This window comes from Myiozetetes cayanensis, unplaced genomic scaffold, assembly GCF_022539395.1.
Source record: "Myiozetetes cayanensis isolate MyiCay16 unplaced genomic scaffold, myiCay2020 scf6-25, whole genome shotgun sequence".
NCBI lineage: Eukaryota > Metazoa > Chordata > Aves > Passeriformes > Tyrannidae > Myiozetetes > Myiozetetes cayanensis.
The window spans coordinates 54,106,998-54,228,893 of record NW_026087853.1 but is presented as its reverse complement, the minus strand read 5'-3'; the positions used below and the strand labels follow the sequence as shown (position 1 = coordinate 54,228,893).

At 51.7% G+C, this 121,896-nt stretch overlaps 5 protein-coding genes across 20 annotated transcripts; 3 read left to right on the top strand and 2 right to left on the bottom strand.

Moving 5' to 3' along the window:
- Window positions 1–913: 913 nt before the first annotated feature.
- DAGLA (diacylglycerol lipase alpha) lies at window positions 914–54,096 on the top strand. 9 transcript variants are annotated; one of them, XM_050337139.1, is made up of 23 exons: window positions 914–1,153; window positions 2,346–2,532; window positions 5,576–5,668; window positions 19,552–19,717; window positions 22,146–22,284; window positions 23,032–23,243; window positions 26,078–26,179; window positions 26,617–26,755; window positions 27,984–28,071; window positions 30,997–31,131; window positions 31,584–31,661; window positions 32,280–32,404; window positions 33,301–33,457; window positions 33,646–33,729; window positions 33,832–33,909; window positions 37,180–37,260; window positions 39,198–39,340; window positions 40,399–40,584; window positions 41,943–42,015; window positions 43,612–43,808; window positions 44,510–44,639; window positions 45,062–45,243; window positions 47,068–54,096. In XM_050337139.1, the coding sequence occupies exons 5-23, from the start codon at window positions 22,190–22,192 to the stop codon at window positions 47,993–47,995; spliced, it is 3,213 nt and encodes a 1,070-aa protein (XP_050193096.1). In that variant the 5' UTR covers window positions 914–1,153; window positions 2,346–2,532; window positions 5,576–5,668; window positions 19,552–19,717; window positions 22,146–22,189; the 3' UTR covers window positions 47,996–54,096. The 9 variants fall into 9 exon arrangements, with proteins under 9 accessions (XP_050193096.1, XP_050193099.1, XP_050193102.1 ...); XM_050337142.1 differs by lacking the exon at window positions 19,552–19,717; XM_050337145.1 differs by lacking the exons at window positions 914–1,153; window positions 2,346–2,532 and adding an exon at window positions 3,288–3,443 and having other exon boundaries at window positions 5,579–5,668; window positions 40,516–40,584.
- A 47-nt stretch (window positions 54,097–54,143) lies between these two features.
- On the top strand, window positions 54,144–106,738 carry MYRF (myelin regulatory factor). 3 transcript variants are annotated; one of them, XM_050337134.1, is made up of 27 exons: window positions 54,144–54,782; window positions 80,258–80,345; window positions 81,173–81,493; window positions 83,522–83,583; window positions 86,112–86,424; window positions 86,786–86,958; window positions 87,139–87,262; window positions 91,889–92,084; window positions 92,817–92,893; window positions 93,387–93,497; window positions 93,744–93,834; window positions 94,934–95,134; window positions 95,890–95,998; window positions 96,348–96,457; window positions 96,975–97,135; window positions 97,554–97,626; window positions 98,194–98,282; window positions 98,602–98,670; window positions 99,205–99,285; window positions 100,395–100,480; window positions 100,632–100,793; window positions 101,538–101,816; window positions 101,906–101,993; window positions 102,283–102,357; window positions 102,505–102,607; window positions 103,201–103,275; window positions 103,469–106,738. In XM_050337134.1, the coding sequence occupies exons 1-27, from the start codon at window positions 54,725–54,727 to the stop codon at window positions 103,553–103,555; spliced, it is 3,462 nt and encodes a 1,153-aa protein (XP_050193091.1). In that variant the 5' UTR covers window positions 54,144–54,724; the 3' UTR covers window positions 103,556–106,738. The 3 variants fall into 3 exon arrangements, with proteins under 3 accessions (XP_050193091.1, XP_050193094.1, XP_050193093.1); XM_050337136.1 differs by lacking the exon at window positions 54,144–54,782 and adding an exon at window positions 64,022–64,257; XM_050337137.1 differs by lacking the exon at window positions 99,205–99,285 and having other exon boundaries at window positions 54,245–54,782.
- A 1,645-nt stretch (window positions 106,739–108,383) lies between these two features.
- On the bottom strand, window positions 108,384–109,244 carry TMEM258 (transmembrane protein 258). Of its 4 annotated transcripts, none has more exons than XM_050336745.1 (3): window positions 109,183–109,244; window positions 108,797–108,906; window positions 108,384–108,660 (listed from the first exon to the last, which is right to left on the bottom strand). In XM_050336745.1, exons 1-3 carry the CDS (start codon window positions 109,183–109,185, stop codon window positions 108,534–108,536), a joined length of 240 nt encoding a protein of 79 aa, XP_050192702.1. In that variant the 5' UTR covers window positions 109,186–109,244; the 3' UTR covers window positions 108,384–108,533. The 4 variants fall into 4 exon arrangements, with proteins under 4 accessions (XP_050192702.1, XP_050192704.1, XP_050192703.1 ...); XM_050336747.1 differs by having other exon boundaries at window positions 109,158–109,213; XM_050336746.1 differs by lacking the exon at window positions 109,183–109,244 and adding an exon at window positions 109,130–109,167.
- On the top strand, window positions 108,566–111,849 carry FEN1 (flap structure-specific endonuclease 1). Of its 3 annotated transcripts, none has more exons than XM_050336744.1 (2): window positions 108,566–108,679; window positions 109,999–111,849. In XM_050336744.1, exon 2 carries the CDS (start codon window positions 110,000–110,002, stop codon window positions 111,146–111,148), a length of 1,149 nt encoding a protein of 382 aa, XP_050192701.1. In that variant the 5' UTR covers window positions 108,566–108,679; window position 109,999; the 3' UTR covers window positions 111,149–111,849. The 3 variants fall into 3 exon arrangements, with proteins under 3 accessions (XP_050192701.1, XP_050192699.1, XP_050192698.1); XM_050336742.1 differs by lacking the exon at window positions 108,566–108,679 and adding an exon at window positions 109,292–109,347; XM_050336741.1 differs by lacking the exon at window positions 108,566–108,679 and adding an exon at window positions 109,404–109,454.
- A 3,706-nt stretch (window positions 111,850–115,555) lies between these two features.
- Window positions 115,556–117,422, bottom strand: LOC126651054 (cobalamin binding intrinsic factor-like). Its single transcript, XM_050336553.1, has 8 exons — window positions 117,353–117,422; window positions 117,092–117,274; window positions 116,829–116,972; window positions 116,622–116,765; window positions 116,370–116,545; window positions 115,887–116,287; window positions 115,691–115,809; window positions 115,556–115,617 (listed from the first exon to the last, which is right to left on the bottom strand). Exons 1-8 carry the CDS (start codon window positions 117,420–117,422, stop codon window positions 115,556–115,558), a joined length of 1,299 nt encoding a protein of 432 aa, XP_050192510.1.
- Between the last annotated feature and the right edge of the window lie 4,474 nt (window positions 117,423–121,896).

Below are 121,896 nucleotides of genomic sequence, written 5' to 3'. Positions count from 1 at the left end.
TGGATGGAGGAAACAGCCTCAAGTTGTGCTAGGGGAGGTTTAGGTTGGGTATCAGGGAAAATTTCTCCTTGGAAAGGGTTGGGACAGGTTCTAGTGGTGGAGTCCCCATCCCTGGCAAGATTTAAAATCCCTGTGGATGTGACACTTGTGAATGTGGATTAGTGGCAGCCTTGGCAGTGCTGGGAAAAATGGTTGGATTTTAGAGGGCTTTTCCAATCTAAATTTCCAATCCAAATTATTCAATAGCCGGTATTCCCGAGGGTGTGAGGGATGGTGGGTGAGGTGCTGGGGTTTTTCCCTCTGAAGGGAATATTGGGATAATCCTGCTGTCCTTCTAGGAATGAGCACACCAAAAACACCTTTCCAAGACTGGTTGCCGTCACCTCTTGGAAATTTAACCCTGGGAATCAACCTGTGGCTGCTCCAGGGGTGATGGGGCTCAGCCTGGTTTTGCTGGGATAGAGCAGGAGAGAGGAGGGATTTGGGATAACCTGGGTGTTCGAATTCCTGCTCCAAGGAGAACTGTTCATACAATTTTCCTGTGGGTTTATTGCTAACGGAGCAGTCCAGGGAATCTGGTAGGGCTGGGATGGAGGAGGAGAAGGGGTCCTTATCCTGGACGGAACAAACTGCCTGGCTCCAGCCGGGATGCGAATGGGAGCGGAATTTGGGAGCAGGGAGATGGGAAGTGCTGTGCCTGGGGGTGGTGGGAATGAAACCAAACGGAGTAAGGATAATAATAAAAAGCTTCCCATGGTTCCCAGCTCTTTCTGGAAGCCCAGGGCTCCCAGCTTTGTATATTTGGGAGCCTTTTCCCTTGTCCATGTTTCCCGGAGAGTTTTGCTTTCAGGTTTAGGAGGATCCTTAACCCTCAGATCCATGTGCCTTTTTTTTTTTTTTTTTTTTTTTCCAGGATCAGCAGAGCTGCATGGGGTTTCCGCAGATTGCATCCTTCCTGGAATGTTACAGGGATCTCCAGAGCTCTGCTAAGGCTCCCCGCAGTGCTCCAGACTTTCCCTGGGAGCTGATTCCAAGGGAGTCCAAGCCATGTGCCTGAGGAATGCCACGCTCCAGCTTGGAAAACAACACAGACTCCTCCCTGGCCTCATATTCCCAGGTTATTCCTGCACAAACAGCCCAGATCCATCCAGGGGTGAGTAAAAGCAATTCCTTAATCCAGTCTTGCTTCTGGAGGTTTTCTTGGGAAGTGGGTGGTGATGTCCTACTGCATCTGAGTTATCCACAGGGATAACCTGTGGGTTATCCACAGAGATATGCTGACAGATGTCTGGGATGCTCTAATTCTCCTCTGGCTCCCTCTGGAGATGTAGGATTGCCCTGGATCCCTGTCCCTCTCTGTGTTCCGGGCATTTGAAGGGAAACATTTCTTTTACACAGGTTGGGAAACTTTTAAATCTGTGTTTCTGCTCCAGAGGTTGTGCAATAAAGGGGGGGGTGGGGCTTGGTGATCCCATCTTTTGTGGTGGGATTGAAGCTTTTTATGGCAAATAATTATTAACCCAAGTGCTTTGCTCCCTGTTTTCCATCTCGGGACAAGGGGTAGAGACAGAATTTCTAGGGAAAGTTAAATCCTTCCCTTCACACTTCAGGGAATGTCAAGGCAACCAGTTGATCCAAAACAATCGAAATGTGTTTGTAAACTATGTCACTTTCACGTAGGAGTTTGGAAATAGAGCCCTGAGGGTAACTGGGATGAGTTCTGGGGCTGGAGCTGGGCTGGAAATATGGAATGGCCCTTGGATTCCGGCAGCGCTCTGTTGGCACTGGACACCAGGAGCTGCTGGAATGCAGAAAGTCAGAGCTGTATCCAGTTAATTGTCTCTGGGAATGTGGGTACGTTAATTAGCAGGATCTGGGTTGGGATGAGCTGTATCCTGTCTGTGGAAAAGCCTTGCACAGGCTGGGATGTGCTGCATCCCACCTCTGGAAAAGCCTTGGATGGGCTGGGATAGGCTGTATGCCCCCATTTAAAAAGCCTTGAATGGGCTGTATCCCACCATTTAAAAAGCCTTGGATGGGCTGGGATGGGCTGTATCCCACCATTTAAAAAACCTTGGATGGGCTGTATCCCACCATTTAAAAAACCTTGGATGGGCTGTGTCCCACCAATTAAAAAACCTGGGATGGGCTGTATCCCACCTCTGGAAAAGGCTCGGATGTGCTGTATCCCACATTTAAAAAGCCTGGAAGGGCTTCTGGTCGTATTTCCATTAACAAAATAGTCATCTATAGTTTTCCCGGAATTTTTGCTTCTCTCTGCTTTATTATCCTTGACAAACCATCATTTCTGGTTTTCCTGAGGTTCTTCCTTCTCTCTGCTCCAGGTTTTGGGGCTTCCAGGGGCCCCTTCCCGCCGATGTGCTGCAGGATAAAACGCTGTCTCCAAACGCTGTATTTGGCACCAGCTTTTCATCCAAACCGGAGCCACTTCGCACCTGTCTGGGAAGATAAAGGGCCGGAAAATGAGCCGTGAGTGGGATTTTTCCGCCTGAACCGGACACGAAGGCCGAGGTACAAACGGATCTGGAGCTTCAAAGCCTTTCCTGCCTGTTCTCCCCGCTCTGTCAGAGCGGCTTTGTTCCCAAGGTGTGCCGAGATCACCCCGCAGACCAGTCGAAGGAGGCTCTGCCGCAATTCCCAGCTGGATGAGCTTTTCTGGGACGTGGATTTAGGGGGGTTTTAGCTATTTTTTTCCCCCGGGTTTTTTTCAGCAGCAGCAGAGAAATTGTGTCCTTGGGTGGTGCTTGGGAGGTTGGGGGGGTTCTGTGTCCGAGGGGAGAACCCTGCCCTCCTTCTCAGGGGATGTGTCCATCCCTGAGAGGGTTTTGGGGAAGAGGGAAAGAGGGAGGTTGTTTGTGGCATTAGAGCTCATCCCCTAAACCTTCCGCTGTTCCAGGTTGCTCCAACCGGGCCTTGGACACTTCCAGGGATGGGGCAGCCACAGCTTCCCCGGGAAATCCATTCCAGCCCCTCCCCGCCCTCACAGGGAGGAATTTCTTCCCATCTAACCCACCTCTGGCAGTGGGAAGCCATTCCCTCCCCCCTTCCCCCTCCCTCCCCTTTTTGTTCCCTCCTATTTCCCCCCATTCCCCCCGTGTTCCTCCCGTGTCCCCCCTCTCTCCCCGCACCCCCCTATCGCTGACAGCGCTCCCGGCCCTCCTCCCCGGGCTCTTCCCACGCCCCCCCCGCGCCAGCCGCAATTCCCGGGTGGAGCTGCCCCGCACTTCCCCTGCGCGCCCGCGCGGTGGCGCCCGCGCTGCCGTTCCCATTCCCGTGGGCCGCTCCCGGCGGGCACCGGGCGCGGGGCGGCCCCGGAGAGCGGGGGGACCCGCCGGGGGAGACCCCTAGGCCATGGAGGAGGCGGCGGCGCGGCCGAGACGGGAGCGAGCGGCGGGCGGAGCTCGGGAATGGCGGCGCGGCAGGTGCGGGGCGCGGGCAGGGAAAGGGAAGGATTGGGAAAGGGAAGGATCGGGGGAGTGTCCGCGCTGCCGCCACTCGGCACCTGGTGTTTGCCATTCCCCACGGGAGACGCGCTTCCCCCGCGTGTGGCCTGCGCTCCCGGGGGCTTCCCGGCGCGCCATCTACCCCTCGCCACCCTCCCGGGCAGGATGGCACCGTTCGGGATGCGGCGCCCCGTCCTTCGGGATCGGGGGCTGGGCTGGGCTGGGGAAGGGGAGCGGGCGCTTCGCTGCCTGGAGGCGCAGGCGGAGGAGAAGCCGCCGCTGGATGTGGGTGTGACACAGGGATTCTCGCCCTCTCCCGGTTTTTATGACTTCCCCCGCAGGGAATGGTACCCGGCTGGCGGATGCGGAGCCGCGAAATCCCCAAAGCCGATGGGTCCGGCAGGGATATGTCCCTGGAAAAGCGAAGGAGGTGCCGCTCCGCCATCGTCGGAGCTGGGAGGCCGCCAGGCTGCTCCGCCGGGAATTCCCGCGGTGCCCGGTTTTGGGGATTAGCCCCTGCTGTGGTGGTTGGGACAGGCTTCGGTTGGCACTTGGAATACGGGAATTGCGGAGCTTGTGGGTCGCGGAGAGGCGGGATGGTCCTCGTGGATCGTTCCCAGGTGGGAAATCACCTCGTGATTCCCAGGAGTGGGATATAGATAACCTTGGGACAGCGCTCAGGGCTTGGACTGGAAGCAGCGAAACTCCTGGATGGATCACAGGATATTGATCAGAGGGAAAGGAAAACAATCCTAAGGTGGGAATTTTACTCTCCCACCTGGATAAAACTTCGTGGGGGTGAATTCCTGCATCCTCCTGCCTCCTTTTTCCAGGTGGACAGGGAAAAACATCCAAGTTTGTGTAGTCAAGAGGAGAGTTTTTAAGTTGTGGTCGGGAATAATTAAATTGTGGGAAGTGGCTTTGGGAAAGCTTTGGTCCCTGGGTTTTCCTGGCGTTGGAGCCGATGGAAAAGGCTTTGCAAGTAGGAAACGTGATCCAGGTGAAGGTATTTGATCCCAGCTGTTGGTTTTCGGGGTCACAAAAGTTCCTTGGGGGTCTAAAGCTTCTGATGGAATTCCAGCTGGGCCCTGGGACTGTGTCGGCTTGGATTGGGAATGGCTGAGGGGGGTCTGGAATGGCAAACAGGGACAAAAAGCTTGGAACAGGATCTGATACCTTATAAATGATACAAACAGCCTGGACTCTCTCCAACCAAACCCAGGAAGGAGCAGGGGGATTTTTCACCTTTAAATCAGGATTTAAATAAGAAATTTGGGATCTGGTTTCCAAAGTTTTGCTCTGTGCTGGAGGGTCAGAATTCCAGGCTGAAGGATAAGGGGTACATATTGCAGGTACTGGTTTTGTTGGTGCTGACCTAAAAAACCTGGATTTGATCCCAGTTCTGGGTTAAGGCACTAGGACCTGCAAAATCCAACCAGAACTCCAGGAAAAGGGATAAAGTTCCCGAGAGTTCTGTTATTTGTGGGAAAGGGGCAATGAGGAAGAGAAACTTCCTTGTTCCTCTTCCAGAGAGTTGGGCAGGAAGAGCTGGGAAATAATGGGGCTAAAATTGAGGAACTGAGGGAGGGAAGTGAGAAAATCCTCCTTCCAAGACCAGAAAATATCCTGGGAAATTGGGGAAAACGAAGTGGGATAAATTGCGAATTAATTCCTCCAAACGAGGGCACTTGGAATTCTGAGCTGCAATATCAGGGAGGGCTTTGCAAAAATAGGAATAAATCCCTTTTCTGTGCCTTGGAAAACTCTCCTTAATCCTGATTTTTGGAAGGTTGGGGGGTTTTTCCAGCAGCTGGAAAAACATAGGAGGGGAAAGTGTTAAAATCTGAGGGTGAAAAACAGCTTGGAAAAACTTCCAGTCTTTCCCAAGGCTGGGAATTATTTATTAAACTTCCTTGGATTAAACTAGGAGCGATTCCAATCTGTCCCAAACATCCCTGTCTTGTCTGAAGGGGTTTTTTGGGAATTAGGACTCTTTGGGGAATTAAACTGGAACGATTGACTTTATTTTGGGAAGGTGCACCTGCTTTTCCTTCCCCCTCCCAGTCCTTCATTCCCAAATAAATAATATTTGCTCCAAACTCTACTCCCAGCAGGGATCCAACTGATCCAGAGGAACATCCCGAGCCAGATTTAGCCCTGGAATGTGAGGAAATTCTATAGAAAGATGCAGCAGTGGAGATGGGGTGAGTGAAACCATTTAAATAACTCTCTGGGAGCTGCAGGGCTGGAATTCTTCGGGAGAAGGGAGCGGATGAAAGTGTCCTTTGTGCCATGGGACAACCGGACTTTTGTGGAATCTGGGGAGAGCTTGGAGTGTTTCTTCCTGCTGGGATAGTTGGGAGTCAGTCCAGCTTTTCCCTCCAAGCCAGTTTGAGCTGATGATTCCGTGGTGCTGCTGATTTTGGGATGTTGTTTTGTGGGTCTCTGAAGGGAAATCCGAGGGGAAAAAGCTGGAGAGTTTTCCAGGTGCGGCAACTTGGAATTTTTGAGGTGGGAGAAATTGGGGTGGTTTTCCAGGTTTTGGTAAGAAATGGGCAAGTTTGCTGGATTAAAATTCGATTTCTGTGTGTTCTAAGAGCATGAGGAGTTGATGCTGAGGTTCTTTTTTGTTTTGTTTTTGGTACTGGAAGCTGGAAAAGTTTTTTTTTTTTTTTTATGGAATTAAATATGTGCAACATGTCTCCCTAATGATTGAAAATTCCCATAAAGCAGTAGCTTATTAATTAATTTAATTAATCAAAACATAATTCAAATTTTAGGAAGGATAATGCGGAAATTAAGATATAATGGGTATTCTGGGAGCAGCAGGAAGTGGGAAAATCCTGCTCTAGACCCTGCAAAATTTGGGGTAAAAAGTGCTGCTGGTGCTCCTGAGTGATTTGGAATAAAGGATGAAATTCCTTTAGGAAAAACATGCCTCTCTCTCTCCTTTTCAGCCCTTTCTTTCCTCCTTCCACTGGATCTCTTACCTGTTTTTTTTCCTGAAAAGATGTCCAGCTAAAAGATGGAATAAAAAACTTTGGAATATTTACCTCTTCCTTGCAACAGGAGTAGAAAATCCTGTCAGGAATTCTGTCCTGGGCTCCTGATCCCTGAAATTCCAGTCTCTTTTTAACTCAAATCCTTACTTAACTAGACTTGTGCTCCTGCAGATCCCTGGAAATCCTCTTCCCACCCCATCCACTGGCATTTCTCTCCCTCTTTTTCTCATCTCCTTCAACTTGACTTCAAATGTGGAATTGCATGATGTGTGGAATTGTGTTGGCTTTTCCTTCTATCCAAGCGGAGATTTTGGTTCCTGGGCATGGAATATTTTAATTCCTCTAGTGTAGATTTAAAAGCAACCTGGGGGTGGTTTGGAGCCTAATAAGGATTTTTTTCCCTGGAAATGGGACACAAGGTGCAGTTTGGACTCTTAAACTCCACATTTCCCGGTGTTTTTCACTTTCCATTTCACCCAGCAAGGGTCCCAGTGCAACTCCTAGATAATCCATAAATATGGGAATGCCACCCTAAACAGGGGCTCTGAGCATTTTCCGTGGGTTTTCCCCCCTGGAACGTATTTTCTTGGGATTTTCTTGGCTTAGAGAAAGGATTATCCTGTAGAACTGAGTGATCCTGAGCTTAGATCCAGGCAGGATTCAGGACAGAATCCTGATTTCCTGAAAAGCAAGGAGCAAAATGGTGAATCCATCAGACCACTTTAAAAAAAGTGGACTGGATAATGGGAAGAGGCAGGAAAATCCAGGACATTCCTGTTGAGTTCAGGGCAGTGACTGCCGTGGAAAGGGGGAGACTGGGGGGGAATTCAGCCTTTTATTCCCTGAAAGAGGCTTTTCTTCCTTGAAAAATTCCATTTGAAGCAGTTCTGCTGCTCCAGATCTGTTGGAATTTGTAATTTCCACAGCTCTGCATCCTTTGGGATGGAATTTAATATTACCTGAAGTCACAACTTGTCTTTTCATCCCAAATCCCTGTAATTTGTGCCTGGTGTTGCCACAGCCCGGGAGTATTTTTGGAATATGTATTTCAGTTCCGAACGTGGAGCCTCTGGAGGCCTGGCTTTTCCCACTGGATCCTCTCAATGATCCTGCAAATTGGTGGCTTGCTCCCGTGGGAGAGGAACTGTTTCACCTCCCCAGAAAATCAGGACAAACCGGATGCTGCTTGTGGCTTTGCAGCAGCCTGGGAATGTCCCAAAAAAGGTGAATCTGGCCCTTTTTTTACTCGATCCTTCCCTTTTTTACCTGGATCCCCCTCTCCTTGTGCCAGATCCTGCCTTCCCTGTGGCAGATCCCACTCTGCTTGTCCTGGATCCAACCCTTCTTGTGCCAGATCCTGCCTTCCTGCATCCCATATTTAGAGTCCTGGAGTGGTTTGGGTTGGAAGGGACCTTGAAACCCATCCCATTCCAACACCTCCCACTAATCCAGGTTGCTCCAAACCCTGTCCAACCTGACCTGGAGCACTTCAAGGGATCCACAGCTTCCCTGGACAGCCTATTCCCTGGTCATTCCTTCCGTGTTTTTCATCCCACTTCCAGTCAACACAAAACCTCTTTTTCCAAGTTCACTCCAGAATTCCGTCCCCAAACCCTCTGGAAACAGTGGAGTTTTCCCAAGCCCTTTCTCTGCCCTCCATTCCTGCCCTCAATTCCAGGCTATCTCAGCCTTTCCATCTCCTCAGTCCTGCTTTACCTCTCTGCCAGATTTCCCCTTTGGAACCACATTCCCATTTCTCTTGCTCCGATTCCGGCTGATTCAGCAGTTTGTCACCATCTCCATGGCACCGGAGCACCTACTGGGGACATCCACTAAATCTGAGCCCTCAGGGATGAACCGTATTTTCCTTGGAGAAGGGAAACACGAGCCCTGCCAGAGGAAACAGGAAAACTTCCTGCTCACTCCACTGAAAGCTGGAGAAGTTACATCCTTAAAAAAAAAACAAAGCAGGAATTTGTGGTTTCTCAAGGTGTGGATCTTTGTTTCCTTCCCCGGGTAAAACAGGGAATAAGGATGGATTTCTTGGAGAGATTCCCTTCTCCTCACCTCTCATTTTTCCCCGTTTTCTTTCATTCCAAGTCTTCCTTCTGAGCTTAACTTGGGGCAAAAATAATCCAGCAGATGGAAAAAGGAGCACTGGGAAGTGAGAGGTGCTTTTCCTGAACTATTCCATCCATATTCCAAAACTGGAAAGATTGGAGCTTTTCTGAAATCCAGTGGTGTGAGAGGAATGTGGGGCGGAATGTCTTTGTGGAACTGGGGGGGGGCAAAACTTGTTCCTGGCGGAATCCGTGCCTGGAAAATGTTTTTCCCTCTAATTTTTCCGGCTCTTCCTGGTTCAATGTGTTGCTTTTGGAAAAGGCTCTTTGTCCTTATGGATTTTGCTAAAAAGAGGGATTATGAGTTCTTCCATTTCTTCCCTGGGAGCAGCTGTGGGGCCGTCATGGAATTTGTCTCCGTAAGGAACGGGGACATCGGCAGATCCCATGTTATCCTCGGTTATTCCAAGTCTGGGCTAAAGAGCTTTGGAACTCTTAGTTTGCTTTGGTGGTGCCAAAGAGAATTTGTGGATTCTCCCAGGCCTCGCTCTGACTGTTGCTCTTGGATGAGGGCAGAGGAGCGAACGGAGGCGGCTCCGGAGGTGGGAATCACGTGGGAAGCTGCAGAAAATGCTCATTCCTCGGGGAAGGGATGACTGAGTAAGTGTGGAGCTTCCTGGGAATTCTGACAGAGCTCCTGAAAATCCCCTGTGGGGTAGGGACTGGGAATTTGAGGGGGCAGAAACGGGAATATGCTGACCTTGGAAGTTGCTCTGTTATTAACATGCAGGATGTGTTTTATCCTGGAGAAAAGGGGGATCGAGGGGAACTTTCCATTCCCTACAAATGCCTGATGACTGGATGTTGGAGCGAGATGGGATCAGGCCCTTCTTCCAGGGAATAAGAGACAGGAAAAGAGGGAATGGCCTCAAGTTGCACCAGGGGAGGTTTCAATCGGATATCAGGGAAAATTCCTTCATGGAAAAAGGTGGTTGTGCATTGAAACAGGCCCCATCCCTGGAGGGATTTAAAATCCCTGTGGATGTGGCACTTGGATGTGGATTAGCGGTGGCCTTGGATCGTAACCATTCCATGATTCCCCATGTGCAGAAGGTGCTCCTGAGGGATTTGGTTTCAACTCTTCCCATGTCTTTCATGGCATAAAGAACCCATAGTTTGTGTCCATGGATTTCCAAGCTCCTTGAATGCTTGTTCCCTGGAATGGCTTGAGATCCTGATTTCCAACCATTCCTGGTTGGAACTCCAGGGATTATCCCATCCCACCTTTATTCCTTGGGACACACGAGGCTTATTTTGCTCCCCAGGTGGATGATCCCACCATGGAATGGTCATTTTCCTTCTCCTGGGAATGGTGGAGAGCAGAGGAATTCCCCCTCTCCTCCATATCCAAGAACTGCTCATCCTTGTTCTCTGGAGTGTTTGGGCTGTTCCGGAGGAGCTGGATGAGTCTGGATGGATATCCCAAGACAGTAGGAGCTCCCAGGGGAACAATGGATGGAGGCGGTGTCCGGAATCAAGGGCAAGGAGGGGGATTTTGGCCCAGGGAGGACTCTCAGTTGTGGATTTTGGGAATTGCGGGGGTTCAGGCAGTGGAACTAATCTGGGGTGGATTGCAGTGGCTCCAGCCGCTCCCAAACCCTTCTGGCTCAGGGGAGCGGAAGGGAATCCGTGGCGTTTGGTCACCGGGTGCTCATCCCAAGGCTCACCTTGATCTGATCCGACGTGGCAGCTGGGAGTGGGAGGGGCTCTGGAACCTCCTGGGACATAAGTTCCTGGATGGACTGAGGAAAAGGTGGAGTTGCCCAAGGGAACATGGAAATTTATCCAGCAGGAGTATCCCAGGCTGTGCTTCCATCCACCTGAGCTACTTATCCTCCTACACCTTGTGATGAGGGAAAAGTCAATCCTGGAACATCCTGGTTGGACAGGATCCACCAGGATCCTGGAAATCTGACTCCGGTTGCCCTTTAGTGTCCCTGGCTGCCCTTCTATTTATCCAATGGAAAACTGGTTTTCCAACCACTTCCTTTCCTTGTTAACTCTTCATTGCTCACTAAAGAGCAGGGTAAGGATGGGGGTGGATTGAGGAGAGCGGGAGACGCTTCCCACTGCATCGTATGGAATGAAGTGTCTCATTCCAAGGAGGCTTTTGGACGTTGCCTTTTCCCCACCCCCCCCCAACCCCTTTTGTGTCCCTGGAGCTGGAAAGCGCCATCCTTTGGAGCACAAAAAGCGTGGAAGGGCATGGTGGGAGCGCCTGGGAACCTTCTGGCTTGAAATGAGCTGCTCCGTGGCACGAAAATCCCTGGGCTAACATGGATTTGTTCCGCAAACCGGTTGCCCGTGAGTTCCCTGGGATTGGGCCAAAACACTCCCTCCTGGCCCTGGGAAAACATGGCCCCGGAGCCTCCGGAACCTCCAGAGCACGAGGGCTCAGCCTTCCCAAAAAACAGTGAGTTGGGCTCCCGGGTTTCCCTTAATATTAGTATTTTGGGAAGTTTTATTTTGGGAAGTTAATCCCCTTTTTTTGCTTCCTTCTGGAGGACTTTCCTCATTCCAGCGTGATAAGGCTTGGAGTGTTTATGTGGATGGGAGGAGCTGCAGATGGATGTTCTCCCTCTGCATCCGGAGGGGCAAACTTCTCACCTTGGAAAAATAGTAATTCCAGAGGGTGAGATACTGGAGTTACTGGTTGTCCGAGCCTGGAGAAGCAGGTGGTCCTGCTCCCAGACCACCTGTTTCCCTGGATTTTGGACCACTGTCCTGGTGTTTGCTCAACTCCTGCTGCCTCTCCACAGGAGTCTCCTGGGAATTTACATTTCCATCAGAGTTTCTGTTGAAACTTGGGATTTTTTTTGAGGGGAAAAAGTGACAGGTGCCAATTAGGAGAGAGGAAAGGGAGGAATTCTAGATTATCTGACACTTGTTGACCCTCAGCACTGAGGCTGCTGCTCCGTTCTGTGGGAAAAATAAGGAAAGTGTTTCCCTTTTCCCTTAGTTTTTACAGTATTCCTGCTGCTTCATTAGACATTCCTGCTGTTGGAAAAGGAAGTGAGCTTGGAATTTCTTTTGTTCCTATGGGAACAGATCCTGGAAAGGGTTTGAGGCCTCATTTACAAGGAAATTTGTCAGGAAAGGTGGGAAATAGGTTTAATTCCTGCTTGGAGTGGGAAACTCCAATTCCTTTTCTCCCTGTTGTCTCCTGACTATGAGTTTTCCCAATTTTTTCCCATCCACAAGGTTGCTCCATGGCCATAGAGTTAATTCCAGGATGGATAGCAAGCTGCATTCTGGGAATTACAGGGAATTTCAGTCCCCAGGTTAAGTTGGAAAATCTAAGCGACCAAAAGAAAAGAGCTCCATTCATGAGGTTTTTAACAGGAAGCATCTTGTTCCCAGGGAAATTCCATGGAGAACAGTCACCTGCCCTAGTATAGGAGCTGGATGGGGGTGTTGGGATCCTACCTGAGGCACTGGTGGGATATTTTCCCTTTGGGAGCTTCCTAAAGAAGCCACTCGTACCCCTGCACTGTGTCGGGGTTGTGGTCGGCGCATCCAGGACTCTTCCTGTAGGTTATAATCCCTGACTTCCTTAGGACTTCGGGATCTAGGATTCCTGCCCAAAGGTTGTCATCCCATATTTTGTTATAAGGGGATTCAGTGCCGTTTTTATCCCCCAAAAATTGGGTTTCCTATTAATTAGTGGCTGTTGTTAATTAGGACACTTGGGATTGAAGTACTTCAGTTTTCCATGTTCCCTGTGTTTAGGATGGAATTGGAATGAATGAATTCCAATTGGAATTAGCTACCTTGAAGTGCAGGGAAGTTTCATTGCTCCAGGTAAGGAGTAGCTCTGCCTTCCTTATAACCTTTTTCCTCGTAACTATTTTGGAACATGATCTCATCTTCCTCATGGAGAGGGGGAAAAGCCCATCCTGGAATTTTGAGGGTTCCCGAGCTCCTGTGAAAAATCATGGGATTGTGGCTCAGAATTCCCTGAAACTGGGTACGTTGGGAAGTTGCAGAAAGGGAGCCCGAGTGAGTTGGGTGGTGCTGGATCCGTGTTCTCCGGACATGAACGTGGAGGTCATTCCATGTCCTTGCTGACAGCCTGGAGCGGGAATGTGATGCTGGGAGCAGCGTAGGGAGGAGTGTTAAAGAGGCAGGATCCTTTTCTGGTGGCTCCAACACCTTCCCTCCTTGTTTTCCCTTGGATATTTTACCTCTGGATTCTTTGGCTCCTGTCCTGATAATGTGAAATCCTGTGGCAGGCTTGGGAATTGCTGGATTTGGTTCCTCCCTGCTTGGGAATTGCTGGATTTGGTTCTTCCCTGCTCTTGTGTAGGTGAGGTTTTGTCACAAGAATTCCACAGCCCAGATTGTTTCCCTGCACTTTTCCTGGTGGGAGCAGCGGATTTTCCCTTTTCCAACTTTACTTCAGGCTGGAACAATTCCAGCAGTGCCAGGAAATCATTGAACTGAGGGGGAATTATTTGTGCTGTTGGTCTGTATATGTTTGGAATTTGGGAAGAGAAATGGATTGTTTGGGACCGGTAAGAGACGTGAACTTGTAGGAGTTGATGGGTTTGGAATGACCTGCTGAAAGATCCTTGGGAATGGTTCAACTGGATCCAGGGGGCTGTTTGTGGGAGTAGAGGTGCTGTGGGGGAACCTTGGGCAAAGGGGGATATTTGGGAATTGTCAGCAGCAATCCTGAGTGAGGAATGGCATGGAAAAACAGGGAGAGCTCCATTGAGTCATTTACAGTAGCCTGAGGAGAGCTCTTAAATCCACATCTCATCCCAAAGGATTTTGGGATATGACAGGTTATCCATGGCCTTTGGGGACATACCTGATGATCTTCCCCAGGTTGGTTTCTAGGAATGTGGGATACAACGATTGAGGGAATTCCTGGAATAACCAGGCAGCACCAGAAAAATGACAATAGGTGGTGCCCAGGTCAGGTTTGGGCTGTTTGAAGCCAATTCCCAACATTATTGAGCCTGGAATTGTCACAGATTTGGGATCCACGTTTAATGAGTACAAAGTGTATCAGGAAAAGATCCCAAAAAACTTCCCGGATAGCCCCAATTCCCAGCATTTTTGACTTGCAACTGTGGATGTACAGCTTGGTCATGGAATGTGGGAAGAGGAAAATGGAATAAGTTATGGGTTGATATCATGGGATAAGTTGAGGGCCACAAAGCAGGAAAAGCACAGTTTGGGAATGCTGGTGAGCAGGGAGAGGAGTTGAGAAGCCCTGGAAGGCCTTGGAATTCCATCTTCCTTCAGGAGGGAGGGAATTTGGCACTGCCTATGATTCCTGGGAGGTGAGCAGAGTGTTCTGTCGGAGGGAAGCTCTCCAGAACTCTTCCCATCCCTGTGGGGCCGGTCCCTCTCCCTGTCCCCTCCTGCCCATCTGTGAGGAGGGAGGCAGGAAGGAGTGCCCGGGAATGGTGCTGACCGCCCAGTTTTCCCACTTTTGGCAGGGATTTCCCTGCTCTCCCACTTCATTCGCTCTCCCAGTGTTGGCAACTGTGGGTCTTGGGGGCTTTCCCGGCAAATGACTCATCCCCAGGGAATTCCTGAGGCAATGAGTCAAGTTATTGGGAAAACTGCTTGCCCGCTACTGTAAACTCAGGAGCCAAGGAGCTGCCTGAAGTAGGATAGAGAGGCAGTTTCTAGTGGGAATTCTTTTGGAATGACATGGCTTGTCCTCTCGCTTTCCAAAGGCATTGCTTCTGGATGAGCTGGCGCAGGGAGACACCACTCAGTTAAATAGTGCACCTTGAAATATCCACCTAACTTTATTTTTTCCTTGGCTTTTTTTTTTTTTTTTTTTTTAAGCTGGTAAGAATTCCAGGGTGGAAAGCTGTCAGGATTGTAGGCAAAAATAACTTTTCCTAAAGGAATGAGACTCCATCTAAAATGGTCTGTGGGCAAGCACTGCATCCTGCTTGGATCTGCCCTTGCTGGCTTCACCCACCCCTGGGAATTTTTGCTATGGAAAAACTAACAATTGTGTAGTGAACAACCAGGAATTAAGGAAACCAAGGATTTTCATTCCTGATAATTATATCCAGAAAGAATTACACTGGGAAGCAGGTCTGGGATGCTCAGCTGCCCATCACTTACAGCAGGTGGTGCTTCCAGTAGCCATCACCTCATCCCAACATCCCATTCCCAGCCCCGTTCCAGCCAAGCTTTCCTTGGGAGTGGATTTTATCCCCCTCTGGAACACCAAGTTCTCTTTCAACCCCCAAATTAGTTTGGATTCCATCCCCTTTTTTCCCCCCTGGAAACTTGGCCGTTATTTTTGCTGGAGCTCGGGAGTGTCGGGAAGCTGCTTTTGTGGGCTGTGCCGGCAGGGAATGTGGGTGGCTGTGGCAACGGCACAAGGACTGGGGGATGGGTTTAACTCCTGGAGTTCTCAGCAGCCTTGGATTGTGCTCCTTCTCCACTCCCAGATTCCCAGGAATCAACTGGTGGTGTTTCTCTACTTATTATTCCCGAAGGCTTTGGGTTTTCCGGAGGGTGACAGGTGTGGAGCTCTGGAAGTGAATTGTCATCTGGCTGAGGTCAGGGAGAAAAATATCAGGAATCTTGGAGCTGTGCGGGGGGTGAGGGGGGGTGTTTCATCCCTCTCCAAGCACCTAATTTGGACAGTTAGAATGTCTCCCTGCCTGAAGGAGTTATCCCTAAAAACCTCTTCTTTGGATGGTTGGGAAGGTCTGGAATTAATAAACCTTGTTGGGTCTTTGATACAAGAGGGACATGGTGGTATCCAGGGAAGGGTTTGGAGCACCAGGAACGGCTGAGGGAGCTGGGAGGGCTCATCCTGGAAAAAGGGAGGATCGGGGGGAACTTTTTGCTCTCCACAAGTCCCTGCCTGGATGTTGGATCCTGGTGGGATCAAGCTATGCTCCCAGGGAACAAGGGACAGGATGAGAGAGAACGGCCTCAAGACATTCCAGGGAAGGTTTAAATTGGATATTAGGGAAAATTCCTTCCTGGAAAAAGGGTTGGAAAACATTGGAACACTCCAGTTGTGGAGTCCCCATTCCTGGAGGGATTTAAAATCTGTGTGGAAGTGGCACTTGGGGATGTGGATTAGTGGCGGACTTGGAAGTGTTGGGAATGACTGGACTTGATCCTGGAGGGCTTTTCCAACCTTAATGGTTCTGTGATCTGGAAAAATCCTGGCCTGTGGGGTGTCGCTGAAGATCCAGTGGGGAGAACCCTTAGGATCACTTGGTTTGTGGGATGCAATTCCTGGGAACAGGCTCTGGATTGGTCCCATTTTTTTAGAGGAGGGCTATTCCAAAGTTGAGGATTTCTTTGTTTCTCCTTAATTTGGGGAATCCCTTATCCTGCTTTTACCTGGGAACAAGTGCTGTGAGTGACACTTGTGGGACTTTTCCATCCATTAGGATTTCCAAGATAATCCTGGTTTTCCTGGAAACTCCACACTGTGAGCAAGTGCATGCCAGGGAGAAAGAGGTATTTTTCCAGTGTCTCCTTGTTAAATCATTCCCAGGGTAACAGGTAGGAAGTGTGGGATTTGGGAGACCTATTCCCACCCAAGGCAGTAGTTGGGGAAAATAGGGATGGATTGAAGCAAGGACAGTGTGCTCCTGGATGGGGTTATGCTCCAAAGGGGCTTTGGGAAGGAATACTAGGGATTAGCTGGGATGGAAGGAATATTAGGGATTAGCAGTGCTTTGTCCTGGTTATACCAACCTTGTATCCATCCCTGTTGCAATTCCAAGGGTGGATTTACCCCAGGATTTGGGGGTTAAACCCATGAGATGAACAGGTGAGTCCTTGTTCCCTGGGTTTTGAAGGGCAGTTTCTGCTCCGAGGTGTATTTTGGGAATTTGTGTCAGTGGGCAGTTCCAGATCAAGCCTAATCCCATTAACTGTGTCCCTGTGACATTGTGGAGGTGACGGTGCTGCCTCATCCCGAGGGAGCTGCATCCGAACTGTGCCGAGCCCCAGGAGGCTCCTGGAAACCCTGAGCCCTGGCTCTGCCACGGGCTCCTTTAATTCCCTTCTTCTTGGAAAATGGGAGGTTATCAAGGAGAGTCTTAAAGATATTCCCAAAGTTAAAATCCCCATTGATTTTTGCTCCGTGCTGGGATTTGCTTATAAATAGGGCTCTTAAATGTTGCATTGATCCGTGGAATGTTCCTTGAGGTTGGGATCTGATCTCGAAATCACAGTGAGGGCACAACTCTCCTCACAGCCTTCCAGCAGCTGCTTCCCTTTGGGAAGGAGCTTTCCCTGCAATTCCTGCAGGCTCTGCTTCCAGCAGGTTATTTCCTGAAAGGAAAGGGCTCATCTTCCTTTGGTGCTGTGGATTTTGTCCCCCCAACCTGATTGTCATGGAATGCTAGAATGGATTGGGTGGGAAGGGACCTTAAAGCCCATCCAGTTCCAACCCCAACACCTTCCACTATCCCAGGTTACTCTGGCCTGGATTTGAACACTTCAGGGATGAGGCAGCCACAATTTCCCTGGGAAATCTGTTCCAGCACCTTTCCACTCTCACAGGGAAGGATTTCTTCCCAGTATCGCATTTAACCCACCCTCTGGCAGTGGGAAGCCATTCCTCCATGTCTTGTCACTCCAGACCCTTTTCCTAAGTCCCTTTCCAGCTCTCTTGGAGCCCCTTTAGACCCCTCTTTTCCCTGAAGCTTTCTCCAGGCTCAGCCATCCCAGCAAATTCCTCAGACCAGCTTCAGGACACCCTGTGTGGATGTCACCACATACCCCCTTCTCCCTGCGAGGCGAGAACAATTCCCAGATTGTGTGGAATCAACTCGGGAATAGAAAGAGCTTCATTTAAAGCTCTTCAGAACAGCTGGAAGGGGCCCGATGGAGTCAGATCCAAGGCGGAATTGATGATTTCCGGCAAGTCCAGTAAGTGTTTTATGGGAACAGGAGGGTTCTGTGAGCTGCAGGGGGATGATCCCACCCCTATTCCATGTGGGAAGAAAAGAGGTGTCATTTCAGCCAGGGAAGGGGATCTTGGGATGCTCAACGTGTGCTGGAATCCTGGGAACAGCAAAGGGCTTTGTCCTGGAGTGGCACCTGCAACCATCTGCTGAGGCCTGGGAACACCCTTTCTTTTGGGAATTTTGTAGCCCCGAGCAGTGGAGATAAAGGTGTGGCTTGTTTTGAGGGAATCTCTCTGAACTCTGGAATTTGGGGAGAGGGCGCTGGCAGGGATGAAGTGGGATTGCTTTGGCAGACCTGGATCGTGTGAAGGTGCCGGGAGGTGCCTGAGGGGAAAGGTAGGGAATGAATATTGGGATAGCAGGGCTTGATCCATGCAGACGTTCCCAGGGATCTGTCAGAAGGGGGGAAAACTCCTGGCAGATCCTGTTTCATTGTGATTTGGTCCTCCCAGCTTTTGCTCTGGGCTGAGAATGTGGAAGCAGGGATGGGGATCTACAGGGAGCTGAGACCCTGTGGATCCAGGAATGGGGATCTGCTGGGAGCTGTGACCCTGTGGATCCAGGAATGGGGATCTACTGGGGATTATGTGGGTGCAGGGATGGGGATTTGCAGGGGGGCTGTGACTGTGGATCCAGGGGTGGGGATTTGTAGGGAGTTGTGACCCTCTGGATCCAGGGGTGGGGATTTGCAAGGAGTTGGGGATGCAGGGATGGGGATTTGCAGGGGTTGGGGATGCAGGGATGGGGATTTGCAGGGGTTGGGGATGCAGGGATGGGGATTTGCAGGGGTTGGGGATGCAGGGATGGGGATTTGCAGGGATGGGGATTTGCAGGGGTTGGGGATGCAGGGATGGGGATTTGCAGGGGTTGGGGATGCAGGGATGGGGATTTGCAGGGGTTGGGGATGCAGGGATGGGGATTTGCAGGGGTTGGGGATGCAGGAATGGGGATTTGCAGGGATTGGGGATGCAGGGATTGGGATTTGCAGGATTTGCAGGGGTTGGGAATGCAGGGATGGGATCTGCAGGATTTGCAGGGGTTGGGGATGCAGGGATGGGATCTGCAGGATTTGCAGGGGTTGGGGATGCAGGGATGGGATCTGCAGGATTTGCAGGGGTTGGGGATGCAGGGATGGGATCTGCAGGATTTGCAGGGGTTGGGGATGCAGGGATGGGATCTGCAGGATTTGCAGGGGTTGGGGATGCAGGGATGGGATCTGCAGGATTTGCAGGGGTTGGGGATGCAGGGATGGGATCTGCAGGAGTGGGAGCTCTGGGCTGTGTGGGTGCTGCTGTGCCTCAGGAATGTGGGTGATCTGGGAGCTTCCAGCAAATCCTGCTTGTGGATTTGGGTGGTGGGAGTGGGTGACTCCGGGGGTGCTGCCGTGCCGTGGGCACAGCCCTTTTCCATCAGCTTTTCCCCGGGTACCTTCTCCCGAAGCTCCTTTCAGGTGGGATGGGGGATTAGGCAAATCCGGAATGTTGTCTCGCTGGAGCATTTTTTTCCTGTGTTCTTTTCCCTGAGCCTTTCCCTCCAGGCAGACAATTCTACCCTTCCCCCACATCCTGTCACAGCCCAGAGCGTGTCACAAGGAATTAACGGCTGGAAAGGCTGGGAAGGCTCCTCTGGAACAGTCTCCTTTCTGTGCCCGGGTGGCCCCTCTGTGTGTCCCTTTGTGTCCCATCCAAGTCCCCTCCCCCTGGCCTTTCCCTAGAGCCTCTATGGCCTTTCCCTGCAAGGCCTGATGCCATCCCAGGGCTCCAGGCAGCATTCTCTGTTTCTCGGCGGGAAGAGGGAGGAGGTTTGTGCTGCTGGAGCTCTGGCGGCTTTTCCTGCTCTTCCGTCTCTGCATCCCTGACAGCATCGCTCCCAATCCTCCTTCCCACAATCCACACACAATCTCCTCAGAATAGGGATGATGTCACTTCCTTCCAGAGGGTGCCGGGGGTGTGGAACTGGGGGGGAGTCACGACCCCTGGCTCTCGGCATTCCCGGGAATAAATGAGGGAGCCGCTCTGAGGATGATGCCTGACTCTGTCGGCAGGCGATTCCCACGCCGTCCTTCCCTTTGCCGAGTGGGATTTTCCATGGCTACACGAAGAGTTGGTTGTTCCTTTCTGAGCTTGTGATGCCTGTCTCCGTGGAATTGCACTTTTCCTGGGAAACCCTGCCGGGAGAGGAGGATGCTCAGCGGCTGGACCACATGCCATGTAAGATTTTTGCTTCCATAGATCATTCCCTTCTCTGAGGGGATTCCTGGGTCATGTGCTTCCCTGATTTCAGTGCTGGGAGCTTGGGGGCTGCTTGTGCTGGGATTTGAGATCCTGGGAATTGCTCTTCTTAGGAGCAAGGTGGGGGTTTTTGCTCGGGGCTGTTTGCACTCTGACTTTCCCCTTCCATCCCAAATCCTCTGCTCCATCACATCTCCAGTGTCTCAATGTAATTCTTGGGATCAGCAACGCTGGGATGAAGCTGGAGATTCCTTCCACTGAGAGCTTTTCTTGGAGGGTTTTGGTCTTGGGCCTTCCATCATCTCCCTCCTTTCCAAGACCTCAAACCTCGGGCTTTAAATTTGAGAGTCTTTTGGGAATCAATTGGGGATGTTCCCGCAGTGCATTGGGAGCTTTGTAGTGTCACTCCAGAGTGCAGTGACATTCCCACAGGGAGTATCCCAGTGAGTGACAGGCTGCTCCACTCTGTCCCCATCCGCTGCTGTGGATGAGGAATTCCCATTGGATGTTTGTTGCTGTTGTCGATATCCTGGTTGTCCAGCTGGGAGAGGGTGGTGGAAGCTGAGAGAGCACAACTGGAGTCATGGAAAGCAGGATTCAGCCAAGGGATGATGGGAATGGGGTCTGAGCTGGGCTAGGAGGTGCTGTCCAAAGGCAGGGAGAGAGATGTTGGAAGTGTATCCAGGGTTTGCAATATCCGAGATATCCCAGTGGATATCCAGGAAGGAGTCTCCAGAGGGGCAGTTTGAAGGTAGAACTGGAATGTGCTGGTTATTCTGTGCTAAGGAATTGTGAATCCAAGAGGTGTTGGAATTTCACCTTTGCTTTGTTGGGGAAGTGGAATGTTTCCCTCATGCAAGGGCTGGAAGTGTCCAGAGCTGTAGAATCTCCTGGGATCTGGGGGGGTTTCCAGTCACTGCTGGTTGCAGCAGGTTGGAAGGTCCAGTCCAGGGACTGCGGGTGTCAGCAAAGTGCGGGAGACTCTGGATTTGGGATGTTTGGGGAAGTGGGGGGGTAACCACACCCGCTGACTGGGTTGGGTTTAGTGGGGCAAAGTGGGAATTGGTGCCATGGTCTGTCCCTATCCATGGCAGAGAGGTGGACCTGGGTCATCCTTGAGCTCCCTCCCCATCCATTCTGGAATTCCAAGAGCAGTTACTCATTGGAAGTACAGCTTTGGAGCAGCCTGGGCACTGCAGGGCATGGCTGGAGCACTCCGGGAGTGGGGTATGGAATTGCCTGGGAAAAAAGGGGGTTGGAAAAGGAGCAGAGCTGGGATTTGGAATGGGGATGGATCAGTTGGGAGAGTTTGGAGCATAGCCAAAGTGTGATGATCCCTGGAAGCACAGGAAGGGGACAAGTGGAAGGTGGGACAGGGATGAGGGAACGGAGAGAGGGACAGGGATGAGGGAGCGAGGGGAGGAACAGGACTGATCCCACAGCCAGGAAACCACCAGTGCCTTTGGACAGGTTGCGGAGATAGGATCCCAGATTTGGCAAAAGCAGGGAAAATTCCTGGCTGTGCGTCATGTGCTGGGCCAGAAAAGCAGGAGAGGGCTAAGCTGTGCTGCAGGAGTCCCTGTGGAGCAGGCTGGAGCACTTCCAGCGGGGATGGTGTGGGATGGCTGTGCTGGAGGAGGTGGCTGGAGCACCCGGTGCCATCTCGTGACTTTCCAGCACTCCTGTTTCTATTTTTCCAAAGGGTTTGTGAGGCTCTAAAAATAGGAGCACAAACAAAACATGGGCAGGGAACAGCAGCTCCTGGATCTTCCCCCACCTTGGATTTGGAGTGCAAAGATGTGGAGCTGGCAGGATGCTCCTAGTGGCCCAGGGAGAGAGATCCTAGGAACTGATATTCCCAGCTGGAAGTACTACTGGGAGCCGGGCGATATTCCTCAGATGCTTCCACTGACTCCTAATGGATATTTTGGCTTCCTGAGCTAAGTGAGGGGAGGAATTGTTGGTCCACAGGAGCCTGGCAGCATGTGTGTCCGTCGAAAAACATGGCAGTAGGGTTTCTGAGGCTGGAATAACCTACCCAAAATCCCACTAGCCCAGGTTGCTCCAAGCCCTGTCCCACCTGGCCCTGAGCTTTTCCAGGGATGGGTCTATTGGAATTTGGGGCTGTGTTTCTGTACAGGGGCTCAGGAAAAACAACCATGGAATCCTGGAGTGGTTTGACTTGGCCCTAACAGGATTCCAGGTAATCCCATGAACTGGAGCTGGATGAGTTACCAGCTTCGCCTCATCATTCCCACTCTGCAAATTCCTTCCTTTCCTGGCTCTTCCTGAGAGAGAGGTGCTGGAATAAAACCCAGGGTAACTTCTGGCTGCACCCCTACAGGTTGTGGCGCTCTCCAGAGGGGGATGAAGGGGCTCAGCATCCTTCTTTTCCATTCTTTTCCAGGAGGTGAGTGTCACGCCTACTGAACTTCCCAGGACCCGCCAGCCATGCCAGGGATTGTCGTGTTCCGCCGCCGCTGGTCCGTGGGCAGCGATGACCTGGTTCTGCCAGCCGTCTTCCTCTTCCTCCTGCACACCACCTGGTAAGTGAGAAGGGCACAGGGAGGCTTGGAATCCTCCCAGGGATTCTTTTGGCTGTTCTCGTCGTGGCTGGAAATTCTTCCCGTGCACCTGGAAGATTCTGCTGGGGCATTTCTGAGGGACACCAAGAGGTTCCAGCTCCTGGTTTTTTTAGCTGAACTCTGTCCCAAATTCTATCCTAGTCCCAGAGAGCCTAACCAGAGCTCCCTGTATCCTCCCATGCCCACAGGAATTTGGGACTGAGTTTCTGTCCGGGGGCTCAGGAATAACAATCATAGAATCCTGGAATGGGTTGGAAGGGACCTTAAACCTCATCCAGTTCCAACTCCAACACCTTCCACTAGCCCAGGTTGCTCCAAGGCCCATCCCACCTGACCTCGGACACTTCCAGGGATGGGTCTGTTGGAACTTAGGGTTGGGTTTCTGTACAGGGGTTCTGGAAAAACAATCATGGAATCCAGGAGTGCTTTGGGTTGGAAGGGACCAGTTCCAAGTATGCCGTGGGCAGGGATACCTTCCACTATCCCAGGTTGCTCCAACCCGGCCTTGGACGTTTCCAGGGGTGGGGCAGCCATAGCTTCTCTGGGCAAGAATGGGAGTGGCAAATGACGGGAGGCAGATCCTATTGCTGTGCTGGGGGAACAGAGCTCCCGGCTGGCCTCTGGGAATTGGGGGGAACCAACAGAACTCTGAGCCCTTGTGGGGCCCCGAGCAGCTTTGTGGCATTCCCAGCGCTTTTTCCCTGGCAGGTTTGTGATCCTGTCCGTGGTACTCTTCGGGCTGGTGTACAACCCCAATGAGACCTGCTCCCTGAACTTGGTGGACCACGGCCGGGGCTACCTGGGCATCCTGCTGAGCTGCATGATCGCCGAGCTGGCCATCATCTGGCTCAGCATGCGTGGCAGCATCCTGTACACCGAGCCACGCGACTCCATGCAGTACGTGCTCTACGTCCGCCTGGGTGAGCCCCCTGCCCACATCCCACCCTTCTCTGGGCCCCCCGGAATGCCCTCCCTGTCCCAGAACTCCAGAGGCTGCTCCCTGGCACTGCCACTGGGGACTGCTCCCGATATTCCCCCACCTTGCTGTGGGCCACGCCAGCAACGCGCTTTCTTGCCCCTCCTCATCGGTGTCTTTGGAGGGGGTTTTGGGGGTCACAAACACTCACAAAATTCCTCCACCCAAAAGTCATCAAATCCCCCCAGAAAAGCCAAATCAAGCACTTCTCCCCTTGCCCCTGCAAATTGGCATCTCTGTGACCCCAAACACCTGCAAAATTCCTTCCCAAAATACTTCCCCAAAAATCCGTATTCTCCTGAAAGACACAAAAATCCCCCCCAAAGCCCAAAGAAAGCTCATTTTCAACCCCAAATGGGCATCTCTGTGGACTCCCAAATTCCCCCAAAGTGTTGGGAGACCCCCAAAACCCTCCCAAAGTGCCCCGAATTCCCCAAAATGTCCCAAACTCCCCCAAATCCCTAAAAGGCTCCAAAACACCCAAATGCCCCCAAAACCCAAGCCCTCCAAAGTGCTCCAAATTCCACAAAACCCCTAAATTCCCCCCCAACCCCCTAAACCCTCCAAATTTCCCTCAATCCCAGTCCCATATTTCTCTCCCTAAAATTGCATGTTTTCCTCCCTAAAAACGAGCATTCCTCTCCCTGAAAACATTCCCTGTCTCCCTCATCCAAGAACTAGAGCAGGAAGAGATCATTCCTTCATTCCTCATCCAGGACTCGTTTTCCCTGTGTTCTCTCACCTCCCAGCCACAGGAATTTAATCAGATTTTGCTATGCTCAGGGAAGGTTTTAAGGGAAAAACCTTCTGGAAATGCAGATCCAAACAAAGCATCTCGTGGCTTTGCATCCCTGCTTTTTGCTGGGTTGTTTTCCTGCAGAATCCACTAAAAACCAGGGATAACCTGGCTTGGAAACTCTGTCTGGGAGAGGTTTTTTACCTCTCTGCGGATGGTTAATGTGAACAGCGAACAAACATCCCTCCTTCCAGCCTTCCCTTGGGAAGCAGGGGCAAGGGAGGTGGGGAAAATCCAAGGAGATGTTTTTCCTGCCCCAGGGAATGTCCCCTGTTCTTCCTTAAACTCCCAGTGTGTTCCGGGCCGGGATTTGCGCCGGACTGTGTTTGTGTCCCTGTTTCCCGGAGCTTTTGACTCCTGGTGCTTCATCAGCGCTGCCGATGGAAGTGGGAATGTGACCGGTGCGTGGGCAAGGTCTATGTGACTGTCCCAGTTTAAGCCTGTGCCAGTTAATGCGGAGGAATTTAGGGAATGAACTCCCATGGGAACCTGGGAATGTCTGCTCCCTGCTCCTGTCCTGCAGCAAGTGTTGTCAGAGGGGAGACAAGCCAAGCTTAGCAAAACCTGACTCAGTTTAAGGCGCAAACTGAGATGAGCAGGAACCGGTTCCAACCTCGGGTCCCTGCCCAGGAAAACTCTTGGAACTGGTTTTTCCAGGTCTGTGGTAAAACCACTTATGGAAAGATCCTTATGGATGAGGAGAGTGGGTGGTATTAGGCCGGGCTGGATTTAGTCTCGACTCCATCCCAAGCCATTCCCAAGCAAGTTATTTATCTGCTCCATGCTTGATTGCCCACTTGTTCTTTGGTATTCTGGGAAGTGGGAGGACAGGCACTTGGGAGCAGTTTCCCAACTTTTTTATTCCAGGAGAACTACTGTTAATCCCCAGTCTCATGTTCCTTGTCACAGTAAAACCGAGGAGCCAGTAAGTGATTCCTGAAGGAATGTGTCCTGGGAACTGTTCCTGGAAGGGTGCAGAGTCACTGGGAATGTTTCCTAAGCATAGAAATCCTGACCACACAGAATTTCTTTGGGATCTGGGAACCAGGCCAGCTGTCTGAGGTGGTTCAGTCCTGGATCCTGCAATTCCTGGTGCCTCAGGGAACCTTTCCAGCAGCGTGGGTGGAATGTGGATCTGTGATTCACACCCTGACACAACCAAGGGCACTGACCTCTCTGTGATCCCCCCTTTTTTTTTTTTTTTTTTTTTTTTTATGGGGAACTGTGATGGTTTTGATCTAGGCCTTCCTGGTGACCAGTTTGTAACCAAGGAAGTGACCAAGTACCCAGTATTCCTTACGATTTTTACGTAAACCAGGGTGTAAATAAGTTAGAGATTAGAGACCTCGCTCTCTTCTCTTCCGGCGAGGTTCGGGAACAGTGGATCCTTGCGTTGGTATTGCTTATCTAAGGGTGAGGCCTGCAGCATCCACTGTCCTGCCACGTGGAGGTTTCGGGGAGTGCTGGCCGTGTCTACCAATCCTACTTTTCTAAGGGACGTGGTGAGATCTGTTTTGCTAGTTATTATTATAATTCTTGAGTTTGATAGCGTATACCTGTTTGATGTCCCTTTTTGTCCCTTTTTTCCCCTTTCTCTATCCCTTCAGGGGGTGGATTCCCTTTTACTGTGTATATAGCATCTTAACTGTATATAACTGTAATTTACGTAAAAATATATATTTTTATATAAGCAACTTGGCTTTAGGTTCTTTAATTTTTATAGGGTTTTTTTTGCCTTTCTTTGCCCTAAGGGAAGAAGGAAGGGGGAAGAGGGGGCTGCTACTGGAGGTTTGGACATTTGGCAGGAGGCTGAGGTCCAAACTATCACAGGAGCAGTCACATTTTTGCTTTAATATCCCTTTCCAAAGCGTTTTCCTTCCAGGCCAAGTAACTTGTCCCCATGTTTCCTTGCTGGAAACAGGGGCAGGAGTCAATCCTTAGGGAAACACTGCTGTTATCCACGGTATTCCCTCTTTTCCCAGCTATCCTGGTGATTGAGTTCGTCTATGCCATCGTGGGAATCGTGTGGCTGACCCAGTACTACACCTCCTGCAATGACATCATGGCCAAGAGCGTCACTCTGGGTACGGATTGGGAATGTCAGGCTGCATTCCGGCAGATCCATGCCCGCCATTCCCTCCCGCTGGCTTGGGCTGGACTCCTGGAAGTGGATTGGAGCTGTCAATGCGCTCCTTGTTTCCCCATTCCATTTGTTTGTGCCACCAGCGCTGAGACAGGGGTTCGTGTTCCCGGGGAAAGGATGGGCAGGGGGGAGCCTGGAAATCCCGCTTTTCCACTTAAAAATGGCTTCACTGTTCCCCTGGAACTCTTTTCCCACCTCTTGGTGGAAACGTGTTCATGGTGTAGCCCTGGGTGTTCCGGGGGTGTTCAATAACCCCACAAACAGCTGGGAAAACTCCACCAGCCGTGCTTTGGAAGCTGTTCTGGAGGGTGGGTCTGGGATGGGGCCAGAGCGCATGATTCCATGATTTTTTTTTTATTTTTTTTTTTTTTTTTTTAGGAATGGTGGTGTGTAACTGGGTGGTGATCCTGAGCGTGTGCATCACCGTGCTCTGTGTCTTTGACCCCACGGGCAGGACCTTCGTCAAACTGCGGGCCACGAAGCGCCGGCAGCGCAACCTGCGCACCTACAACCTGAGGTGAGGTGGCATTCCAGGGGATCCAGGAGCTTTGCTTGGCTGGGATGGGGCATTTCGGTTCTGCTCCTTGGCTTGCACAGAGCAAACCTGCTACCAAATCCCAGAGGATCTGCCTTAGAAACTGGGGGATCACGGGGCTTTCCAGGGAAGGAAAGGGTGGGGGGGAGGGAATAGACTCCTGGTTCACAAGGATTGGATGGATGTGGGAATGATTATGTGCTTTACACTCCCCTTTCCATGCCTGGAATGGTTTTAAGATGATTCCTTCAACAAATCATCCAAATGTGGGAATTTAAGGGTGGGAGGAAACAATGCGAAATTGATGCAGGGAGAGATCGTGGAATCATCATGGAATGCTGGAATGGTTTGGATTGGAAAGGACCTTATGGAACATCTCATTCCATCCCCTGCCATGGGCTGGGACGTTTTCCACTAGTCCAGGTCGCTCCAAACCCTGTCCTGGAACACTTCCAGGGATGGGGCAGCCACAGCTTCCCTGGGAAATCCATTCCACGGCCTCTCCACCCTCACAGAGAATTCCTTCCCAATATCCCATCTATCCCAGCCCTCTGGCAGTAGGAAGCTGTTCCCCCTTGTCCAGTTACTTCAGGTCCTTTTCCAGACTCCTTTTCCAGCTCTCTTAGAGTCCCTTTAGGCCCTGGAAGAGAGGCTCTAAGGTTTACCTTGAGCCTTCCCTTCTCCAGGCTGAGCAAATCCTCATTTGCTCATCCTGGAGCAGTGTTTTCCTTGGATTCATTAAGGCCTACAGCTGGATTCCACTTCCTGGAGCTGTTCAAGCCCTACAGCTGGATTCCACTTCCTGGAGTGTGTCCAGGGAAGGGAGCGGGATCTGGGGAAGGAGTTGGAGCAGCTGAGGGAGCTGGGGAGGCTCAGTCTGGGGAACAGGCGACTCAGGGGGGACCTTCCCATTCCATACAACTCCTTGACGGGGGGAGGGTCGGGAACAAGAGGAGAGGAAATGACATCAAGCGGCACCGGGGGATGTTTAGGTTGGATTTAGGGAAAATTCCTTCCTGGAAGGGGTTGGAACAGGCTGCCCAGGTCAGAGGTGGAGTCACCATCCCTGGAGGGATTTAGGATCCCTGTGGATGTGGCACCTGGGGATGTGGATCAGTGCTGGGAGAACAGTTGGACTTTGTGATCCTAGAGGTCTTTTCCAACTTTAATTCCATGATTCTGTGGTTATTGATCTTCCTGTTATTCCCAGACACCGGCTGGAGGAAGGCCAGGCCAGCAGCTGGACAAGGAGGCTCAAAGTGTTCCTTTGCTGCACGAGGACAAAGGACTCGCAGTCGGTGGGTACCAAAAATTCCCTGTAGGAGCCAGAAAATTGGGATATCACTGGGAGAAATCCATGGGTTTACAAGTTTTAGGATCAAATCTTGGCAGCAGTTCCTGGTCAGCTCCAGTTTCTCTTCCCAGCCAGTTTGCTGAGGCAGTTTATCCTGTTTTTTTGGATCAGCCCTGTGTCCTTAATGAGGAGGATTTGGGAATGGGAAAATACAAACCTGGAAAAATCAGCAAAATAATCTGGATTTATTAATAGCCAAAAACTACTTAATCCACAGATCCACAGGGATAGATTACTGGGAATTTTCATGTTCTGCAGTTGGGAATTTCCCTTGCAGGGAAGGGGAAAGGGCTTGATCTTCCTTCCCTAAAAGTTCTTGTTCCGTTCTTTTCGGAAGCAGTGGGAGCAGCTGCAAGGACTCAGCAGGATTCCTTAGGACCTGCTGGAGAGCTGAGTAAAACCTTGGTGCTGGGAAAAACGTGGAAAACTTCCCTGATAACTTGTTGTATTGAATTTAGTGGGAATGCCAGGTGTTTGAGGACCTGGCAGAACCAGGGAATTGTTCCCAAACACCATAATTCCGGATAAAAGCCATGAAACCCAAGGAAATCCTTCATGTCTCCCAAAGCAACAGTTGAAATCCCTGAGCTCTGAATGAGTTACAACCTCACAGGGAAAAAACTGGGAGTTCTCCAGGACATTCCAAGCAAACCAGCAGCCTCCCCAAATGTTTCGCTTCAGTTGGAAGGGCACGGAAAATGACAGGGAAAACACCCAGGGAGTGACCACAGCAGCCTGGCCTGGCTAAATATAGCCTGGAGCTCTGCTTCCAGAGGGATGAGCAGGAAAAGGAGCACACTGGGAAGGAACAGGAGTTTGGAGAGGAAGGGAAACGTGTCTGGAATTGAAATTCCACAGGGAAAGGTGGAAAAATGAAGGAGAGTTGGGTGAAGGCCACTGTTGTTATTCCTCCCAGCGGGCAACTGGGATGAACTGGATTAACAGGGTTTGTCAGGAATTATCCACAGGGCGCAGCTTCCAGAAGCTGCAGGAATTGGTGCAGGCCTGTGCAGGAATCCAGCACCCTCCCAGGATGCCTTTCCCTGGCTGGAATGCCACTGGGTTCCCAGGGAATGTCCCAGCCCCATCCTGCTGGGAAGTCCCAGCTCCTCTGCTCAAGAAATCCAGCAGGAACACCAAAACCTGGGATAAACCTTACAGGCACCCAAAGGTCCTGATTCCTGAACAACTCCCACTTGCTCAGGACTGTAAAGTATTCCAAGCTCTTTTTAACAAACTTTTCATTGTGCAGAGACTGATTCTCCCCTTTTTTGGTCCCTACAGGGACTGTTTCTCCCTGGTTTGTGGTTGTTTTTTTTTTTTTTTTTTTTAATTCAGGATAAAAGCAGATTCCAGATTCTTCACATTCCTCATGCTGTTGAATTCCCACTTTATATCCAGCTGGAGCCATTTGCAGCCTCTGGGATTTGGGAGGTCAGGATTTCAGGGATGCTGCAGCTGGAATGTTGGAGAGGTTAATATGAGGCTTTCCAAGGGCACCTCTGGCACAGTTGGCACCTGGATCCCCATCTCTTAATGGGGACTTCACTCCCTTGGAAAGAGTGGGAAGTGATTGGAAGTCCCACACTCCAGGAGTTTGGTGGGGATAAAGGGATGTAGGTCACTCCTGCAGGAGCAAGGATGTCATTCCTGCTGGGAAAAGAAGGAATTTACTGCCTTGATGGTCAGAGAAAAGAGAGGAGAAATCCTGTCCTGGAAAGCACTTGGGATTTCCACAGCTGCAGGTTTGAGGAGCTGTGTAAAGGATACTCTGAAAATCTGGGATAAAAATTCAGGATAAGGCTCTGATAATCCTTGGAAGGAAAGGTTTGGCATGGCAGGAGTCAAAATACTGTTGGTTTGCTACAACTCCCCATTCCAGCCTCTGGATCACCCTTTTCCTTAGGCTGGAATAATGACACATCAGCTCTGACTCACATTCCAGCCTATCTCTTGCTTCCCAAAATGTTCTCCCTCGGGCTTTTGTGGTTTTTTCCCCTGTAGTACAGAGAAAAAGGTGGAAAAAGAACGTTTCTCCTCAATATTTTGGTCCCACTGCTCCAGAGCCTTTGCTTGACCCTTTCAGGTCACTTCCACTTCTGTCCCTCCTTTTGTGGGATTGATCACCTTCTCCCCTGGGAATTCTGCATTTAGTGACTCAGGTCTTTTTCCAGGTTTTCCCTTTCAGGCCTTTTTGCTTGGGTACCATCCTAAATAAAGCTGGAAAAGCCTGGCAATAGGGGTCAAAGGATCCCAGGGCCGGGTTAAACTTCAACCGGAGGGTCTGGGTTAAATGTCGGGAAAAAAGGATCCCAGATGGGAGTTAAATTTGGGAAAAGGACCCCAGATCTGGGTTAAACATGGGCCAAAGGACTTCTGGGCCTGGATTAAATATGGGCAAGTTAAATTTAGGCAAAAGGATCCCACGTCTGGGTTACATTTGGGAAAAGGCTCCCAGGTTTGGGTTAAATATGAGAAAAGTATCCCGGGACAAACTTAGAATTGAAGAGCCTGTAAACAGGACAAAATCACTCCTTTTTTTCCCCCTGGAATAGCTTTGATTGTGTTTTCGAGGATAAGGATGAGTCCAAGGTGACTCTGGATTGGGATTTACTTGCTTTTCATTGTATTTTCCCTGTTTTATTTAATGCATAGATCCCAAAACATTCCCTTTCCCTCCCTTTGAGCCTGCCCGGGATGTGTGGATGTTCTTCCCACAGGACAAATCCATCCTCCAACTGGGAATATGGAAAGTAAACAGGAACCAATAATTCCACAATTAGTCCAGGTCTGGCATTCCCTGAAGGAATCTTGTGCATCTCCAGCAATGAGGCCAATCCCAAAGCACCTCTCTCCCTGGCTTTTTCAGGATGCCTATTCTGAGATCGCCTACCTTTTTGCGGAGTTTTTCCGGGATCTGGACATCGTGCCCTCCGATATCATTGCCGGGCTGGTGCTCCTGAGGCAGCGGCAGCGGGCCAAGCGCAACGCCGTCCTGGATGAGGTGGGGAATGGGAACACCTGGGAATGTGGCCTGCCCTGGGAGCACCATGGGACTCTGCCTGCCTCGCTCAGCTGGGAATTAAAAATAGTAGCCAATTTAAGCAGCTTTTCCCAAGTTTTTCCCAGCTGATGCCGAGTTGAGTTTGGGGTTTGTTGTCCACAAATACAGGTCGAGCTCTCGATCCCAAAAAAAACCTCGAAGTGGGTTGTAGGGAAGATTATTCCCTGTGATGTGGAGGAGACTCCAGCAAGCTTCAGGAGGGAAAATTCCTAAATTTCCAAACCATTATTCACATTTTTAAATTGTCAACCCAGGAGAAAATTGATTTGTTTGTTTTTTTTTTTTTTTTTCTCCCTTGACTTGGAATTTGGGAATAAAACCATTGGAAGCATTTGAGGAACCTGGTTGAGTAGACTTTTGTAAGAAATTTCCTGTGTGTTTGGGATTTACAGGCAAACAATGACATTCTGGCTTTCCTGTCTGGAATGCCAGTGACCAGGAACACCAAGTACCTGGACCTGAAGAACGCGGTAAGCCCCTGGAATGTGTAATCCTGGGAACTCTCCTGTGTAACCTGCTTTCCCTTCCTCAGTGGCTTCTCTTATTCCTTTCTGCCCCTCTTGGAAAAAATCTGAGAAATTCCAGGTCTTGGATTTTTCTCTGAATTTTCTCTTCCCACCTCATCTTTCCCCCTGATTTTTTCCTCTGATTTTTCTGATTTTTTTTTTCTCTGATTTCCTCTCAGACTTTTTTTCCCCCCTGATTTTTCCCCCCCTTATTCCCCATCTCATACCAACACTATTTAACTCCTACTCCAACTGTCCAGGATAACTGACCTTTTCCAGGACACAACTGAGACACACGGCCCTAAACTGTCTTTATCCCTCTCTGGGCATCCTATGACCTGTTGGCAGCAGGATATTTAGGGAGCTCATTCCCAAACCTGCAGGGAGCTGTTTCCTTGGCAGTAGGGTGGGATACAGAGGGAAATCCCTCAGGAGAAGAGGCGAATCCTGCCCAAATCACCACCTCGCTCCCCTGGAGCGGAACTGGGGGAGGAGGGGGATGCTCAGCAAGGAGGTCTAACTGTGGAAACGGGAAATGAGGAGGAACATTCCAAGAGATTACCGGCTGTCCATGTCTTCCAGCAAGAAATGCAGCGGTACCGGGAGGTGTGTTACTACATGCTCTTCGCACTGGCTGCCTACGGATGGCCCATTTACCTGATGCGGAAGCCTACGTGTGGACTGTGTCGCCTGGCCAGATCCTGCTCGTGAGTGCCTGCTCTGCCCTCATCCCTCTGGCCCTCCTCTTTATCTCCCCAGACTAGGAAATCACCATTCCCCATATTTATGTCATCACTACTCTCCATCCCCACTCTGTTTCTTCTCTGCTGCTTCTCTGCTTTTCTCTTCTTATGCTTTCTTTTCCTGTCTCTCTGTGCCTCCTATTCCAAAGTCTTTTCAGATCTCTTCCATCTTGTAAACGAACCACCTCATCTTCTGTTCCATCCTCTCCAGTGCCAGTTGGAACAACCAGTGGAGAGGACCCACCTAGCACAAAACTGAGTCCTAGAGAACTTCTTGGAGCTCAAAAATCTGATTTCTCACCAATCAGGGAGTTAAAATTTGGATCCTGATTAAAACACTTCCAAGATTTGGGCTGTGCTCTCTCTCTCCCACTGATTGGATTTTCCAGCTCAGGATTCAAGTATTTGCCACAATTCTGTCCCCAGATTCAGCTGGGGGATGAGCTTTTGGCAACTTCTGGGCTCTTGCGAGGAATTTAATTCCTTGGGAATACTCTTATTTGTAAGAAGGAAAGAGGGAAAATCAATCTGTGTTTTTCTTCTTGTTCTGCGATGATTCTAGACCTGCTTTTTCGCTATAAATAAACCTGGAGCTCAGTAAATGCTCCATGTTCCTGTGTAGTATCCCTTGAGGAGCTGTCCCTTGGATTCCTTGGGAACTGGTTGTAGTGGAGCTCTCTCTGGTGCTTGGAAGGAAAACTACACCTGATCCCAGTGTCCTTCTAGAGGCTGGAATTTTGTGCCTCTTTGTGGTTTCACCCTTCACTTGGTGCTCACTCCAAGTTTTGGAGGCCAGCATGGCTCAGAGGGGAAATGTAAATCCAGCCTTTTTCCCTCACAGTTGTGCTTTCCCCCAGCAGATGTTGCTGCCTGTGTCCCTCCCGGCCCCGCTATGCTCCGGGCGTGACCATTGAGGAGGACAATTGCTGTGGGTGCAACGCCATCGCCATCCGGCGCCACTTCCTGGATGAGAACATGACCTCGGTGGACATTGTCTACACTTCCTGCCACGATGCTGTAAGGACAATCCATAACCCCCTTCCCATTCCAACCATGCCCTCTTCCTGATGGGATTTACCTGCCTTGCGCTGTGGCAGCACCAAGAAGGAGAACTGGCGTGTGGCTCTGTCAAAAAATTCCTTCACTTGGGCAGAAATAACCTCTTTTTCCCTGTGGATAATCCAGTCTCTCCTGATCTTTTCCAGGTTTATGAAACCCCTTTCTACGTGGCCGTGGACCACGACAAGAAGAAGGTGGTGATCAGCATCCGAGGAACGCTGTCTCCAAAAGTAAGTGGGATGACTGGCGGACACCCTGGTGGACGTTCCGGAGAGTTGGACGCATTCCTGACCCGGATTTGACTCACCTGAGCAAGAATGCCTTTCTTCCAGGATGCCCTGACAGATCTGACGGGGGATGCCGAACGCCTGCCGGTTGAGGGGCACCATGGAACATGGCTGGGACACAAGGTGAGGACAAGGAAAGGAGAGGAGCCAAAACCAGCCAAAAACTTGATTTTTACTTTAATTTCTTTCTTCTTGTTACCCGCCCCCCGTTGTCCCCGCCCCCGTTGTGTCCCCGCCCCCGTTGTCCCCGCCCCCGTTGTCCCCGCCCCCGTTGTCCCCGCCCCCGTTGTCCCCGCCCCGTTGTCCCCGCCCCCGTTGTCCCCGCCCCCGTTGTCCCCGCCCCCGTTGTCCCCCGCCCCCGTTGTCCCCGCCCCCGTTGTCCCCGCCCCCGTTGTCCCCGCCCCCGTTGTCCCCTGCCCCCGTTGTCCCCGCCCCCGTTGTCCCCCGCCCCCGTTGTCCCCGCCCCCGTTGTCCCCGCCCCCGTTGTCCCCGCCCCCGTTGTCCCCGCCCCCGTTGTCCCCGCCCCCGTTGTCCCCCGCCCCCGTTGTCCCCGCCCCCGTTGTCCCCGCCCCCGTTGTCCCCGCCCCCGTTGTCCCCGCCCCGTTGTCCCCGCCCCCGTTGTCCCCGCCCCCGTTGTCCCCCGTTGTCCCCCGTTGTCCCCCGTTGTCCCCCGTTGTCCCCCGTTGTCCCCGTTGTCCCCCGTTGTCCCCCCGTTGTCCCCCCCAGTTCCCCCGTTGTCCCCGTTGTCCCCCGTTGTCCCTCCCCGTTGTCCCCCTTGTCCCATTGTCCCCCCCGTTGTCGCATCCCGTTGTCCCCCCCTCACAATTTTTTTTCAGAGCCAAAACCAAACAAAAGCCCTTCAATTTTTTTTCATTACTTGATGTTTTTAATTCCATGCCCCCCAAAATGGTCTTAATCACTTTAAGGAGGATGTTCCAGAACTGCAGCAAAAGGGCTTTGAGGTGTTAAATAATCCCTAGGAACAGTTAGAATCACTGGGGGTGTTATTAAAAAACTCCATCCAGTTAGTGAAATCCAAACTGGAAAAGACATCCTGGAGACCTGGAATGAAATTCCTGGAGTCGCTCAAATGGCTTGGCCTTCCAATGACTTTCCCAGAATTTGCAATGGAACTCTGGGAATGTGTTTAGAAACAGGATTGTCCTCCAAGGATCCTGGCCAGACTGGCATCTGTGTAATTTGATGGATGCTCCGTGTCTGTGAGCAGCTCTGGGATGGCTAAATCCTTTTATTCCAGAGCTGCTGTCCTTTGTCCCTGTCTGGCAAAATAATGCCAAGTTTTTAAGATGCTCAGGAATTTGGCAGCTTCCCAGGATGCAGTGCCAGGTTGGGAAAGGAAAAATGGAGGTTGGAAGGAGCGGAGCAGTTGCTGGAAGTGCTGCTGGAGGAGAGGAGATGTTGTCCAAGGTGGGATATTGAGCCTGGAATTCCTTGGGAGCTCCTCCTTCCTTCAGAGTGTCTCCTGAATGCCAAACCTCTTCCCTGAGCTTTGATGCTCTGCTTTAGGAAGTGGAATCCTGGAATGGTTTGGGTGGGAAGGGACCTTAAAGATCACATTCCAGCCTCTGCCATGGACAGGGACACCTTCCCCTAGACCAGGTTTTTCCCTATAAAACAGCCCCTTCTGAGGGTGTTCCCCCAAATCTCATCTATCTCAGAGTACTTTCTTGCCTTTGGATGGCAAAACAATACAGGACATTCCTATTCCCTTTCCCCAAATCTCAGATCCGTTTGGTTATTTACATGTGATGTTCCAAAATTAAGCCCAACTTGTTTTATTCCCTTGAAATTGAATCTGTTGCCTGGAGGATCTGTGGAGGCACATCCCTGGAATTGTCCAAGGACAGGTGCGACGAGGCTTGGAGCATCTTAGTCTAGTGCAAGGTGTCCCTGCCCATGGAACTGGATGAGTTTAAGGTCCATTTCAACCCAAACCATCCCAGGATTCCATGAAATTTAGGAAATAGCATCCATTTTGATGGAACTTTGCAGTCTCATTCCATAATATTAAAATATCTGCCTCCATTAAAATCTAATTCCCAAAAATATGTCCCCAAGGCTGACTAACACCTGTGACATCACCAGGGTTTTGGGTCACGCTTCCTAAAAATAGAATCCCAAATTCATGTTGGGAATTTAGATCGGTAGCCTGTTCCTTTGTCCTGAGGGCTGTGAATGGAGACTCTTCTGGAAGCTTTGGACCTGCTGGGAATTGGGATACAGGCACCAATCACCTTTTTGGTGATCCCAGTGTCCCACATTCCCATTTCTGTGCTCATGGAGTCACCTCAGTGCTGCTCCTCCTCTCCGGCATCCAGAGGGGATTTGATGGGATTTGTGGTACTGAGGACTTGGAAAATTCCATGTTTTTTGAGTGGACAAATCCTTCTATATCCCAGAGATGGAGAGTGAATCCTCAGTACTATTCCCTTTGTATTTACGCTGTTACTTAATGGAAAACAGCCAAGGAGATGATTTTCCCTGTTTTTTTCCCAGTCCAGGGGGTGTGAATTATTTGAGGCCTGTAATTCCCAAATTAAGACTGATCATTTCTGTTCACCCTGGCTGGGCTTTTTTGGAGTTCAGGCTTGCTTTCCACTGAATAAAACTGTAGGAAAAGAATCACCTGGATTCCAGACCAAATTCCGGTTGCTTTTTTTATACCTATGTTTGGAATGGGATCAGCTCCATTTGAAATTAATACACAGAGGGACAAAACTCCTCAGCAGAGAAGAGGAATGTTGAGCCCCAGCCTATGATTTTTCCCATCTTCCAGCACTTTTTAACTTCTAGGAAATATAATCCTTTAATAATTTATGATTAACATCCTTTAGCAGCCAAATTCCCTTAATTCTGACAACTGGAAAAGGCAGGAATTAACTCTTCCTATACAGGGAGTGCTCCCACTTTTCCCTGTGGTGTTTGTATTATTTTCTCTATAAACTCAGGATAATTCACACTTTTATTCACAGATTTAAGTGGAAAAATCATTCACAGATTTAACTGTGAGAGGAAAATTTGGCCATTAAAACATGAATATTCAGAGCATCCAAGTTTATTTCCATGGTCTTCCACAAATCCCAGGATCTGAAGTACCAAACACACAACCCTGTTTAAGTTGGTTTTTGGGATGTTTTTCCCTCTAAATTCACCCTGACCCCAGGAATAAGCCCTTGGAATTTATGACTCATTACTCCTAAACACCGTGATCCAAAATTTCTCTTCTGGGATGTGGAGAGGACTCAGTTCTTCCTGCATCCCAACCGTGCCAAGGGACGCTCCGGAGCTTCTACGGCTTTTGGCTGCTGGATGTTGGGATCAGGGCTGCCACACATCCATTGACATCCTACTTTGCCTCCCCAATTCCCACAGGGAATGGTGCTCTCTGCTGAGTACATCAAGAAGAAGCTGGAGCAGGAAATGGTGCTTTCCCAAGCTTTCGGACGTGACTTGGTGAGTTCAAGTTTTCCTTCCAGACAGAGGATGAGAATTCCCTAAACACCCGTTTTTTAAGGGAATCTCCGTGTCCTGAATCCCTTGTATTAATTTCTCAACTTTCCCTTCAATTCCTGTCCCTCTGGATTGCCAACTCTCTCACAGAATCCTGGAATGTGGCATTGGAAGGGACTTTAAAACTCCTCTGATTCCACCCCCTTGCTATGGGAGGAGAACATTCCGTAAGATTAGGTTGCTCCTCAAGGCTTTTTTGTTTTGGAAACAGTAGCACTGCAGAGCTCCTGATTATTTCATTTTTCCTAAGGCAGAAAGTCCCACATGGGAATGCAGGACAGGGAATGTTAAAACCAGGCCAAGGGGAACTAAAATCCCATCTCTGTGGAGATTCTTTCCAGAGTGCTATCCCTGGGAGCACATTCCTGGTGGCAGGTGTGAAAAATTGAGGAACTGATTTTATTCCAAGCAAATTAAAATGAACAGAGGGTACTAACAAAAGTACTATTTCTGTATATTTACTAACTTATAGGCGTACCGTGGAGACTGTAAGGTGAAGAGTCCTATCTGGACCTCTTACCAGGGATCTTTTGCGGCCGGGAACAGGGAACAAATTATGAATAAAAATGTATTCCTCTGGACCATGTAGATACACAGAGAGACCCTCCATGCCTTGCAATGTGAGGATGATGCAAGACCCCCCTGTACGAGCCCAGGGGAGGTATATTACAACCAGCCAAAAGATAACACCCACTTCCAAAGCAGAGAAATTACCTTTTAAGGCAACAAGCGGACAGTAAAATGAATATTCAACAACTGATATCAAAGGGTACAAAAAGCGTGGTTTTCAAACAGGAGTGTGCTCTTTGTTTGATTCAAGGGTGCACCCAGTGCTGGAAATGGGTACCCAGCACTGCAATAAAAATCTCTTGCTATATTTCTTTGTCCTGCAGGTATTTTTGCTGTCTTCAAAATTCCAGAAAAAAAGTAACTTATAACAGCAGGGAGCTATCAGAGATCCCAAGGGAGGTGTTGGGAAGCAATTTACCTAGGTTGATAGGTTGAGAATAGCTGTGGAAGTTCTGCCTCGGGATGTTGGATGGATGGAGGGAGAGATGCTCCAGCATCCAGTGGCATCGCTGTCTGCCTAGAAAGGGAATATTGGGTGTGCTTCTGCTAATCAGGAGGAATTTTTCCTGGTTTTAGGTACATAAATGCCATCTCAGCTCCCACCAAAGATTCCTCTATCTCAGGATATTGTTTCTGGCAGTTGCCAGCAGCAGATATTCTAGGGAAAAGTATTTAGTGAGGTGTAGAAACACTTTCTCCATGGATCTGGATATTATCAGGAAGCTGTGAGATTTGAGGAAGGGCCAGAGGCTCCTGTCAAATCCCAAAGAATTCAAACAGCTGGTGTGCATTTCCTGCTTCTTCCCATTTTTTTCCTTCTAGGGAAGAAGCAGTAGGTCAAACACTGATAGAGATGTAGAATTCCAGAAGTGAGTGAATTCCAGCATCCAGGGCCTGGAGTGCCAGGACAAGGGGGAATGGCTGCCCACTGACAGAGGGCAGGGTCAAATGGGATATTGGGAAGAAATCCTTCCCTATGGGGGCAGTGAGGCCCTGGAATGGATTTCCCAGGGAAGCTGTGGCTGCCCCATGCCTGGAAGTGTCCAAGGCCAGGTTGGACAGGGCTTGAAGCAAGCTGGGATAGTGGAAGGTGTTGGGATTGGAACTAGATGACCTTTAAGGTCCCTTCCCACTCAGACCATTCCAGGATTCCATGATGATTCCATGATTGAGAACAAGGAGCTGTTCAGCTGGAATCTGGAGCTTTCACACATAAAAACCACTCAAACTGGGGAAAGGGAGAGATTTGGGGGATAAATTCCTGTTAATTTCCAGTGTGATGTCAATTTCTTGTTGGTTTTGGTTTCCAGGGCAGAGGGACAAAACACTATGGATTGATTGTGGTTGGCCATTCCCTGGGAGCTGGAACTGCTGCTATCCTGTCCTTCCTGCTGCGCCCCCAGTATCCCTCCCTGAAGTGCTTTGCCTATTCCCCCCCAGGTGGGCTACTCAGGTAGGTCTTGGGATTCAGGTGGGATTGGAGCTGGATCACATCCCGTCTGGGATCCTCTAAGGAACAGGAAAAGGGACAGGCAGCCTGGATTTGCCGAGTGTTGCCTCTGTGACAGAGTTTGGAATTCAGGGTAGGATGGCAGGTGGCCACTCTCCCAAATATTCCTGAGTTGTCTATGGCTCTAATTTTAACGGAAAATGCAAGCTGGATGCAATTTCCATACTCTTTCCCACCCTTGATCCAGTTGTTTGGATTCCTTTTCCAAAGAAATTTCACCTCACTTTGGGATGTGATTTCTCCCATTCCAAAATGGTGCCTAAAAAAGGTCTGAGGGATTGTGCTTTTTGCGTGCTGGTCTCCCTCCCAAGGGGGGAATCCAGGGAGAGACTAATGGGGAATTCCTCCCATTATGAATTGGAACAGACCTTCTGGTCACATTATTCCCAAACAAAACTATCCCGTGGGGCTGCTGGGAAGTGAGGGAAGGTCTTTCTAGTTGTCATGGGGATCCTTGAAATCAGCTTGGGATTCTCCGAAGCTCCTTGTGGCAGTTCCTGCATCATATTCCAGGAGCAACCAAGGGTTTTAAACCACTCTGCTGATGGATCTGGATGTTGGCATTCCTTGTTGTTGTAATTCCCGGTTTTCTGCAGCCACGGAGCTACAGAGGAGGAAGTTTCATGGGAATTTTGGAGCTTTTTGTTCAGAAATTCCACATCTGGATACCTTGGGAACTCCTGACTTGTGTTGTGCCCAGGATCATCTCCAGGAAGCTCCATAGAGTGGGAATCTGAATTCCTTCCCTCTCGGTCCTCAGGTTGCTCCAGAAATTTGCCATCTGAGTTCTCCACAATATTCCATTCCAGTCTTTCATTCCATGGTGTCTTTGTCAAGTAGACTCAGGGGCCCAGAGTCTTGGTTGCCCTGCCATTCCCAAACCCTTGGGAAATGACTAGGAGGCGCTGAGTTCAAGTACTTCCTTTCCCAGGTGGATCCAGAGCCACGTGCAGGGAATGTTTGAGCCCTGAGATGTGGATATGAGGCTTTTCTTTCCCAAGGTGCAAATCCCGAAAGCCTGGAAGTAGCTTGGATTGGGGTTTTGTGCCCCTGGTTCTCTGCCACCGAACTGGGAATGAAACACTGTTTGCTTCTTCCTGGTCCTGTTTCTCTTCCAGTGAGGATGCCATGGAGTATTCCAAGGAGTTTGTGACTGCAGTGGTGCTTGGGAAGGATCTGGTGCCCAGGCAAGTGGAGAAGTGTCCCAAATCCTTAATGAACATTTGCTATCCTGTCCCCAAATCATCCATTTCCTGTCAGAAACATGTGGATCATCTGTCTCCAGATTCCTCATTTTCCTATCCTTGTCTTGTTCCTTATTTATCTTCCTCATTCCTTGTGGTGTTCCTCATTTATCCTCCTGCTTCCCTGTGTTTTCCCTGGGCACCTCTGTTGGTGTTTCACGCACCTTTTTATAGGCAAATCCTTCCTGTGGGCCAGAAAAATGGGAATATCCTGCCTCTGGAATCACTCAGTGTAGTCCCTGGAGTATCAGTGTCATCTTCCCAGTTTCTTGTGTTATCTTGGATATGTTGTCAGCTCCTGTTTGTCCCAAAATTCCTGTTGCATGCCATCTCATATCTCCGGACCAGCTCATTCTGTGGCATTTCTCCCCTTCCTCATCTCCTGGGATGTGTTCTGCTGAGCAGGTATTTTGGTCAGGACAGACAACCTGGGATTTACCTGGACGATGTGACCTTGTCCATCCTGGAATTCCCTCATTGGTGTCACTTGGCTCCGAGACACCTTCCCAAGTCACCTGTTCCGCGTCATCCTTCTCTGGCTTCTGGGATTCCACTGTCACCTCCCTGTTCCCTGAGCTGTCTCCAGTCTGTGTTCCCTGCTCCTGTTTGTTGTCCTGGTGATTCCCCCTCTGCCCTCATTCCTGCTCCTGGGTGGTGCCACAAGCCACCTGGGAAACCTGCACTGGATTTCCCCCCCTCCAAATTCCAGTCCCAGTTCACTCTGGGTTTTTCCATTCCAGATTCCAGCCCGAATCTGCTCTGCATTCCCCGCATTCCAGATCCCAGGCTCAATCCATGCCAGGTTTTCCCATTCCAGGTTCTTACCCCAGTCTGATTCCCCCCCCATTCTGGATCCTGGCCCCGATCTGGTCTGGATTCTTCCTGTTCCACATCTGGAGCCCAATCCAGTCTGGGCTTCCCCCCATTCCAGATCCTGGTCTGAATCCAGTCTGGGTTTTCCCTCATTCCCAGTTCTGACTGTGATCTAGTCCAGGTTTTCCTTCATTCCAGATTCTGGCCCTAGTCTGGCCCAGCTTTTCCCTCATTCTGGATTCTGGGCCCGATCCAGTGTGGGTTTTCCCCCATTCCCAATTCCAGCACTAATCCAGTCTGGGTTGTCCCCCATTCCAGATCCCAGCCCTGATCCAGTATTCTTGTAGTATCCTTTTGGATGGGATTCCTTGTTCTGTGCCCGTGTGTCTTTCCCATCCCATTCCCTGCCCAGGTGTTCCAAACATGTCTTCCTCTTTTCCATGACCCCATCCTCCTGTTTTCCACACTCACACTTTCCTCTCTTCCAGGATTGGGCTCTCCCAGCTGGAGGGATTTCGCCGGCAGCTCTTGGATGTTCTCCAAAGAAGCACCAAACCAAAGGTAAGAGGGAAGAGGGACAAACATCTGGAAGTGTCTCTGAGCAAGGACAGGGAATTTGACTGTCAGGAAGGGCAGGTTTCCTCCTTTGGAAAGGGATCACTCTTTAGGGAACTACAGGAACGATGGGAAGAGAGCAAGCAGAGCTCAGTGGGATGATTCCAACTCAGGTATTCCAAGTTCACCATCACAGATCCCAAATAACCCAGCAGAGAATTTTCTGTCCGAACCTGTTTTGGTGTCTGTGTTCCCAGTGTGGATTTTTTCAGCCAGGAAAAAACTGGGAACAGACTGGAATTGTCTGTTTATAGGCATGGCTGGGTGATGCTGGGATAAGGAGTTTGGTCATGTTTTGGACATGGGAAATGTGGGAATTGTCCCTTCCCAGTCTCCCCCATTACACCAAGATAGAAAAAAACCATAAAACATGAAGATTTTTAGGGATGAAACATCACAGGAATTACCTGGAAAGGGAGGAACTGAGCTTGTATTTATTTCTGTTGTTAAATTCTGATTTTTGTGGTTTGACTTCAGGTTCTTGGGAAATTCTTCATGCTTTTTTGAGGGTTTTTTGGTGGATTTGGGGGGATTTTTTTTTCCTGGTTTATTTTTAGGGTGTTTTTTGTGATTTTTAGATGGTTTTGGGTGTGGTTTTTTTTTTTTTTTTAATTTTTTTTGTGTTTCCTTGGGGGTTTTGTTTGGGTGGGTTCTTAAATTTTTGGTGGGTTTTTCTGGTGCTTTTTAGGACTTTTTTTTGTTTTTTTTTTTAAGGTGGGTTTTTTAGTGGTTTTCTATGAGATTTTTGCAATTTTTGTTGTGTTTTTTTAGGGCTTTTGGTGGAGTTTTGTGGTTTTTGAGGGTTCTTTTGGTGGCTTCTGGGGAGAGGTTGGGGTGTTTTTTAAGTTTTTCTGGGGGGGTTTAGGGCTTTTTGGTGAGTTTCTAAGTTTTTTAGGGGGGTTTTGGTAATTTTTTTAGGAAAGTTTTGTGGATTTTAGGTGTTTCTGTGTGAGTGTGGTTTTTTTTGTTGGAGGGTTGGTGGCTTCTTAGGTTTTTTTTGGTGGGTTTGAGAAGTTTTTAGGACTTAAAATCCCAAACAGCTTTTTTTATCAGCATTGTTTAATCTCATCCTTGTTTTTGTCCATTAAAAATTGCTTCCATCCATTCCTTTATCCTGGAAAATACCAATTTATCCCTTGATGGACATCAATCCCATAGATCCTTAACTACCTAAGGAAAAAACAAGGAGAGATGGGAAGTTGGCTTAAAAGTGGAAAAGGAAAAGCAACCTTGCAGGAACACCTGGATCATTTCTATTTTCAGCTTCCTCATTTCCCTGGCCTTGAGTTATTCCTTATTTATCCTCCTGCTTCCCTGAGTTTTCCTGGGGCACCTCTACTGGTGTCTCGCACTCCTTTTTAGAGGCAATTTCCTCCCACATGACAGAAAAGGGGGAATATCCCACCAAAGGGGGAATAAGAGCACAGGGCTATCCCTGGCTCTTATTTACAGAACCAGTGCCCCAAAGGTGGGATTTTTGCTGTTGAAACCCCCCGAGTTCTGTGAGGTGACGGTGCCTCTCCGTGCTTTTCCCTCCTTCAGTGGCGGATCATCGTGGGGGCCACCAAGTGCATCCCCAAATCAGAGCTTCCCGAGGAGACGGAGGAGAGCTCGGTGCCGAGCAACCGGCTGTGGGCGCACCCCAGCGACCTGACCATCGCCCTGTCTGCCAGCACCCCCCTGTACCCACCAGGCCGCATCATCCATGTGGTACACAACCACCCTGCCGAGCAGTGCTGGTGAGCCGGGGACAACCCGGGGGGAAACTCCCTCTTGGGAATGGCATAGGATGGGTTAGGTTGGAATGGGACCTCTAAAGATCAGTGGGCAGGGACACCTGCCGCTGCTCCAGGGTGCTCCGAGCTGGCCCAGAGCACTTCCAGGGATGGGGCAGCCCCAGCTTCCCTGGGAAATCTATTCCAGGGCCTCTGCACCCTCCCAGGGAAGAATTTCTCCCCAGTGTCCCATGTAAACTGGCGCATAGAATCCTGGAATGGTTTGGGATGGAAGGGACTTAAGGATAATCCAATTACACCCCCTGCCCTGGCAGGGACGCCTTCCACTGGTCCAGGTTGCTCCAAGCTGGCCCAGAGCACTTCCAGAGATGGGGCAGCCACGGCTTCCCTGGGAAATCCATTGCAGGGCCTCCCCTCCCTTCTAGGGAAGGATCTCTTCCCAGTGTCCTATCCAAACCCACCTTCTGGCAGTGGGAAGGTGTTCCCCCTTGTCCTGTCTCTCTGAGCCCTTCTCCAAATTCTCTCTCCAGCTCTCTGGGAGCCTCATCAGGCACTGGAATGTCATTCCCTGCTGGATAATGCAGAGTTTGGAGCAACATCTCCTCCCTCTGTTTTTTCCTGCTGTTGCTTTTTCTCTCTCTCCAACCAAAACATTTCTCTGCTGTTTCATCCCGTTTTCCCCTTTGTTTGGATCCCTTTTCCAGCTGCTGTGAACAGGAGGATCCCACGTATTTTGCCATCTGGGGGGACAACAAGGCCTTCAACGAGGTGATCATCTCCCCAGCCATGCTCCACGAACACCTTCCATATGTAGTCATGGAGGGGCTCAACAAGGTAAGGGAATTAGGATCCCAAACATCCTCGTGGGATGGGCACTCCTTGCCCCCCAGTGCTGGGGGTTTAAATGCACGAGGACACTTATCCTGGGAAAGGGGAGGAGAAGTGATGATGCTTCACGTCAGTCTCGTGCACTGGATGTCGGATTTGGATGCGGTGAGGTCTGGGAATGGAACTCCCAGAGTTCCCAACCCTGTTTCCAGACTTTGTGTTGGAATAATGGGAGGTTGGGTGGTGGTTGGTTCATTCCAGGAGGTGTCCATTGGATGAGTCCAGGTGACATCTGGGGATATGTCAGGGTTTATGCATCTAATCCTTTGTCTCCAGACCTTTCCTTGTGCTTCCAGGCGGCTTTGGGAAGAAAGAGACAAATCCAGCTCTCAGTAAATCCCTACTGTTTTTCTCCTTGCCTTGGACAGGTCTTGGAAAACTACAACAAGGGGAAAACCGCTTTGCTTTCCGCAGCCAAAGTGATGGTGAGTCCAACAGAAGTAGATCTCACTCCGGAGCTGATATTCCAGAACCAGCCCTTGCCCAGCGGCCCTTCCATTCAGGTCGGAACTGGAGCCATCCCAGCAGAGAGGAGGAACAGCAGCACCAAGTAAGGATGGATATTGGAAGGAATGTTGGCTCTAGGTATGGATCCTCTCCCTCCTGGGTTGTTGTGATCCGTGTTTACGGATAGATCTGAGGGATGCCTTTCTGGGACTCGTGTCAGGGGGGAAAAAATCCTTTGTGTTCCTCAGGAATCTGAGTGGAGCAAGGTCAGGAGAACACAGAAGGTATGGAAGAAGCTCCCTTTGCTCCTTATCCAGACAAATCTGGTTTTCCCAAGGTGAAACTTCCAGCCAAATTTGGTGATTTTTCCAAAGCACAACGTATACATTTAAAGCTGCTTTATGCTGGGATTTATGGAATATTATAAACAGAACCATGTTGGGAACATGGATACAGATGAGGGGAAAGCAGTTGGTGCTTTCCCCTTATCTGTATGAGGTATGGGAAGGATAAGAGCCAGAAATCCAGCGGAAAATAGGGAAGGGGAGGAGCTGTATTCCAAGTGCTGAAGGTGTTCCCACATTTGGACTGGCAGGGAAAATGAAGGAAGGGAGACAGTTTGCATCCAGAGGTAGCTGTGAGTGGAACCAGGAGATGGAATTGTGGATGGGAAAGGATAATTCCTTGGCAAGGGAAGCACTTCCATGGGGTTTTCAGGGAGAGAGACCCAACAAGGAGCTGTGGGGTGAGGGATATCTGGGTAAGTGGGAGATCATGGGAGGGAGATTTAAATTCAGAGGGAAGATAAGGCAGCAGATAACGTGGAAAAATGGGAATGTTCTTGTCACAGAGAGTGAATGGTCAGAGGCAGGGAAGGAGAGCTTGGAAGCAGAACATAGCTGATGGGATGCAGCAGGAACAGGGATTGTCCCAGGTTTTTGAGAGCTACAGTAAGACTGGGAAGATGCTGTTTAATTCCAGGTTAGAACCATCTTAATGTGTTGAATTTCCTCTTTTGGGATTCTTGGAATCTCTTCCCAGATCACTGTTACTCCATTGAAGCTACAGAGGGATAAGGCATTGCCTTACCTCTTAAAGCATTCCCTGTATATCCCATCCTTTGGGCAGGTGCAGGAGTTCTCTTCCCAAATAATACTTCCATAATTCCATGTACTTAAGGCTGTTGATTTGTCTGCAGCTGATCCCAAGCCTGGTGTGGGAGCTCCTTCCCTGTGTTTTTCTGGAAGAGGCTACCTGATCCTTGGTGTAGCTGGATTTTTCCTACCTGATTTAAAGTCTGGTCATGGAAAATACTCTGACAGCCTCTTGGAATTTGTGGTGGGATCACCAGTATGAAGAGGGAGGTGAAAGCTTGAGCATGGAACGGTTCCAGACTGGGAAAAGGAGAAAGTGGGTTAAGTGTAGGTTGGTCCTTCAGTCTCTCTTCCCTAAATCCTCTTTAATGCAGAGTTTTTGGATGCTTTGGAAGTGCTGCAGGTTTCTTTGGGAGCAGAGCCATGATCCCAAGTGACAATGGTACTGGAGAAGGAAGACACTGGGAGAATCATGGAATGGTTTGGGATGGAAGAGACCTTGAACACCATCTCATTCCAATCCCCTGCCATGGGCAGGGACTCCTTCCACTAGCCCAGGTTGCTCCAACCTGGAACACCAGCAGGGATGGGCATTCCACAGCCTCTCTGGGCGGGAGAGAAGGATTTATTTAGCCAGGAGGGCAGGGAGAAGGGCAAGAAGCGCTGTTTGCTGAGGGAAGAATCTGTGTGATGTTTTCCCCTGGGAGAACAGAGCAATAAGAGATTTCCAGAGGCTGTGGGTGGGTTTGGTTGGGGGAATTGTGTGAGGAGTTCTGTGCCCAGGACACTCTACTCCTCTGGCTGCCTTCTCACCTCCTGTTTTCCCACTGCAGGAGCAAATCCCACTCGGAGATCAGCCTGGAGGGCTTTTATGAGACGAAGCCCCTTTCCCCAGTGCAGAAGGACCCGGTGGAGCTGCTGCTCCTGGACACCAAGGAACGCCTTTCCGTGGAGCTGCAGGACCGCCGGGCTCCTCTGGCCACCATGGAGAGCCTCTCGGACAACGAATCCATCTACAGCTTTGACTCCCGGCGCTCCTCTGGCTTCCGCAGCATCCGGGGCTCTCCCAGCCTCCACGCCGTCATGGAGAAGGACGAGACACACTGCTTTTATATCGATCCCATCATCCCCGAGGAGAACCCTTCCCTCAGCTCCCGGACCGAGCTGCTGGCTGCCGACAGCCTCTCCAAGCATTCCCAGGAGACTCAGCCCCCAGAGAACGTCCTCAACAGCGGGGGAAGCACCCCCCAGCGGCGCTGCAGTGCCGAGGGCGCCGGGAGTGATGGGGAGCGTGGCTCCTCGTCCCCCCGGGAAGAGCCGGCGCTGCACAATGGCCGCCTGGCTGACGTCCCCAGCCCCCAGGTACTGGAATTCGCTGAGTTCATCGACAGCCTCTTCAACCTGGACAGCAAGAGCAGCTCCTTCCAGGACATCTACTGCATGATGGTGTCGGACAGCTCCAGTGACTTCGCAGAGCTTCCCAAATCTGTGAGCGACCAGGAGATCCTGCTGAGGGCGCAGTACGAGCCCAACTTGGTCCCGAAGCCGCCGAGGTTGTTCGCGGGATCGACAGATCCTTCGTCGGGCATCTCTGTGTCGCCCTCCTTCCCCCTCAGCTCGTCTGGAGAACTCATGGACATCACTCCCACGGGCGTGAGCAGCCAGGAATGCCTGGCCACGGACAAAATCCGGACTTCCACCCCCTCCGAACATGTAACCAGCCCTGCCAAGCAGGACGACCTCATGATTTCGGCCCTTTAGTGCTTGGGAAAAGGGGTGGAATGATCTGGGGGGATAATCCATGGAGGAGAGGAGCGGTCAGGATCAGAGGAGACGGCTGGAAACATCCCTTCCAGGGTGGCACAGCGGTGCCTGGAGGATGGATTGTGCTGGAATGCTGTGCTTGGCGCTTGGGAGAGGCTTTACCCTGTGGGGCCTAAGAGGGTCTGAGGCACTAAAATTCCCTACCTCAGCCTGGCTCTCATTCCAAAGGCAGATTCCTTGCCCCAGGGCACCTACTGCGTTTGGGGAGCGAGACCCCCTGCTCTGGGAATCCTGCGGGGTGGATTCCCTGAAACTCAAGGATGGAGAGTTGGGAGCAGGAGGGGGGCTGGGATGGATCCCCCCCTCCAGACCGGAGCCGCTGGTTTGGGGAATGAGCGGATTGAGACTTTGGGCCCAATTGCACTACCACAGATCCGGCTCAAGCTCCAATCTGGCCACTTCCATGGGGGTTGCTTTTGTAGGACACTCCAGTTTTAAAGCCATTGGGGCTGTATCCCCTCCAAATTCAGCCTCCCATTCCCGACTGGGCGCAGCAGGAACGGAGCTGGCACCGTGTTTCCTCTCCCCCGAGTGTTCCTGAGGGAAGGATGCTGTTCCCAAGAGCCAAATCCCTCTGCCACATCCAAGTTCTCTTGGATCTCACCACCATCACTCCTGGATTCTCCGGACCCCTCTGAGCTAACAACATTCCTGCGGGACTGCCAGGATTCTCATCTCAAAGCTGCGTGGAGGCATTGACTGGAAAACTGACCCAGCATTGTTTTCCGAGGCTCTGTGGAATCTGGGAGCCTTTCCTGGATCCCCTTGGGTCCTCACACCGCCCATATGCAGTAACCATGGATTGGTGGCAGCCTGTTGTTGGGAATTCAGGGAAAAGATGGACTTTTTTTTCCAAGTGTTGAAACCTTTTGTATGTTTACAGAGCTGCTGTTTGGAAGGTATTTATTAAGGAAACAGAGAGGTTTTCTCAAAGGAAAAGCCTGGCCATCCTCTCCTCCCCATGCCTTTCCCGCTGGGGACTGAGGGAAGAGAGGGTGGGCAGGCAGAATTCCAAGTTCCCTGCTTTCCAAGTGGCTGGGATGTGGGGGGAGCTGCCTGCATCCCTCTCTCTGCTCCCCTGCACAAGCGCATGGAGTAAAGCTGGAGGAAGTGGTGAGGAAAATCTTCCTGAACCTGCTCAGCCACTCCAGGCAGGTTTTCCAAGGATGGAAGCAGCAGGAAAACTACCTATTTAGGGAATGAAACCCTTTTGTGACCTGGAAAAGGCCCTTTGTTGGCAAATCAAAGCTCAGCACTTCCTGATGGGTCTCCCTGGAGTTCTATCCTCCCTCCCTGGAAAAGAAAGTCCCACTTTAACTTCCTTAGAATCCTTTTGTTGCTCCCTTTCCCCCTCCTTAGCTGGGATATTTCCATTGTGGGAGGATGCTCTGCTTCCCAGGAGCTGGCAAATCCCTGGGCTCCCTGTGGTGTCCAGAAGCCTTGGGATGGGCCTTCCTTTGGGAATAACTGACATACAACAGGAGCGCTTTATAAGCGATGTGCACTGGTGGAAGTAGCACCAGGTGCACAGAATTTCACTGGAATCTGTGTCCAAGTGCTGATATCCCCCTCACTTGATCATAGGATACGCATTCCCTGCTCCTTACCCATTCCAGAGCCTTCCAAAGTGCTTTCAGTGGGAAGTTAAAATGTTATCTCTGTGGTTTAAGGTTCCAAAGGGGACCTTTCCCTGTGTGGAACTGGAGCAGAGGAAGCCCTTCTGGATTCAGAGGGATGTGTAGAAGGAAAAACCCTTTTGTTCCAAGCAACCAGAAGTTCCTTTTGTTTTTGTAGGTCCTGTAAAAAGGAGCAGGTTCGGGAGCTCAGCACAACACAGGCCCAATTCTTGCCCTCAGGGAGCACTACCAAGGTGATTTTTCAGGAATACGCACAAAAATCTGGGAAGTTTGGAGGAGAAGAGGGGAGCTGAGGGGCAGAGGGAGGCAGGGCTAGCAGGCTAGCTCACTTCCCAGCCCAGGAATAAGGAGCTCATTCCCGCCCTTAATCCCGGCAGGAATTAACTCTTAGCACTAAGGCAGAGCTTTGGATCTGCAAAGCACTTTAAAACATTGAGGAAAGGGTCATCTCCATCCCTGGGAGCCACAGGGACCCCTGGGATCAGGCGGGATTCCTGGGGAGGAGGTGCCTCTGGCTGAGGCAGGTGGGATATTTCCCTCCTAAACGATTCCAGTTGGGATCTGCTGGTGTTTAATGGCTCAGATGTTGCACTAGAAAGTCACTTCCCACCTGTGTCCTGGAAAACTCCATCCTTGGCTGAGTGTTCCTTTCTCTGTGCCATTGGAACTGTATCCCATGGGAACAGGGTTCCCTTGCCCTGACTGGAAGCAGCCAGGAATGCTGCACTAAAAGCCTGGAAATCCCTAATTCCTGGGAGCTGGGCTTACCGTGGATCAAGGAGTAAAGGTGGAAAGGAATCCCTTGAAGGTTCAGACTGGACCGAATCGGAGACAATTCCTGGGCTTTGGTGTTCCCTCTTGACAAGCAGATCTAATCTCAGTGCTCCCAAACGAAATCCCTACTCTTGAAATCGGTTGGGCTTTAAATCTCTTTCTGTCTTGATCCCCATCCCTGGATCTTGATCCCCATCATTCCAAACCTCAATTCCCATCGCTCCTTTGCTCTGAGGGTATTTGGAAAGGCTAATCTCTTATTCCCTCCTGGAAAAACCCTTCTGGAATGCTGGAATAACTGCTAAACCAACAGCTACCTTCTGCATCTGTACTGGTCACGCTTCCTACTTTCTCTGCCCGCTCTTTCTTTGGAAATGTGAAGCTTCTCCAGATTTTTCTTGGCTTCTGCTTCCTCCCCTTAAGCTTTGTGCCTTCCAGTCTTCCCAGGATATTCCAACAGGATGGTCCACCCTGCGCTGAGGCAGCGCTGGAAGTGCCTGGCATCCCAAATCCTGGCCGGCCAGTTCTGTATCACAGCCTCAAAATCCGTTGGGATCCCTCTTCCCAGCGCTGGATGGCCTTTAAAGGCCCTTTCCTGCGCAAAGTATTCCAAGAGTTTCGTGGGAGGGGAACGGAGCGTCTGCATCCATAATAATGGATTTAATTGTGGCTTTGCCTGCATCAGTGCCAGGAATTTTGGGAAGGATGTGCTGTGACCGATTGACAAGCCCTCCTCCAGCATTTATCATTATTCCCTCTCCTTCTCCACTTGGAATATTGAATTCCTCCTAAAACTTCCACTTCCCTCTTTTCTTTGCTCCCTGTTCCTCTCACCTCATCCCTCCTCTTATCCCACATCCTTGATAGCTCCACTTGAACAGGGAAAACTCTTCCCGGCAATCTCAGGATGATCTGAAGCAGTTCAATGGAATTCCAGGAATTTTTGAAGACCTTTTTTCCCCCAAGGAAAACAGGATTTTTAGGAGATGTTTTGCTCTCTCTGGAGGACTGGGATGGCAAAGCTGGTGGTGAGTGTGGATGTATAAAATCCCGTGATTCCCATTTCCATTCTTTTGGGATATTGTTGCTTCAATTTCAGGAGTAGTTGATGGTCCCCAGAGGGATTTAGGTGGGAAATCTTTGTCCAAGGGCACATAAAGAGGGAAGATTCCAGGAGCAAGGATACAGGATCGGTATCTAATATAGTCCTTAAGCACTTGGATGTTTTCCCAACTTTTTTTTCCTCTTTTCCTGCAGGCAGATATAATATTTCCACAGAATCCCCTAGACTGGATTTACTAACTGGGACATAGGAATAACCGGGATTATCCCTGGAAATGGGAATTAAGTGGGAATAGTCGTTGCTGTGTTCAGGTTTGTATCCCAGAAGCTCCATAGGGTTGGATTTCCATGTTTGCCTTGGGAATTGCTGGGCTGGAGCTCTGCTGGTTGCTGGGTTTATCCATATCCAATCTGGAATATCATTCCCTTGGCAGTAGAACATTCCAGCTTTGCAGGATGGCAGGAACATTTCATTCCCATGTTTTTTTAGGGATGGGGGTTGTAACTGCATCCTTTGGGGAACGTGCAAACGTTCCCAGGGAGGTTGTGGACTCCCCATCCCTGGCATTGTTCCAGGCCAGCTTGGGTAGGACTCGGAGCAACCTGGAATAGTGGAAGATGTCCCTGCCCATGGGACTGGATGGGCTTTAAATCCCTTCCCACCCAAATCATTCTGGGATTCTGGAATTCCAGTGTTTCTGCTGCCTCTTTAGGCAGGAAAGGGAGTGTTGGAATTCCAGCAGTTGCTCTGATGACAGATATCTCTGGAGGCAGGAATTGGAAAGCTCTGGCTGGATCGGGCTCGTTGCACATTCCCAGAGCCTGTACAGGGCTGATTTTAGGGAAGAGCCACTGGATTTTGGGAAGAGCCACATTGCCTGTGCCAAAGCTCCTCCTCACAGTGCTGCTGCGATGCTCGGAGGAACCTGTGGGAGGCAAACATTCCCAGTCCTCGGGAATCCAGCTGGGATTCCTGTGGGAGTTCTTGCTTTCCACTGGGACCCGTAGTGGGGTTATGGATGGGAAGTGAGATGGATCAGGAGCCACTGATGTCCTTCCCCCTCTTCCAGCACCCAAGGAGCTGCTTAAGGGCTGGAAATTCCAGATATCCAAGGATTAGAGCAATTCCTTGCTTTGTCCCAGGGACTTGCAATCCTAAAAATCAGCAGCTGTCTCCAGTCCCATTGTTTTCCTCCTTGTTTATTGAATCCGTACTTCTTGTGCCTTTGTTTTCTGTGGCTTCTGGTCCTGGCCTCCTGCCTGGCACCAAATTTTTGGGATCAGACATCTCCTGCTTCCTTTCCCACTTCTCTGGGTCTATGGATTTGTGGCCGCAGAGCTGCCTTTGCTTCCAAGCCCTCCCATTCTCCCTCAGCTGGGAATTCCCACTTCTTCCTGCTTTTCCCTGCTGCCTCAGGTTGTATCCAAGTGCCAAAAGCAAATCCTGACCCGGGGCAGGTGGTTCTGTCACCCCTGGCTGGAACAACCACCTTCCAAGGGGAACCTGCCTGGGAATTTTCCCTGCTTTCCTTGCTGTGTCCTCACCATGTCCTGACATTCCCACCTTCCCAGACACCTGTGGGATGAAGGGAATCTCCACCTTGATTCCTGCAAACCCTTAAACATGGAGCAGCCCAGGAACAAGCCCCCGATGCTGGTTTTTGTTGGGATTCTGCTTCCCTGCTTTCCATCCTGGGATTTGTGCAGTTCCCATGGCTCAGACTCGGAGGTCCTGGAGCACCGGGAGGAGGTGGCTCAGCCCTGCCCTGATATCCTGGTTTTGGGAAGTTCAGGGATCACGTCAGGCTGTTTTTCCTTGGGCACAGCCACAGCTGTGGGGCTGAACTCCTTCCCTGGAATGTTCCCGGCGCTCGCTGGGATGAGTGGCCTCACCTGCAGCTCCAGCTTCCCACTTTTCCCTCCCCCAGTCAGCTGAGTGATGTCCAGGGAATACTCTCCAGCTCCTGTCCTAGTGATGACCAGAATTCCTAATGGCACAGGGATTTTTGGGATGGTCTGTGCCTCCCTTGCTGCGTCCACAGAGCAGCAGGAATGTTGTGCCCTGCTCCGCCTCTGGAAAGGCCTTTTCTCTTGCTGTGCCCTGTGTCCCATCCCAAGCTGGGGCAGCTCAGAGCAGGAAAACCATGGATTCATTAACTCCTCGCCTCAAACCGCCTCTGGGTAGAGCTGAAGCCTTTGGAATTTTTGGGAGAACTCTGAGCTGCTCCGAGTGTTTCCCACAGGGCTCGGAGCACTGGGATATGCCCTGGGGAGGGGAGGGGGGCACAACCCAGCTTCCTGCATCCCTCTGCTCATCCCGGGAATGCTGCCTTCCAAATCCCTGCTCCCAGCTGCCCCAGCATGAAGATTCCAAGGAAACTCAAGCACTTCTTCACGTGCCATTCCTTCTCCATGGAACTCTTTTTGTACGGATGGATGGAAGATCAGAACTCATCCTGCTGTAAAGATCAGGCTCCAGAATTACAACCTTATTCCATAAAGATGGATGTATATAAATTTTCTGTATATTCTATGGCACTGTGTATAAAATGGATGTTGGAAGCACGGCTGGAGTATGTGACTCTTGCCAAAGGATATCCTGGCTGCGGATGGTTGGGATTTGCTGGAGGTTTTCTGCCTTGAGAGGGTTGGGAGCGGGAAGGACACGAGGAATTTGTTGTGTGCGTATCTTGGGAATACTCCAGGGAAGCATTGAGGGGTTGGTTGGTGCTTTTCCAGCTCTGTCTGGTCTGGATCTCGGCCTTTAGGAATCATCCAAATGCAGAGGAGGTGGAAGCTGCATCCCTGGAAGTGTTCAAATCCATGTGGGAGCAGCCTGGTCTAGTGGGAGGTGTCGGGTTTGGAACTGGATCTTTAAAGTCCCTTCCCCCCAGATTGTTCCAGGATTTTCTGATCCACACCCCATGAGATCAGTTCTAGGAATGTCCCTTCAGTGGAGAAGGAAAATAAGGCAATTAGGGAAGGGAATTATGGAAAGAGCTTTGAGTGATTCCAAGTTAAATCCAACACAAAAAGAAGGATTTTTTTCCACACAGAAAGAATTTTAGTGCAAAGCAGGTTGATTACAAGGAATCCTCTGGGATTGGTGGGAATGGCAGGGAGAGGAGGATGAGTGCTCTCAGTTAAAATTAGATCCCAGATATTTCGTATATTCAATATTCCAGCCAGAACAATGTGGGAATCTGCCCTATGGATAAACATGGAGGTGCCGGGATCCTTCTGCAGGAAAGGTGAGTCCAAAGTGGGATTTTCCCAGTGAGGAGCATGGATTTGCGGTTGGAAAGCAAGATCTCCCCGCCTGGGGCTGTTCCCACTTCTTCAGTGCCATGGAATTCATATTCTGGATTCATATTATGGATTACAGGGTTGGGGAATAAGGAGAGGAGACGAGCCAAGAGAAATACAGGGAAAAGGAATGCCTGGAAGCAAATAATCCCGTTAATGGCTGCAGGGAATGTTTTTTATGGCTGCTCCCAAAGGGACTACCATGGAGTCCCTGAGAGTCAAAGGTGGCTGAACTCCTGAATTCCCATAAAAATGCCTCTAAAAAAGTGGAATCTGAAAATGTTGGAAGGTTTGTGCCTGATGTTTTGTGGGGGAGGGAAATCTGTGGGATTTTCCTCCCTACCTGGAGCTGTATCGGTCTCCTAAAAGGATCTTGGCTGTCCTGGGAAAAGGGAAACATCCTACTGTGGCTGCTATCCTTGGATAAACATGGAATAATCCATGTTTAGGAGGGACTGCTTTAGTTCGGGAAAACACATGGATGTGGACACAGCAGGAATGGTGGATGCTCCTGTAAAACCTCTTAAAAGCCTTAATTAGGGATGTGGTTGGATTTTCCAAGGAGATTTTCTGGCTACTGGGTGGTGTGCTGGTGACTTTAGGAAAAAATTCCAGCTGATTGAGAAAAGTGGTTTTCAACCCATTGGGAAAAAAACATTGGGAATGACACCAAAACTCCCAAATTTTCCAAGAACTTTTAAGCCAGACTGATGAATTCAATTTTAGTGAAAAACAAGGAGGGAAAATAATGGGAATATGTCACTAATTAAAGCTGTGGTCTGATTGTTAGTTATTTAGATGGAAACCAGCATTGCAGAAATTAATTCCTCAGGATTTTTCCAAGGATTCAGTTGGAAAAGAAGGAAAGGAAATAGAAAGATCCTTGAAAAATCAGCCTGGAATGTGATGTATACCCAGTTTTCAGCAGGGATGATGTTCTGGTGGGTTAAGTTCCACTTCTTTGCCAACTGATTTTTTTTGGAAATAGTTTTGATAAGGGATCCAAAACCAAGGAATATCTGGCAGGATTCCTGTCTGGGAGGTGCTTGGATTCAGGAGAACCTCATGTGCTTTAATTCACATTGACCAGAGAAAATTGGGATGATAATCCCAATTATGGGGGGGATATTCCCTCGATTGAGGGTGGATTAGCACAGGGAGATCGGGAGCCAAGGAAAACCTTGGAAGAATGGTGGGAGAGAGGAAAGAGTGGGAGAGAGGTTGTGTGTGGGGTAGCTGATGAAGGGCCACTGTGGCAGAGCTGGATCCCAGAGCAATCCATGTGTATTGCTCTGGAATCACGGATCTGGGAATCAAATCCATCGTTTAGCTTGAAAAAGCCCTCGCAAATCAAATCCGGATGGAATTCCTGGGCTCTTCCACCAGCATTTGAGTTTTCTTGCTTTTTCAGTGCTTGGCTTTCCCTGCCTTTCCAGCAATCCCTGCTCATCCTTCCTGTCACGGAGCTTCCTTGAAAAGCAAATCCAGCTTTTGGGGGCATGTTTGTCCTGCCAAAGGTGTCCGTGGAGTTTGGATATCCTTACTGGGATCTGCAGGAGCTGGTGGGTGACTCTTCCCAGCATTCCAGGGCTGGTTTGAGCCCTCACATTTCCAACTCTGCTGGTGTTCCGGGATGGAAGTGTCTCCCAGAATGTGCCCTCCTCCCTGAGGATGTTCCTGAATCCCTGTATAAACCACTGCAAGGGCTGCCCCACATTGGGAATGAGCCCTTTGGAGAGAATGGATAACCAGGGAGGGATTCTTAGTGCCAGGAGGAGAGAAGGGAGGCAGCTCTGCTTCCAGAGGGGTGGGAGCTTCCCTGGGAGTGTGCAGGGAATCCTTGGCTGCCTTTCCTGTGCCTAGGCTCCTAGGGAATCTCCCTGTCCCTGGACTCCCAGGGAATCTCCATGGCCAATCCAATTTGCGTGCTGCTATTTTGGATCACAGCTGGGAGCCATGCTGGGAAAGCTGGGAATGTCCAGCCTGGAGAAGGGAACACACCTGAACCATTCCAGGATTCTGGGATAACTCTGGGAGCACAAGTTCTGAAATAACTTGGAGCCTTTTGGGAATCAGTGACTTTGGCGGGATTTGGAGCTGTTTGGGGGCAGTTTGGGACTGGATTTGGGACAGTTTGAGGCTGGAACTGGGTGCTCTGGGACTGGACTGGGATAGTTTGAGACTGGAATTTGGTGCTTTGAAACTGGCCTGGGTTTTGATTTTGGGCTGGGTTTTGATTTTGGGCTGGGTTTTGATTTTGGGCTGGGTTTTGATTTGGGGCTGATTTTGGCGATTTGGGGCTGATTTTGGCGATTTGGGGCTGGATTTGGGAGTTTGTGTCTGGATTTGGGGGATCTTTGTTTTGGAGCCCCACAGGCTGTTTGATCCTTATTTCCCCCATGTCAAACAGGCTGAAATTCCGATTCCTTTTGCTCCCAAGTTCCCCATCTCCCTTTGTGAGTCTGTTTTAAGGGCCAAACTGACCAAAGACACAAATTCCAAATTTTTTTTACGGCTTTAATAAATCCAACAAACGGATACACAAACTCTGAGTAAACCAGGACTAGGAGATCCCAGGCATATTTTTCAGGACTCAAGCTATCCAGGATCCCGTGGGATCACACAAGTGCATCCCTGAATGGTGGATTCCTTGCAGGAAGGGAGCTGGAGCATCCCTTTTTTTGGGGACGCCGCATTCCTTGGTGTCATCAGTTTTCCCAGTGGGTCTTTTCCCTTTAATCAGGTCCAGGAAGGGAGAGAGCAACATTCCTTGGGAATGACTGAGAGGCAGGAGGAAGAGAAGAACTTGGATCATTCAGACCTGTATTGGGACACCACAGGAGGAGGAAAGATGGGAAGGAGCAAAGATCCCAAGGGAAGGAGTTAGATCCAAGTGCTTTGGGATCAGGATCCACAGGCTGCCTGCTTGGATTGGGATAAACAGCCACTGTGCCTTCTCAGGGAAAAGTGGGAATGGGATTGTCATGGTTTTGCTCTGGGTCAGTTTGCTTTTACACCCCCTACACGATTATTATAAGTTAAGAGAAGGTTTATGCAGACAAAAGAGACTGGATTGGGGGAAAATAATATTAACATTTATTACTAACAAGCTAAAACTAAAGAATCATATCTACAACAATTTTACTTAAGTAAATTACTAGTATTTACAGAAATATTTCTCCCCCCTTTATATCAGTCCAAGGAGGAAAAACAGTTTCTCCATGCTCAGAGCTCCAGGTCTCTTCAATAACTCTGCAGCACTCCTGTCGCAGCTGGAACTCTTTCTCTTTTTATCTTGCTCTGTGTTAGCCTCCAGGGCTGGGCCTACCCCCCTCTTGGGCTAAGACTGGAGGCTGGGGGTTACCCAGGCCCTGAAGGTTTTCTCTTCCATGGATTTGCGAGGGGACACTTGCCTACCGTGGATCTTCACCATAGGATTACAGAGGATAATGGCTTATGAGTCTACCCCTGTTTTCCTGTGGAGGTCCCTTCTCACAGGAGAACAGTCCTTGATAGACCTCTCCGACATGGGTCTAGCACGGACCCTGTGCATGGATCCTAACATCCTTACCCGAGCCATTTTCTGCTCTGGCATAAGGCTCTCTCTCTCAAAGTCACAAATCTTCAGCACTAGTAGCATGGATCTCTCACTGAGATCCCAAGCTTACCCAAGCCATCTGCTCCAGCGTAAGCCTCATCCCTTCAGGGTCATAAATCTTCAACAGGACTCTGCCTCATTTCAGTCCCTCTCATGAAGTCTCAGTTCTCTGCTACATCCACAAGCTCCTCTGTGAGCTGCATGGGGGGTCTCCTCACCCCAACAATCTTCTACAGGTGGCAGGTATTACTTTTCAGTCTTTTCCCTGCTGAAGGGAGAGAGCAAAAGGGGGGAGTAATAGGTCCCCCTTTGCACTTCTTTTTCCTGCTGCAGCTCTGGCCTTGAACATTTCGTTATCTCTTTGCCGGAATTCTTTTGCAGCGGTTTCTGTCCAAGTAGTCAGTCCTTCTCTAAAGTTTTTTTTTCTTCACTCTCTTACATGAGAGAAAGGGGGGCTTCAGTGCTACACTGGCCCCCAGACCAGCCTCTCCTACATGGCTGCCTAATTTCAACTGCGCCACAGCCTTTTCTTCCATTTTCTTAAATATGTAATTAGCAAAGGCGTTACTGAGAGTTTTAATTGGCCTTTTTGTCCGGAAATCCACCTGGACAAAACTATCCTCAGCCCCAGGGGCTGGCCGGTTGGGCAAAACCACGACAGGGATTTAATCCCTGATGGATCCTACTCCTGTGGTAATGCTGCAGGCATCACATGGATCCTGGCTGTTGGAATACTGTGGGATACAAACACCTGGATTTCCCAAAGCTGATTCCCAGGTTATTTCAGAACTCATTCCTTGTCCTTATGAGAACTCCATGAGGGATGTGGGTTTGGGGTTGGAAAGCAGGATCTCCCTGCCTGGGGCTTGTTCCCAGCTGAACAATGCTAAGGATGAGCTTTAAGGTCCCTCCCAAGCCAAACCATTCCAGGATTGTGTCATCCTGAATCATAGAATCTGATCCTACCAATCGTGTGATGATTCTGTGAATCCGTGGAGTGGATCCATCCATGTTCCATCATGGAATATGATGGTGTAGAGTCTGGGATTCTGCAATTCTAAACCATGGAATAAGGTTCTCTGGATTCCAGGATTCTAAATCAAAGGATCATGGAATATGGTTCTATGGATTTAGGGATTCTATGATTCTGAATCATGGAATGTAGTTCTCTGGATCCCAGGATTCTAAAGCATAGAATCGGGGAGTGTGTTCCTGTGGTTTCCAGGATGCTAAACCATAGAATCCTGGAATTCTGGTTCTATGGATTCTAGGACTCTAAACCATAGAATCCTAGGATTCCAGATTCCATGAATTCCAAGATTCTAAACTGTAGAATCATTGAATGTGGTCCTCTGGGTTCCAGGATTCTTAACCATAGGGTCCTGGGATACGGTCCTCTGGATTCCAGGATTCTAAAGGATAGAATCACAGAATATGATTCTAGGATTCCAAACCATAGAATCCCGGAATAGAATTTTATGGATTCCAGGATTCTAAAGGCTTGAATTGGATTTTCCCTCCTTCCCGCAGGGTTTGTGGCTGGGGCAGGGGCTGCGGGCGGGAACGAGAGCCCTGAGAATAACAATTGTCTCCAAGGCCCGAGAGAGGGGCGAGAAAAAAGGGCCGTTGAGCTCATCCCATCCATTCCCAAATAACAGACCCATCACTGTGTCCGATCCCGAACCTCCCTTTTCCCGGGAGAAGAATTGCTCCGTGCACAGCTGTGGGAATCACAGACGTGGATTTGTGTCTGCCGAGGCTCTGCCCTCCTCTGGCGGGATGTGGGGCCGCACAAACCCCCTTTGTACCCTCGGCGGCCCCCACAGAAAGGCCCCACAGTTTGGGGCTGCCAGGCACCCCTCCCCACCCCCCCCAGCCCTGGGAATAACTCCAGGGATGTCATTCCCAGCGGGTGCCGGGCTGGGGCACTGTGCTCCTTTATGGGCTGGGGCTGCTTTGGGGGTTTGGGGTTGGGGCCTGGCTTTGGGGGAGTTTAGGGCTGTTTTGGGGGGTTGGATTTGAATTTTGGGGTTGATTTGGGGTGATTCGTGACTAGATTCGGGTCATTTGGGGTTGATTTGGGGGGCAATTCAGGGCTGGATTTGGATGGTTTGTGAGTGTATTTCTGTGGTATAGGGCTGGATTTGGGGTGATTTTTGCCTGGTTTGGGCTGATTTGTTGCAGGATTCCGTGATTTGGGGCTGGATTTGGATAATTTGAGGCTGTTTTGGGGTCAATGTGTGACTGATTCAGGGCTGGATTATGATTATTTGGGGCTGGTTTGGGGTGATTTCTTTGGGATTTGGGTGATCTTTGGCTGATTTTTGGGGTGATTTGAGGCTGGATTTGGGGCTGGATTTCGGGTGTTTGGGGTCTGGATTGGGGCTGGTGTAGACAATTTGGGTATGAATTTGGGTGGTTTGGGGCTGATTTGGGGGTGATTTTGGGGTGGTTTGGGGCAATTTGTGCCTGATTTAGGGTGATTTGTGAGTGGATTTGGGTGATTTGGGGTGATCTGGGGGTGGTTCGGGGTGATTCCTGACTGAATTTTGGTTGGTTGAGGCAATTCAGGATTGGATTTGGGCAACATATGGCTGGATTTAGATTGTTTGGGGCTGGATTTTGGCAACCTGCAGCTTGTTCGGGGTAATTTGGGGCAGGATTTAGGTGGTTTGCAGGTGGCCTTTGTGATTAGAGCCTGATTTGTGACAGGTTTGGGGCAGCTTTAGGGTGGAGTTCTGGTGGTTTGTGACTGGATTTAGGGGATTCCTGGGTGGTTTTGAGTTTTATGGCTGGAATGTGAGGCTGGATTTTGGGTAGGTGCTGTATTATTTTGGGGGTGCATTTTGAGAGTTTGCAGCTGCCTTAGGGGACTTTGGGGCTGCTTTGGTGACTTTGGGGTGGATTTTCCTACTTTGGGGCTGCTTTTTTGGTGCCTTGTGACAGTTTTTGGAGCTCTATGACTGCTTTGGGCCCTTTGTGACTTTTAGTGGCTTGGGGCTGGATTTGGGGGCTTTTTTTGTCTGGGTTTTGGATTGATTTTGGTGCTTTGTGGCTGTTTTTGTGGTTTCTGAAGGTATTTTGTTCCTTTGTGGGCTTTTTTTGGCACTTCCCAACTTTTGATGCCTTGTGGCTCTTTTTTGTGGGCTTTTTTGGCTGTTCTTTTTTTTTTCTTTCTTTCTGGCTGGATTTTGGCACTTTGTGACAGGGGTTTTGTGCTCTGGGGACAGATTTTTGTGCCTTGTGGCTGATTTTTTTGGCTTTTTTGGTCTGTTTTGTTTCTTTCTGACAGTTTTTGATACTTTTTATCTTTTTGGTGCTTTCTGACTGGTTTTGGCACTTTGTGACTGGGTTTTGGTGTTTTGTGGCTGTTTCTTTTGTGGTTTCTGGATGGATTTTGGTGCTTTGTGGCTGTTTCTTTGTGGGTTTCACTGGTTGTTTTTTGGGGCTTTCTTGGTGGCTCGTGGCTGGTTTTGGAGGAGTTTGACTGTGATTTTCTTGGCTCTCTGTAGCTGATTTTTGGGGCTTTTTTGGCTGAGTTTTTTTACTTTCTGGCTGTTTATTGTGTTGGTTTTTGTTTTGTTTTGTTTTTTTCCCTTCTGGCTGTTTTTGGTGCTTTGTGACTATTTTTAACACTTTTTAATTGCTTTTTGTAGCTGGGTTTGTTTTGTGGTTTCTGGAGGGGTTTGTGGCTGGGTTTTGATGGATTTGACTGGTTATTTTAGGGGGAAGTTGGTGCCTTGTGACTGCTTTGGGGGGATTTCACTGGGGATTTTTTCACTCTTTGTGGCTGTTATTTTTTTTTTTTTTTTTTTTTTTTTTGCTTTTTGGCTGTTTTTTGGTGCTTTGTGACTGATTTTGGTCCCTGGTGGCTGATTTTTGGCACTTTATGACATTTAGTGCCTTGTGGCTGGTTTTTGGTGCAGTTTCTTGCTGTGGTTTTTTGTGTGGGTTTTTTTTTGTGTGTGTGTGTGTGTTTTTGTTTTTGGTTGGTTTTGGTGCTTTGTGACTGTTTCTGGTGCTTTTTGAGTCTTTGGTGCTTTGTGGCTGTTTTTCCTTTTGCTTTCTGCTTGGTTTTGGTCCTTTGTGACCTTTTGCTGCCCTGTGACTCTTTTTGGTGCTTTGTGCCTATTTTTTGCCACTTTAACACCGTTTTTTGGTGCTTTGTAGCCACATTTTCTCACTTTGTGGCTGGTTTTTGTCACTTTGTGACTGCTTTTGATGCTTTGTGACTTTTTTTTTTTCCTATTTCCTGGCTGCTTTCTGACACTTTGTGACTGGGTTTTGATGCTTTGTGGCTGTTTCTTCGTGGGTTTCACCAGTTCTTTTTTGGGGTTTCTTTGGTGGCTCATGGCTGGTTTTGGGGGGGTTTGACTGTGGGGTTTTTTGGCTCTCTGGAGCTGATTTTTGGGATTTTTTTGGCTGTGTTTTTCTTGCTTTCTGGATTTATTTTGTGTGTGTGTGTTTCTGACTGTTTTTTGGTGTGTTTGACTGGGTTTTTTTAGGGGATTTTTTTGGTGGCTGTGTGGATGGTTTTTTTGGGATTTGACTGGGGAGGTTGGGACTTTGTGGCTTGGGTTTGATGCTTTTTTGGGGGGATTTTTTTTTGTTTCTTTTTTTGTTTGTTTGGTGTTTTGTTTGGGGTTTTTGTTTGGTTGGTTTTTTTGTTTTTGTTTTGTTTTGTTTTTTCCTTCCTGGCTGTTTTTTGATTCTTTCTGGCTGGTTTTGTCACTTTGTGACTAATTTTTCTGCCTTTTTTTTTCGCTGTTTCCTGGCTGCTTTCTGACACTTTGTGACTGGGTTTTGGTGCTTTGTGGCTGTTTCCTCTGTGGTTTCTGGGTGGATTTTGGTGCTTCGTGGCTGTTTTTTGGTGCTTTTGACTGGGGTCTTTTTGGTGGCTTGTGGTTGCTTCGGGTGGGGGGGGGGGCTGTAACTGTGGGATTTTTTGGAACTTTGTGGCTGGTTCTCGGTGGGTTTTTTTGACTGGTGGTTGGGGGGGAGGGTTTGTTTGGTTTTGAGGGGTTTTTTTGGTTGCTTTTTTCCCCTTTCTGGCTGCTTTTTGACACTGTGACTGTTTTGCAGGGGTTTGCGGCTGATTCTGGTGGTTTACTTTTTGCTTCCAGGCTGGTTTTGGCACTTCGTGTTTGAGTTTTGGTACTTTGCGACTGGTTTTTTTTTTTCCTTGTGCTTTCTAATTGTTTCTGTTGTGCGTTCCGGCCGGATTTTGGCTCTTCGCGGCTGCTTTCGGGTACTTTGCGGACAGATTTCGGCCCTCAGTGACTGTTTTTTTAGTGCCTCGCAGCCGGGTTTTCGGTCCCTACTTCGCTTTTGGTGCCTCGCAAATACTTTTTGGTTCCTTTTGCCACCCGAGCGCTTTCCCTGGAGTTCCCTCCGGTGCGCAAACCTCCCTCGGGGTGGCGGGTGAGCCCGTCCCGGGGGGTTCCGCGATGCCGGGGGGGGCCAGGCGCGAGGAGGCGGAGGAGGAGCAGGGGAGGGAAGGAGGGAGGGCAGTGAGGAAGGAGGGAGGGCGATATCGCCGGAGGGAGGAGCACCCCGCAAGTCCGCGGGCAGCGCTCGGCGGACTCCGATGGGCAGCGGGCGGCCGCGCCGGGCTCGGGCAGCGGCTCCGGGAGCGGCACCGGGAGCCCGGCGGTGAGAGCGGGACCGAGGGGGCTCGGACGGGGCCCAGGGGTCGCAGCGGGCCCCCCCCCGGGCCGGGGCGATGCCCCCCAGGAGCAGCGCGGACTGAGGCAGGCGGGCCGTGCATGGCCCAGCCATGGAGGTGGTGGACGAGACGGAGGCGCTGCAGCGCTTCTTCGAAGGTAACATCGATGATTCCAGGAGCATCCTGGGGAGCGTCCCCGGGAAAGGCGGCACGCGGCGCCCGCCGTGGGGTGGGTCGGGTGGGAAGGGAGCTCAAAGCTCGCCCGGGTGCTGCCCCCACGCCTCCCGCCAGCCCGGGTTGCTCCTCGGACACTTCCAGGGATGGGGCAGCCACGGCTTCCCTGGGGAATCCATCCTAGCGCCTTGCCACCCTCGCACAGAGGAAGTTTGTCCTGATATCCCGTCTAAACCCAGGCTGTGTCAGTGGGAAGCGGTTTCCCCTTGTCCTGATCCAAAGTCCCTCTCCGTCTCTCATGGAGCCCCTTTAGGCTCCCTGGAATTCTTCCCTTCTTCAAGCTGGACATTCCCAACTCTCCCAGCCTGTCTCCGTAGGGAAAACCTGCCATCAGAGCCTTGTCTGGTGCTGGAGTGGCACCAGATCCCTGTCCCTGGGCACAATCGAAGTGCAGTTGTGCATCCTCCAATGGGTGCTGAGCTGGATATCCTGGCATTCCATGGGCTGGGAATCGTGTTGAACTGTATCTTAGATTCCCACCACCACTCCACAGGGACCTTGGCATATCCCTGAGCATCCTTGGAGCAGGCACAGGCTCCTGACAGTGTCCCCGGGATCCCAGGTGTTTGTCCAGCTGTGGATCCCAGCCCAACTGGAACCTGGATCCCTTTGGACACCCCATGGCTGTGGATCCCTCTCCTTCCCATCAGGGCAAACCACAGGTGGAGAAGTGCTTGGGAAGGGGATTTGGCCTTTCTTGGAGCCGGGATGAGACGTGGATGCTCATGGAAGCTGAGAGGCTGTTGGGGTGAACTGGGAATAGTGTTGGGACCCCAATTCCCCTGGTTTTGCTCCCTTGGCTCCGTGTTCCCTTCCCTGCTCTGGATTTGCTGGCACGCTCCACTCTTCCTTGTTGCCGGTTTGTCCCTTCCTTTCCTCCCTTGTTGTCTTTGTTTCCCTTCCTTGTTCCCCGCTGGCTCCTTTGCCAGGTGGGGGTTTTGGCTGCCATGGGCTGTGTCCCTCGGGATGAGTCCCTGGCACACGGATGTGCTGGTCGAGGGAATGTCATGACTCCTGGTGAGGCTGCAACGGATCCTGTTTTCCAGGGATTTGCTGGGCTGGGCCCTGATCCCTGGAGAACAGGAGGCAGAGCTGGTATGCCCTCTGGAGCAGTGGGATCAGTGTCACCTGGACTGGTTGAAGTGGGACAAGAGTATCCCTATGGATTCTTTGGATTTATCCCAGGATGGAAAGGGAAGGCATCACAAACAGAACATGCTTTTGGGAGTGAGAGGAGTCTCCAACTCCTTCCTCCTCCCTTCCCTCTCTCCTGGAATCCATGTTATCCCTTAGTAACACAATTCCTCTTCTTCAAAGGAAAAAGCTCCCCCTGTTTGTTCCAACCCTGATCCTGGATCCCCAGGAGGAACCCTGGGATTAGGGAGGATGGGAAGCCACCCCCACAGGGGCTCTTATCGGGCGCTCCCAGCCCATGTTCCCTGCACCCTTCCAGGGTTTCCTTTGGATTTAGGGTCTCACTGGGGCCAAGCTCCCAAATTCTGCCCTCCCACTTCCCACTCCAGAGTCCTGCACAGCCCTGGCTCAGCATCCCAACATTATTTAGGGACCAACTCTCCATCTCTTCGACTGAAATTTCTCCTTCTCCCCCAGAGCATCCTTTCTAGGCTGGAAGATTCCTTGCTTTTCCTGGTTTCTTGTTCTTTCTGGGTGCTGGGGATGATCCTGCTCCAGCAAAGTGATTCCACGAGGTTCCTGACAACCTCAGTCATCCCAGGATTCTTTGTCCCTTCTTTCCCATTTTCTCCCTTTTCTCCCTTTCTCTCCGCTTTTCTTCCTTTCTCCCCTTTTACCCCTTTCTCCTTCCTTTTCCCCTTTTCTTCCTCCTTTTCTCCCTTTCTGCCTTTTCCCCCTCTTTTTCCACCTTTTTTTCCCTTTCCGTCTTTTCTCTCCCCTTCCCCCCTTTCCCTCCCGTTTTTCCCCCTTTTCCTTCCTTTCTTTTTTCTTTCTTTTTCCTCCTTTCTCCCCCTTTTTTTCCCCTCTCCCTCCTTTCTCCCCCCTTTTTCCCTGTTTGTCCCATTTCTACTCTTTCTCCTTTTTCCCTCCTTCCTTTCCCTTTTCCTTTCAACCTTTCTTCCTACTTTCTTCCCTTTTCCTCTTTCCTCTCCACTTTTCCCCATTTTCCCCCTTTATTTTTCTCTCTTTGTCTCTTTCTCCTTCTTTCCTTATCTCTTTCTTTTGAATTAAAACAATCCCTGTAAAAATCAAGGAGCAGGGAAATATCCCGAAGGATATTTCTTACCCTCAACTTGTTTACTTCCTGGCAGAAAATCCCTTTGAAAACCCCTCTGAGCTGAATATTCCATGGAGTTTGGGCAGCTCCATCCCTTTCCTGCCGTTATTCCAGAACATCTGTTACAACACAGAGTTTAAAGGGGAGAAGGGAAGAGAAGAAAGTTTTCCCACATGGAATTGCTGTTCAGTTTTTCCCTCCTGTATGTGGTTTAGTCGTGGTGCTCTGAGGAATTAGGAGGCCAAACTGATCCTCTTTTTTGGGGGGAGTGAAGGTCAGTGCCTTAAATCAAAGCCCGGGGTTGGATTTACCCTGGAATGTTGCCGTCTTGGAGAATTAACGGTTTCTGGATATGGAGAGCAATATGTTTTCATCCCATTCCTTGAAAACCCGAAAATAATTTGGGAATTCCCTTGGCTTGACTCTGTTTTTCCTGGGATCTGAGTAGGCTCAAGATATTTAGGAGTAATCCCTGAGGGCCTGGGCAGCCCTCAGCATTTCCAAGAGTCAGCCAAAAATTACCTGGGCTGTTCCTGGAGACTTTTTGGGAGTATGGAAAAGAGGCAGTGCCTGTGCTCGTTCCCAATCCCAGCATTTGGCTGGAATAGGGGCAGGTCCCGTCTGCAGATCTGGGATTATTTTGGGAAGTGGGTGCTCCCGAAACCAGGTCTAGTTGGTGCCTCCGGTTTTCTGAACTTTGAGATGGATCTTTAATTTCTTAAAGGAAATCTTGGGGTTTGCCTGGGAAGGATATCCTTGGTTCCCTGGATATTCTTGTTTTCCCTGGGTACCTTTATTTCCCTGGTTGTCCTTAATTTCCTGGATATCCTTGTTTCTCTGCCTATCCTCGTTTTCCTGGGTATCCTTATTTTCCCAGATATCCTTATTTCCCTGAATTGCCCTTGGTTTTTTGATTTCCTTTTTTTCCTGGCTATCCTGTTTTCCCCAAATATCCCTATTTCCATGGAATGTGGTTGTCCACACTCTGAGGGCAGGATCTGAGGCCTGTGAGGATAGAGAAGCAGAAAAACTATGAAAAACATCCCAGGGTTTGCTCTGACCTTTGGGAAGGGATTAGGGAAAAGTCTCTGAGGGAAGAGATGGATTGGGAATAACTTCTTGCGGTCCTGGGATGAAGATGGTGGGAATACACTCCTGGCTGGTCCTATTGAGTCCTGAAGCTCCACTTCTTCCATGATGGGAAGATCCTTGTTGTCCTGGTGCTCTCAGGCCCATGGAATTTTTGGGATTGTCCTGTGCAGTGCCAGGAGTTGGATTTTGATGATCCTTGAGGATCACCTTTTCCCACTCAGGAATCCTTCTAGATTCCACGGCTTGTGCAAGTGCAGCTGGTCCATGTTGGGTGGCTCCCAGGACCATCCTGAGGGAGAGCTGGACAAAACCCTTGGATGCAGCAAGCATGGGATACTGGGGGGGGGGTTCTGGCAGCGGAGGGGAATGAGTTTTCCGTGGTTTTGGGAATGTTTACGGAGCATTTGTCTTGGGTTTCAAAGGAAAAGGAGGGAGCTGTGAGCTCCTGACCCTTGGCTGGCATCCTGCTCCCAACCTTTCCCTGCCTCCCTCCCTGCGCGGCAGGGAAACGCTGACGCCACAACTCAGCTATTTGGGATCCCTCTCCCAGCTAATTTATGAGATAAGAGTCGGCCAGGAATGTATATCGGGAAAGATGTGCCGAGCAGGGCCCGAGGGGGGCTGGGAAGCGGGAATTAGGGAAAAGAGTGGAGAAAAGAGGGCAAGCACCGGGCATTTGGTGGATTTGGGATCGAGGCAGAGCTTGGGAATGACAAGAGTTGCTGAAATTTCCGTGGGGGGTTATCCATGTGCTATGGGATAAAGCAGCTCTGCGGGTTTTCAGGGAGCACTGGGAATGTTGGTTGTGGCCATGCAGGGGTTGCTGAGTTTTGTGGATGCACAGGAATCTCCAAGCTGGGAATAACCAGGAGTGGATGGTCTTGCCCATGGGAATGTGTGGATATGTGTGTTCACGGAATCCTAGAATGCTTTGGATTGAGAGGGACCTTAAGGATCACCCACTTCCAAACCCCTTCCACTATCCCAGGTTGCTCCAAGCCCCATCCAATGTGGCCTTCCAGGGATGGGGCAGCCACAACTTCTCTGGGAAATCCATTCCCAGGCCTCGCTGCTCTCACAGGGAAGAATTCCTTTCCAATATCCCATCTAAACTCACATTGTGTCATCCAGAACTTCTCTGAACAACCTGTACCCACATTCCTGGTGTTGGTTCTGCTCTTGGTGATTTCTGTTATGAATTTGTGTCTGTGAGTAGGGAATGTTTCCCTGTTTTCCTGGGATGAAGGAACATAGAATGATGGAGCCGAGGGAGTGAGGTGATCCCAGGACACCTGGGATTGCACCTGCAAGGGAGGATTTGGGGATGATGGGAATGAACAGGGAAGGAATTCACTGATCAAACTGGTGTAAAGCCATGAGCTTCCTGGAGAATCCAGGGGCTGCTCCAGAGTCTTCCTGATGCTTCGAGGTGCGTGGAAATGGAAACATGGGAGCAGAAAGGGCAGGAGAAGGAGCCCTGGAGCAGAGGGGGTGGGGCCATCCCAGTGTCCCATATTTGTAACTGCTTGGGCTGGATATAGAAATGAAACTACAACAGATGAGAGCTTGACTTTTCATGGAATTCCTTAGAAGAAAATGGCTTTTGGGGGCTTCCCGCTTGCTCTTCCCAGTGGCTGCCTGTCCCTTCCCCCCAAATCTGTGTCCCAACTGCAAATCTGGTGGTGATCCCTGCCGGGGGGGGGCTGTGGGAGGAGCGGGTCGAGAGTGCAGGTGGCAGTCACTGCGGGGCCTGGGAAGGTAAGAGGCTTTGTGTGGAGTTCTTTGGGAGCTGGGAGTCAGCCCGTGCTGGAATGGGCCTGGGGAACCTGGTACAGCACAAACACATGACCCTCCCTCCGGGTAATCCCCAAATCCCAACACAGAGCCTCCCGGCCCTCCCACTCTTCCCAGAGGGAATAGAAAAACCAACAGGCAGCAGCAGCGGCGCCAGGAGCTGGAGGAGCCGAGTTCAGGGAATGATGATGGAACGGGAGAGCAGGGATATGGCCAGAGCTTGAGCCACTCTCACCATGCTCAGGATGCGTTGGATCCGAGCAGGTACCAGCACAGAATTCCCAACCTTTCCATGCTTTTCCCTCTGCCTCTCCACATCTCTTCCAAACGGGATTGTTCCCTGCTTCTCCTCTCTTTTGCCACTGTTCCGAGCTTCCCTGCCCAGTCGGCAAGTGACATGAGGATGCTGGTGATTCCAGCTCCATCCTACGGCCTGAGCAGAGCAGGAAAGAGCTTAAAACCTGGACATTGTGGGGAAGCTGTCACATCTGTGCCAGCAGGAGATTCCCAAAGCTATCAGCCAAAGGACTCGTCCGCTCCACAGGGAAAGGCTGATGGAGATCTAGTGATGGTTGTGCTGGTACTTCCCCTTCCAGTTTCCCTAAAACTCCTTTATCCTGGACCCCAGAACTCCTTTATCTCGGGAAAAGGGCAGGAGGCATCCGGAGGGAGCAAGGCCGGTGCTCGTGGCAGGGTGGATCCCTAAAGATAAGGGTGGGTTGGGATTCAAGAAGAGCGACGTCAGCGTGTCTGTGAGGAGGTACTTTGCTCATGTCCTGGATAAACATTCCCCAGGTGGCTGTCCTGGGAGCGACACCTGGACTCAGAGTGGGAGAAGGTTCAGGAAGAGGTGGATTAGAAGGAGTTGTGCTGGAGCTGTGACCAGGCTGATGGAAAAGGGCGTGTTGGCAACTCGGAGATCCAGTGCCTGGGATGGGGTTGTGGAAGGATATGGGAAAGGGATACCAGTCCAGGAAGATATTGGGAGGACAGGCAGGAATTCCCTCTGCTCCCTCACTCTTATCAGTGACGGCTTTTCAGGGCCAGAGTCATCCCAGCTGCCAGAAATTTGGAATTAAATGACTCCTGAACATGGTTACTTTGAAGGAGAGATGGAATCCTGCTCTGCTTTCCTCTGGATGAGGGCCTCATGGATTCCTCCTGGTGGGAAAAGACCAGAGTGATCTGATGGTGGAGGTGAGGGCACAGATTTCCCGGGGAAGCTGTGGCTGCTCCATTCCTGGAAGTGTCCAAGGCCAGGATGGAGCAACCTAGGCCGGTGGAAGGTTCCCTGGTGGAACTGGATGAGCTTTAAGGTCCCTTCCAACGCAAAGTGTTATGGAATTCCACCATCTGGAGCGGGGAGCTGTTCCAGGCCATCCATACTTCCCAACCCGTGGCTTGACATCCTTCCTGAGGATTTCCCTGCCTGGGGATGGCGTTGCTCTGGCACAGCTTTGCCAGGTAAACCCCTTCCCTCTTCCCACTCACAGTGCTGATTGGACTTTGCTCTCTCCGATAAGAATCCCGGGACACCGACTGTGCCTGAGGAATCATTAACCAGCCTGTGCAGTGCCAGAGGACAGGGAGCAACTGGAGACACAACCAGGAACAGCCTCCTGGATTTTGGGCCCGAGCTGGTGTTTCCTGGCTTCCCATCCCTTGTGCTGGCATCATTTGGGAGAGAGAACTCTCTCCATGGGGCTTTCCTGGCAGATCCTGTGACGAGGGATGAGACAGTGTCAATGGAAGTGGGAGCCCAGTCCTGCTTAGGGAAAAGGGGAGCTCTTAGAAGTAGATCGATCCCTGGCATTGTTCAGGACCAAGTTGGATGGGGCTTGGAGCAACCTGGACTACCTGAACCCTGCCCTTGGAACTGGATGAACTTTAAGGTCCCTTCCAACCCAAACTATTACAGGATTCTACGATTGGACACCACACTCGGCCCTTTGTTTCCATGGTATCCCTACCCTTGCTTATCCTCCAACCCTTCCTTCTGCTGCTGGCACCGTTTTCCCTGCACAGCAAGGACAGGCATGGAATCGTGGAATGCTTTGGGTTGGAAGGGACCTTAGAGATCATCCTGTTCCAACTCCCTGCCATGGGCATCTTCTCCCTGATCGGGTGGCAATGGATAGTGTGTCTAGCCCAGGATCCCGCTGTTCCCGCTGGCTTCCAGTGGTGCCTGGAGTGCGTTCAAGGCACGTTGGAATGAAAGGCCTCCTTCCCGAGGGAAAATGTAACATGACCCTCAGGGTCCATCCCTTATCTCGCTGGACTTTGGCTGTTTTGATGGAGTCACTCGAAATCAAGGAGAGGGAAACGTGGGAAGAGAGACCAGGCCTGGCTGCGAATGGAGAGGCTGGGATTGTTGTGGAATGGGAGCGAACACTTGCAGGTTTTGTCAGGATTTGGGGTGGAAAGGCCAAAGCTGGAGTTCTAAGCAGCCTTGGTGTGCTGGGATCCAGCGTGGACTTCAGAAAAACACTTTTTAAAGGAATTTTTGCTGGAGATGGTTTTATTTTCTATGGAGTCTTTGGTGTCACACCCCCATTTTGCCATGTATTATGTTGGAGTGGCAGATTAATGTGGTTTTCTTATCCAAGGAGAGGAAAACAGTAGTTTTGTGGGAAGGAGACAGGGGTGGACAGGGGATGGGATTTGTGGAAGACTCAGGTGGTGATTCCAAATGAACTGGAGATCTAAGTCATAGAATCATGGAATGGTTTGGGATGGAAGGGATCAATGAGGATCAACCATATCCATGGGCAGGGACACTTTCCACTAGCCCACATTGCTCCAAGCCCTGTCGAACCTGACCTTGGACACTTCCAGGGATAGGGCATCTGCAGAATTTATGGCTTTTAATCCCACATTCTGTTTGCTGTTCAGGATGCACATAAACAGGAAAGCTAACAACTTACCAATCTGCTGGATCTTGGCTTATCTCCCACTTTGTTCCAGGGGGTGGTTTATGGACACTGATTCTTGGGAGCACTAAAAAGGGCACCTGGATTTTATTGGGAATGAAACACCTGCTTAAGTAAAGGAAAGCTTGGAACAGGGACCGTTAAATGGGCCATCAAACCATGTGCTAGTAATACAATCAATGCTCCTCTTATGGACAGAAAAAGGCTTTTCCCTGATGAGATCCCAAAATCTGGGGAGTGCTGGGAAGGGGGGGGAGAATCCTGTCCATGTCTCCTCCCTCCTGTCTTAATTCAGTTTGCAGGAAGGGGTGTTGGGATGGAGAGGTGGATGTGAAGTCCAGGTTGGATGGGGCTTGGAGCAACCTGGGCTAGTGGAAGGTGTCCCTGCCCACAGCAGGGGGTAGGAATGGGATGATCCCCAAGGTCCCCTCCCACACAAATCATCTGGGAATTCTATGATGAGAGGAGGATGATAAATGATATTCCAAAACTCCTCCCATGGTGTGGAGGGACCAAAGGGGCACAAGAAACAGCCCTGTGGGGACCTACAGATGTGGGAGAGGTTTCACAGCCCAGAATGAGGAATTTGGGTGCTGAAAGTTGTGCTGATGCTCCTGGAGTGGTTTGGATTGGAAAGGACCTTAAAGTCGTAATTCCTTGGGCACCTTCCACTATATCCCATCTCCCCCTTATTTGAGTCGTGGTGTTTCACTTGGAGACGCCTCATTCCTGCTCCATCCCTCCTCCCCACGCAAACCCCCTGTCCTCTTCTCCCCTTACCATGTCCTTCAGGCACCTTCCCTCAGGCTTTGGAGGAAGTGAGCCCAGGGAGCACATGGGATGGCTGGGATCCAAGGACCACCTTTGGTATCTGGGTTGTATTGTCTGGGAATTGTTTGCTAAATCCCTGGTGCAGGAAGTATGTTCCAAGAGGGCTCAGGATTAGTCATAAAATGCAAACAAGGGGTTTTGTGTTAAAAAAAAAAAAAAAAAGGAACCTCAGCTCTGTGTGGAAATGGATGTGGGAATAGCTGGCATGGCAGTGATCCCTTTGGAATTTGGGGTTTTAGATAGTGATTTGCATCGTATAGAATCCCAGAATGGTTTGGGTTGGAAGGGACCTTAAAGTCCGTCCAGTTCCAACCCTGACACCTTCCACTATCCTGGGTTGCTCCAAGCCCTTGTCCAGCCTGGCCTGAAACACTTCCAGGGGTGGGAAATCCACAGCTTTCCTGTGCCTCACTACCCTCCCAGGGAAAAGTTTCTAGGGGACTAAGACAAGGAATTAAAGGATGGGAATGGGATTGTGTGGCCCCTTCCTCGGGAGGTGAATTCGAGTTTACCTTCTCTGAAGGATGTGTTCTACAGTGAGAAACTCAGGGATTTCACAGGGAATTGCTGGGAACACCCCAAGCCAAATTCCATGGTCTGTGGGATTTGGGATAAAAAGTTGGTATTGTCTTAAGATGGATGAAATCAGGAACTGTGGACACTGTGTCCTTCAGTCCATCCCAGTCTTGGAAGCGCAAGGAGGGAAGAACTCCTAAACAAGACACATCAGCTCATGGATGCAGAGGAAAGGAAAGGAAATCCTGGAATCCCAGTATGTTTTACGTTGGAAGGGACCTTAAAAACCATCCAGTTCCAGCCTCCCTGCCGTGGGATCATGGAGTTAGGAATGGCAGGCCTGTATCCCCATACCATTTCCCTGGGTCCCATTGTCCTGCCCTTAGATCCTGGGAAAAGTGACTTTGGAAACTTTGTGCCATGTGGATGAGGAAGCTTTTGATGCCCTTTGTGAGTTTCTTGGGAGACAATTCCAAAGGAAACATTGGATGGGAAAACCCGATGCTCCTGCTTGGGAAAGATCTGTGTTTGTAGCACAAAAGTAGGGATGGCCCTTCCCAAGCCCTGGAAAAAGTCCCATCCTGATAAATCACTCTGCTTTTTACTCCCAGTCTCTTCTGGAGTGTGTCCAGCCTGGAGAGGCCTTGGAGCCTCCCAGTTAGAAGGGAGGGACGAGGCACATGGACACGGCATTCCCGGCGATGCTTGGCTGCTTCTGGACCTGTATCTGGGGGCTGTTTGGTTATTAATCTCCCTAAGGATTGTTTTGTCTTGGAGGGGGGTTTCCAAGAGAGGCAGCACCGCTCCCAATCCCGAGTTATCCTGAGTTCCCTGCGTGTGTCTCGGAATTGGGCTCAAAGTCATCCCTGGAACAGCTCCTGGATCTCTGAATTCCCTGAGAACCTTTCCAGAGCCTTAATTCCAACAGCAAGGTCTGTGTCTGGGGACTGTGTCCTGGGCTTTTCCTTGGAAGCAGCAGAGCAGCAGGACTGTGGCTCGGGCCTCTGCCGTCAGCTTTGTCCTTGCCCTCGTGCTTCCCTGAGTCCTCTCTCCATCTCTGTGGAGCATGGAAGAGCTCTGGGAGCTGGACCAAGTCTCTCCTTTGTGCTGGTATGTAGCTAATAATTAATATTATTAATACTGTTAATTCTTTATCTGCTCTGGGAGCCATTCCCACTGAGGGAGGTTTATGGAGATGCAGATATGGACCTTCACCAACACACCAATGACCAGGAGCTCGTCCGTGCCATGTGACCCTATGGAAAAAGGTCATCCCTATCCCCCGAAACGTGGGTCCAATGAGGTCAGTTGAGCCCCCTCAGCAGGAGGGATCCTAAAATAGCCTTTCCTCATCCTTCACATCCCTCTTTTCCCCATCCCTCCTGCTGAGGATGAGCAGCCAGCCTTGTGTGGCAGGAGAGGTCACACTGAGTGTCCTTCTCTGGTGCTGTTGTCCCCCCTCCCACACCCTCACCCCAGAGAGGGAGAGAAAGGCGTTGTCTCTGAACAAATAGGGCAATGTGCCCCCCTGGGCAGGCACCTTGGAGCCTCCCAAATGGAGCCGCTGTTCCGGCCATCCCAGGCCATGAATGGACAAGCGCGGCATTGACGGCCGCGGGGACAGGGACAAACGGGGCTCTGTGTCGCCCCTCACACCTTCCCCTCCTCCTCGTTCCCGGGGACAATGGCTCCAGCCATGCCAAGGTTCACAGCTGGCAAGGGTGGGGAAAAGGCCAGGACACGGGTGGGGAGCTGGGAGGAGAAAGGGATTTGGGAGGGATAATGGGGATGTGGCAGAGGGGGAAATTCCAGGAGGGTCGGAGGTGTTTTTCAGCACTCGGGGAAGTTTGGGAAGGAGGATGGAGCTGCCTCCTTTCCCTGCAGAGCTTCCTGAGAAACATTCCTGTGGCACAGCAGGATAATATCCCCTGCTCCTCACGCCTCTCCTGCCTTGGGATGTCTTTCCCACACACATTGGCTTCTTGGGAGATGGGGGATGGAGAGAGGGAATTACCTCCTTGTCCCTGAGTTTGGTGTTTTTCCCAGATTATCCAAAGGTGCTTTTGTCAGATGTCATCTGTGGATGTCAGCTAAGGAACTCCTGTGAGAGCAGAGGGAGCTTTCCATGGGCTGGGGAGATGCTGGGGAAGGTGCTGTCTCTGGACACTAAGCTGCAGGCTGGGAATTGTGGAATGCTAGAACGGTTTGGGTTGGAAAGGATCATCCAGGGCCATAGGCAGGTCTGGTTTAATTGTTCCTCCCACAGGGATGGTTCATCATTCTGAGTGTTTTGCCTGTGTTATCCAGGTTGGTGCTCCGGGGTCTTCCTGGACACCCTGTAATCCTCTTTACTCCCCAGATCTGGGGGGTTGGGTAAAATCCCTCGTTCCGTATCCCTATCCCTGCATCCTACCCTGCCTGGCACAGGATAGTTTCTCTAGGACTGCAGTGGGATTAGGCCCAGGAGCAGGGATGTTGACTGGGAGCTCACCAAGCTCCCATAGCTCATCCTTGGCTGTGTTTTTGGTGTGGAATTTGGACTTTGGGATTTCTGCTCCGACATGAACGGGGATAGATGAGGTGCCCTGTTGCTTTGGAGGGAAAAGGCTGTCCGTGGGAAGGGGCTGGCAAGGGAGTGTCCCTTAGAATGGGACACAGGTAGTGGCTGAACTTTTTGTGATGGGATGGGCACAGACTGTGTTTGGATGTGTAAGGAAGGGTGTCCTAATCCCATGGATGGTATCTAGGAATGAGATCAAGTGACAATCCTGTAAGATCCCACATAGTTTTCGCTGCTCCAGCCCTTCCAGATCCCAACAGACGTTCCTGAGTGGGACTAAGGATGCCAATAGTGGGGTGAGGAGGGAGGGGCTGTGGTTTAGGGAAGGGGCCTGGGAGCCCCTGGAAGTGCCTGAGACAGCCAGGACTTGGCTCCAGGGTGGTACCTGGGGGAGCCACTCTGTGTCCCGCTCTCCCGCTCTGGTTACAGGATCCCATTCAGGGGCTGGTTATCGTTGCAGTCAGGTAATAAAGAGCATTAATTAAGGAGGAATTCCAGGCTGGCATCCGGCGGGAGGCAGGGGCTGCGGGGTCGGTCTGTTCCACCCTTGCGGGTAGCCCAGGCTTGGGAACGGGGGGGCAAGTGGGACACGGTCCCGCTGTCCCCTGTGGGAGCAGCCGCGTCCCCTGGCTCCTGCCAACCCTGCCGCGGGAGGGACGCTGTTCCCGGCTGGAGCGGGCGCTCCGTAGGCTCGGCAGAGCCGCGCGGCTCCCGCGGATAGGGAAGAAGCTCCGAAGCCGAGCGCTGGCCCCGCGGCTCCCGGGGCTTAGACGGTGTTTGGATAGGTCGCCGTGGCCCGGATTCCTCCTGCTCGCACCCAGGCCGGCAGCCAATCCCCCCGGGCAGAAGGATAAACATGGGAAGGAGCAGAAGGGGGTGTGGGGGCCCCGGGAATGTGCCGATGAGGCAGCCTGGGCTGAAGTTGCACAACCAACCCCTTGTGCCGGGACACTGGGATGCGGCAGCAGCACTGCTGTGCCATCCCAGGGAATTCCCAGTGGGCCTTCGTCGGCCTGTCCCCCTGTACTCTGGAGAGCTACTGAGGGAGGGAATGCTACATGGGAGCAGCTCATGGGGTCTCGTGTTCCAACCTGCCCCTGATGGATATTTTATTGCTTCCCAGAGTGTCCTGTGCCTCAGTTTCCCCTGAAATCAGGGGGAAAATCCACCCACTGGTATGTGGCTCCACTCTGGGCTTGGCACATCTCCTCCTCCTCCCCGGTGTCCCCCCATCCCTGATGTTCCCCAGCCCCTTTGGAGCCACTGACCTCAACGTCGTCTCCAGGTTCCCACATCTGGATTGTGTTAGCGGATCCCGGGATGAAGTACTCCAGCTCCCTCCCTCCCTCCCACCCCCAGGTGACCCAGGCAGGATTAGGGGTGATTTGAAGACAGGCAACAGAGCAAGAGATGGGGGAGGATCTGTTATAAATAGAAATTCCATAAACTTCTCGGCCTATCACTCCAGGAAAATTCCGGGTTAAATCTCTTAGAGCTGTAAATATGAGGATTCATGGAGCACAGCTCCCTTAACTCTTTCCAAGCCCTGTGCTCACCTCTAGGAGCACCTAAAAATGGGACACAGAGCCAGTTCTGGAGCTGGATGTGCCCAGGAGGGACAAGGCAGTGGGAACAGGGACAGGGAGGAGCGGGAAGCACCTCTGTTGGGATGTGGAGCGCATTTGGAGATTTGGGGAAGGCAGAGCAAACCAGTCCAAACAGTGGGATTCCTGACATTCTCACATGTCCAGGGGGCCTCACCCGCTCACGAGGAGGGTGCTCAGGCTTTAACTTCTTGTTCTTCAGGGTTTTTTTTGGGATCGCCTCAGCTCTTTTCCAAGGAAAGGGTTGGAAAGCAGAGCAGTGGGAGCAGTGACGTAGTGGGGTGACAATGCCAGCAACAGGTTTGGGATGGATGAGCTCAGAGCTTCCCTGGGCTCCTCCACGTGGGATAAGAGCGGGAGCCTGTCCTGTGCCGAGCGCTGAGCTTCCCTCCTTGGTGGCTTCCTCCTAATCCCTGCTTGGGAGGGGGAGGGAATGTCATTGGGAGCTCGTGACTCCACAGAGAAGTATTTGGATTAATCACCTAAGCTGGCTTTTGGTAAGAGCCCGGCTGTGCAGAGGCTCCGGCTGCTGGCACATTCCTTGGGCAGCTTTGCCAGCAACACCCGCTCGATATCCCGGTCTTTTGGTGCAAATTCCAGCGTTCCCAAGCAGAGGAAGGTCCTTGGTTTTTGATGGGAAGCCATGTCCCAGCTCCACCCTTGCCACACCTCTCAAGTCACCAGGCTTATCTCACCCTCCTTGGTGCTCCTCAAGGTGACTTTAAGAAAGCGAAGGAATCCTGGAATGGTTTCACTCAGAAGGGACCTTAAAGCCATCATTCCGTGGGTGGGGATACCTTCCACTAGCCCAGGTTGCTCCAAGACCCATCCAACCTGGTGCGGAATGTTTCCAGGGATGGGGCAGTCACAGCTTCTCTGGGAAACTCCTTCCAGTGCCTCACCACCTTCAGAAAATTGGGAAGCCCAGTGTCCTGCTGTCTATGGACAGCTTCCCACCATTTCTACACAGGTCCTGGTTCCCACCCTCCTGGAGTGCTCATCCCTGGCAGGTGGGTTTCGGGAATGTTACGAGATCACAGTGGGAGCTTGAAGAGGTAGATCCATTATGGTGAGGTGTTGGGAGCAGGGTATGGCAGATCCTCTGGGACAAGTGGGGGACACAGGGGTGGCCACTGGTGAGCTCCTGGAACTCTGAGGTCAACAGGGTGGTGCTTCCACATCCCGGAAACTTCAGGAGAGGAGGGATACTCCTAGGGTCTACAATTCCATGTTGGAGGTGCTGGTACAGCTGGGAATCCCAGAGACTCTGCCTGCTCCATCCTCACCTCAATGCCCACCTGGAAGCAGCATCACGTTCCCTGCTCCAGATGGATCCCACTGTTCACATGGAGGAGCATCTCCACCCTGTCCCCCAAATCCCTGGGCTCTGCCATGGAGGTGTCCTGAAAACCAGTGGTCATCCAGGTTTTTATTCCCCCTTTAACCAAGGTTTGTAAGGCAGAGATCCCTCTCCACACCCTGTCCGCTTGGCAGAATTCCTAGCTGGATTTATTCCTGCCGATTTGCTTGTCTTGGTATGAAAGGGATTTGCAGAGGGAGAGCTGCAATTGGATGGGAGTGGGATGGAGGTTTGAGATCAGCCCATGACCTTTCCCCAGAGCCAGGGGGTCTTTTGGGAGAGGGCTGGACACAGGGCTTTCATGTGGGGTCTTCCAGGATGGTCTTTCACTGACTTCCTTGTCAGAACTGGAGGCGGCTGGACCTTCTTTCCCGGTTCCTTGGCAGTACCTTTGGCACCACGGGCTGGCTCTGGCCCCTCCAGACTCCCACTCAGGAGACACAGATAAAGGAAGGACTTGCTGTCAACAAAACCCTGCCCAGCTTCCCTGGAACAGGGCAGGGAGGGGAGAAGGAGCCCTCCGGAGAAAAGAGAGGGAAATCCACTCCTGGGAGAGGAGAGGAGCAGGAGGGAGGTTGGGAGCCACTCCAGAGCTGTGGCAGAGAAATTCCAACATTTTCTGCAGAGCTGAGGCAGAGTCCCAAGGAAATCAGAGGATGTCCCAAGTAGGAAGGGATCCCCAAGGATTGTGGAGTCCCACCATGTATCTGTGTCAGCACCCTGGCTTGTCCCACATATTCCATCTCCTGGGGTGGGCTTTTGCCCCAGGATGCAAATGGACAGATAGCCCTCAAGGATCTGCTGATCCGGATCATCCCTGCCCATGGCAGGGGGTTGGAACTAGACTTTAAACTCCCCACCCAACCCATTCCATAATTCCATGACTCTCAGATCAGTTCCTTGACTCTGCAGAGGTCTGGTGGTGTTTCCAAAGCCTTTCCCTGTCCCTCTCCAGCTCATTCTTCCACCTCCTCTTCCCTCGCAGGCCACGACATTAATGGAGCTCTGGAACCATCCAACATTGACACCAGCATCCTGGAGGAATACATCAGCAAGGAGGACTCTCCAGAGATGTAAGTGCTTCCCTTGCTCCACAGGGGGAATGGCATTCCCTGGGGTTTTCTATGGAGATGCTATAAATCCTGGAAAGGTTTGGCCGGGAAAGGACCTTAAAGCTCAAGGACACCTCCCAGAAGCCCAGGTTGCTCCAAGCCCCATCCAACACTGCCAGGGATGGGGTATCCACAGCTTCTCTGGGAAATCTGTGGAGCAATTTCCAGCCCAGAAATTTGAGGAATCATGTAGGAATCACTGTGCAACCCCACTCCAAAGTCCTCCTGAATCTCTCTTTGCTCCATTGCCATTCCCAGCTCTTGTTCCTGTCTCTTCCTAGTTTTTTACCTTTGGATTTTCCCAGTCTCTGTCGTTCCCTCTCCTGAGGGAACCATAAAGGCTTTTCTTTAAAAATGGGAAAACAGGCCCTGAGAGCTCTGACAGAATCCCCAGCACAACTCGAGTGTAGGGAAGGGAAGAGTCTGCCTGCGTATCCCAGCTCTGGGTACAAGAGGGAAGCAGACCTGGAGAGCACCTGTGAGCAGGGTGGGAGTGGGATTTTTGGCACAGCTTCCCTGAAAGCTGGAGTGTGGTGGGCAGATTCTGCTGGCTTCATATTCCTCGGTGTTGGCCTCCTGGGAATTTTAAAGCTTCCCGGGTGGATTTTGGCTTCTTCCTTCAGTCCCTCTGACCTGCCCCTGTTCGCTCCTGGTGCCACTATGGTGCCGATTGTTTGGCTGTTTCCCAAGTATCCCAGAGCACCTGAACAACTCTGATCCCACATTTTGGGAGGGGAGGGACAGGCACGAAGTGTCCTTGGCTGAGGTTTTCCCATTCTCTCCCTCAGCTGCTTCCCTGACGTTCCCGCTCCATCCGGCTACGTGCACTCCCAGCCCTCCAGCTCCACCAGCATCGCTCCCTCCAGCTCCATCACCAGCGCTCCCAACCCCTCTTCCAGCGCTCCCCTCCACCTTCCCCCCACCAGCAGCCAGCTCCCGATCCGGCACGGTCCTCTCCTGGCTAATCCGTGCGGATCCGGCTACGGAGCTCACCTCAGCTGCAGCAACAACAATGGGATGGTGGTGCCCAAGGGCTTCCTGGGTGGGCATTGCCTGAGCAGCGTGGGCCCTCCAATCAAAACAGAGCCCAAGGCTCCCTACACGCCTGGGTAAGGGGGAATGGCCCGGGGGGAGACGGGATTGGGGCTGCTCTGGGATGGTGGCACTGGGAGGGGTCCATGGGGCCATGTCGAGTTCTTGCCTCATGGAAAGGCAGCTTGGGATAAATGGAAGTCCTGAAACTTCCCCAAAGGTTTTTTTGGGAGTATCCCCCGTGTTGTATATACCTGTACTGGGCATCTGCAGGTGGGAAGTGAGAGAACACTGCAGGATTTTTTTAAGGAGGAAGAGGCTCGGAGTGAACCTGGGCAGGGCAAAATTTGGTCTGTGGGATGAAACTGAACCTCCAGGATGTTCCTGTGACTATCCCAGTGGATAGCTCATTATACTGGGCAGGGACATGTTCTTCTGGTAGCCTGATGTGGTAGATGCTCTGTTCCAGAGATGGAAGAGATGGATCTGAGCTGGATGTCTTTCAATGAGCTCAGGATGCAGACCTGGAGAAGAGGAAGAGGATGAGCAGATTTCAGGATTGCTGAGGGATTCAACTGGATGGTTGTTCCCAAGGGGAGAAAAGATGTGGTTCCTGCTCTCTGGGGTGGAAGGGAACAACCCTGGGAGAGCAGGATGGGCCTGGTCTCTTCCTGCTGCCACCAGGAATAGGGAAGTGGAAGATGATCTGAAGCCGGACAGGTGAAATCCAGGTGTGCAGCAGAGTATCCATGAGCAGGAAAGAATAGTCACTCCCAGAGGAGCTCCACGTGGATCCTGAGGTGGTGGTGGCCATGAACAGCCAATCCCTGAGCCTTCTCCCATGGAAATAATGGATGTGAGGGACAGAGAGGCCGGGATGGCCCCAGGACTGACTCTTCTCCCTCTGCCTTGTGCCCTCTAGTGTTGCCAGCAAGCAGAGCCTGGGGATTCCCAAATTTGGGAACCTCCAGCACACTCAGCCTATGGATGAACTTTGAAAGACCTTCTAGAAAGCTAAAATACTCTGCCTTTATTTTATTCCCAGGCCAGGGAGTTTTCTCTTGGGATATGTGGAGCTTAGGGGGAACCAAAAGCCTTGTCATGTCCCCTTTTTGTGGATGCACCTGGAATTCTCCAGAATGTCATGAGTGAGGATCATACCTTCCTGTCAGAGAAGTAAAACCTCTGGATGCAGCTGAACTGGACCAGGATGGTAGCGTTCCTGCAACATTCCAGAATGACTCTTCCTCAGTGTACGAGGCTTTTTCCAGTGGAGAATCGTGGAATATCCTGAGTTCCCTGTGGGAATTCTGCAGTCCACCTTTTCCAGCCTCCAGGATTCCCTGAATTGTGCTGTTCCCTTTTGTTATGGGCCAAAATTGGCTTGCTGAGGCACAAATCATGATAAATCTGTAGGGAATACAGGCTGAATTCACAGCCAGTGTGGCAAAGAGCCTGAAAAGGGCTGGGAAAAACTACTCCAGCCAGGCATAGGAAGGGACTGATGGAAAGGTGCTCCAAGAGAAGTGTGATGAGGGGCTTTTTGGGATGAGCCTTCCTCATCCCTTTCCAGCCGCCGCTCTTACCACTTCTCATGGAGAATCCAATTGATGGGTCTGATCCAGGAAGCTAAATCTGTCCTCTGGGCTTCCCAGGTCCCCCCGAGCCTCCCATTTCAGGGAATTATGGAATTGTTTGGGTGGGAAGGGACCTTAAACACGAGCCAGTGACAACCCCTGCTGTGGGCCAGGAAACCTTTCAGGTTGCTCCAAGCCCTATCCAACCTGGATTTGAAGACTTCCAGTGATGGGAAGAATGCTTCATGCACCCCACCTGGTCACTGGCATTCCCATGGGGAAGCACACCTTTCCCTGGGATGTGGATAAATTTCCATTTGACTTCTTTTATCTGGAATTCTCATTGTCAGGTCAACAAAATGTCTCTGTTCCCAAAATCCAGGGAAGCACTGGGGAAGCAGTGGCACTAATGGCAATCCCAGGGTTATTCGGGATTCCCAGCAGGATCCTGGAGGGTGCTTTGATCCAGCTGGACCCATTGGTTGTGCTGGGAATCACTTCCCCTTCTCTTTTCCCGTTGCTTTGCAGCACTCTGCCGGACTCTCCCCCAGATTCCGGATCCGAAGCCTATTCCCCTCAGCAGGTGAATGGTGAGTGCTGAAAAACAGGGAGGAGGGGGAGGGAAGGGAAAAACTCATAATCCAAACCCCAAATCCAACATCCTCCCCCCTCCTTATGCCGTGAAAGTGATTGGCTCTGGAATCTTTATCAGCCGGGAGAAAACAGGCGGCTGCTCTACGTGGGGAGATTATCAGTTAGTAAATATCCCTCAGCTCTTGCCCATTGTTCCGCTCCCAGCCTCTGGAAAAGTGGGAGAGGGAGCGTGAGACAAGGCAAGGTGGGATCTCATGGATCCAGGGGGATCTCTGTGCTGTGGCTGATCCATAGGCAGGGTGGGATGTGGATCCTGCCCTCACCCTCCTCGTCTTGCCCCGTGCCTCTGGAAAAAGGAGTGGGAATGCGGCCCTGACATGGAGCTGGGCTCTAGGAGGGAGACATGGACCCGCCATTTGCCAGTAAGTTCCTTCCCAGCCCTTCCCTCCCCTCCAGCTCATCCTGAGGGTCTCCTCCTCCAGAAACCGAGATCCCCTCCGGGGCCATTTCCAGGGAAAGCCACCCAGCGTTGTTTGGTCCCTCTGGTGACCTTCACTTTTCTTCCATGGAAAAAACTCCTTGGGAAGGAAGGAGGGAAGGTTGTCCGGGTTGTCCTGGTCCCTCTTCCCCCTCGGAGCAGCAACCTCTTCCCCAGGCTCCAGCCCAGTCCCCACCAGGAACAGTGCCTGCTCCTGTTTTGTTTTTTTTTTTTTTTTTTTTGATGGAAGAGGTCAAGAGTTCTGTTTATCTTGCTAAAAAAAAATCCCTGGAATTCCTCCTGGCCCTTCCTTAAATATAACAAAGAGGCCAGGTTGCTCCCCATGGGGAGGGCTGGCGGCTCCGTCTGGGAAGGAGAGGAGGCTCTGGAGGGTGCCCACAAAGCTTCCCCAGGGAAGGGTCAGATTTCTGGAGACAGTTTTACCCTGGATTTGGGAGCACATCACTTTCCAAACCTGTCCCTAAGGCTGCTCCAGAAGGAAGGCTGGCCTGGGAAAGAGGCTGGAAAGAGGAATCTAGCTCCGTGTGTCTGGAAAAAGGCAGTGAGAGGTCTCAGCAGGAAGCAGAAATCCCTGGAAGGATCCTCATTTCACTTTTCCACACTTCCCAATGGGAGGAGTTTCCCAATTCCTGGTTGGGCCCTTCGGCCTCATTAGTCAGTCCCTGCCTGGGTGTCCCAAGGCCAAAGTCCAGAGTCTGGTGGCTCCTGCTTAGGGAAGCAGCCTGGAATGATGCAGCAGATCCTTCTCTGCATTCCCAGAGCCTGTGCCTGCCTTGGTCACTCCCTGGATGTGTTTTCCATCAGTTCGTCCACACTGGAGTGTGGAGAAACTCTGTCTTGCACTTTAAACCCCTGGAAAGCCACTGTCCCTTCCCACCCCTCGGTTTTCTCACATCCCAGGGGTCAGTCCCACATTCCTTCTGGGATCTTGGTGTCCTATGGGGACACCGGGAGGTGCAGGTTGATGCTTCCATCAGGGAAAGGCTGGGAAAACAGATGAGCTTTGTCCTGGTGAGCAAAAAGGGGGATGAAGGCTGGAGAGGGACTTTGGAGTGCCATGACAAGAGGGAATGGCTTCCCACTGTCAGAGGGCGGGGATGAATGGAATACTGGAAAGAAATTCTTCCCTGTGAGGGTGGTGAGGCACTGGAATGGATTTCCCAGAGAAGCTGTGGCTACCCCATCCCTGGAAGTGTCCAAAGCCACGTTGGCATGGCTTTGGTATCCAGTTCCATACAGAGGGAGGAGAAATGTGGGATCCCATTTGAATGTCCCTATTTATTTATTTAAATTTAGGGCTGAAAATCTCCTCCTGGTTTAAACTGAAATATTTCAAACCCCTTCCCATAGATCCTCCCTGGTGATGCTGGGTGGGTTCAGGTCATTCCTATCTCTTCTCTCTCTTGTTGTCCCTTCGGAATCTAGGGATCCTGGAATGGTTTGGGTTGGAAGGGGACTTAAACACATCCCATTCCAGCCCCTGCCGTGGGCAGGGAAAACTTCCACTAGTCCAGATTGCTCCAAGCCCTGTCCAGCCTGGTCTTAGATTTATTAAGCAAAGTTTAGGTGCTTTTTCTCCGGCTCTGCATTCCCAGGAACAGATTTTGGAGTTGCCAACCTTTGGAGTTTTGCCCCCCCTGTGTCTCCTTGCTCCCCACACTTCCTCTGGGAATACTGTGCCTGATGGGTTTTCTCTTGGAAGGGAAATACAAAGCTAACACAAAAGCTACCTGGCAATTCCTAAAGGGAATTCCCGGGGATGTGCTTTCACTGTAGAGCATCCACGGGAGATTTATCAAATCTCAGGAATGTTTGTGTCTTTGTCACACAATCATCCAATCCTGGAACGGCGTGGTTGAAAGGGATTTTAAGGATCACCCAGTTCCAACCCCCTGCTGTGGGCAGGGACACCTCCCACTGGAACAGGCTGTTCCAAGTCCCCTTTGACTTGGAGATCCAAGATAAATGGGTCAGTGCTGGGTCTGGGATCAGGACACCCCTCACTGTGACTCTTCCTCTCTCCAGATCCTCACCTCCTCCGGACCATGACTCCTGAAAACATGTGCCACATGACTCCTCCTTCCCGCCTGGAGCATCCTCCTCCTCCTCCTCCCCCTCCCCCTCCTCCTCCCCACCTCCAGGGTCCACCCTTGCCACCCCCTCACCCCCTCCAGCCACAGCACAGTTCCCACTTTCCCGGCCTCCAGAGGGACATGTTCCTGAAGGCTGAGCCCCTGATGCCTCCGTACGGGATCGGGCCGGGAATGGCACCGACTGAGCTCCACCACGCCCAGCAATCCCAGATGCTGCACCAGCTCCTCCAGCAACATGGAGCAGAGTAAGGCCTGGGGATGGTGGGAAAGCTGGAATGGGGATGAGGGGATGGAAGCAGGAGGTTTATGCAGTGTCCAAAGTGTGGGGTGTGGCTGGGAGTTGGGTGGTGGGAATAAACAAGAGGAAATCTAGGGAAGGAGTCCCTGCCCGTGGAAATGGGTTGGAATGGGATGAAATTTAAGGTCCCTTCCAACCCAAACTATTCTGGAATTCTGTGGAATTATGGATGTGGCCCAGAGCTTGGCAGTGTGGGAGAAGGTGGGACAGCACTGTGGGAATGTTTTGGGGTTCTGTGTGAGATCCTGCTTGTGCCAGTGGCGCGATGTGGAGCTTCCCAGCTCAGCCTTTCCCGTGTCTCTCCACAGGCTCCCGGTGCATCCCACCAAGAAGCGGAAACACTCCGAGTCCCCCCCCAACACCCTCAATGCCCAGATGCTCAACGGGATGATCAAGCAGGAGCCAGGAATGGGATCGGTGCCGCTTAATCCTGACCGAGTCCAGACTCCTCCCTGGCACCAGCCGGGCGCTCTCTCACCAGGTACCCCTCGATCCCACTCCTCTTCGTCCCCCTGGAATACCAGTTCTGGATCTGCTGTCCTGGCAGTCAGGAGGGAAAACTCCAGGCAGTGCTAGTCACTCCCTTGGGCTTCCACCCTGCTGGACATTCATTCCAGTGATTAAAGTTGGGATCCTAAGGAATTTTACCCCCTCCCCATAGGGCTGATCCAGGATAACGACAGTTTGAACGGATCCTACCTGGATCCCAACTTCCAGTCCATCAAGTGGCAGCCACACCAGCAGAACAAGTGGGCAACTCTCTACGATGCCAACTACAAGGAGCTGTGAGTAATCCCTCTGCTCTGGAAAAAGTGGGATTCGCATTCCATGTGCCTGTGGTGAGCCACTGGGGTTGGGAATATCGTATTCACAGTGTGGAATAAGGATCTCCCTGGGTTTGTCCTTGTCCTCTCAGCTGTGCTGGGAGGGGTACTCCCCACCCCATACCTTTCCCATTGGGAAAGTCGTTCCTCCACACTTTTTATGGATGATTAAGGAATAGCAGAAGGGATTTCAGCCACCACTCAGATCTTGGAAGGTTTTATTGGCAAATCTAGAGTGGTTTGGACCAGCAGCTCCTTTTCCCGCTTTCTAGGATTTTAAATTTAGGATTGGGAATTCCCACCCAACACGTAGCTTGGATGGCTGGAGAGAATCCAGATCCACTTCAGTGCAGTGTGGAAAGGAGCTGGAGGAGGAGAGGTTGTGGAAAGCTGGGAAGTGGCAGAGAGGCTGGAAAAGGAAGACTGGGATCACCACGGCAGTTGGGGAGCAGAGAGTGGTGGGAAGGTGGGCTGGGAATTGAGGGAGAGGAGAGTGGAGGCAGCATGTGGAGCAGCACTCTATAGGAGGAGTGCTGAGGAGAAAACGGCTCTGCTCTGGATCCTCCCTGCATTCCTGGGAGGTGACCAAACACTGGCAAGCACCAGGATGGCTTCCAGGAACCTCTCCCCAAGCAATAGGATCCCCCCCTTCCCTCCCAATTCCCCCTCCTCTTCCTGCACAGCTGGGGGCTGTGGGATCCTGTGGGGAACAGGAGGAGGAAACGCTCCGGTGCCTGTGGATAACCTCGGCTGTGATCCCAGCGTGCTTGGATGGTACTAGGAATGGGAGCCAAGGATCCCAGGTGTAAGGGCAGAGTGCAAATCGCAGCTTTCCCTCACACTGCTTCCATCTCCCATCCCATTCATCCATTTCCTGTCCCAAACATGTCCCAGTTGTCCCAGACTGTTTGCAGGTGTTGCTATCTCAGTTTCAGAAATTCTCCATTCCCACAGGTGGATTGACGGAGACAAATCCCACGATATTTCCTGGGCACAGGGAAGTTGCTGGAAAACTGCTACAACCCCAGCCCTGCTCTTTGGATCTTGGGATTGCTTCCCTAATCCCTGCTTTTGGGATTTAGGGCAAAAGCCAGAGCAAACCCACTCCTGGGGCTTTGAGGTCCATCATCCCGTTGTGTAAGGAATAAATTCCTTTGGAGTGACTCCATGGAATTTGAGGGAGCCATGTGGGCTTTGTTGTGGTGCCGGATTGGAGCACAATTAAGGGTTGAAGGTTGATTGATTCATTTTTAGGTCCAGTTTCCCTTCTCCATGATGAGCCAGGTGGCTCCAGGAGAGCTGGATCTACATCTCTTTTTACATGGAATGTCCCTTATTCTCCTGGAACAGCGTTTTTCCGGAATACTCCTTGAGAAGCACCAAAAATTCCCTCTTCCTTTCCTTCTTTAATGGGTTTTTTTTAGGTTGGTTAATCCAAATTTAGCAGGCAGGAATTGTCTCCTTCCTTTCTGCTTTCAGGTGTCCTCAGCAGTAGGAAGATCTCTTCCAGATCCATAATTGTTCCCACAATTTAGTTTTCCTTGGAGATCATAAAGCTAGGATCAGCTGTTCCTGCTCCAGTTTCTCCTGGAAGTTATTCCCCAGTCTCCATGTGCTGTTTGAGTTTCTTGGGATCCAGTGCTTTTCATAGTCTGAGGAGTGCAAATCATCTGAATTATCTGATTTTTCCTCTTCTTGATCCCAAGAAAAGAGTTCAGGAAGGAGGTGAAGGATGTGGGAAACTATCCAGGTTTTTACCAGATTCTCAGTAGCGATTCCAGGGGCAAAAAGTAGAGTTAAATGTAATTCCATGTTCTTTTGCACACAAAAAATGAGGTTCCACAGGGGGGTGGGATAGGGATTAGTTCCATTCCAGGCTCAGGTCTCAGGCTTTTCCAGGGAATCTTGAAGGAGCCACAAATCCCTGGATTAATTTTATGGATAATATATGATTTTTCTTTGACCCTTTGCACTGATTTTTGTGGGTTTGGATTCACTGAACCTTCCCAGGGATGAGCTGTTTTCCAGCAGCAGTGTCAAGGAGGCCTGGAACTGGGCGATTCCCTAATTTACTCCCTGGAGAAGGAGTCATTCATATCTCCCTGACAGCGGGCTCCGATAAATTCCAGCTCCCTCCTCCCTCTCCCAGGCTTGTTACAGCTTGAGGGAAAGCAGCTGGGAATAGTTCACCCCTCCATGGAAACATCTATATGCTGAGGCCCAGGGCCTTGGAATTCCCAGCTGGGAGACCAGGAATGTACTTTTCTCTTCCCGTCAAGCAAATGGTGCTTTCCATGGGGCTCCCACCCAGGGAGCTAATCCCAAGTTTTTGGGCCTTCACCCCTTGCTTGGGAGAACCGTCACGATAAACAGCTCCAAACTTGGCCTTGCTGGATCCTGGATCTCAGGGAGGGAATGGAGAGCCTGGGCTGTGGTCCAGACCTGCTGGATGTGTTTTGGGATAGGTGGCACAGGGTGATGGATTGTGGACATATCCCAGGAAGCTGGAGGAACCACATAAGGTGGATGCACAGGTGGGATTGGGTGGGAGAGATGACAGTGGTTCCTCTATCCCTGTGTTTGTGTCCTGGAAGTGAAAGAAGTTGGGGAATACATGGAATTAGTGAGTGGTCCTTGAATGAGGGGACTCCTGATATTCTGTTTGAGTTGAGATATTGGGGGATTGGGAAGGAAGGAGAGAAATTAGGGATTTTTGTGCCTTGGAGGAACAAAGTAAGGAATGTGAACATCCTGCTCGTGGCCAACATCCTAATACAATTCCCTGGGGGGAGTTTGTGACTCCTCACTCGGATCAGGAAAAACCTCCTCTCCCGTGATCCTGCCCTTCTGTCCTGCCTTAATCTACCTCTGCCAGTGGGAGTGTTTGGGATAAAGCAATCAATTTGATCCCAGACTTTTTATTCCTTACACTTTGCCCTCTGGCCCCTGTGCTCTTACTGGAAAAGGCTTTGGCTGTTCCCAGGACATGGGTTTGTCAGTGGCTGATGTCATCCCTAATCCCAGGAACTGCTTCTCCCTTGAGATCTCCCACTTTTCCTTCTCCTGCCACCCTATTCCCATTCAGAGAGCCAGGAATACCCTGCCTGGGAGCAGCTCCTCAGCTCAGCCAGAAGTGCTGGAGATCCCTCTGGAAAGAAGTGTCTTCCCTCCCATCAATCCCAGCATGGGCATTTGGGGAATGCACCAGCCACAGCCACCAGGAAAATGGCAAAGTCAGTGAATAGGAGCCTCTGGAAGGGGATTGTGGAAGACCAGGGTTTTCCAGGAGGCAGAGGAGGAGGAGCCCGCCCATCTCCCCTCTGTCAGCACATGTTTAGCAGCCATCGTTTTGGAAGTTTGGGAAGCATCTGTAGCTTGGAAGTTCGGACAGATGCTTCCTCTCCTTGGCTTTGCCTGTTAAGATACAGGGGGAATAGCGGTGAACACTCAGGAGCCAGGAATGGGATGAGTACGGAGGGTGCTCAGGCCAGCTCCAATGAGGAATATCCAGATGGAGAATCTGGGAGGAGGCCAAGGAATTCCTTTCATGCCTCTGGGCTAAGGCAGAACTCTGCTCCCACAGTCTGGTTTGTCTGTCCAGAGCAAAGTATGGCATTCCCAGGTCCCTGGGGTGTAAGGAGGGAGTAGTTATTCATGGCCATCCCAGGATTACTCCTGGCAACCTGGAATCACGCTCAGGTCTCATCCACATTATCCACCCAGGTGTTCTGGGGGGAGAATGGCTTTATTCCAGAAAAAAGGAAGGAATACCAGGGCAGAATCCCTAATTTCTGCATCCCAGAGTCTGTCACATTCCTTACTGCCAGTCTGTCCACCTCCCCTCCCGTTGCTGAAGGCAGAAGTCAGGAGTGATTTGTTTTTTAGGGAAAAGTACTCCTTAATATCTCATATTAAGGATATGTCTCATATCCAAGGCTGGGCTGAGCTCCCCCTTTACCTCATCCTTAATTCTGTTCTGTGGGATGAGAGGCAGCTCCTTCCCCCCTTCTGAGGGCCCACCAACCCAGGTCTGGGATTTTTGGATGGTGAGGAAAAGGCCGCATATTTCCCTCATTCCCATGGAAACCAACCCATTAAGGAGATGTAGATTAAACCTTTCCAGCTGGTGTGTGTCCATGGAGCAGCCAGGACGCCTCCTCCTCCTCCTCCTCCTCCTCCTCCTCCTCCTCCTCTGTGGCCACTGGAGCAGGCGGTGGTGGTTTCTGCAGGAATTTGGGACACAGGCACATCCTGGTAGCAGGGCTGGTGCAGTAGACACTGAGAATGCCACAGGATGTGGAACACCCCCAGGTCAGCCTGAGCTGCTTCTCCCAGCATTAAGGGGATTCTCCAGGCTTTGGGAAGGCTGTGGAGCTTGGTATCTCCATATTCCTTCCCAGTGGAAGAACTGTAGGACAGTTTGGGTTGGAAGGGACCTTATGGATGATCCAGTGCCAATCCATTGCCCAGGTTGCTCCAAGCCCCATCCAACCTGGCCAAGAACACTTCCAGGGATGGGATATCCACAAATTTCCCTGGGAAACCTTTGGATCCCCTCCTGGCCTCACTGCTGCTCCCTTTTCCCAGCCCGATGCTCACGTACCGCGTGGACGCCGACAAGGGATTCAACTTCTCCGTGGGGGATGACGCCTTCGTGTGCCAGAAGAAGAACCACTTCCAGGTCACGGTGTACATTGGAATGCTGGGAGATCCCAAGTATGTGAAGACCCCTGAGGGCCTGAAACCCCTCGAGTGCTTCTATCTGAAGCTGCATGGAGTGAAGGTGAGCAGGAGCTGAAGGTGAGAGTGAATCCAACTAGGAGAAGGAGGGGCTTGGAATGCAGCCTTGAAGGGGGATGTGTGGAACCGTGGAATCACTGAGGCTGGAAAAGCCCTTTAGGATCATTGAGTCCAAACTGTTCCCCCAGCACTGCCAAGGCCACCCCAAACCATGTCCCCAGGTGCCACATCCATATGGATTTAAAATGCCTCCAGGAATGGGGAATCCACCACCTGAACCTGTTCCAATGACCACCCTTTCCATGAAGGAATTTTCCCTAATATCCAGTCTAAAAATCCCCTGAGCCACTGGAATACAGGTCCTAAGATGTGTGGGAGAGATGAGAATGGTTCCTCTATCCTGGTGTTTGTATCCTGGAAGTGAAAGAAGTTGGGGAATACATGGAATTAGTGAGTGGTCCTTGAATGAGGGGTCTCCCGATGCTCTGTTTTAGTTGAGATGTTGGGGAATTGGGCAGTGACACTCAGTCACTGCCTGGGCATTTCAGGGCTGGCTGTCTCTCACCTTTGATTCCAGAGGTACATGGCAACTTTGGGAAGATCCTTCCACCCTCGACTTTCCCCCTTCCAAGGGCGATTCCCATGTTTGGGCAGTGCCCACGCTCTGGGTTGTACCAAGTCATGGGAAGGTGGGCGGAGAGCTGGGAAGGAGGAGGTGGGAATGGGAAGGTAGGTCTCTGTGCCCTGTGTCACATTCCCAAATTCTTATCTCCAGCTCGAGGCCCTGAACCAATCCATCAATATCGAGCAGTCGCAGTCAGATCGCAGCAAACGGCCCTTCAACCCCGTCACGTGAGTGTGTCTGTGTGGGAACCAGCATCCCGTGTTTCCAGGGAATAACAGCGTGAGAAGGTGGGGAAAGGGGCAAAGTCCACTGGGTGGTTGCCACACTCTCCAGTTCTCCCCTGTTTTCCTCTCTTCACATTCCCAACTCTGTGCCCAGTTCACAGACCTGCTGTGCTGGAGTAGGCCAGGAGATGGCCATTCCCAAAAAACCCTCCTCTCCGGGTTCAGGCTCCGACCTTTCCACACCTGGTTCCTCAGAGCACCCTCAGGGCATGTGGGAACCTGTTGCAGATACCAAGGTTGGGCCAGTGTCCAGTAGACCGTTGGGAATGATCCAGTAGACTGAGAGCATGTTGGGAACTTGGGCTCTGCAAGGTATAGGAAAACTGGATACCTTCCCACTTTTTGCATGTCCTTAGGCAGAGGAGCAGGAAGAAATAGGCAGCATTCCCAGATAGGCACCATCCTCACTCAGTCCTCTGTTTTTCTTCCCTTCCAGGGTCAACCTGCCCCCGGAGCAGGTCACCAAGGTCACCGTGGGGCGACTGCACTTCAGTGAGACCACGGCCAACAACATGCGGAAGAAGGGCAAACCCAACCCAGACCAGAGGTGAGGGCTCTGGAATATCCTAAGCGTCCCATGGATCTGCCTCTTCCTGGCCCAGGAAGTACATCCAGAGGGAGGAGGACATGGGGGACAAGACCTGGATTGGCCATCCTTGGGCACAAGAAGGGTCTGCCTTCTCTGTGGGGAGCACAAGGGGAGGGGATGTTCTGAGCCCACCATGGTGTTCCAAAGGGGATGGAGATCCAGAACTTTTCCCAGCATGTTTCCCTAACTTTTCTCCCTTCCCAGGTACTTCATGCTGGTGGTGGCCCTGCAGGCACATGCCCAGAACCAGAACTACACACTCGCTGCCCACATTTCCGAGCGGATCATCGTCCGGGTAAATCCCTGTCTCCTCCCTCTGGCGCCCCACAGTCTTGCTGGCCCATCTTCCACCTTCCAAAAATCTGTGGATGTGGCACTTGAGGTGGTGGTTCGGTGGTGAACGTGGGATGGTTAGACTAGATGATTTTAGAGGGCTTTTCCAGCCTCGTTCTCCCACTTTCCCCCCCTTCTCCAAACTCCTCCTGCATTGTTTGTAGCATTCCAAGTCCACATCTGGGTTCGGGCTCCAGCCTTTCTACACCTGCTTCCTCAGGGAACCTGTGGCAGATTCCAAGGTTGGAGCAGTGTCCAGTAGACTGTTGGGAATTAGGGAAGAGTGCAGCTGGGACTCTGCAGCAGGGACAAGCATTTCAGGTGCAGGAAAACTGGGTACTTTCCCACCTCTTACATGTCCTAAGGAAGAGGGGCAGGAACAGGCACCATTCCCAGACTTTCCCAGGGTTTTGCTGGAGCACTCAGCTCTGAGACATGAAGACAGGGAATAAAACCTAAACAGAGACCTCAGAATCTGCAGACAAGAATTCCATGATGGATTATGCTACTTCCAGGATTCCCAGCAGGGAATTGCAGGCAACTCAGCTCAACCTGCACATGGGTCACAGAACCCCACAGAATTTGGGAGGCAGGAGCATCATCCACATCACTTGGTCACCTGCTGTCCTGGAACAGCTCTGGGATAACAGCTCTAAGGAAGCAAAGATATTCCTTTAGGAGAGGAGCAGGAATAGCCTTGGTTCCTCGGGCCAGCAGGTGAATGCCAAGGCTGCCAGGATGGGCTGGGATCCATGCCCAGATCCATTCCCAGTGGATCCCTGCCATGCCACTCTGCCTTGTGCTGTGCAAAGCTCTGTATGGCACCTCTGTGACCCTCCTTGTCCTCTCCTGGCTCTGTCCTCCCACCTATTCCCTGCTGACCCTCCTGTGGGGCTGGCACTGTAATTCCATGTGCTGCAGGCTGGAGGGAGCCCAGGGACCTCACAGACAGTTCATCCCCAAAACCCCCTCCCACTTCTCAGGCAAACATCCCCAAGATCTCTGCTTCCCAGTGCTCCTTTCCCTGCTTTTTCAGCCCCTGCTTTCCTGCTTTTCTGCAGGCTTCCAACCCGGGCCAGTTTGAGAGCGACAGTGACGTGCTGTGGCAGCGGGCGCAGCTCCCGGACACCGTGTTCCACCACGGCCGCGTCGGGATCAACACGGACCGCCCCGATGAGGCCCTGGTGGTCCATGGGAATGTGAAGATCATGGGCTCCCTCATGCACCCATCGGATGTCCGGGTGAAGGAGGACATCCAGGAGGTGAGACCTTGGAAAACAGGGTGGGGTCTGGGGTGAAGGTACACCATGGGAAACGGGAATGTCGTCCTGAGCCTGTTTCCATCGAATCCTAATGGATAATGTGAGCTCCTGTGGGAGTCCAACTCTAGGCCTACAGGAGTTGGACTCAATGATCCTTATGGGCCTTGTGCAGCTCAGGATATTCCATGATCAGGTGACTGTTGATCAGATGGGAAGTGCCTTAGAATTCCTTCTGTCCCAGACACAGCCTGTCCACCATGTCCTAGGGAATACTGACTCCCCCAGTGTCTCCCAGAACTGACTCCCCCAGAACTGGCAAACACAGTCAGAAAACAGTCAGAAAAAAGGTGGAAAGCAGTTAGAAAATACATGAGAACAGGTGACTATGGCAGGCACCATCCTGGGCCTTGCCAGAGGGCTCTGCTCTGAATTCCTGTCAGCTGGATTTGCCTGTCCAGAAAAGCTGGATACATTCACGCCACATATTTTCAGGAACTGCCTCCACTCTGTATCTGTTCCTGCAATGAGACTCACTCTCTCTTCCTGGCTTCCCTACCCCAGGAATTTATCCAGTGACCAGAACTGGAGATTAATCCCAGTGCTGGTGCTGTTTGTCCCAGTGACTGCTCCAAGCAAGATTCCAGTCTCCCACAGGAATTCCCATGAGCCACAATGGGTTTTCCTGCCTGGACTCATGGGGGGATTTAAGAAGCAACACTCCCTTGAGGAGTTCCGTGTGCCTGTTTTTTTCCCAGGTGGACACCACGGAGCAGCTGAAGCGAATCTCCCGAATGCGACTGGTGCACTACAACTACAAGCCAGAGTTTGCGGCCACGGTGGGGATGGACAACACCTCTGAGACAGGTATATCCCACAGGAATATGCCTCTGAGGCAGGAATGTCCCACAGGAATTCCCTACCTTTCGTAGGGGCTGTATCTAGTTCTGCCCTGTGTGTGAGGTGGGCAAGAGGGGGGCTCTCACCTCTGGAATTAAGGAATCCGATGAAATTCCCTCCTTAGTGAGCGGGAGAGAAGGTGGCACTTCCTACAGGGAAGAAGTTTCTCCAGGTATCCACCTCTCTTTGGGAGTACAGGTAGATCCCACAGTGGGTTGATGATCCCTGTCCATGGAATTTGGGGATAAGTAGGTGGGATGGGCCCTTCACCTTCCCACTTTCACCCCCTCCCCGTGCTCTCTCCATGTGTCCCCAGGTGTTATTGCTCAGGAAGTGAAGGAAATCCTCCCGGAAGCTGTGAAGAATACCGGGGACCTGGTCTTTTCTAATGGGAAGACCCTGGAGAACTTCTTGGTGGTGAACAAGGTTGGTGGCAGCCGGGAGGCTGGGGAGCCCAGCTCCAGGAGATCGGTATGGAATGTGGTGCCTGGAAAATGCTCCTGGCATCACCCAGATGAGTTTCAGGCCTGGCTGCAGTTCCAGAAGTCGGGAACAGCCCTGGGTGGGTGTTGGACCTGAGCAGGGAGGGAAATTTGGCAGCATCTCCCCCGAAAGGGCCCCTCTTGGCAGCTTCCTGCAGGGAGTCTCCCGGTCCTAATCTCCCCTTTCTGGATAAGATAAGGTGCTCATGTCAAGATAAGCCAGAGCACCTGGTCTCCTTACCTTTCCCAACCTATCTGCTGCTCTGGGAATCACCTCCCATGCCCCACGTGGATGGGGACAGTCTCCCTTGTCACACCCAGAGGGTTGGGGAGATCCAGATGGTCTGTGCCGGGTGACTCCTGTAGCCTTTCCCGTGGGACATGGTGTGGGAGAGCAGTCAGGGCAGCCACATCCAAGTGTTCCTCCGGCTGTCAGGCCACTCATCCTGATTCCCTGGCAGGAGCGGATCTTCATGGAGAACGTGGGGGCTGTGAAGGAGCTGTGCAAGCTGACGGACAACCTGGAGACCCGGATCGATGAGCTGGAAAGGTGGAGCCACAAGCTGGCCAAGCTCAAGAGACTGGACAGCATGAAGTCCACTGTGAGCTCCGGAGCCTTCAGGTGCAGCTGGAGTCAAGGAATGGCCCCTTGGATCCCAGGAAGTTCCCAGTGGCAGCTTGGATTGGGAAGTGGGAGATGGGGAGGGTGGTGGGATGTTGGCTCGTGTCACTTGGGGTTTAAGGAGCTTGAGGCTGGGGAGGTTTGACATTCCCAAAAACATGGAATTGTCTCCAATTCCAATTGTCTGCCATTTTCTCATGGCAAAGAGTTTCCCGTGCTTCCAAAATCCTCCATCCTGACCCTGCTTATGCAGGTTTTGGGGCAGAACTGGGGCTCTCTGGCAAAGCCCCCAAAGGGTTTGGGACTGTCTTGCCACACAGAGGGTTTGTTCCCTACTGGAAAATCCCATTTTTCCCTGGGAATGGCTTGGAGAGCAATCTCTGCCCAGCTCAGCTCCATTCCTCCTTTTTCCTTGCAGCCAAACAGGGAGCCAGTTCAGCCGAGCGGGAAGTGTTCCCCACAAAAAGAGACCCCACAAAGTGGCCACCAAGGTAAGGGATGGATCCCAAAGGAGCAGTGCCGGGTGGCAGGAGCTGGGAGGGCTCATCCTGGAGACAAGGAGGATCAGGGGGCCGTTAACCCTTTCCACAGTTCCCTAACAGGAGGGTGGAGCCGGGTGGGATTGAGGGAATCTGCTCCCAGGTGACAGGATGAGAGGAAATGGCCTCATGTTGCACCAGGGGAGATTTAAGTCGGATATCCAGGGAAATTCCTTCATGGAAAGGGTTGTCCAGCTCTGGCACAAGCTCCAGTGGTAGAGTCCCCATCCCTGGAGGGATTTAAAATCCCTGTGGATGTGGCACTCGGGGACGTGGTTTCGTGGTGCCTATGGAGTGGTTGGACTCTGTGATCCTAGAGGGCTTTTCCAACCTTAGTGATTCCATGACACTCCTTTTGTCTGTGTCTAATGGGGGTGTTAAATGGCTTCTGAACTGGGGGGAGTTCAGGATTTCCAGGGAGCAGGAAGAGAGCTCGGGATGGGCTGGGGGAGGTCCGTGGGAGCAATCTGAGCTGATTCAAGGGTTCCTGAGCTGGTCCAGGGGTTTTTCTCCTTGCAGTCTCCGTCGGTTGTCCCGGAACAGGCCTGCATCAGCCAGCGCTTCCTGCAGGGCACCATCATTGCCCTGGTCATCATCATGGCATTCAGGTGATTCCTAAGGCCTGGGATGATCCTCCTCCCTTGTCTCCCTCAGGTTGATCTATCTGGGCTGTGCCAGCCATGGGGGGTGCAGTGAGGGGCTTTTTCCATGGAATCCTGGAATGCTTTGTGTTGGAAGGGACCTTAAAACTCAACCAGTTCCAACATGGACACCTTCCAGTATCCCAGATTGCTCCAACCTGGCCTTGGATGCTTCCAGGGAGGGAGCAGCCATCTTTCATGGGTTGGAATCCCTTGGAAGCAGATTTATTCTGTGACATACCCCTGCTCCATGTCCCTCCTCAGCTTTTCCCTCTCTCTTTTCCAGTGTCGTGTCCATGTCCACACTGTACGTGCTGAGCCTGCGCAGTGAGGAGGATCTCGTGGATATCGACGGGTGGGTATTTTTGGGAACCGCTGAGAAGGGATGAGGGGCCCTGGGAGAGGCTGAAGTACAAAAACCAGATGCCCTGGTGTTGTGGAGCACAATTCCAGAGGGGCAAACCCAACCTGACATGTGCACACAGCCCAGTCCGGTGTTGGTTGAATTATCTGGAGCGAGAAATGAGGAATAGAGAAGGAAAAGGGAATACCCTGTTTGGCTGCTCACAAATCCACTCGTGGCCAGGCTTGGATGTTCCTTGGATGCCTCCGGCCTCATCCCGCTGGTTCAGTCGGACTGGACCAGCTTTGGGAGCTCCTGTGACCTGATAAGAGTCTCTTTTTCTCTCCCTCTTTTCCCTGTCCCATTTTTCTCCCTCCTCTCCTGCTTCCATCTCCTCATCCAACCCATTTTCCTTCCACTTTATCTTTGATTTTCCCCATTTTTGTCTTTTCCTTCCTCTTATTGTCCATATCTTCTTTCATTCCATGTCCTCTTGGGCATCTTCCCACTTTTCCTCTTCTCCTTGTGTCCCTCACTGTCCTGTAGCTCTTTTGCTGTGCCCACTGCCTGTCTCCTGGCCCTCTTCCGGCACGGGGGTCCCAGAATTCCGATCGCTCTGTGTCCACGGTATGTGACTGTTTCATTATCCGGTTATTCCTTCTCTTCATTCCTCTTTTTTTTTCCTGCCATCTGCATCCTAGGAGACCGAAAAACTGAAGCAAAACTGAAAGCAGAGAAATGGATATGAGACTTCAGTGGGATTCCAGGAGGAAGGATTGTGGGCCCTGTTAGGCAGGGGAAATTAGGGTTAGGAGATGGAAAAATCAATTCATTCAAGGTTAAATAAGGAAATTACATCCTGCAAGTAAAGCAAGATAAAGCCACACATGGAAAAGGTCGATGAGGCAGTGGAAGGACATGAGGGATAAGGGTTAGGTTTCGATGGGATGAAGGTGAAGCTCCACATTCCATCCAGGCGTCTGGCATTGAGTCTCCTTTCACCTGGAAAAGAAGTCCCTGGAATAAAATAAATCTTGCAGGGAACAAAGTGGGGTTTTGATTTCGCCCAGGGTGGGAAGCTCTGTTAATCCCTGGGAAACCTGGAGTGGTGCTCGGGGACAGGTAAGATGTGGACACAGGTGCCCAAAAGCTCTGCAGACTTGGGAGAGAGATTTCCCTCCCCTTTCCCATCTCCCTTATCCTCAGCAGATGCCTGTGGTGTCCTCAGCTCAGGTCTTGGATAGCTGCAGTGAAACACCCAGACTTCCATGGAAGGAAGATTTGTGTTTCTAAAGAACAAGATGAGGAACAGACAGTCTCAGAGAGATGAGGGGCACTCTCCTTAGGGAATGTGACTGCTTGGAGCCTGTTGAGTCCCAAGAACCCAAACCCACCCAGGATATCACTATTGAGAGTGAAATCCACCCTGTTCCAGGATGATCTGGGAGTGCTGCTGCTGTCCTCTGAAGCAGCTGGGAATTGTCCTACTGTCCTTGCCAGACATGGGGCTGCCATAAAATTCCCTATGGATTTCTGAGCTCTCCTTGTTGTCTTCATGGCTTGTGTGCCTCTCTCCTGCCTTCCCTTTCCCAGATCATTCCACTCTGTCCTCCTCCGTGTATGCTGTTCCTCTGTGTCCCTCTTCCCATTATCTCGCTGCAGCCTCTTCTCTCCCGCACCTCCAAGCAGCACTGTGGTCCCAATCCAGGTTTTCACCACATCTTCCTGCGTTCTAGGTCAAGCCAGAACATTGACAAGACACAGACGGTGCAATCCACGGCCACGTCTGACGGAGCCGGCAGCAGGAGTCCCCCGGAGCACGGTGGGTGGTGGGTTGGGACTTGGGATGACCAGGGTGGTGTTGCCTTCCCCATCTCATCGTGCTGGGATGAGTCTGCTTTTGTGGAATGGGTGGTGGGACACTGGGTGCTACTCCTGTTTGGATCCCTTGAGTCATTCCCATATCCCTGCAGTCCCAGAGGACACACCTGGAGTATCCCTTGGCTCTCCTGGTCGCAGTGTCCTGGCCTGTTTCAGCCCTCCATGTTTTTCCATGTGCTGCTCCGCTGTTCCCACCGGCATCTCCTCCATTGTCCCCTTGGAGACCAGCCCCACTCACGGCACCAACAGGACAGGTGAGGGCGATCCCAGATTCCCATAGGTAGTGGGACACCTGCAAGGTTTGTGTGACATCCTTATATCTCACCTCCTGCTCCCTGTGGGAAGGTCTCCTCCATCTCCTCCAGGATGAACTGTTCCAGCTCCCTCTCCCCACACCTTCCCTCTAGATCCTTCCTCATCCTTTTTCCCCCCCTCTGGAAGCTCTCTAATGGCTTTATATCCTTCTATTTATATCCTTTATATCTTCCATATATCCTTTATACTATATAGATATCCTTTATATACTTATCCTTCATATCCTTCTCTGCTCATGTGCACAGTTCAGACATCCCTGATCCTGCTGCCAGGGGTAAGTTGGGGCTGGAAAGGATTTGGAGCTTCCCGCTTTTCCAACACAAAGTCTCGAGAAGCTCCTCCAGGCTCAACTCACCTGAGCAGCCCTACCTTGAGGTGTGACCTTATTCCCTCTTCATTCCATCCCTGCCACCATCAGGCACAGAGAGAATGGAATCACAAAATCCTGGAAGGATTTGGATGGAAGGGACCTTAAAGCTCATCCCATTCCATGGGCACCTTCCACTAGACCAGGTTGCCCCAAGGCCCGCTCAACCTGTATTTGAACATTTCCAGGGATGGGGCAGCCACAGCTTCCCAGAGCAACCTGGGTAATTCAGGAGGTGACATGGGGAGAGTGTGATCCTGGTGCTCCCACCTGCTCCCAGCCTCTCAGTACAACCTTCTCTCCCATTTTTCTGCAGACCAAAGCCAGACCTCCCTCCTTCCAGCAACAAACATCAAAGCCAAATCCAGGGGCATCACCGGGAAATCCTCCTCCTACTCCAAGTGGCCAAAGACTCCTGACAGGTCTCAGAGCTTCGGCAGCCCCAGTGCCAGCCCCTCCTCCCCCTTCTCCCACATCCAGGGCAAATCCAAGTACATCTCCAACCTCTCGCTCTCCCGCAGCAACTCCCGGCAGCAGCGCAGCCTCCGGCAGCCGGTGAGCGAGTGGGTCCGCATGGAGCATCCCAGCATGGATGGTACGTGGATCCCACCTCCTTTCCGTCCCAGCCTTCCTCCCTCAGGCGTTTCCAACTGTTCATAAACACGTTGTTCCCCCCTCCAACAGGCCCAAGCCCAGTGCTGGAATCCATCCGGATCCTGGAGATCAACCTAGCCATCCATTCCCAGTACTGTGCCGCTTCCGACGCCTGCAGGTGAGCAGGAGGGGTTGGCTGGTGGCACTTTGGTGGCAGCAGCACCGTGGGAAGAAGTAAATGGGCAAATCTTGAAGTTTTTCCAAGATTTCCTTGGGTGTTTTCTGCCATCACCTCGTGGCACCTCACACCACTCTGTGCGAATTGGAACTGATGCCCCCAGTGCTTCCCTCAGGGAAAGTGTTTGGCAGTGGTTCATCCTTGGCAAGATCTCCTGTGTGAGTTCTCAGCCCAACAGGGATTTTGGGTCTTATCCCAGCCTTCCCAGAGCCTCTCTCTGTGTTCCCAGGACTGGAAACTTCAGCTTCCGCATCCCTGTGAACCAGCAGACGGCCGTGGACACCAACCTGACCCTGGAGATGAAGTGAGTGGACAGGGATCCAAAGGAACATCCTTTGGGTGTTCCAGTGCCCCCAGAGGGGCTGGACACTGATGTGGCCATGGTGTCTCCCTGGGGAAGGGGCAGTGGATGTTCCCCCTTCCAAGCTCTCATTGTGTCCTCTCATCCCAGCTCCTCCTCCGCTGTGTCCATCTCCCTTTGTGGCCTTGTTTCCAGTGATCCCTGCCAAGATGCTGTGAGCAGGAACAGCTCCATGGATACTGTGGATGTACAGGTAAGGAGAAGGGAACAGCTCACAGTCAGCCCAACACACCACCCATGGGCAGCACAGGAGTTTCTGGAGGGAATTAACATGGAATCATTTAGGTTGGACAAGCCCTTCAAGATCATGGGGTCCAACCATCCCCCCAGTACTGCCAAGGCCACCCCAAATCATGTCCCCAAGTGCCATATCTAGACAAATTTTAAATTCCTCCAAAGACGGCGACTCCACCGCTGGAGCCTGTTCCAACACTCGAAAACCTGCTCCATGAAAGAATTTTCCCAGATATCCATGCTGAACCTCCTCTGGCACAAATTGAGGCCGTTTCCTCTTGTCCTGTCCCTTGTTCCCAGAGAGCAGAGCACAGCCCCACCTGGCTCCACCCTCCTGTCAAGGAGTTGTAGGGAATGAGAAGGTCCCCCTGATCCTCCTTTTCTCCAGGATGAGCCCTCCCTGCCCCAGCTCCCTCAGCCGCTCCTCATCCCATTTGTTCTCCGGGAAACCTCCGTGGGGTCACTCAAGAGCCCAAGGCCATGTATTCCCTCCTCAGAACATCCCTATGCTCATCCCTGATCTTGTCCCAGCTATTCCCCTTCCTTCCCCAGGACACCACGCACCGCTGGCCTCTGGTGATGATGTCTTTCCAGGAGTTTTCCTACCACTTCCGAGTCGCACAGCCGGTGAGTGTCACCAGCTGCTCCTCCTTCATCTTGCCTTGTGGGAGGAAAGAAATGTGGGGTTGTGGCAGGCTTGGCAGCCACGTGGCACCACCACTTTGGGTAGTGGAGGGATGATTTTTCCAGCCCGTAATCCAGGCAGAATTCCCTCCTTGGCATCCTGGCCCTGTCTGTAAGCTTCTTTTCCCATTCCCAGGGCCAAGCCGACTGCGGCACTTCCCCGGAGCAGCTGGGCCAGCTCTTCACTGACTATTACTTCCAGTTTTACTGGCTCTGTGAGTGATTCCCGGGAGCACCAGTGCCCTCTGCTTGGAGACAGGAGGGGGACTGGTGCCACTGGGGAGCCTCCTGCATTCCCCAGCCCCGCCTCATCCCCGTGTCCTGTGGCAGCTCCGGAGCTGGAATGCTGGTGGCTGGTGACCCAGAGCACACACAGGACCTAAAACCCATCACCTGCCCCGTGGTGGCTTCAGGGGTGACCTTGCGCCCATTCCCACTATCCCATGTCGCTCTCCTTTCCCTCACGGAGACCTGTGTGTCCTCCATCGCTTCTCCCTCCCCTTCCAACACTGGATTTGGAAGCATCACACTGGCCACATCCCAAAGGGATGCTCCTTCCATGGATCTCCTGGTGCTCCCAGATGTCCCACGTCAGTTCTTCACAACGCTGGAATTGCTTCAACACTGGAGCCTTTTCCAAGGGGTTTGGCCTTTGGAAGAGAGGGCTGTGCCTGGACATACTGGAAGTCGTACACTGGAGTTGCTGTTCCTTTTAGTTGGCCCAGGGCCACTTCCCACAGACCCCCTGGAGGCCCCCGGACTTGCCAATGGACACGTTCCCCTTGGAACAACCCAAGAAAGAGCAGCTTCCGCATCATTTCCCCCCTTCCCTTGTGCTTTTAAATCCCACCAGATCCAGGTCTGGATGGATAAAACTCCCACTAAAGCCACTGCTGAGGCCACACCACACGTGGGGACACTTGGCATCAACCCAGGGGTGACAAATAACTGGGATTCTCCCATACTGAGTGTTGTGGGATCTGTTTTTATCCATTTGAAAGCAGCGTGTGGAGCTGCCTGGTCGGCTCTCAAGCCAACACCAACCCCTGCCCAGATGTGCAGGACAGAGACTGCTGGAAAATCCTGGAGTGCCCTGCATAGCAAGGCTGAGTCCCTGGGAACATGAGGATCTGTGCCAGGGCAGGATCTCTGCCTCGGGAGAGGGTGGTGGTCTCCCAAAAAGTGGGAATGGCAGGGGCTCCAAGCTGTCCCTGCCCTCCCAGAGCACTTGTGTTGGGGGTATTTTGGAATATGTTACTGTTACAAGTCCTTAACTTGCTAAACTACTGAGTTCTTTGGGGTTTTAAGCTGTAAAAAAAAAAAAAAAAATGGGAATTTCATCCAGTCCCCATTGAGCCACATGGGAAAGCCAAGTGGCTCCGTGTGCATCCCCCTCCCCATCCCTCTGCAGCCCCTCATGCTAAAAAGGAGTTATCTGCCTTCCTGGAGGCTCAGCCACTTCCAGGTTATTCCAAGATGGATTTCCCTAAGGAAAACAGTGAGGGGGAAATGCCACATGCTGATCCTGTGGACACTTGAGAGCTGTTTCGGAAAAACAGGATGGTTTTTATGTAGGTAAAGTGATGGTTCCTGTGGATGTCTGTTTTTGTCTCTTGTCATCCACCTCCTGAGCTTATCCCAGCAAAGCAGTCCTAAAATTCCTTGTTGGAGTTGGTGATTTCCAAGTCGGGGGTTTAGGCCTGGAAGCAGCAAACACTGAATTACACAGTTATTAAAATTCACTGGATCCTGGGAAGCAGGAAATAGTGGGTGAGCAGGGAATTCTGAGCAGCCAAGCAATCAGAAAACCCAATTTTGGGAAGCTCAGTGGGATAAGAAGACACCCCAAGGCTTGGGAATAGCTGAGCACAAGGAGGTCAGCTCTGTGCTCAGCAGGATTTTCTGTTTCTCCCTCAAATCCTGAAGGAAACACCTGGATGTAGCTTAGAGCTCTTCCCCCCACCCTCCCTGAGGGACTTGTCCTGGCTTTAAGCTGGGAAGTGAATTCCCTGGCAGGTTTTTTGTCCCCTTGGCAATCAATGGCCCAGGCTGGCACGCCCTTCCTCAGGTGAGTGATGCTGAGCTGAGATAAATGTCCCTTGGAAGAGGAAACAGGGAATGTTGGGAGGGCCAGAGCCTGCAATCACCCCCTCAAATCCCCTCTCCAAGACTTCCCAGTACATCCCACCCCACTCCTAAGGGAAGGAATCAATCAGTGGTGGCCCAGGAGGAGTTGGAATCTCTTAGGTGTCCCCATGATGCTCATCCATGGGATTTAGTGGGATTCCCAGCAAACCAAGTGCCTGGGGGCTTGGAAACATCTCTGGGGCCTTTTTCCTTTTGAAACAGCCCCAGGGAACAGGGTTTCCCCATGTATTTGTCAAAAACTGGGGCTTAACTGGGATGAGGCAACTCCTGGAGTGCCAAGGCTGGCCCTGGCCACACGGAGCCAGCAGCAATCCCTGGGAGCAAGAGAGGACCGGGATTCAGGATGAAGTTTTTAGTGTCAATAGGATCTTATGTCTTAAGTGACACGGCTTTCCCAGATGAGCTGTGGATGCCCCATCCCTGGAAGCGTTCAAATCCAGGTTGGAGCAACCTGGGCTAGTGGAAGGTGTCCCTACCCATGGAACTGGCTGGGCTTTAAGGTCCCTTTCCACCCAAACCATTCCAGGATTCCATGTTAAAAATCATCAGCTGCTGCCCCCCGAGGCAGAAATGGGGTTTATAATTATAAAATTAAAATCAAGGAGTGATGGAATTGCTTGTAGGCCCGTGGAAACAGCTGTTTGTACGGATTTCTCCCCAAAACCAAATCTCTGCTCCTTCCCTGTCCCCAGTCAGTCCCAAGAGAGTTCACAATCAGGCTTTTCCCTGCGTGGGACAGAGGGAACTCTGAGCTTCTGTCTCTTTATCCAGAGACTTTCCTGGCAGGAAGGAAGACAAAAGGGTGGAAACTTGGGCTGTTTGGGAATTTGTTTCAAAAGCAAATTCCCAACTCTTCTGTCCTGCTATTGGAGCTTAAAGCCTGTAAATAGAGACTATGGCACCACTGGAAGACTTAAGGAAAAAAACCATCAAGTAAAGCACTAATTTGTTGGTTTAAACGTTGCTGCCACAGCTTTAATCACTGTATTTTGCCAGCCAGTTTGTAGAGTTACATTTGTAGCAGGTTATTCTTGATTCCTGGTTTTTATTTGTGGGGAACAAACGTGGTTTCCTTCTTTTCTTCCTGATTTATATTTATATTTTGCTGAATTTTGAGGGGTTGAGTCTCTGGATTCCCCCCCTTTTTTTTATTTTTTGTTTTGTTTTGTTTTGTTTGGCTTATTTAGACTTTGTTTTATGCTGGAGGTAAATGTGCCCATATGAATAAAATATATAAATACTGCTTTGTATCCAAGAATGGCTCCTGGTGCTTTCCTGCCTTCCCAGGGAATAATAGCAGGACGGAGGAAATGTTCTGCCTTTAATCAGTGGAGATCGTCCTCTATGGGGAACGTGCCACTGGCTGCCGCAAGAGAGGAGCCCCGAAGAGGAGATACAAGGACTCCCTGAAACAATCCCTCAGCCTTGGCCGTATTGATCACCACCATTGGTCTACCCTGGCCTCCAATCGGAAGGCCTGGAGACACACCATCTATAATGCTGCTGCTGCTTTTGAGAACACATGCAGGATCACTCTCGAGGAGAAAAGACAACACAGAAAGAATCGCATCTCATCAATATCACCTGGGGAGTCTTTCTGCTGTGCCTTCTGCAACCAGACTTGTCTATCTTGCATTGGCCTTTTTAGCCATCAGCGCGCTTGTAGCAAGCGTGGGTAGAGCCCTTCTCGGATCTTCGTTCGCGAAGCCTAGCCATGATGATGATGAATCAGTGGAAGTTTCTGGATGTGCCCAAACAGGGTCCAGTCAGGGTTGTTGGGGATAAAAAGGAGAAATTAGGAAGGGAAAAGAAATTAGGGAGAAGGAGAAAAATGGAGAAGGGAAAATAGAAAATGAAAAAGGAAGGTTAAAGAAAAGAAGGGAAAGGGGAAAAGACAGGTGGGAAAGAGAAAAAGGAAGAAGGAAAAAGGACAAAAAAAGGAGAAAGGAAGAGGAAAAAAACTGAAGAAAAAAGAGAAAAGGAAAAAAGGAGAAAGGAAGAAAAAGGAAAGAAAGGGGGAGGAAGGAAGGAAGGGGGGAGGGTGGATCCAGAAGGATCCACGAGTCCACAGAAGGAAATCTTCCTTTCTAAATAGGAAACTGGGGCTTGAATTTGTGTTTTGAAACTGGAATTGTTTGAAAGCTGGGCTAAAATTCCAATCTGCCATTAAAAATCCATAAATCAACTCCCTGTTTATAGAGCAGGCAGTTATTTCAGGAATTAATAAAGGGCACATCCAGCTCTTTGCTCTCACTGCTGAGCCATGAAACTCCTGGTTCAGGATGAGAGAATGCACAGCATTCCCAAAAAAGGGCGAGGGGATGCCATGGCAAGGAAGACTAAGGGATTAAGACCAGCTTTAGGATTTATTTCCCATAGACTGGCTGTACCAGGACACAAGGTGACACTGGAACTCTTCTGGCCACAAACAGCATGGAAATCTGGGATAACACCAGGCATATTCCAAGGCACGTGGACCTTGTGCCAACAGGGAGAAAAGGAGGATCAAGTTAGGACCTTCTGGCTTTCCACAGATCCCTGACAGGAGGTTGGAGCCAGGTGGGATCCGCCTCTTCTCCCAGGGAATAAGTGACAGGATGAGAGGAAACAGCCTCAAGCTGCACCAGGGGAGCTGTAAGTTGGATATGAGGGAGAAATTCCTACACAGAAGGGGTTGTCAAGTATTGGAACAAGCTCTACGGGTGGAGTGACTGTCCCTGGAGGGATTTAAAATCCCTGTGGATGTGGCACTTGGGGACAGGGGCTAGTGGTGGCAGGGGTGGGAGAACGGTTGGACTCCATGATCCTAAAGGGCTTTTCCTAAAACAATCCCATTACTCCTTCCAAGTGGTTTGGAAAATCCAGGTAAACGGAAACCTAAAAGACAAACCAGGAGTCCTGAGGCAGGTGTGTCACAGAGCCAGTTTTATTCAGGTGTCACACGCCACACCTGGTACAGGAGGGATTGTTGGTTTTGGGTTTTTTTTGGTTTTTTTTCGTGAAATACAAAAGAAATATAAAAAGAGCTTCCCAGGATCCCACGTCTGGAGGGTTCACACATAGATCCCAACCCAGAGCAGCAGGAACAGGACTCCGAAGCCCATGAAGAGCGAGGCCACCAACGAGATCAGCAGCTCCTTGTAGATGTCCCGCGTATACTTGGTGGATGTCACCTCGTAGCTGCACGACCGAGGTTAAGGTAATAATCTTAAGCAAGAGCAGGGGAGCCCGGGATGGGGGAGATAACCCGGGATCAGGAGGCAGAGAAGGGTTAAGGGGGACGCCCCGCCCGCGCCTGGCCCCGGCGGGGGGATACACGAAGAACCAGGCGGTGAAGAACATGCCGATGGCCAGCAGCACCACGGTGAGGTGCGGGAACACGGCCGGGTTCACCGGGCTGGTGTATCTGCTCATCGCCTCCAGCTCCTGCGGGGGACACGGGGGGGATTCGGCGGGGCCTGGATCAGGCCCTGCCCCCGCCCGCCGTGTCCCCCCTCCACGCTCACCATGTTGCCGTGTCCCCTCCCCGCTCACCATGTCCCCCCCCGCTCACCATGTCCCCCCCGCTCACCATGTCGCCGTGTTCCCCCCCGCTCACCATGTCCCCTCTGCCCCCCCGCTCACCATGTTCCCTCGCCCCCGCGCTCACCATGTCGCCGTGTCCCCCTCCCGCTCACCATGTTCCCCCGCCCCCGCGCTCACCATGTCGCCGCGTTCCCACCGCTTCCACGTCGGCCCCTTCCGGCGGAGGGCGGGGCGGAGGGGGCGGGCGGGGCGAGTGCGGCGGCTGCGTCCCCATTGGCTGGCGGCGCCTCCCGGCGGGCGTCGCGGCGCGAGCGCGGGAGCGGCGGCGGCCGAAGGGGGCGGGTAATGGCGGCTCTCGGCGGGGCCGTAACGGGGGTCGTGCGGGGAATGTGGGGGGTTCCGAGGGGTTAGTGGCAGCCGGGGGCGATGAGGACAGCCTGCAGAGAGGGGTAATGGCGCCTCGGAAAGACGGGGGAGGCTGAGGTGGGGGTAATTGCTGGGGTGGAACAGGGTAGGGGGCTACCGGGGGCTCTGAGGGGGTAATGGAAGCTGAGGGGGGGATAGAGGCAGCTGGAGAGGCTGAGGAGGGTCTGGGAGAGGGGGTAAAGGAGGCTTGGGGGAGGGGAAGAGAGGAGGGAAGAGGGTTAATAGGAGGCCTGGGGAGCCGGGAAGTAGGGAGGTGGGAATGGGGAGGTGATGCGGTTATAATGGTGGGCACAGAGAAATTTTAGGGAGCGGGATTGGGCTGGGAGAGGCTGCGGAAGGAAGGGGAGTAACGATGGGCTGAGATGGGGGGCTGACGGTGATGTGTGGGGGATGAGGGAGGGCTGAGGGCGGGACTGGGTTAACGGCTGAGGCTGGAATTGGGGTGATGGCACCACTGGGTGATGGCTTGCAGGGGAAGCAGCCCTCCCCTCTTGGCCCCCCCTTCCTTGGTGGCCCGACATTCCTCACGCAGAGCCCGCTCCCAGCATCCCCTTTCCTGTTCCCCAGGATGGGAATCCACGGCCTGGCCAAGCTCATTGCGGATGTGGCCCCTGGGGCCATCCGGGAGAACGACATCAAGTCGTACTTCGGGCGGAAGGTGGCCATCGACGCCTCCATGAGCATCTACCAGTTCCTGATTGCTGTGCGCCAGGGCGCCGACACGCTCCACAACGATGAGGGCGACACCACCAGCCACCTCATGGGCATGTTCTACCGCACCATCCGCATGGTGGAGAATGGCATCAAGCCTGTGTACGTGTTTGATGGGAAACCCCCGCAGCTGAAATCGGGGGAGTTGGCCAAGCGCACGGAGCGCCGGGCCGAGGCGGAAAAGCAGCTGCAGGAAGCACAGGAGGCCGGCGAGGAGGAGAATGTGGAGAAGTACAGCAAGAGGCTGGTCAAGGTGACTCCGCAGCACACCCAGGAGTGCAAGAAGCTGCTGGAGCTGATGGGGATTCCCTACGTGGAGGCGCCCGGAGAGGCAGAAGCTAGCTGCGCCGTGCTGGTGAAAGCCGGGAAGGTGTACGCGGCAGCCACGGAGGACATGGACTGCCTGACCTTCGGCAGCCCCGTGCTCATGCGGCACCTCACGGCCAGCGAGAACAAGAAGCTACCCATCCAGGAATTTCACCTGAACCGGATCCTGCAGGACCTGCAGCTCACCTGGGAGCAGTTTGTGGACCTGTGCATCCTGCTGGGCTGTGACTACTGCGCCAGCATCCGCGGCATCGGGCCCAAGCGCGCCGTGGAGCTCATCCGGGAGCACAAGTCCATCGAGAAGATCGTGCAGCAGCTTGACACCAAGAAGTACCCGCTACCCGAGAACTGGCCGCATAAGGAGGCCCAGAAGCTCTTTCTGGAGCCTGAGGTGGTGGATCCCGACACTGTGGAGCTGAAGTGGAGCGAGCCGGATGAGGAGCGGCTCGTGCAGTTCATGTGTGGGGAGAAGCAGTTCAGCGAGGAGCGGATCCGCAATGGCGTGAGGAGGCTGAGCAAGAGCCGCCAAGGCAGCACCCAGGGCCGCCTGGATGACTTCTTCAAGGTCACTGGTTCCATCAGCTCAGCCAAGCGGAAGGAGCCCGAGCCCAAGGGATCAACCAGGAAGAAAGCCAAGCCCAGCTCAAAGCCTAGCACTGCTGCAAAGGCTAAAAAGTAGAAATGATGGGGTTGGGTGCCCACAAACTGCTGGGATTGGGGGTTTTTGAGGGGCTTTTTTTTTTTTTTTGAGAGTTTTAGGCTAACGACAAGCAGTTAGTGCTAGAAAGGAATGGAGGAGGCTGGGAGAGGGGAGAGCTGGAGCAGCTTCTGGGCATAAACACTTCCAGAGTTAAGAATTCCAGCTGCAGAGCAAACCAGGGACGAATCAGATTAGCCCAATCCCTGCCATCCCAAAAGAGGTACGATGGGAGTGGAAGGCAAACTGGAATTGGGAAGGAGGCTTCAAATAATGAGGTAAAATTTTTTCTTTGATGGGAGTTTATTTAGGTTTTTCTTTCTCGTATTCACTTTCCTTATTTAAAATCTAGTTGTGATCCCAATTTCAGCCAAATCCTGGCCTGCTCTTAGTACACAATCCGAGGAAAGCTGGGCCTAGGCTGCAGCTCTCCCAGCCTGAATCTTGCTTAAAAATGTTTAAAAATAAAATTATCCAAGAGCCTAGAAAAGCAGCCTCTTCACTCCCTGAATTCCAGAGGCGTCATTCTGGTTGTGCACACTGACAGAAAAATTTCCAGGGCTGGAAATTAAAAGCTACAACCTTTTTTATTTCTTATTTAATTCTGTATTTTCTGTAGTTTTGTTACTTGTTGGAGCCACGTGCAGTGTTTTGTTTCTGGAATAAAATGCAAGAGCAAAGACGCTATTTCTCTTTTTCCAGACGGATGGCTTAAACTATGGTTTTAAATGAAAAAATCCCAGTTTTACATGGAATTCCAAAACAGCAAGAAATGAAGCACAGGTAGGAACACAGAAAGTTCCAGTTATAAGCTTTTTAGATATTTTGCAGACATCAAAATTCCATGGGTTTTTTCTCTGCCAATTTGGAAAATAAGCTGCACTTGTTTTGCAGGGAAATTAAGACTTATTCCGTATTTCTTATCCATTAACTGCTAAAACTGGGATTTTGTTTCCTTGCTGTGGATTCTCTTGAATGATTCAATCCACAGTTGGTCCTAACAGGAATTTTTTAATTAAATATTCCTCTTTTATCTCCAAATATCTTCATGGTGAGTATGTACAGGAATGGTTTTATGGTGGGGGGATGAAAGATGATTTAAAAGTAATAATATTTGTAAATAGCATCCTTAAATTGTTTGTTTTCCGTATATCACAGTTTCTAGGAATTACCTTCCAGCTTTCCAAGTTGTCAGCACCTTGTTGGGATGAAACCTTGGAGAAGAACTTAAAAGCTGCTTTTCCACCACCCTCTCCCTACCTTGTGCTTCGTGGTATTTCACTCCATTTTTTCCTCCATTTCCCATTCCAAACAAAGATTTCCACTGTTTCTGACACTGATATTAATTAATACCAGTGTTATTAACTATTAGGGAAGTATTAATTAATTCCCGTAGCACTGTTTATACCAGGAGCAAGCGGTGTGGGAAGCCAGGGGTCCAAGAGGGCACAGCTACTGGGAAGAAAGGAACCCTATCCCAGTAAAACCAGGCCAGTGGGAGCGCTCAGCGTCTGGGGAAGATCCCAATTTATTTAGCACAGAGAAACCTCCGAAGTCCCTGAGCTGCTGCCACGAACTTCATCCCAATCCTCGACAGACATCTCCAGAGAGCTCCCTGGAGATAGGGATGCTCCAGCTTCCTTTCCCGCTGGAGGATCTTGTCCAGCACTGCGCGGAGGGTTTTCTCGTACAGCACCTCCGCGGTGCCCCAGGAGCCATGGATTGGGCACTGCCGGCCCTGGGACACTTCCCACTGGGCCACCTGCTGCTGGGAAGGCTTTGCTGGAGTGGCCCTGGCTCCCAGTTCTGTTCCCAGGCTTTTCCAGGCTGGGTGGGTTCTGTTGATTCCCATGGCTTTGAAGGAGCAGGGAGACCTGCCCACAGGGTCTCCTCCATACGGAGTCACACAGGGGCTCTGGAAGGGATGGAGGCTCCTGCCAGGAGTGTTGGACATGCAGGGATATTCCTTATCCTGCTTCTTCACAGCCAGCTCCAGAGAGTGCTCTGGAGATGGGAACATGTTCCTTTCCCGTTGGAGGATTTTATCCAGCACCGCATGGATGGTCTTCTCATACGGCACCACCACAGCTGCCAGGGAGCCGTGGGCTGGGCACCGGTGTCTTGAGGACACCTCCTGCTGTGCCACCTGCTGCTGGGAGCGCCTCACTGGAATGGGCTGGGCTCCCAGTTTTAATTCCAGGTTTTTTCTGGCCATGTGCATCGTCAAGCCTGGGCAGGTTCTGCCGATTCTTGCAGCTCTGGGGCACTGTGGGCTGTCTGTGTTGGCTCCTCCACCTGGAGTCTGGCAGGAATCACCAAGGCTCTGGGAGGGAATGGAGCCTCTTGGAGCCGAGGTTCTCGGAACGACAGAGGATCTCCAGCGGCGCTGGGTTCTGGGATGGGCTGAGGCTCTTGCGGATGCTTTCCGACGGATGGAGGCTCTCCTGGCAGGAGGGGGGCTGCCGGAGTGAGGAGGGCTCCCAGAGGAGCTGGACGAGCCGCAGCAGGACAGGTGGCCTTGCTCCACCAGCTTCTCCAGATCCTCCCACAATGCCTGGCATGCCCTGGAATCCAGCAGGAAGGGCTCCCTGGTCCACTCGGGTGTCACCACATCCTGCAACTCCTGGGATGCTGTGGCACAGGGGGAGCAGGTGGGGCCGCATCCACATGGGATGTACAGGGAGCTCCCAGGAGCTTCTGGGCACTGGACAGGGGTCACCTGAGCTGGGGGGGATCTGGGATGCACTTGGCTGCTCCGGGAGTCCCTGGCCCGGCTCCCGGGGCGCTTCCATGTCTCAAGTGTCGCCAGTGGCTGTTGCCAAAGGTGGGTGGCCAGGGGCACGGCCACAGTGGCCACCAGGAGGAGCAGCACGGAGAGCAGGACATTGCCATCACTCATGGCTCCCCACATCCCATTGGGACCACCCTGGGAGGCAGGGGGGATGACTCCCGGGGTTACCTGGTGTCAGCATGGTCATGTCACAGCCCTGTGGGTGGGAACACCTCTGTGGTGTCACAGCCCTGTTGGTGATGTCACAGCCCCAGGGCATCCCTGAGAAAGGGGCTCCCAGCAGGCACTGGAGGCTCCTCTGGAGCAGAGCGGATGTAAGATTCTCAGCCGGATATGACCCAGTGCAGAGGAGGAGGGCAGTGTCACCTCCTGGCTGGCAGAGCATGGGCATGGATTGTCCCATGGAACACTGCATGATACACTTAAGGAAGGAGCAACAACCAAACCGACCGTGTGTGATCCACAGCATTCCCATCCTGGGTCCAAACCCAGCGCTGGGCCAGCTCCTCGTAAGAAAAGGAACCCCCTTAGTCCTACTCAAAGCAAACAACCAAACCACCAAGGGGGGATAGTGAAAGTGTTTTCTCTGGAGAGTGTTGGTGATGGAGACCTACACTGGGATGGGGTGTGTGAGGGGAAAAGGGACACCTTATGGGGCACAGCTTGGAATGTTGTCTCCGTGGGAACACCTGCCCTGCCACACCTGTGCCGATGCTGCTGCACGGTGCCTGCCATCTGATCTGTGAGGTGATGGAAGCAGCTGGAGGGTGTCACTGTCACCATGGGTTGAGGAAGGGAGAGTCCTGTCTAACTGGTTTGATGTCCTGGGTAAGATCCCCCATCCCAGAGATGATGGAAGGTGGTGGATGTTGTTTTTCGGGGTGTCAGGAAGAGTCCGGATTCTGTCCCTCCCGGCTCCTTCTGGAGATGGTGTCCATGGAATCCTAGAATGGTTGGGGCTGGAAGGCACCTTGGAAGGGTCCATGTGGGAGATGAGCAGGTCCGGGCTGAAGGAGTGTCTGAGCAGGGCTCAGTAGGAGTATGGAATGGGGCTCCATGTGCCTGGAGAGCAGTTGGGACCAAAATGGGAGGTGCTAGTGACTCACGGCCAGGGATCAGAGTCCCAGAATCAGGTTTGGAATGGTTCTCTCCACCCCCAGCTGCAATCTTTGGGATCTCAGACCCCCACCTCCAGATTTCCAGGGGGAAGGAAATCTAACTGGTGGCCTCAGGCTGATCCTGATCGGGATTGTAATAATCAAACCACATGAATTGCACCTGATGAATGCACTTAGAGCTTGTGTGGAGATCAGATTTAATTGAACTGAAGCGCACGAATGTGGCCAGAGGAACAAACCAATGGGTACAGGGCAAGACCGGGAAAGGCTTTGCTGACACACAGGGTGGGAATGACACTCCAGTGTTTGAGTGAGGCTGGATTTGTGTGGGATGGTGGGAAAGAGAAGGAGGAAGACAAAAGGGATCTGAGCCCTTTTTTCTTCCAGTTGTGCATGCGCGCGCACACACACACACACAGAGGGACACACTGGAATGGCACTTTATTGCTCCATGGTGGGATCCAGGGTCTCTTGGTGGCTTCAATAGGTGCTGAAGATGGCCTGGATGTGCTCCCCAGAGTGTGGTTTGTAGGTTCCGACCCCTGTGGCAGAGGGACATGTGAGGCCAGGACATGGAGACCCCCATGCGATCCCCCACCTTCCCTGACTGCCCACCTTGATCCAAAGGTTTCCCAGAGCTGAGGAACTGCCAGTAGGTCCTGTCATTGTCACTGGCAGCCAGCCCGTGGATGGAGACCACCATGGGACCCCAGAATGTCTGCTCCATCTTGAAGCTGCCAGGGAGGTGAGTGGGCTCAGGGCTGGGTGAGGAGATACCAAATCCCACCTCTCTGGCTCCTCTGGCTCTCACCTAAAGTTTTTGGGATCCTTCTTCTCTGCCCTCTCCAGCACCTCAAGCAGTGTGGAGTCACCTGCGACCCTCACCGAGATGTTGTAGTGGAAGGGGGTTCCCTGGAGTTTGTTGATGATGGAGTAGTGCACTGTGATATCCTGGGATGACTGTGGGATCTGGGAGGCTCCAGGTGGGATCATCATACCTCTGGGAACCCTGTGTGTCCCCAGGCTTGGGCACAGATCCGTGGGGGCATTGCAGCTCAGCATGGCCGCATCCAGGTAGGATGTGCCCACGAGGGCCGGGAGCACCTGGGCGATAGCCATGGGCAGCTCGAAGGTGTGGTTGGTCACCACAGCAAAGGCCTGGGCACAATCCCAGTCCCGAGGGGCGTAAAAGTCCCTTGAGGCCTCCAGCGCCTGTGGGAGAGGTGCGAGGTGGTGTGACAAATCTGGGAACGGAAGTGGGTGGCTGTGACACCACATTCCCCACCCCCCATACCTGTAGGGCCAGCCCCATGCTGTAGATGTTCCCGATCATGCCTTTCCTCTCCTCTTGCTCGTCCAGGAAGTCATTGGTCACTGTCCAAACTGCCTCCCGGAGCAGATCCCGCACCTCTGGGTCCTCCACACTGTCATGGGCACACACCAGGGCCAGCGTTGCCACAGCACGGGTGTCTGTGGATCCTGGGGTCACTGCCAAGCCCTGGAGAGCCCCTCGGAGTGGCAGTGTGAGAGCAGAGGGATCTCTTACCCACAGTGATGTGGCTGTTGGGGCTCAGCATCTCCTTGGCCAGGGCCACTGCTGGCCCCTGGTATCCGTCCGCTCTGGCCAGGCACAGGGCTGTGGCATCCAGGCTCACGCTGAACAGGGTAGTTTTGGAATGGCCCTTGTCCTCTGGAAAACAGCAGTGAGATGATGGGATGCAGAGAGGCGGACACCCCGCAGATCCCAGCGTACCCAGTTCAGCCATCTCCTCGTCCGTTTTCTGCTGCAGAATGGAGATCATGTTGATGGTCTGTCCCAGGGCATGGACCTGCCGGGGGTCCTGGCAGGACGAGAGGAGGGCGAGGACGTACAGAGCCACCTGTCCTGAGGTCATGGCTGTGGGGACAAGAGGACACCGGGAACGTGGCAGGATGGGTCCTGTTCCCCTGGGAGCTGGCAGTGCCCTGTGGAATCTGATGCCCCAGGACCCCCCCTCATTTCCTTCTGTTCCCTACCTTTCTGGGCTCTCCTCACTGCCTCCTCCTTGATCTCCTGGAGCAGCAACTTGTAGTTGGGATTCTTGGTGTCAGCGCCAGCCAGGTTCATGGCCAGCAGGATACTGGGGTTCGGCACCTCTCCGGGCTTGATGGAGCCCTCCATGTGCTGGAGCAACTGGCACACCAGGTCCTGTGGGGCCGCTGGAAGGAGAGGGAGGGTCACTGGGATCTTGTGTCCCATCCATGGGCTCTCTGCAGTCTCCACCCTCTCCCACTCACCACAGTGCTCCTTGGCCGTGCAGCCCAACAGGGCCAGCAGGACCCCCATGGCCAAAGGCAGGCCCAGCATCCTCTCGGAGCACACTGATCTGCTCAGGGTGGCAGAATCCTGTGGGAATTGGTCTGTCCAGGCGTCCTCGCTGCTTTTAAGTGTTCCCAGTGACCTCCAGCTACCTGTCCTCCCACAGCGCCACAGGCTTATCTGTGTGTCCAACTGTGTCTGGCTGGGGAGGGACAGGGATTTTCCATTTGGGATCACTGGGCTCCGCTTGGGCCAGTTTGATATCCATGAGGCTATGAGGGTGAATGGGGTTCCCAACAGGAACCTCCTTCAATCATCTACCCAAGGTCCTGGAAGCCCAAGGAGATCCATGCTGGCTGGACTCTCTCCAGCTGTATCCCACTTTCCAGGAAACTTCAGCCTTGTTGATCTAACCTTGGTACCAGGAAAAATTGGTGGGAAAGGACATACTGGGCACTACTGGGAAGCAATCCAAGGATAATTCCAGCGTCAGGTGCGGGATAACACAGGGAAATTCCTGTCTAACCGGTTTCTTATCCTGCTACCATAAGGTCATCCAGGTGATCGGAAGAGACTGCATGTAATTTCTGGGATTTTAGTAGGAATTCTGCTACAGCCCATCACAGAATCCTGGAGAAGGTGCACACAGGAGTCCTCACCTACAGGGCCGTGACACCGCATGTGCTACCTGGCTCCTGGTACGATGCAGGCAGATTCCCCTAAAAGAGGGAGGTGAGAGACTCAATATGCCTGAAAATTCACAAGGGGTGTGTGTGTGTGTGTGTGTGTGTAAAACACTGCAGAGTTCCTAATTTTTATATATATTGGGAAATAATATTATTTTACTTCAAAATCGATTTCAGAATAAACTCCCGTGTCTGGTGTGTTACACACAGGATTTTATTCTATAGGAAAGTCTGAACGTGGATCTGTAGGGTTTGGAAATACAAATCTAACATTTGTGTATGTAAATAAAATAAAAAAGGACTTGGAAATGTACAAGGTGACCTGTATGGAAGAACAAGAAGCAGCTCTGTGTATTGCGATGTTTTTGCTCTCTCCCCTGGCTGTAACTCCCCAGATGTGGGATCTGGGACCTGGGCCGGGATTTCAGTGGGGGCTCGTTAATCAGCCCGCGCTGCCCCCGAAGCCGCGCGGTCGCGGTGGCTATTTGCGCTCAGTGCTGCCATCTGCTGGGAGCCCCCGGCACTGCAGCTCGGCAGGAGCGGCGCCGGCACCGCCCGGGGATGAACCGAGAGGGGATGAACCCAGAGGGGCTGCCTGGGCACGGAGAATTGAAATATTGTTCAAGCCACCCTGCTTAGAGAGATTCACAAAGAAAGTGAAGGAATGTTCTCCTCGTGGAATATCTGGAGTGGTTGTATCCAAGTCAGCAATCTATGGTTGTTTTTTTTTTCTCTTATGTCCCAATAAATGGAAGATAATGAGAACTCCTGAGAAATCCATTTGCCTCCCAGCTGGAGGGATCTGGCTCTGGGCAGGGGGATCTCGAGCAGCAATCATCGGAAAACGCCTGAGTGAATCACTGAAAAACAGCTCTCTGAAGTGGCACAGACCTTCTGCGTGCGTGTCTCCCAGTCCAGCCCCCAAATCCATGTTTCTGTGTGCCGTTGGGATTAGAGCACAGCTGATTTTACTCCCCAGCTCCCAAACCGTGCAGCTCGGAGTCTGCAATCAGGAAAGGCCACGCTGTGTTTAAAACACGCTGAGGTGCAAGAGAGCTGGAGTAATTTCTTAGCAGGGATGTTGACTTGGAAGCAGCATTGCAAACTTTTTCCACGTCTATTTTATCTCCCAGGTGGAGATGCCTAAAGAAGCAGAGGTCTTTGCGGTTTTTTTTTTTTTTTTAAGCATTTATGCAGTTTATGAAATTACTGTTCCCTGCCAGGTCTTCCCTCTGGAAACAGAGACCAGCTCTACCCGCCTGATTCGGTCACCGGGTCTTCCCGCAAGGCACGGACAACAGGTCTTCCCTATGCAAAGAGATACCGGGTCTACCCGCTGGGAACGGACATCAGTTCTACCGGCCCCTGACGGAACGGGCTAGACTGGCAGAGCGGGCGGGGCCATCCCGGTGCAGCCTGTCCTGCAGCCCGCCGGGGGATGTCCCTGCAGCAGCGCAAGGGGGCGGGGAGCGCAGCAGGGTGCAGCGAGCTGGGGCGGGGCTGTGACCCGGGGGGGTGTGCATAGTCCCCCAAAACCCGCACCCAAAACGAGCCCAAAACAACCTCAAAGCCCAGAGCCAAACGCCGCGGGACGGCGCTGCCCCCGCCCCCTGGCTCGCGCTGGTCCCGCCCCCTGGCCTCCCGGCCCCGCCCTGCCCGGCCCCAAGAACGCCGCTGTCCCCGCAGGCTCCGCCGTGGCTCCCCCTTCCCCTTGTCCCGCGAGAGCTCCCGGACGGGACGTGACCGTGGAGCTCCCACCGCCTTTCCCCGGCCCCAGCAGGGCCCGCCGGGGCGGCGGCGGCGGCGGGAGGCGCGCGGAGGGGCCGGGCCGGACCGGGCGGGCAGAGCGGGCGGGGCGGGGCCGCAGGAACAGCGCGGGCTGCGATTGGACGGGGGCGCTCGAGTGCTGATTGGGCAGCGGCTGCCGGGCCCGCGCTAGAGAAGGGCGGGCGGGGCCTGCGCGGCTGCGGCTGTTTGTGCGTGAGGGCTGAGGGTGGGGCCGCTGGGCTGGGCTGGGCTGGGCTGGGGGCAGAGCGCGGTGTGCTCTGTGCCCGTGGAACGGGGGAGCTGGGCGGTGTTTGGGCTGCGAGGGCTGGGTAAGCCTGTTCCCTGCCGGGGAGCCATGGCGGGGCTGAGGGGTTGTTGCTCTCTGGATGTATCAGGGTTTGCCTCAGAATCCCAAAGCCTCTCCCCGTGCAGGGCTTTGAGGCAAAGGCTGCTCTAACTTGTTTTTTTAGTGCCAACTTAATGCTCTTTCCTCGTTCTGTGTCAATTTCCAGCCTCCCTCATGGTTTCCCCTGGTGCTGGCGGAGTGTGGCAAGTTGTGCTTCCTGCTAGGAGAGAAGGACCTTGGAAAGCTGCTCTGCGACCACAGCTATGCCGAGCCTGGGATTTTGTGCCGGCAAGAGCAGGGCTTATACTCCCAGTGAGGAACTGGGTTTTGCTGTTAGAAGTTGGAATATGCATGTGCCTTTTAAATCCAAGGCGAGGCAGAAGCTGGGAGGGACCCTGAGCAGGTTTGGTGGCATGCCAGCAGCTTCAAAAGACCTTGACTGTGGGAGAAGTCCAGGAAACATTACTCCTTTTTTGCAGGGAGGCAGTTTGCAAGGACAGGGAGGTTGCCGTGCTCTCTGGCAAAAATACGCAGCGTGGGATGTACCCAGGGTGAGGAAATCCTGGCCATGTGTGGGCTGGAGAAAAGGTGTGTGGGTGCCTGTGTGTGACACCCGTGTGTATGCAGATAGGGGGTTCTGCTACCACTTGAACTTAGAGGGAGTCCAGAAGGGCACAGTTGTCTGAAAAAGGCAAAAGCTCTCAGTCTCTGTTGACACCTGCACCAAAGGAAATGAAAATTTCTCCTTCTCGTTTGCAGACTGTCCAAAGCTCCTGGGAAAGGAAGCTCAAGATTCCAACTCAGCTTTATGCTAAAGGTTTCCTTTCTCCTCTCTCAGCAGGATGTCGAGTGCCACTGTGTCCCCGAGGTCACCGTTTCTCCTACTGGGAGAGCACGGGGTGGATGGAAAGGATCCCCAGGCATGTGCAGGCACAAGGAGCTCGTCCCACTGCGATTTTCCTACAGCCCTCATAAGATGAGCTTTTCAGGGTACCCTGGGTAATGTGCCAGCTCTCCTGCTGGAGCTGTTCTATGGAGTATTTGAACAGAAGGAGTAAAGCTGAAGTCAGGTCTGTTCTGGAGTGTGTTACACTTGTGCAAAGCTCCTTCCCCCTGTTTATTTTCTGTTCTGGAAAGCAGAGTCTGGGGTTCCTGGGTACTTTCTATTAAATGATACCATAAACTACTTTTGTGCTGAAAGGGGAAAGGAGTTGTCTGTGAGAGGTCTTGTGGCCATGATAAAAACTTTATGCTTTTTCAGTCAATAAGGTCTTGAAATATCTTAGTGTGTAGGAATACCTGGCTTCTAAAACTCACCAGCTGAGTCTTAGAGGCTTCTTTGCTGAGCTGTTTTCAGGCAGCCAAATGGGCCCCCAGCAGGGACTCTGTGCCTGCTCTCCCGTGGTTCCGAGGGATCTCTGGGCCTTCATGCCAGCACCGAGATGTTCTCGGGAAGGCTCTCAGATCCCCAGAGCAGTCTGGGACACAGGCATGATCCCCCTGCATTTTGGGAGCAGATTGGGCCCCCTGGAGGGACAGTGCTGTTGGTGCCCCCCGGGCTCGGGGACCCTGAGGACTTGAGCACACACCAAAAGGATTCTTTGGGGAGCTCCTCTGGGTACCCCAAGCTGGGGAGCTCAAAGCAAGGTCCCTGGAATGGATTCAGGCATTCCTGAAAGTATCAGAATTGTAACAGTCCATCCAGGCCATCGAGCTCTAGAAT

Coding starts and splice junctions, on each gene's coding strand:
- LOC126651054 (XM_050336553.1), bottom strand. CDS start 117,422: ATGCTGGGCCTGCCTTTGGCCATGGGGGTCCTGCTGGCCCTGTTGGGC. Junction 116,288..116,369: donor GCATGGGGCTGGCCCTACAG/GTATGGGGGGTG, acceptor CCTCTCCCACAG/GCGCTGGAGGCCTCAAGGGA. Junction 115,810..115,886: donor AAGGATCCCAAAAACTTTAG/GTGAGAGCCAGA, acceptor CCTCCCTGGCAG/CTTCAAGATGGAGCAGACAT.
- DAGLA (XM_050337142.1), top strand. CDS start 22,190: ATGCCAGGGATTGTCGTGTTCCGCCGCCGCTGGTCCGTGGGCAGCGAT. Junction 31,132..31,583: donor GCAACGCCGTCCTGGATGAG/GTGGGGAATGGG, acceptor TGGGATTTACAG/GCAAACAATGACATTCTGGC. Junction 33,910..37,179: donor GAACATGGCTGGGACACAAG/GTGAGGACAAGG, acceptor CAATTCCCACAG/GGAATGGTGCTCTCTGCTGA.
- TMEM258 (XM_050336745.1), bottom strand. Junction 108,661..108,796: donor TTCACCGCCTGGTTCTTCGT/GTATCCCCCCGC, acceptor TCGGTCGTGCAG/CTACGAGGTGACATCCACCA.
- MYRF (XM_050337134.1), top strand. CDS start 54,725: ATGTGGGAATCTGCCCTATGGATAAACATGGAGGTGCCGGGATCCTTC. Junction 54,783..80,257: donor GGGATCCTTCTGCAGGAAAG/GTGAGTCCAAAG, acceptor CTTCCCTCGCAG/GCCACGACATTAATGGAGCT. Junction 95,999..96,347: donor GGACAACACCTCTGAGACAG/GTATATCCCACA, acceptor ATGTGTCCCCAG/GTGTTATTGCTCAGGAAGTG.
- FEN1 (XM_050336741.1), top strand. CDS start 109,432: ATGAGGACAGCCTGCAGAGAGGG. Junction 109,455..109,998: donor AGGACAGCCTGCAGAGAGGG/GTAATGGCGCCT, acceptor CCTGTTCCCCAG/GATGGGAATCCACGGCCTGG.